At 46.4% G+C, this 119,440-nt stretch overlaps 2 protein-coding genes across 14 annotated transcripts; both read right to left on the reverse strand.

The window, feature by feature from the left end:
- Positions 1-3,068: 3,068 nt before the first annotated feature.
- On the reverse strand, positions 3,069-73,275 carry LOC116945232 (nuclear receptor coactivator 7-like). Of its 9 annotated transcripts, none has more exons than XM_032959544.2 (15): positions 72,850-73,275; positions 67,289-67,407; positions 44,669-44,877; positions 31,759-31,865; positions 31,014-31,121; positions 29,866-30,114; positions 28,788-28,972; positions 26,315-28,293; positions 24,456-24,624; positions 23,968-24,160; positions 17,278-17,403; positions 16,427-16,579; positions 13,112-13,207; positions 12,405-12,478; positions 3,069-12,104 (listed from the first exon to the last, which is right to left on the reverse strand). In XM_032959544.2, the coding sequence occupies exons 2-15, from the start codon at positions 67,354-67,356 to the stop codon at positions 11,969-11,971; spliced, it is 3,852 nt and encodes a 1,283-aa protein (XP_032815435.2). In that variant the 5' UTR covers positions 67,357-67,407; positions 72,850-73,275; the 3' UTR covers positions 3,069-11,968. The 9 variants fall into 9 exon arrangements, with proteins under 9 accessions (XP_032815435.2, XP_032815433.2, XP_075925100.1 ...); XM_032959542.2 differs by having other exon boundaries at positions 31,759-31,901; positions 67,289-67,404; positions 72,850-73,274; XM_076068985.1 differs by having other exon boundaries at positions 29,866-30,030; positions 31,759-31,901; positions 72,850-73,274.
- Positions 73,276-76,001: 2,726 nt separating this feature from the next.
- On the reverse strand, positions 76,002-118,719 carry LOC116945233 (protein argonaute-2). Of its 5 annotated transcripts, none has more exons than XM_032959550.2 (19): positions 118,403-118,719; positions 111,871-112,051; positions 108,427-108,547; positions 107,271-107,452; positions 102,694-102,830; positions 102,262-102,396; positions 100,635-100,722; positions 99,512-99,659; positions 97,634-97,753; positions 96,877-97,026; positions 94,288-94,421; positions 93,407-93,591; positions 92,646-92,805; positions 92,048-92,138; positions 90,472-90,666; positions 89,668-89,802; positions 88,034-88,135; positions 86,734-86,933; positions 76,002-86,133 (listed from the first exon to the last, which is right to left on the reverse strand). In XM_032959550.2, exons 1-19 carry the CDS (start codon positions 118,419-118,421, stop codon positions 86,022-86,024), a joined length of 2,595 nt encoding a protein of 864 aa, XP_032815441.1. In that variant the 5' UTR covers positions 118,422-118,719; the 3' UTR covers positions 76,002-86,021. The 5 variants fall into 5 exon arrangements, with proteins under 5 accessions (XP_032815441.1, XP_032815443.1, XP_032815442.1 ...); XM_032959552.2 differs by having other exon boundaries at positions 76,002-86,130; positions 96,904-97,026; positions 111,871-112,054; XM_032959551.2 differs by having other exon boundaries at positions 96,904-97,026; positions 111,871-112,054.
- Between the last annotated feature and the right edge of the window lie 721 nt (positions 118,720-119,440).

A 119,440-nucleotide genomic window follows, 5' to 3' on the forward strand; every position in this document is an offset into this window, starting at 1 on the left:
ACAATAAGGTGAACTTACCGGCCTGCAGAATGGTGAGCGGCAATCACCCCGACACACGTGTGCGAAGGAGACTTGTCACTGCCCCCGCGATAAGTTCCATCGCCTCGACAGCATTGCCATCTGCTGGCGTAATTGCACCATGGATGACCCACTGGTTTACCACGTAATATATTCACGAATTTGCCTCGTGGATTACTGTGGGCCAAATAGACGAGTTTTGACCATCGGACTCCTTCCCATCATTCTCCTCTCCACACCCCCCCCAACCCTCCTTCGCTACCCAGCCACGCTTCAATGCCGGAGTGGATTTCGTCAGCGCCGTTGGCTCGACTCGAGCAAACGCCTGTGCCGGTTTCGACATGCAGCGGTTCTCATCGGCCGAGTCGAGCTTACTTTCACCCCACGGGATCAGCAAACAGAATAACAAGACGGGGCCATTATTTTATCGATCGGTAAAACAATAAATAAAAAAACCCACCTCTCTCTATTTCAAGAGCCCCCAGTGCACGTCAGTAACGTCACGAAGCGGGTTCCTGAAAGAGCCGGAGGTTGCCGCCTCCCCTTGCTTTTAAACAAACCCAATATCGATTCTAGATTTGAAGCTTTCGTGAGTGCAAGGATCCATACTCTTTGGTTCTATTCGGTAAAGTCACGTAGGTAAAAAAATAAAATAACAAAAATCACGACGTTTCGGCCACAACACACGTGGCCTTCATGGCCAAAACGTCGTGATTTTTGTTATTTTATTTTTTACCGACGTGACTTTACCGAATAGAACCAAAGAGTATATAAACCCAATATCGATCACGAATCGTATTGGCTGCGAACACCTGCATCCCGTGTCGATAGGGGCCATCCAATTAGTACGTACGCATGGAGGGGGGAGGGGGATTAACCCAAACGCGTACGCCTGCATATGGGAGGTCTACTGACTATGTACGCATAGGAAACGGAGGGGGGGGGGGATGAAGCCTCGATAATAATTTGTCTACATTGGCCTTCAAATTAGTTAGATAGTCCGGCGGTGGACTGTTTGCTTAAACACGTGGATATTATTCATCCTTGATCGTTTCTGCGTGGATTAAATATCGGACGTTCTATAGGATTTGGGGGGAGGGGGGGGGGTGTTGTAAAAAAGTCCGCGTGCGTACAGGGAGGTTGGGGGAGGGGGGGGCTCAAGTTTTGTGGACTCAATGGATGGCCCCAGAGCGCTCGCTCCTCCGCGTGGGACGCGTTGAGTAATCAGGCGCGGCTAGCGAATACAAAGACTTAGAGCATAGTAAACTTAAAAAAAGCACTGGGCATCGTCCAGCAGTGGTTTGACAAAGGGTTGTCTGTATAGTTCTATATATTGTACAGTTTTTGTTCCTTTTGCCTTATCGTGGACAGACCTTCGGCACGATACTCGGTGCCGGAGGATTAAGCTCGTGCGGGGCGTATAGCATATGTAATAAAGGGGACCCGAAATAAAATTTAAAAACACGTAAATATTAAAACACATTTGTCTAACTTGCATAGTAAAGTATTGGTATTTTTTTCATTTGCTATACAGCCAGATAATACGACAAATCGCTAACATTAAACACTCGGTCATTCATAAAAGTTGAAGGCAGTATAGTACTATAGTAATAGAGCAAGTGAACCGGAATTGATAGCTTGACAGCATTTAGCGCGGGGCCATTGAAAATGCGGGGCCCATAGCATATGTAGCTATACATATGTAGCTACTTTTTCTACTGGGATAAACCGGCACTGGGTCAATCAACCCCCATGGTTGGCGTGCCGTGATGAGATCAGCGCGCGTGCAGCAGTAATTACAACTCCACGCCTCCTCTACGGGACGTCTGACAAAAAACACATTACCAAGGGCACGTGTCGTGACGGGTACTGCGATGTCCGAGCGTGCCCGCCCAGTGCTCGCCGAGCTGCCGTGGGCTTCTGGTTGCCGGATACTTTGTAAGGTGGCAACTCGTTACACACCGAGTGCTTGCCTCAAATGAACCACACGATGCCTTGCTGATCTCAAGCACGAGCCATCGCACGAACTCCGCTCATCCTCGCAGCAGCAGCAGCAGCGGCGGCTTCTGGCTACAGCCATCGAACAAAGACGGGGGTCAACGCATCGCGCGCTTTCAGATGCGCTTCTGCGGCCGTCTGGAACGCTCTTGCGTCCGACTTTAGGAAGCCAATGGGGCTGTGCACTTCTAAATCATCTAGATTGGAAGCTCATTTCTTTAGAAACTGCTTTTTGTGTTTGGTTTGTTGTCCTTCCCCCGCGCGCCTCCGATTAGCACGGTTGGTTACGTACGGTGCAAAAGAAGTTCAACGCACGTAAGGCCGAAAGGGATGGCAAAGTCTGGCGAGCATTATTTTATTTTCATTGCATTTCTCTTCTATCCTCGCGTACGGCGGCAATGTTCACAGCAAGGCCGTAATTATAATATATATTGAGGGGGGAGGGGAGAAACACCCCCCCCCCCCAATATTCAAATATGCTAAAAATGTCCCCCCCCCAAATATATTGCTATAAAATAGATTTGTTTATATGATTGTGGTTATGGTTGTACTTTATTAATCCATAATCTCTGCCATTACATACAATGAAAAAGAAAATGTTAAAAATAAAAAAACCAGAGCAATGTAATACAATACACTATTTGACATTATTGTAAAAAATAAATAAAAAGTCCATCCTATATGTTAGTTATTTTTTTATTTTAGGCAGGAAATTCGTTTTCTGGGGGGGGGGGGGGGGGGACCCCCAGACCCCCTGGAAGATTTCGTCCCCCCCAATGCTGACTATGACTACGGCCTTGGTTCACGGCAATATGTTCACGGCAAAATGTCCACGAGCTCAATGCCAATGTCGAGGTCTGTTGGCCACGAGAGGAATGGAGGAGAGAGTTCGTGTAGTTTTGCTATTCACCCATTGAAGGAGAGCACAGACTGCGATAGTTTACGATACGGTCCGTAGTTTAGGTTGCATGGCCACAGTCCCGCTGCAGTTTAAACGCACGATCTTGTCAAGGGTGTAAGAGTTAAAAAAAAGAAGTTTGAACAGAGATGGGTCACGGCACAGGTATACACGTTTTATTTGTAAATGCAGCATGTACATCATCAAGGCAAGGGGGGATGCAACTGTGTGTGTGTGTGTGGTGCACGAGCAGGCAGAGAGGGGGACCTCTTTTGGTAGGCACACGTGCCAGCCCTCGTGTTGAACCTTGTGCAGTCCTTTATTAAATACAACCGGGACGGAATGTAGATTTCAGTGTAAACGGGCATATGCCACCGATTTTTTTTTCATAACTTGTAAGGCCACAAAAGGCCAACCATACTGTGTACATTCATTTCCACTGTAGCAGTCATTATACATTATTATTTCATCATGTATTCATTGTACGAGTATCCGGTAGTAGGCTATGTCTGCTTCAAGGATAAGGATTTCCATTTCTAGGCAATGCCTTAGCAACCCAAAGCGCCTTACATCGCATATTGATGCCCTGCTGCAGTCGAGCCGAGGACACCCTTAGCGACAGCTGTCCCTGTACGATACAAGAAGTACACAGCACCCGGGCTGAAAATAATTTGCCAAGTAGGTGCGGTGTTGCTACTGGGTTTTTTTTCAATTAAGTACTGAAATTTAATTTAACAACTGTTGCAATGTTTTATCGTGGCTTCTATGGAATTACCCCCATTGTTTTGGCTGTATCTTCAGCATCAGCCATGACTTGTGTTAACCGACTATGGGAGCCTATATATTTTCTTAAGCTTCTAGCACACGACACGAAACAGTTTAAGAACCTTAGGCTGACCCCGTCCCTCCGAGTGAAACCGATCAAAAAGTTGAAGGTATCGCCAATGTTTTTTTTTTCTTTTCTTCCACGAGGATCGGGACATGGGAATGTTTGACGAATTCGATTATTAAGTATTTGGTACGTGGGAGGAAACCAGAGTGCCCAGAGAAAACCACGAGTGCAGGGAGCAGTGGTGGCGGGTGGGGATGTATACATTGGTGGCGTGCAAGCCTGCAAGGTGGGGGACACCTGGCCGCAAGTGAGAACTCAACCAAGTGGCTTGTCGCGTGCAAATGTACACGCGAGACGCGTGATGTTCATTTATAAATGCGGAGGGAAGAAACCGGGAGGACCCGGAGAGAACTCCACGCGACCACAGGGAGAACATGCAAAACTCCAAATATACAGCAGGGTCGGGATCCCACGACCTCCTGTATACCGGGCGAGGTAGTAAACATCTCGCCACCGTGACGCCCCAATTTAAGTGGCGTATAGGAACTGGCAAGCGCATGCACAGCAGGGGACGGCAGGCAAAGAGGTCAAGGCTCATGGGTTCCTTCCTTTCTCGGACAAATCAATAAAGCACGTAAGTGTGTAGCCTCCTGGCTACTATGCCAATTTAAATCACAGTGGAATCACTTCACGCCCAACCCCTACACGAATCAGCCAATCGGAGTGCATGACAGAGACGGCATGGAGAGGCGTTCGTTCGTCCAACAGCGGATTACTTTCTTCTGCAAGAGGACATATTCTTGACGTGGTGTAAAAAAAAACATCTGGAGACCATTAAACACCGAAGGACCTTTGGTGGGCAGGGGCACCTAGGCCAAGTCTGGTACCAGGCGGGAGACGACACAAAATGTGCTCCCTTCAACCCAGCAATGACCACGGTCGGCCAGTCCTTACTCATGCACATGAGCCGAGGTTGGGTTTACGAAAACAAAACAAAAACTATTTTTGACCGAGAACCCCCAGAAAGATAAACGGTGGTATTTCCAAATGCTTCAGAATGTTTTTGTTGTTTTCTGTCGAGTTCAGTTGTTCGTTACTCTACAGCAGTGGCGGTCAATACGTGGAGCGCCATCCGGCGATGGATGGTAACACTATTGTCTCGCTCTGAGGACACATCAGAACGCTAACATAAGCGAACAAACATTTTTCGTTTCGGGTGACGGCAAATCAACAAAAAAATTATCCCCAACAATTAATGCTTTAAAAATAATGCCTACCAATAGAGGGCGCTAATACTTTGTGTGTGTCCATCGGTGTTCTTCAGTGCGAGACCCGCGGGCCACTGGTGACCCCTAGTGGCATTTAGTGGGGGCCCCGACACTACACAAAGGTTCAAAACACCCCGCCATCATCGTGCTGCTGTCAACCCCCAATGGTTTCAAATGTGTGGCGGCCCTCGCTCTGACGATGTCTCTTCGGCAAAAGTGGGCCCCCTTATTAGTGGAAAAACACTGAAGTATATTGCAGGGTTATATTTGCGGGTCGTTGTTGGTCTAAAGCCTTCCGGTGGAATCCACCAGAATGGATCTTCACGGCGCTTGGTGGATTGGCCACCATTGATCTGCGTATCATCAACATAGCGTGAGTGGGTATTCTGTGTGCTGTATCAGGGGTCCACAAACCCCGGGGCCACGGACCGCTAACGGTAGCCAAAATGAGTCAAAAACAAACGTCGCTGGAGAGCTTCTTTGAAAAGGGAGAAAGACCCAATGATGACCCCCCCCCCCTCCCAAGATCCGTGAAAAAATTGTCTTCCACAAAACCGGTCCCTGGTGGCAAAAAGGTTGGGGACCGTTGTTGTATATCACAGAGAGGGGCGGCTGACGAACTCGTGAACATTGAGCGACAGAAATTTTTAAAAAATGGCACCCCCCGAATGGCAAAAAATAAACACCGCAAAGCCATGCTGCTTTGTTGTTCACCGCGTCTCCACGCCGCACAGAAGCGTAAAAATTCCAGACAGTCTCAGTCTGGTACTGTAAATACCACAGCATTGGAATGTGCGTGAGAATTTACTTTTTTCAATGGTGAGCTCCCCCCCCCCCATTATTCAATCATGTATTTTTTTATTTGAATGTTGAAAACAAATATAATTCACCTAACAAGTTGTAAAATTGGTACAGTTGTTTTGGTCGTGAAAAATAAATGGGGTTCTGCCCCCCCCCCTCTGCTGAATCAGCCCCAAGCGTTCCATTCCACAGGGCTTCGTTTTCTCTGGGCACTAAAAACCTCAAGGAGAACCCCCCTCACTGAATAAAGCATTGAACAAAAATAAACGGCGAAGGTCTTAATTGGCAAGAGCCCCACATCGCACGTTATCCATACCGCTACAGTGGATTTGTTATGATGCTACAATGGCATTGCAGTCCACCGATGAGATGTACCGTATATAGCAAATGGCTTTATCTTTAAGGCCACAGAGCCTACCGATGTAACGTCTTACCAGTCTGCAAAGTTTTGTGTACGGCATGCAACCACCACTGGCTTGAGAGTTGGATGCACAGACGCTTCAATAACACAATGCTCAAATTCATTTGGGTTATGTTTACACAACAGCTACAGGACTTGCTGCATCATTGCACGGGACAAGCAGTACCCGTTCACAAATGTTCCACTGCGTGCAACCGTTAGGAATTCGCCGACGTAACATCATTGATTAGGAGGTGAAACTATGCACCGATTTGTCGATTAATACAGATTCTAAATCTCACGATACAAGCATTGAATCATGTGGAAGAAGCGATGTGTTTTTTTTCTTTCTTTTGTATACATCGCAAGTAATGGGTTCATGTCACACCGCCGCTGCAAGCCACGAAGAGGCGCTACCATCCACAGAAGTGTCAGCAAGAGGAAGAGTCGCCTGATTGCACTCATGACCCTTTAACTCATGACGCAAACTACCTCCAGCGCTAAATTAATACGGGCCACACACACACACACAGCGCCTACGCCACGAAGACTTTGCGAGAAGGGCGACTATAATACCCACACTTTACCCCGCCGTTTACTGAACTTCCAGACAACGATGTCTATGCACAGTTTACCCAGAGGTGGACACGAGTGCAGCGCGTTTTTCCCCTCCCCCCCTCCCCCACCACGACCAGAAACTGTCCAACCTCACGGAACTCATTCTTTATAAGTTGGCGACGCACGAACGGCACGAATGCAAAAAAAGAAAGAGCCATCGTCTAACGTCGACTTTCCACCGAGTGGAAAGCTATACATTTTGGAATTGGTCAACTTTACTGGAGCGGATCTTACTCCGACCACTTTTGTCGGAGTACAGCAGTACCACCCTGGAATTGCCGTGAGTGCCCATTACAATTCTCCAGGAATGAGCACGTCACGACCCGTCAAAAACGCGAAAAAATGATTCTCAATGCGGGCCGGGCGCAGTGGCTTAGTGCCAAACGCCCCCTTGAGTTTTCCAGTCTGAGTTCACAAGCGCACGCGGTTTTCCAGAAGTGGCATGGTGAGATATGTTACCGTTTACAGCCGTGCCGGGCACCTGCTCGAGTTGAAAGCGTCACCCCGGTCTCAAAAATAAATAGACGAATCTCGTCGCCAAGGACCTTTATTTTTTGCTTTCGCATCCCCTCCATTATATTCCAACTGCATTATCGGCATCACGAGGCAACAAAAAGACGGCTCCATCCGCAACTCTCGCCGAAAGCGGTGTAACCACATCGTGTTCTGGAGAACCGCACCAGAATACATCACGTCTTGAGTAACACGAACGTGCCTCTTTATCCACACTCGGGGCAGATCTTCATATGCCCTGCAGAAAGCGCTTGTCACGGTGTCAAACTGAAAAAAATACTTCGTTCTCAAGGGCTTGAACAAAGCATATTTTGTCAACGACGAAACTGAACGATTCATTTTAAGTCACTGGCTCGCGATCAGACCGAGCCCCAACCACTGCTCTACACACTTTGAGAAAGCTGGTTTCATCACGGGTGATTGAAAGCCGGACTTCAACCCAGGATGCCGGCAGCATTGCAAGCTCAGTGCTTTGACCCAGTGCTCTGGGCCAGCTGGCCCATCCTCACCGCACCGCTGCTTCACGCAAAACTGCGGGGATTTCAAACGCTCGCCCATCCGGTAGAGGAAGAAACTCTTGACCAAGAAGGCATCATGTTGCGTTCCAAATGTTACCTTTTACCAAGTGCGTTTGTTGAGACTGCAAAAAAGAAAAGACAGCATTTTCCTCCTGCTCACACTGAAGCCACTGGTGGCACCCTGCTGCCACTGGTGGCACCCTGCTGCCACTGGTGGCACCCTGCTGTGTACAAGGCGGCAGCCAAATACAGGTCACGAGTCGCGTATTCCATCTTTCTACGACCAAACACAGGAAAACACTATCGTATGTATTTTTTTTTGTAAAACGTCTCTGAAATTAGCGAGTTAGTGGGGAAGATTGGAGTATGGGGGATGAACTGCATGCACCTGCAAGGCATCAAGTTCAAAAGGATTTTTTTTTGTTTTGTAAATTCATTACATTTCAAGTAACTAATTTCAGTTTAAAACTTCAGTTAATGTCTTCTTTTTCCCTAAAAGGAACCTAAATAACTGTTAATGGTCACGGTAACAAGGGACCTTTTTTCCTCCCAAGTGGATTTGTGACCAAGTTTTTAAATGTGCTCAACACAAGCGGTCACTAGATTATGTCTTTAGCGTTCCATTACATTGCTCTTATAAGCTTGAAACAAATAGTGCGACAGATATGCAATACTTTTTTTAACGAGCAACCAGCGGAAATCTTTCATCAATAACACATCCGCGTGACCAAATACAAAAAAAAGCCTTCGTTTGCAGAAAGTGGTAAAAATATAGCATCTTGGAAAACCATCGGAATACTGTGTAAGGGGTATGGAGTACGTAACAATGGTGTAGCGATGGGCACATTGTGATCTCACCGTGCCATGAACCCTGCTGTTACCCGAGTTCGATTCCTGGTAACGGGCATCATCAGTGGCGAGCGATATCCACAACCGGTTGTGTGGCCTTCAAATGCACCAGCCCACGCTGATCAGGATGGTGAAGTACGGTCATATAACCCACATCACTGACACGTCAATCCAGCAGTAAAGTGACAAAGGGCTGTACATTATTATTCAATTATTTTACTCACGGTTAACCAAAGTCATCACCGCACGAACGTGCAGCACGTGAATATTCCGTTACATTATTTCATTTAAACGACCAAATACTGGAGGCAAAGTGTCCGGAGCAAAGGTAATATGTGTGATATCGTTAAAAATATTAATATTCTTAAAAGTGTTTTAATGCAAGTTTCAGTTTTCCAAGATGCAATATAAATTCACCGCACTTGGGGGGGCCAAGCACCAACCGGTTAGAAAACACATTTCAAGTATTGTATTAAAATATAATAATAAAAATTACGTTAATAATAAAAGAAATACAGTAACGTAGAGCCGTGCATTTCAAGCAAATCTCCATATAATGAAGAAACAAACGTCGAATTCAAACTCGTTAAAGTTCCTGTAATGCGTCTATCACATTTCGCGAGCTTCACATCGCTCATGGCAGCAGAGGTGCAATCATAATAACCCGACGTCACATTTACCAAACCAAGGAAAAGCACCGTTCTTCGTGTCGTTGTTACCGGACCACAACAACAGAATGATTCAATCACGATTCAGTTAAACAATCCAGGCCTCGGACATCCACAACGCCTGGCCCCACCGCTGCCTTCGAATACAGCCAACTACTCCCGAAAGCACATGCGCTCAGCTTCCGGCAACGAGCGATCATTTCAATGTGGTGGTTAATTCGGTGAACCGCGCGCCAAACAAGCCCTGCGAAACACAGGTCGACGCGTCTCCACATTGCCTGGCCTGCCCGCTTGCCCTCGAATGCGGCAACTACTCCAAAAGCACACGCGCTCAGTTTCCGCCAATGAGCGATCGTTCTAATGAGGGTGGCCACAGCGAACTGTAATTAAGTTCTGCCAACCATGGGCGACCTCCCTCGTGTGTTGCAGAGAAAACGGGCAGCAAATGTACGTTGAACTTGTTTCGCACCGTACGTCGCCAGCCGCGCTAACTGGAAGTGCTATAGATCGTTGACTGCCCGCTTGGATTGGTTTTAAGAAAAACGTAGCGTAAGAACTATAGCACGTTTCAAGACCGTTGCTATTTCCATCCTGCCATACGAAACAAATCAAAGCTTCCGCAACAATAACTTTTTGGGACTCGTATATATACTAAAAATTAGCAAGGAATTTATATGCGGATTGTACAAACACAACACCTGCAGGAATACTAAACGTGAAGATTCTCAAGAGGCTTCAAATTACGTTCATGGTGGTAGTTTCAGCTTTTCGAGTTGTATTATTTAAGTGGAATACAACATGGCACAGAGACTACTGTGAAGTCTTGAACAACGTAAAATGACCATCACAGCCTCGGCTATACTGCAGTTGGAAAAAAAAATTGTACAGGACGGAATCCACCATCAAGTTTCGTCTAAAAAAAATACGTCACTGGCGCTGTATTCAAGAGTATTCCATGAAGATCAATTCATCAGAGGTTGTCCACGTTTTAAGTGTCTGTTTTTGTGCAGAAGAGCATACTTGTGATTTGTATTTCACATGCGAATAACCCCTCGTGTGTTCACAAAGAGATCCGTTTTAAATATGATGCGTTGTTGAAAGGCTTTGAGACTAGGACGTTAAAAGGATTAAACTTGCAGATTTTTCCCAAGCTAATACACCAAGTATCATTATTTAAAGTGTAAAAATGTGGCTCAGAAAACGGGGTCTAACATTAGGTCAAAGGAACATTTCATCAGACCTTTTACCACGAGATGTTTTATCTTCCCCCATTGAAAGGCCAGGCATGGTGCAGGTGGTGCGTGAGTGGTCACTCATCCCGATTAGGAAATTAAAACACAGCCTGGGAGCGACGACACGTACAATGCGACCACCCGGGCTTGCTTCACTATTAACAGCTGGCTCTGGACCTGTCAGAGAGAGAGAGACAGGCGCATTGTACAAGGCCATGGCTTATAAAAGAAGAACCAATTAAGATGCTACAATTTTTATTTTTTTAAGTAGCACCTCACGAGACTTTTTCCTGCACCAATTCCTGCATTATTTTTTTCGTTTCCACAATCTCACGGCTCGTTTAAAATCAAACCAAAACCAAAGCCTCGTTTTGAAATCCTGCACACACCATACCGCACCACGTTGGTTTCAGATAACGTTTGACTCAAATTGTGAACGTTTTGCTGGACACGACCAGAACGATCGCCGAAAGCGATCACAAAAGCCCAAACGCGGACAATTAAAGCATTTCACGGCCAGAGATAAGCATCACAATGCATCACAATACTATCGTCAGAGAACCAAAGCCGTTATTGTCGCTAATAAGCCTCCCAAGTCCCTTTCACATGCTCCAGGCTGCTACGCTGGCAATCCCCGCTTGTAAAACATGGTGCCGCTTGTAAAAGAGAGCAAATGAAGGCGGGGCATTCGTAGGGCGGCGTAATTAAGTGGGCAAGAGAACCTTCTCGCACAGATGAACGCAGCCCATCACCCGCTAAGCGACCCGCGTGGCGAGGGGCACGGTGGAGTCGCCAGAGCCGGCCGGCAGCGGGCAACAAACCGATCACCCCCCCCCCCCACCACCACACCCACCCACCCCCCTCAACGACCCCAACACCGACAAAAATCAAACCTTGCGTAAGCACAAGCAACGACGAGTGTGCCGTACAACTCGCGTACGGCCGTGCGCTCCGCTCAAAAGCTCACTTGCGCATTTCCACCAGGCGCCTTTAGCCGCCGAGTCGGACTGCGGGCGGAGCGATCTCCGCAAATATTTACCCCGGGCCGTGTTGAGCACGCCGCGAGGGATTCTCGCCACAACCTGCGCCAAAGTTGTGGTGGGGCCGCCGGACCCTTTGGTTACGCCCGGACCTGGAAGGGAACGTCTGGTACGCGTCCGTGGTGCCCGTGAAGCGAAGGGGTTCGCCCCTGGCGTGTCGCGCTGTTTCATCATCGTCACCTTCGGCGCTGGGCGTGTGTGGTGTGGTGGGGTGGGGTGTGGTGGGGTGGGGTAGTGGTGGGGTGTGGTGGGGTGGGGTGGGGAGGGGGGGGGACCCTCGATGGGGGCCACTCGGCCGAGAGACACCGGGGCTGCTCACTCGAAGGCCCAGACTTCAAGTGCCCGGACGCAGAAGTCGTCTCGGGTGGCCAGCGGCTCGTTTTTAAACGTGTGGCAGCGGCGGCTCGACCCGTGGTACAGGTCGCCCCCCAGCCACAACCCAAACACGCCGCTGAGGAGGGGGGGGGGGGGGGGTGGGGGGGGGGGGCGTAACGGGTGGGGGAATTATGAGCGACAGTGGCAGCAGGGAAGGGGGTGGAGAGAAATCGTGCAGGGATGAGGGCGCATCAAAGTAACAAAAAATGCCGTTCAGCCGATGCAAGGAAAATTGGATAAACGGGCACATTTGTCCACGGACTTATGTTCAGGTTAAACAACGGTTTCACGTGAAAGAGCGATGCCGTACTAAGTACTCATTAACTCGGGTATTAAAATGTGTCGCTGAATGGCGGATGAAACGATTGAGACTCACTCTCCTCCACCAATGACCAAGGAATCCTTGTCGCCGCTGATAAAGAAAGAATTTTCTCCCGTCCACCTGAAAATCTGAAGTCAAATAAAACAATACAATTAAACCGGTTAATAGCAACAACAACAAAAACACGTACAAAACTTATTTATAAGCAGGTGGTTGAACGGCTCCTTTTGAAGGGAGCGCTATAGATCAAATAAGTACAGACGTAATAGCTGCAGATTACAGCAATCGTTGAAAGAAAATTTTAATCAAGCGCACGTTGATTCTAAATTTGGAGGGGAAAACCGGAGGACCCGGAGAAAAATCCACGTGACCACGGAGAGAAACACGCAAACTCCAAATATACAGCGGGCATCAGGGTCGGGATCGAACCCACGACCTCCTATATACCAGGCGAGGGAGTTAACATCTCCTAGCCACCGTGGTGCTCGACCAACACTCACCATACGCAAAAACCTGCCGACCAACTAAATTCAGCGAAACCATTTATAACGCCAAGTGGACAAAAACAGAGGGATTTAATACACTCGCACCATTGTTTCAACTGACCAGGCCCGGGATAATGAATCGAACCCCCACGGCCTTTGGCCGGCGATTCCATTGTGCGGACCACAGCAATACGGCAGCATCCCACAAATCTAAGGACGCGCGAGAACACAGCCGTTTCACATTTCACGAGCAGTCGTCTGTTATGGAAAGGCTACCTTGAAGTCTGGATTGAAGGTGTACAGGAAGGTTTCTCCAGTGCCGTAGTAGTGGTCGTTGCATCGGATTGCGGAGGATACGAAAGCCCCGAATACCTGCAAGTGCATGCGCACACACACATAAGGGAGAAGTCAAAAGCAAGTCGAAACCCACAGGAAGACCAAAGATCACGCGTACATCCGTTATTAGACCGTTTGGGGGGGAAAAGTGCCGTTGCCAAGTGCCTAGTAATGCCGGGTACTAATCTAAGGTTGAGATGACCCCAGAGAGGTGAATAACTCACTCAAGATATTCATAAAACTCGGGTCAACAGGTTGGTAATGCAGTACACTAACCACTAGACAACTGCTCCCCCTAATATTCACAGACATACAAATCACAAATATATATATAAAAAAAGGAAAATTTGTGAATGTGTGTGTCTGTTCGAAATGTTGAGCATACTTCCCGACATGGAACAAACTTTAAATTTGGCATGTGGGTAGCTTCCAGACTGTACACAATGCAAAAAGTATTTGGGGGGGGGGGAGGTGCAATAATGGATCTAATATTTTTTCACGGCAAGTGAGCGGTGACGTCACATCTGTGATGTCACCCGCATGCGGCAGCGTCACGCAGTGTGCCTGCTGACGTCACGCATCCCCCCTCCCCCCCACCCTCCGCGTAGGCCGTCAATTAATCCAAGACAAGAATCCAAATCCCGGTTCGAAGCCGGGTAGTAAAGCTAGTACCCATATATATATCCTTTAACATACCATTGTGGTAAGTTCTGTGAGTGGCCACTACGCTTGGCCACCTTCATCTCCCCGATGCCGATTTTCTTTTACGCACCACACCGGGAAACGATTTTAAGTCTGAGTTGACCTAGGGGAGTCCCAGAAACCGGTTAAGATATTTGTCACTGGTGTTGGCAGCGAGTGGGAATCGAGCTCGAGTCATCGGGTTCGTAGCGCAGCGCGCTAACCGCTACACTACCGCTCCCCACTCCATATATATATCCATACGTGCAAAGACAAAAACCCCTACAATAGCCCAAACAGAACGTGCTGTTTTTGCGAGCACCTACGAAGGTCCCGGCACAGTACACGAGGGGGTGGGTGGCCAACACCACGCGCGACCGCCTTTGTGTCTCTCCCCACATGCATGCAGACGCGCGCACACACACACACACACACTCACTCAAAACACCCACACACACAAGGCCCACGACACATTCATCTCACATTGCATCACGGTACTTCCCACCTTCCCACCAATGGAATTTTCCTTTACTCTACCACGGGGCAACCCAGACGACCCCGCCCCCCCCCCACCCCCGTAAATGCGCTCAAGTCGGCAAATGCAGTTCGGTTTCGCGGACGGTGGAGGGAAGAAAAAAAAAACGATCTCAGCAAATGGCACCAAGCCGGTAGAGCAGCCGAAAGATCGCGTGGGAAGGGGAGAGAGGTCAACATGTCCAGTTGAGCGAGTGGGCTCGTGTTCGTGCCAGTCGGTGCTCGTTTCGTCCAGGCCGTCACGCAACAAACGCCTTGCGTCTCCACGGCGAACGGCGCCCGTCTGTTCCGAAAGGTTCTAAAAACCTCTTGGGCTTGGGACAACTAGATGCCACGTGAACGAGCTCCGTGTGGGTGAAAGACTAGACTTTCATAGCTCGCAGTAACGAACACGCCCCTCTTTTCTACGATCGATGAGAATTGCTGGATGCCGCTGACGAATATTGGCGCGAGCCTGCGTCATTGATGTCGCCGGAATGCGACATGGAGATGGAGGTTGGTGAATCACTCGGAGAAAGGCAGTCGGTGAGAGACAAACGCACATCATCCGGCAACCCAGTACTGTCAGCAAGGGCAGTAGAGTGAGGCTGGGATTTTAGGTTTCCACTCATCACCAAGTCCCCACTAAAGCCTCAAGATGTCCCGAGGGGTACCAGGCAAACCTGACTTGAGATAAGGCTTCATTGGCCCAGGCTGCTGCTGTGTAATCTTGTTGTTGCGGGTGTTATCGTGTGTGCCGCTGCTGCCCCGAGGCATACCAGGCAAGCCTGGCCACAGGTGGTGCATCAGCCGGTGATCTCGGGCAACTCATGGTACACCTGGGGGGGGTCTGTCCCGTGACCTCCTGCCAGCGGGCGTGCGACACGACGTGGGGCCTTAGCGTGCACATAGCCTGGCACAAGCGCCGTGGTGACGTCACCGCCACATAGCGGCGAATGGCGGCTGCCGTTGCCATTGCTGCGTGTCTGCTTCCGCTGCCGAGCAAGCCGCCTGGTTCTGCAGCAAGCGAGGTTGGTAGAGAGTCGCAACCTGCGAGCCTCAAGGCTCGACACTCCCCGGTGAAAATTCACTGCCAGCGTTACATTCAAACTCCCAATTTCCACACCCGTCAAACCCCTCATCAGGGCCCTATCTCATTACAGATCAATGCAGACCTTATTGGTCACCCCGCGCCCTTTATAAATATGAAGGTTCATCAGGCAAAGAAGTCCCATCACAAGCGAGAAACACAAACAAAAATACGCAATTTTATTCGTGTTACTCAATTTCCCTGTACAAGAATACGGGGAAACCGCATGGGTCGACAGATATGCAATTCGCCAATTTGCCTCTGTGGTCTACGGAGACAGGGTGAAAGGCGGGTGAATTAAGCAACAGCTGGCGATGAAGTCACATTCGCAGCCACACCCAGAAGTAATTATCAAATCCGTTTTGCCAGAGGCTACCTACTACATGTACGTGATCTTTATTAGATATTACACATGAAAGCCAATTGAGATACAAGAGCCAATTGCTTCAGATCGTTGAGGAGCTCCATATTTAGTTGAGGAACCCACTGCCCTCAGAACCCGCTACTCTAAGAACCTCCTTACTCAGAATAGGAACCCCTCATCAATAAACAAACTATACGTTTCAATACAAGAACCTCCGACTCAGTTTTTGAACCCCAAACTCAATTAAAAAAAAAAATCTACTCAACGTAAGCATTCCGTACACGGTCTGTGATCCCGTCTTAAGTCTTTTGTCATTGTCTGTTGTATTTCCCCACAAACACAATCCTAATCGTGCGACCAAAACTGCTTGAGCTAGTATAATAAACAATAATAAATACTACCTGAACATGTCCAATCAAGATTTAACATGGCATTGTTAAAGAAGGAGTGGTGATACAATTTAAAGAGAGGTGGTGGCTGGTGTTGGTTGGTGGGGGTGGAGGTTGTGGGTGAGTAGGCGGAGGCGGGGGGTGGGTGGTGGTGGTGGTGGAGGAGGTGGAGGAGGAGGTGGAGGAGGAGGAGGAGGAGCGGGTTGGGGGCCGCCCACCTGCCCGTCGGTGTCGCACACAACGAGCAGCACAGGCGAGTCGGAGAGCAGAGCGGCGCGGTACAGCGTGCCCAGGCTCGTGCCGTGCTGCGCCGTGCCATACAGCAGGCTCCACGTGTAGCCCACCGTGCGCGGGGGCAGCTCCGGCACCAGCTGCGGGCAAGAGCGGCGGGCGGCGGCGGCGGCGGCGGCACGCGGTTCAGAGCGGGTGGCGGGGAACGCGGTTCAGAGCGGGTGGCGGGGAACGCGGCGCTCGGGGGGTGGAAGGAAGGGGCGGAAGGGGCGGAACGCGGCAGGGGTTTTTTTGCGCGCATCCACAGCGACCCGTTTAATAGGCGGGAACGCCCGCTTTTTGGATTTGTCGCGATCGGGCAGGGGAGTCCGTTATCGGATGTGTTAATGGACAGCGTGCGAAGTCCTGGAATAAAAAAAAAAAAACGCTTAAATAGTCTTACCCATGATCGTCTACTACAGGGCACGAAGGTTTTTTTTTTACGATTTTGCTTTTTTTACACGCAATTGCCGAAACGGTGTTCTTGGAGTGCTCTTTAGCTGTAACATCTGGCAAGCCTGCAGCTATTGCTGAGCAGGCCTGACTTTGCTGATGAGGCGCTGAAGGTCGTACAAGTCCCAAAGCTTGCCTGGTCAAATGTTGCTGGAAAAAAATTGTCTACAATGCCTGCAGGTGGCTTGACAGAAAATATATCTCATGTAGAAAATGTTACTTTTTAGCTTCATTATATATTGTAAACACAGTTCCTGTCTGTTATCTATTCGAGTCCCGTTAACTTCGACGACGAAAGAGATGTATGTATTTTTAGAGTGTCGCGTGTGTGTGTCCATGTGCGTACCTTTTCAATGTGGTGGTGCTGCAATAAGTTGCTCTCAACGTTCAACGTTGGCCACATGGGCTCAGGTTCGCTGTCGGTGAGCGTGTGGAGACTCTGCCTCCTCAGAGCCTCCTCCAGGGTCACGATCTGGGTAACAGGAGTACAAAGACAAAGATCCCCCGTATAACCTTAATAGACTTTAGGAGCAAGTGCTGTTAGCGAGTAGCACCTATGAAGGTGGCCAGCACCACTCTCAGCTGCATTTTTCTCCCGAGTGGTGATGTTTACACACCGCACCAGGTACTCATTTGATGCCGAGTCGACCTAGGGGAGGCCCAGGACCGGTTCAGATAATCGTCACTGGTGTCAGCCATCAGTGGGAATCGAACCAGTTGCCAGGTTCATAGCGCAGCTTATTAATCGCGACACTTCCGCTCCTCACGAGTACAACAACAACCGCCATTCGCCACTAAGTGGCGGTGACGTCACCACGACGCTTGTGCCAGGCCATGTGCACCTTGATGCCACGTGAAGTGTCGAACGCCCGCTGGCAGGAGGTCACGGGGCAGACAGAGGTGCCACGGGTCGACTGACTGACATGACTGGCTGATGCACCACCTGTGCCCCCTACTGTGCCAACCTGCTGTGCTTTAGCCACCCGGTGCTCTGCTCGTTGTTGTGAGCGTCGCTCTTCCGCCCTCCGTTGTTGTTGGAGGGTGACTGCCTCCAACTGCCCAGTAGCGTCCTTCACGAGCCTCCTCCACAGAGGCCGATCTTGACACCGCTGGTACCAGTCATCGGCAAGTCCACTCAGCTCCACGTCCTCCTGTACCACATCACTCCATCTCTTCTCTAGCCCGTGCCGCGCCCGTTTAGCACCCTCGATCCGGCCGAACAAAAGCTGTTTCGGCATGCGGTGGCTGGCCATGCGGGCTACATGACCCAGCCAACGCAGCCTTGCCTGCCGGAGGAGCTCACCGATGGGACCTTGCCCAGATCTTTCAAGGATTTGTGAGCTCCTCACACAATCCAGCCTGGTTAAACCCAGGATGGATCGTAGGCAGGCTAGCCTACATTTTTCTAACCGGTGAAGATGTTCCATTAAGGGGGTCCACGTTACGCAAGCGTAGAGGAGGGAATAACCGTGGCCGAGAAGACCTGAAGCTTAGTGCGGAGCGACAGACCAGGTAGCTGCCACACAGCGTTACGCAACTGATGAAAAGATATTGTCGCTCGACTGATTTGGAGTGAGACCTCTGCTGTTAAACTGGAGCCGGTCATAAGCACACTTCCCAGGTATGGGAAACTCTCCACTCTCTCCACAACTGCCCCATCACCGATTGGGAGTTGTGGGGGTGGAGTGTCCGATGGTACAAAATACCCAGGCAGGTGCTTAGTTTTGGTGGGGCTGATGGTAAGGCCCCATCTCTTAGTGCCACGCTCCAGTCTCAGCAGCAGCGTCTCCTACTCCTCCTCTGAATGAGCAGCTATTACCAAATCATCGGCATACATAACGTGGTTGAGCAATAGGGACCCATCCCTTGACCGCACCCGGGCATCGATCAGCCTCCCATAATATCTGTACCAAATGGAGATTCCCCTGGTACAGCTATTGAAGGCTTCACGAACTACATGGTCAAAATATATGTTAAATAATGTGGGAGCCAGAGGACATCCTTGTCGCACCCCAAGGTGTACAGGGAATGGCTCTGACTCCCGGCCACGTAGTTTTACCCGGGCCCGCTCACCATCATGAAAGTCCTTAATGATCGTGAGCAGGGGGTCAGGGACTCCAAAAGCACGAAGAACAACCCAGAGCCCAGGCCTACTGATGGTATTGACCAGGTCAATAAAGCAGAGATATAGGTCTTGTTGGAATTCCCTACACCTCTGCTGTAGCAGATGGACAGAAAATATGGCATCTGTGCAGGACCGCCCTTTCCTGAAACCGTGCACCCACACACACACGGTCACTAATTCTATCAATAAGGAAATTAACAACTCCAATATAAAGGGTGTTTTAGAAAGATTGACCCAATTTCAAAGCAGTATATTTCACGATGGCAACATGTTACAATTACACAAAAAGTTACAAACCGGTTTGATGAGTTATAAAGTTGTACTAACCATTTTATAAATGCTCTATGTGCCCTCTACCTGCTGCACGGACAACATCGAGACGATAGTTGAATTCGTCCCAAACGCGTGGTCGCCCTGTGCTGTTCCCCTGACATAAACAGCAGCCCGTTTCCTCAAATTGTCGGTACCAACGATGAATGCTCCTCGACATCGGCGGATCAATGCCAAAACGCCGTTGAAACGCACGCTGCACCGCAATTACGGATTCAGTCTTGCTGAACTGCAGAACGCAAAACGCCCCTTGTGTTGCGGGGTCACCGTCTTCCGAATGACTGAGGCTAGGGGCTGTTTGTGCGCTGGGATAGGCATCTAGCGGTAATCATTTGAAACTCTTTCAAGTGGTAAGAGTTTCATTCATGGGCGGTTCGTGGTTGCAGATATATATAGCGATTTCAAATCGGGTCCATCTTTTTGAAACACCCTGTAAATTACAATAAGGAATTCAACAAACATACACAAGGTCACCCCATTGGTGACCTCTTAGCCTTGCTTTGAGGTTTCTGCTGAAATCCCTCCCCCTGGCCTTTGAAAATTCCTTCCTTGATTTAACATCTCCCTTGTCTTGCACACGTGGTTAGCTAACATCGTGCGAGTTGGTGTCATATTTCTGTGTTACCCGCCGGTGCTACTTGAAAGATGTTAACTACCTCGCCTGGTTACAAGAGGTCGTGGCTTCGATCCCGACCCTGACGCCTGCTGCTGCTGCTGCTGTATATTTGGAGTTTACGTGTCTCTCTCTCATCATCATCACGGTGGCTAGGAGATGTTAACTACCTCGCCTGGTATACAGGAGGTCGTGGCTTCGATCCCGACCCTGACGCCTGCTGCTGCTGCTGCTGTATATTTGGAGTTTGCGTGTCTCTCTCCATGGCCGCGTGGGTTTTTCTCTGTGTCCTCCGGTTTTTCCCTCCACATTTAGAAACATGCGTTTCAAAGTATTTGGCTGCTATGAATTCCCACCCGATAAGCCACTTCGTTGGGCTATCATTTGTGGCCAGGTTGCTTCTGAAAAAAAGCTACATAGCTAAGTGGGCCTTACCTAGTAAAATCAAATTAAAAATGCATAGTATAGTTTCAGAATGGTGCGTGACCTGGATGTTGTTTTCCTCCATCATGTCTGCTACTAAGTGTCTGCAATGTTATGATTTATTCGCTGCTCTAGCTTCCTACTTTTTTCTCTCCACCAAGATCCTCCGCAGGTCTTTCTTGTAAAAACGGCTTAAGGGCTGAATGTTTCTTACTCACGCGTGAACAAATAAAATCGAGCAATGTTGGTTGGTTGTCTCACGGAATTCAAACTTGCATATGTAATTCTGAAAAGATGGAATTCAAACAAACCAAGTGCAAAACCCTTATTTAATTTTAATTTCATGCAGTGACTCAACTCAGGGCCATCAACGGAGTGCTGCACTAGACAATCCAGTTTAATCAAGGGTGAATAAAACCCAGTTTTGAACCCAACACTTCCACCTCATGTGCGTCAGTGTTAAGCGACATGCAAGTATTCGTGACATTTCCACTAATGACTGCCGACAATTTTGTTATCAGACTAAAACCACCCTGAATGCATTCATTCTTGTCAGATTTTTAGAAGCCAAGCTGCCCGAGCCTGGTTAGTACTTGGATGAAAGGCTGCTTGTGAATTCCAGGTGTTGTAGGTTTTTGGACTGCAAAGTATGCAACAGATAGTATCTGAATCTGTCTCGGGTGTTCTTCGCCTAAACAAATGCATGAGTTGTCTCCGGGTACTGTTTTTCTCTCATTCCAAATCACCCATTCATGGAATTGGTCAGACATCCCAAAGATTAAATCGGGGGCTCCCCTGTTTAAATAAAAGCCATCAATACCTCTTCTTTGGTTCTTTCGGTAAAGTCACGTAGAATGAGAATAAATAATAAATTGATAAAATAAAATAACACAATAATATTCTCACAACGTTTCGGCCACAACACAAGCGGCCTTCATCAGGTGAAGGGACGAGACTGTCTGGTAGGACAGCGCTGGAGTGAAAAAGCCACGCTCAGATCACGACCTTTAAGCTGTGTGAGAAGAAACAAAGCACCTTGACAAAGGAATTAGCATATAATTTAGCATTGAAATGGCTGAGTGATTAGCTTGTGACTGGTCACAGAAATGGTTATGTTAAAGTTAAAGCATACACATCTGCAGAGGCACCCCTTGACAAAGGAATTAGCATAGAATTTAGCATTGAAATAGCTAAGTTAAAGCATACACATCCGCAGAGGCACCCCTTGACAAAGGAATTAGCATAGAATTTAGCATTGAAATAGCTGAGTGATTAGCTTGTAACTGGTCACAGAAATAGCTATGTTAAAGTCAGAGCATACATTCACCGAGGCACCTAGTACAAATCAAACAGGAGAATTTAGCATTGAAATAACTAGGCGAATTTAGCATTGAAATAACTGAGTGATTAGCTAGTGACTGGTCACATAATGGCTATGTTGAAGTCAAGGCCTACACATCTGAGCTATTCACAGTAACTGGGTATACAATACAATATATAATGAATACTATATAGTGAACCAATAAAAACTAAAATATAAATTACCTTAATGTTATCAATAAACTCTATATTCTCCAATCAGCTAAGCTACCAACAATAAGTCGTTATATATCACAATGCTATATGGCGAAAAAATGGGTGGATTCTTACCCTCAACTTTAGCAACACGGATAGCTACGGGCCCCGTTCAGACGGACGAGTTCATCCATGGTCGAAACAGAGGAGGGGGAGAGAGACAGCTGCGAGGCGCTATTATACTCCATGTTGTAAACCATACCATTAACCGTGGTGTGAGAGGTATTAAGAGTCAATGCTGGCGAAAGAGCTGCGGTCTAAAGGTCATCGTAAAATACAATTAATTAAGAACGGAAATGGTTTAAAACATTTTTCCAATGGTTACTAAGCCAGAATCCATCTTCTCGGTTGAAATTGTCTCTGTGCTTGTATATGTGAATGGCCTCATGAACGAATCTCTCATGGTAGCCGGTTGGTTTGCAAAGAACCTCCGTTTTGGAGAAGTCAATGTCATGTGAGCCCACTGAATTATAACAGTGATCTGCCACGGCAGAGGAGTTCGTTCTACCGTGTTTCAAGTCTGCTTTATGTTCGCGGATGCGGTCAGAGATATGTCGTTTGGTTTCTCCAATGTAGCTACATTCACAGAGGCACTTTGGTTTGTAAACGCCCGGGTACTGTATGTCTGGAACAGCATCTTTTACAGATGGAACTAAATCACGGATTTTATGTACTGTGTTGAATAGGACCTGGATCTTGTGTTTATTCAGGATTTTGGAGATCTTTTTAGTGACCCCTGCAATGTAGGGTAAGGTGATGGTTTTGAGTGGTTCCACAAGAGGATCCTTCTTCATGACTGGAGTGATGGCTTTGCGGATTGTGTAGTCGGAGTAACCATTAGCCCTGAGAGCCTGGTGTACGTGCTTGAGTTCACTGGTAATGTGTTCCTGGTCGGAAATGCATTGGGCTCTATGGTATAGAGTCTTGATGAGGGAGTTCTTCTGGGATGGATGGTGGTGGGAATCCGGTTTCACGTAAGCATCTGTATGGGTAGCTTTCCTGTAGACAGAGTGGCTCATTGAACCATCATGTCTCCTTTTAATTAAGACATCCAAAAAGGGTAGTTTGCCATCTTTTTCGACCTCCATGGTAAATCTGATGGCTGGGTGTATGGAATTGATGTGGTCGCGGAATTGGTCTAGAGCAGGCTGGCCATGTGGCCAGATGACAAAGGTGTCATCCACGTACCTCTTCCATAAGGTCGGGCGTAGAGTGGCAGTCTGGATGGCGTCAGTTTCAAATTTTTCCATGAATACGTTGGCTACAACCGGAGATAGAGAGGAGCCCATTGGGGTGCCCTCAGTTTGTTTGTAGAAAGTTCCATTCCAGGTGAAGTATGTGTTGGTTAAGCAATGTCTCACCAGGGGGGGTACATCAGTATGCGGTCCTTGATGAACCAGGTCTTCAATGATAGCGATGGTGTCAGGTACCGGGACTTTGGTGAACAAGGACACCACATCAAAACTGACAAGCAGGTCGTCTGGGGACAGGGAAATGCCTTTGATTGTCGATATCAGGTGAGTAGAATTTAGTACCGCAGAGGTGGTTTTTCCAGTGAAAGGTCGCAGCATATCAGCAAGAAAACGTGCCAGTTTATAGGTGGGGGACTTGATAGTAGAGACGATGGGACGAAGGGGTGTATCTTCTTTGTGTATCTTTGGAAGGCCGTATAATCTTGGTGGTCTGGCAGCAGAGGGTTTCAACGAGAACTGTTTGATCTCATCAATTAATGCTGTTGAATCTGAGATGATTTTGTTCGTTTTAAAATCGAAATTTAACCATCAATACCTATTTAGATATTTAGATTGTATGTCCACAGGAAGGGCCCAGTGAACTCTTTGGCTTAATTTCACGGGCGGAAACTTTCTATAAGAAATACCGGAGAGAGAGAGAGAAAAAAAAAACACGTAAGGAGGCATTACTTTGGGGGTGTACTCCGCATTGCAATACGAGCATCGTTCGTGTCGCACCTCCCAGTCCATCGAGGAGTCCGAGTAAAAGTCCTCGATGGCCTCCAGGGCCTCCGCGTCGTGCCGCTCCAGAACCACGAAGCCCAGCTCCCCCGAGCCATCACCGCCACCGCCGCCGCCCCCGCCGGCACCACCGCCGCAACCGCAAACCTCCGGCGTCCACTGAGCGAAGAACGTGTAGAGCTGGTCGACCCTGCACGCGCACCACAGTGGCGGACTCTCAGACGAGCTCCACCCATCACCACTGGTGTCTGCGTTCCATGGACACAGCACTTCGGGCCTTTAAGTTTCCGCACCTTTGGTCCCGCGCTCAGCAACCGAGATTTAACAAAAATAAACACGGATAATAAACGTACACGTTTTAGCAGGAGTAATCGCCCACCGCTAGTGATAGCGGCTGCCCCCCTCCCTCCCCCCCCCCACCTCTTGAGCCACGGACTCCCAAAACAAGTGGCGACTGCACCGGCGAAAACAATCGGGGGACGTGCCTGTCTTTGGGCACGGCGAACCAGTACTCGGGCTGGGCTCCGCGGCAGGCGTAGTGCTGCACCACCGGCGAGCGCGCCGGCTCGAAGGAGCAGCGCATGGGCTTGCCCACGCGCAGGCACAGGAACATCGGCGGGGAGTCGCTCTCCGGCTCGCGGGCCGGAAGCAGGGCTGTAGAGATTGGGGAGTTGGTCGTGCAGAGAGAACGCACGCGCACGCACACACACACACAGGTGTTTGTTAGGAGCTGCTGTGCGGGTGGACCTGGGGGGGCGCTTCATGTCGCACGGCTGGGCCGGCACCACTGGGACACTGGGGTTTGAAACATGGCTTCAGCCGCCCCACGACTCTGACGTGTAAATTAGTAGCTACCTTAGCATGCTGATCATTAACCGCACCAAAAACATCGAGTTATGGTTTTTTTCCCCAAATTAATACAGCTTTTTTCAGATTTAAAATACATTTCAAACATCTATATTATTGCCAGAAAGGTTAAAATCTTTAACTCCACATTTTTATTTAAAAAAAATTGATTAACGTGTGAGAGAATCCCACTTTGCAAGGGATACCAGAGGTTTGGCGAGGAAGAGTAGGCAAAATACTCCCTCTAGTCGAGGTCCTTCCAGCAGCAGTGGCTTGAGAGAGCGATTGAAGAGCTGTGCCTTTACCCGTTATAAAAATATGTGCCCTGAATGCTGCTAAAGGGGGCTCTCACTGTACAGTAGTGACAAAAAGTGGTTCTGTAGCAACGATTTTAGGGTCCGTTAACCGACAACAAGGTTCTGTGACAGTTTAACACATAGCAGGAGGCTTTCACGGAAAATATTATCCATAACCGAGGTTTTTTTTTGGGCTAGATCACGTAGATATGTGTCGTTAAACCTCCCACCACCCAACACAGCCAATTACTAAGGTTTTTCACGTAAACAAAACATGCCAATTCGTTACTAGTACAGCACATGGTGTGTTGGAGAGCGAACCTGCCCTCTGGATTTCGCACCCGATTGGCTAACAAGTGACGACATGACGTTTATCCCTCTATTTAACAATGGACCAGGAGTATTTCCCCACAAATCGGGCTGTCGCCTGATGAGGCTAGTTGTAATTACTGGTGAAATGTCGTACTCCGATTGTAAATGTTGTGGATTTGCTCTCCAACACGCCGGTGTGCTGTACCAGTAACGAATTGGCAAGTTTTTGTTAACGTGACAAACCTTCTAATTTGGCTGTGCCGGGTGGTGGGTGGGTTTAACGGCACATTTATATTCTCTGTGACACTTTAAAAAAAATAAAAACTACAACGCACAATTAGAAAATGGTAAAAAAAATGCAAAAAGTACATTTCTAACAGATGTAATTAACATCTACCAGTCCTGCTATATTGGAAATTCTGTGCAGGTTTAATAATGAATCTTCCATGTACAGAATAATGCAAAAGTATTGTTGAATCTTTTGCAGAAATATAAACGTTAAACACCTCCACAATCCAGCATGGTGAAGCATGGTCAAACAACGCCCATTACTGCAGGACGCGGCGAGGTCTTCATCCAGATATGGATTGACAAACGCCTATAAATTATTGTTACTGTAACGGTGTTTGGCATCGGATCGTAAATCAAATTGGATTTTCGCAATTTCAATAATAATAATAATGATTAAAACTGTCTATGTAAGACTCCCCACCGTTGGTGCTTGACCATTTTTCTCAAACAATTGTCTTGAGAACACATCGCGAACCGCCGACGTGAACGCTTAAAATATACGACTGCACGCACACATGAAGAGAACAACTGAATAACTAAAAAATCGTAGAGCATTTAGAGAATGTTAAAAAATATTGCTCCGGGCAGCTTCTGTTCACCTTCGATTGGCTCTTCCATCGTCTTCAGCAAACGGTGCAGAGGTTCCTTCTGCGCCTCCGAATAAATTTTTGTCCTCTCCCAACGCGGCCGAGAAACTCCCTCGCCGCCATCCCCCTTCCTCTTCTTTCCCTTCGCCGAACCCGCCGGCTTCGTCACAACCGCACCATCCACGAGGACCTCGCAAGCGTCCCTGCTCACCCCTTCCCGCGTCAGGCCGCCGCCCTCTTCCCGCTCCAGGCCGCCGCCCTCTTCCCGCGTCAGGCCGCCGCCCTCTTCCCGCGTCAGGCCGCCGCCCTCTTCCCGCAGCAGGCCGCCGCCCCCTTCCTCCGTCGCGTCGTCGCTTGCCCCTCGCCGCGTGCCGGCGGCCTCCTCGTGTGGCGCGCTCGCAGCCTCCCTCCGCTGCACACCGCCGCCTTCTTCGCCCGTCGCACCGCCGCCGCCCTCCCGCCTCGCGGCGTCGGCCTCTTCGCGTTTCGCGCCGCTCCCCTCTTCCTGCTTCACGCCGCCGCCCTTCCTCTGAGGAACGCCGCCGCCCCCTTTGGGAACGCCGCCGCCGCCGCCGCCGCCGCCGCGCTTCTGGCGGGCGCCGCTGCCCCGCTTCTGGCGAGCGTTTCCGCCCCCTTTCTGGGAACCGCCGCCACCCACCTCGTTTTGGGCGCTGCCGCTGCCCTCCTTGGGAGGCCCTTTCGTCGCCACCCTACGGGGGAGGTCGGCCAGGCTCCTCCACTTTCTGCCGGAGCGCTCGGCCTCCCGGACGAGAGGAGCGCGGGCGACGTCCGGGCCGGGATGCTCGTCCTGGCCCTCCGAGGAGACATCTGCCGCAGCCGCCGCCTCCTCCTTGTCGTCCCGATCGCCGGTCCGGTCGGCCACGACCGCCTCCAGCTCCTCCTCGTCCACGTACCACACGGTGCTCCGGCCTGCCGTGGACGAGCCCATCGAGATGCCGGAGCTCTGCTCGTTGCGCGTCTCCGTCTCCGCGGCCGACGGCTCCGCCGCCTCCTCGGCCGCCGAAGTCTCCGCGTCCGTTTTATCGCCGGCGTTGGCCGGTGTCGACGCCGAAGCGGTCGACGCCATCGCCGCAGCCGAAAGCTCATTTTCATTCTCCGCTGGGGCAACGCTGTGTTCGCGGGCGCGGCTCGCGGAGGCAGCGGCGACGTCCCCCGCGCGGGCGTCGCTCGGGTCCCTCCCGGGGTGCTCCTCCACCGAGATCCCGGAACTCTCCTCGCCCTTCGCAGGGTCCTCCTCTCCTGACGGCGCCGCCGGCATCGCCGCCGCGATCGTCGCGCCCCCGGCGGCACCGTCCCCGGTTACCGGATCGAGCGCGACTTCTGGACGCTCGCCCTGCCCCGCCGCCATCTCACCGTTGGGCATCGGCAAATCCGGCCCGATTGCTTCGCGCGCGGTCTCGCCACCGTTCGCCTTCGCCGTGGCATCCGCGGAGCTGAGGTCGGACGCCACTGACGAAGCAGTGAGGCCATCGGCCTCGAGACGATCGCGCGGCGGAGGACTGCCGTCCCCCTGGATCTTCGTGCTCTCCAAAGGCGCGCGCGCACCGCCGTGCTCCTCCCCGGCGGGAACGTCTTCCGCCCAGGGCGCCTCCTTCTCCCCGGCGCCCGAGTCGGCGTCGCCGTTCTCGCACGCGGACGAGTCGGCGTTCGCCTGCGTCGCGGCCGAGGCCAGGCTCCACGACGCCCTGTCCGAGGGCGTCTCGTCGTCGTCCGCGTCGTCCCCGTCGTCGGCGGCGGCGGCGGCGGGGCCGTTGCACGAGCGGCACCCCCGGCCGTCGGGGGCGCCGGCGGGCGGGCGGGCAGAGCCGCCGGGGGATCGATCGGGGACGGGCTCCGGCGACGGCTCGGAGGCGACGGCCGAGCGCGCTCGCTCGCGCTCCAGACGGGTGAAGGGGCTGAGCTCGTGCTCGGGCGCGAAGGCCCCCACGTCCTCGGGCCTGCTCGGGGAACAGAAACACTCGGAGAAGTTTCTGGAGGCGTGCAGACGCAACACGCAACACACACCCCCCGCCCCCCCCCCCCACCGTTGCGCACGCGCGACGGTGGAGGAGGTTGCATTGGAAGGACCGGCGGGAAGTGCCGGGATGGGGCGGGGAGGGAGGGGAGAGGGTCGGGGATGAAGTTGGGTTATGGGCCATTGAACGGGAGAAAGGGCAGCGGGTGGAGAGGATGTCGTGTCGTAGATGTGCAAAGGAAGTTAGGAGTAAGAATAACACAAACAAAAAGGGGGAGGGGAGAAACGAACGCAAAATTAAATAGTGACACAACGAAAAATAAAACGCACAACAATTCGGTCAAAAAAAATCCTAAGCGCGACTCGCTTGAAAAAACAAAACCAATCCGCAGATGGATTAGAAGCAAAATCAACGTTGCGACTGAAGCGTGACCATCCGACTTGGGATCAACCGCACTGGGGGACGCGCGCGGGGGTTGGAGGCGCAGGGGAGGAGACGTCGGAACTCACGCCGGGAGGGTGTCGCGGATGCTCATGTGCGCCGTGTCGCGGTACACGGCGGCGGAGATCACCTCCTCCATGGGGCACAGCAGGCCATACGCACGGCAGCCGTGCTCGAGCACCAGCGGGTCGGACTTGTGCGGGTCGAACATGAGGCTGTTGGGGGTGACGAGGAGCACCCCTCCCACCACACCCTGGGGAGTAGCGGACATTGACGTATGGGTGCGCAGGTACCGACAACAGCCAAAGGTCCGCCCGCAATAGCCTTAACAATCCGTCGGGGTGAGTACCGTTTGAAAGCGCTTCCGTTAAGGCCAGCACAGCATACGAGGGGGGTGGTGGGCCAGCACCACGCCTTTGTCTCCCCAGTGGCGATGTTTTTTACACACCAAGTCAACCTAAGGGAGGGCCCAGGACCAGTTCGGATATATTGATCACCGATGTTGGCTGTGATGGGGAATCGTCCGCTGGGTTCAGAGAGCAGTGTGCTAACCACTACACCACCGCTCCCCTAACACCCCAAAACACCGGCACGTGATAAACATGTACGTACAGACAGACAAGCGCTCACTCTCAGACGCAGGCACACACGTCTGTTCTTTACCAACTACAAACTATTGTTGCTTGTTTATTATCTCTTGTTTTCACAGCTTTATTTGCTCCGTCATGCTAAATGTATAATGCGCATATCGTCTGTTATGTAACCTGCTACACTCACATTTGATTACGTTGCCTCGAGCTTCAAAATCTAATCAATCGACGTATTGCTGCAGGCCTACGGCTCATCACTGTCGGAATGGGGAGGAAGATGACAGCCACCTGGCAGCTCACCCCGTCACGTGGAAAACTACAACAACTGTCGTCCAAATCGCAACCGAACGCTGATCATCAACCTCTCGGGTCAGAATAGAAACATTTTCATTCCGCGAACAGCTCCCGGCTCCTCCATCGTTCGCCGTTCCTCTCGCCTCTGTTGCCGCGAGGGCGGTGGATACACCTGCGACTGCTACCGACTAGGTCGGTGAAGACCACTGCAAGTCGCTGCCGGAGCAGCGGCGGAGCGGCGGCGACGGCGCATTACACGCACCTTGCCGTTGGTGATGTACTTGCAGCTGATCTTGAGGAACTTCTTGGTCATGGGTTCCTCCTCCTCCTCGGAGAGGGAGACCTGGTCACGGAGCACGCGGTGCGACCGCGGCGAGCTGCTCGCCAGCGGCTGATCCCGGGCCCCGGCCGCCCCCGGCGGGCCCCCCTGCAGGGGGTGCAGGGACGACGGGCTCGTGGGCGGCGAGCCGCGCTCGCTTGCCACGCCGTCGGGGTCAGGCACGTACAAGCACTGTGGGGCCGGGCGGCGAGGTATAACCGCACGAGGGTGACACAACGATCGGGGGAACAGGGACGGTGGCTGTGTCTCTGCAGTTACTTGCGTAGATATTGGGGGAACTCTCTCTCTCTCCACCTGCGAAACATTCGACTTGCAAACTTTCAGAGGTACGAACAAACCCTGTCCGTATGTCCAGTTGCCTGTTCGGACCGAGGGTCGTAAGTTCAACCGCCGCGCGATAGCTGGCTGCGGTGGCGTCTACATCTGCAGAACGTGAAGAACCAGTGGTATCTACATCTACTGAACGTGAAGAACCAGTGGCATCTACATCTACTGAGCGTGAAGAACCAGTGGCATCTACATCTACAGAACGTGAAGAACCAGTGGTATCTACATCTGCAGAACGTGAAGAACCAGTGGCATCTACATCTACTGAGCGTGAAGAACCAGTGGCATCTACATCTACAGAACGTGAAGAACCAGTGGCATCTACATCTACAGAACGTGAAGAACCAGTGGCATCTACATCTACTGAACGTGAAGAACCAGTGGCATCTACATCTACTGAGCATGAAGAACCAGTGGCATCTACATCTACTGAGCGTGAAGAACCAGTGGCATCTACATCTACAGGAGATCATACAACTTGTAAAGCCATTTGCACGTGTTCAGTGTGCATGCCGTACAGCGTGTCCGTGAATCGACAGGGGTAAAGTTGGACTAACGAACAAATCGACTTAGGAACAGAGCTCTGGAACCTAACTCGTTCGTAAGTAGAGGAGCCCCCCCCCCCCTCCCCCCGTATGTCGAACTTCTTTCGCACCGTACGCGGCCAACCGCGCTGATCGGATGGCCGTGTACGTCGCATGTCGCGTGTGGACGAGAAATCCGTCGAGACCACGGTGCCTCACCTGCCCGGTGACGATCGTGTGGGAGAATAGTCGGTTGATGTGCAGCAGCTCGTTGGGAGTCGTGTTAAACCTCAAGGCAATGCTGTTGAGCGTATCTTTTTCTTCCACCTGCAGGCGACAATTCGGTCAAGAGAGCTGAAATAACGCAGAACCCGGCGCTGTATCAAAAACAAGTCAGACCGGTAGAGTGTGATTACGATCTGGGCAACACTACCCAGTACGGGTGGACCAACACACAGGTGCCCAACTCTGACTGTTTTACTCTAACCTGATCTTCATGAACACATGTACGTATCACATACACACAGTTAAACACCCTATTGACAATAAAATCCATTGGCCACAGCCTCAAGTTTACCTGCAGATTCTACTGCTATCCACAAACACAGTCTTCCCATTATCCCACATTTTTACACGTATAAAAATCATGGGGCTGTATCATGGCCGAGTGGAAGCACTTCGCCACTTCTTGTAGAAATGTACCGTTTGAGACAGGCATCATGCTATGTAAAAAACAGGTTTTGCTGGCTGACTGGTGCAAATTTGCTGATTTTGGAAAATCTAGCATTACGCAATTTGGGAAATCACATCATAATCGCTGCCTCGACTGCAACACTCAACAGGAAGGACGTTCCAGAGTACGACCCCCCTCAAATAATCATTGGAGCACGGAAACACGTTGACCATTGCCCTTAATGTAAACACAACACAGCACTAAGTGGGCATCAGCCCAAGGAGCCTTCACCGTGTATTCCACCATTCCCTGGGGCTTCTGGAAGGAGACCTTCCTGCCCTTCTTCTCCGGAGACTTGAGCTCGATGCCATCCACCGGCGAGGTTGGCACCTCCTGCTCTGTGGGCACAAGGACACCGTCACCGTTCTGAGCTCCTGTGTGGGAAGACAAAGAGACCGATCGAATCACCGTTACAAAACATCGCACACACCACGCATATAATAACACACACGCACTCGGAATGTGCACCCGACATTTGAAAAAAAAATCAGGACTAGATATGACATTTTGGATGATCAATATTTGATTTGGCATTAATATGAATGTGAAAAAAATGTAAATCCAAAACGCATCAGGAATGCACTCTATACCTGGGGCTGAGAAAACTCACCCACCCACCACCCCCCTCCCCGTACCCCCCACGGGAAGAGAGGTAGCGACACTAACCGTTCAGTCCATATCGCCAAGATGCCATTCTCAGCCCCAGCCATCCACCACACATCATCATTATTAGGCAAGCAACAGGGCCTTAGCCAATTCTTACCCCCCCCCCCCCCCCCACCATTGTCATTTATGTAAAGTGCCTTGTGATTTGATGAAAGCTACTATGTTAGCAGTAATTATAATTATTAAATAACACAGTGTGTACAAGGGAGGTTAGCACACTGTACTATAAAGCCCAGTGACCTAAGTTATATGCTCACATCAGTGGTGAGCAATATCTAAAACCAGTCCTGGACGCCCTTCAACAGCCCGCATTGACCAGCTCGGTGAAGTATGATCAAACAACCCCCATGACCAAAAGGTTTGGCGGGAGGGGGGGGGGGGAATTCATTCGGAATTGGATTAAGAATAGGTCTGACGAATTATATTTTTTTTTACAAAATAGTGATTACAACACAAAGACAAAGATCCTCTGTAACGCCCTAAAAAAATGTTTAGGGCAAGTGCTGTTAGAGAGCATCTATACACACGTACACAGGTGTGCACACCGAGGCTGAAGAATAACAAGCCTTGGCACTCGTGTAGATCCATCAATACTTCAGCATTCGGAAGGAGTAGTTAAGCAGGTTTCTGAAGGTCTACTGGTTAGACAGCACATTCAATTATGGTCCCCGAATAGCCTTGGGTTAAAACTAAACTGATCAACTATTTCTTTTATTTAACCGGGTAAGGCCCACTAAGCTACATAGCTCTTTTTCAGACGCGACCTGGCCACAAATGATAGCCCAACAAAGTTGCCTATCACGTGGAAATGTATCGCAGCCAAATACTCTTATAAACGCATCGCGTTTATAAATGTGGAGGGGGAAACCGGAGGTCCCGGAGAAAAATCCACGCGACCACGGGAAGAGAGAGAGAGAGAGACACCGCAAACTGCAAATATAGAGCAGGCGTCAAGGTCGGGATCGAACCCAGGATCTCCTGCATACCAGGCGAGGAAGTTAACATCTCCTAGCCACCGTGGCGCACCACAAGGTCGGTTGTTGGATTTCTTGAAGACGACACTTTCCAAACGACAAGCGAGACCCCACAAAAATTGGTTTGTTACGCAAAGTCAGCAGATACAATAAAAAAAGAGAAACACGTCCCACACACACACAGGCACACGCTTCACAGCCGAGAAAAACAAAGACTCTCAACCGAAGCATCACACCGCTGTCAAGCAAGAGACCAAAGTCCATCTCCTGCTGCTGACAACAATCATGGAGGGCACACAGCCTCGGGCTGATAAAATACACCAAACTTTGCAAGACTCACTCAGCACGGGCCCTCCCCCTGCCATCGTCAGGGGTCCATCAGTTAACAGCTAACAACGCAAGACTCTGAACTTCGTTCGTTATACTCTGCCGCCTGTCAGCATTGCCGGAGACGACCACTTTGGGCCCTAACGTTAGCGAAATTCAAGTACGGAATTAAAGCGCGGCTCCTGTGCGTCGCTGCGGTTGTGAATCGCGTACGCAGCAAATGCCTGGCAAAAGAGGGCCTCTATATACTATGGCCATTCAAGTGCATCGTAACGTGTAAATAGCATCCACGATTTTTACACTGTGTAACAAAAAACTAATTTTGTTCCTGGATAGTAAGTGTTTTTTGTTAATTGCTTATGCCTCAAAATACACCACAAACTTTGCTTTTGTGACCAGGACACAAAAAGCCAAGTTGATAATCCACTCCATTAATAACACTGTGTAACAATTTTATTATTTTTTTGTTCCTGGGTAGTAAGTGTTATTTCCTAATTGCTCATGCCTCAAAAAGGTGCAGAAAATGGGCTATTATTTCCCAAAAACTTTGCTTTTGTGACCAGGACAGTGATATTTAGAAGTTTACCTATTTTTAATGAGAAAACGTGTGCATTTGTGTGCATTTGTGTCCTGGTCACAACAGCAAAGTTTGTCGGGAATAAGGCATTTTCTAAACTTTTTAGGCATAAGCAATTAAAATAATAACACTTAGTACCCAGCAACAAAAGTCGTGTTACACATTGGTATCAATGTGTAACACGATGTGGGGTGCCACACATTGTCACTGACACATCGTCACTGACACATTGTCACCGACACATTGTCACTGACAAGACCATGATGGGTGAGAGTTGCTTCGCTATTCTTGGTTCTTTCGGTAAAGTCACGTAGAAGGGAAATAATAATAAAATAATAATAAAAAAACAATCAAATTCTCACGACGTTTCGATTGCAACACAAGCAATCATCATCAGGTGTGAAAACCACAGCAATACATTTTTTTTATGATTTCCCTTCTACGTGACTTTACCGAAAGAACCAAGAATATGAATCCCTGCAGTCACGAAAGCTTTAAATCGAAAGTGCTTCGCTACTTAGAAGTTGACCGGTATACAGCAAAGTAGCCAGTACACACACAGGTTCATTTACTTACTACGGCATGTAAGTACGGGGTTAATGTGTTCATACACACACACTATCAAGGGGGGCTTAATATCAACACAGCACACAAGTATATTGATGGTGCTGGAACGGGTACTGAAGTATTGTGCTAACTTTAACGCGCATACAGAGTACTCCCGTGGGCAAAACAGTATTAAATCATTATAATTGTTGTTTACAGCTCGTCTATGTCGACGCTACGAGCAACAAATATATTCGTAAGCTTTGTTGTAGGTTTAAAAACTAGAGTCGACTACAGTATGCAATACTTTTGTAGAGGCATTTAACTAACTGCGTGTTATAGTAACAACGTGCAGTGTCACACACACACAGAGACAGACAGCGTGTTAACAAACTGGAACTCAACAAATGTTAAAAGTTCGCGAACAAGTTGTAAAAATAAACGAGACGAATTTTGTTCGGATTCTAAAAGACCGCGCTTCGGGTGTCAATGAAGTTAAACAAACACACGCAAAAAAAACCTGCTAGTCCCGAAAGACAAAGATCCCCCGTGTAGCCTTAACAGACTGCCGGGGCAAGTGCTGTTAGCGAGCATCTATGAAGGCCTCCAGCAATCGCGACATTTGTTGCAGTTGTTAATTGTTGCTGCAACAACAACAAAACTTAATTGTTGCAACAACAACAACAAAACTTAATTGTTGCAACAACAACAACAAAACTTAATTGTTGCAACAACAACAAAACTTAATTGTTGCAACAACAACAATTGTTGCAACAACAACAATTGTTGCAACAACAACAATTGTTGCAACAACAACAATTGTTGCAACAACAACAATCGTTGCAACAACAACAATCGTTGCAACAACAACAATTGTTGCAACAACAATCGTTGCAACAACAACAATTGTTGCAACAACAATCGTTGCAACAACAATCGTTGCAACAACAACAATCGTTGCAACAACAATTGTTGCATTGTTGCAACAACAACAATTAATTGTTGTTGTTGCAACAACAATTAGTTGTTGCAACAACAACAATTGTTGCAACAACAACAATTAATTACAATTAATTGTTGCAACAACAACAATTAATTGTTGCAACAACAATTGTTACAACAACAATTAATTGTTACAACAACAATTAATTGTTACAACAACAATTAATTGTTACAACAACAATTAATTGTTACAACAATTACAACCGCAAGGGAATGACAGCGATTACAAGAGTAGCAGCAACTGCAACCAGCATTGTACAACAATTTAAATAACAATTGCTGTACCACAATAGCGACAACAGCAACCACGACTGCAACCATTGTTGTTGTTGTGTTTTAATGTATTGTCCTTCCTGCCGATTAGCACGTCCGGCTTACGTAGGAGCGCGAAAGAAGTTTAAAACGTACGGTACACACCACAACAGGTACACAACACACACAGCGACAACAACAATAATAGCCACGCGCTAATCGCTACCACAATTACAGCTTCTGCAGCAGCAGCAGCAGCGATATGGATCTCACTGGGAGCACAACAGCAAGCAACAACAGCAGCGAGATGGATCTCAATGAAAGCAACAACAGCAGCAAACAGCAACAGCAGCGAGATGGATCTCAATGAAAGCAACAACAGCAGCAAACAGCAACAGCAGCGAGATGGATCTCACTGGGAGCACAGCAGCAAACAGCAATAACAGCAGCGAGATGAATCTCAATGAAAGCAACAACAAACAGCAACAGCAGCGAGATGGATCTCACTGGGAGCACAGCAGCAAACAGCAACAACAGCAGCGAGATGGATCTCAATGAAAGCAACAACAGCAAACAGCAGCAAACAGCAACAACAGCAGCGAGATGGATCTCACTGGGAGCACAGCAGCAAACAGCAATACCAGCAGCGAGATGAATCTCAATGAACGTAACAACAGCAGCAAACAACAGCAAACAGCAACAACAGCAAACAGCAACAACAGCAGCCAGATGGATCTCACTTTAGAACAACAACAACAGCAACCAGAGCCGGTGATGGTGGTGGTGTGGGGAGGGCCGCGCTGAGCGAGCGAACCGATGGGAGCGGCGGGGGAGCTCCTCCCGACGCTCCTCCGCCTCGTCCACACGGGTGCGGGGCTCTCCTCGCCGCAGCGACAGCAGTGGAACTTCGTCGACCCATCGCCTCCCTCCGCAGTGGCGGCGGCGGCGGTGGGTCCGCGACCCTCGGGTACCCCGCGCGAGGAGTCCCCGGGGCCACGGTGTAAGCGGACGCTCCACTCCGCCGCGTTCTTCATGGTCGATGTCTCGGCGTGGATCAACAATGGGGGGCTGCTGCTGCTGTCTCAGTAAGACAAAGATCCTCCCCCTTCCCCCCCCCCTCCTCCTCGGTGTAGCTTCACAGTAGTGTTGGGTACAAGTTGCTGACTAAGCGAGTTAGCAACATTGACTAAGGCCGCCAGCACAACGGGAGGGGGGGGTGGGACAGCACCCAGCCCGGCCTCCCTCCCTCCCCGTCGTCTGCCCGACGCGACGATGTTCACACTGGGGAAATCGTTTTGAGGCCGAGTCGACCTAGGGGAAGCACGGGACCGGTTCGGGTAATCGTCGCTGGGTGCTGGGGACCGTGAGCGGCAATGGAAACCCCGGGGCGCTGCCGCCCAGGGTTTCGTAGCACAGCAGTGGATGCGCTAACCGCTGCGCCACCGCTCCCCTAAGAACTTCCCCTAACCCCCCCCCACCCTCTTCCCACACCCCCCAATGCGCTGCGGTGGGACTGGGCAGACACAGGGGCAGACAAAGCGACTGATACCCACGCAGGTAAACACCTCGACAGACGCCTGAGCGGATAGACACGCAGACACACACACACGTAGATGGTAAGAGACAACGAAACAGACAGACACCTTTAAAGACAGAGATTCATAGGCGGACAAACGCCTCCGCAGAGGGACACTTTGTCAGACATCTAGACAGATAGAGACACCGAGACAGACAACCTTAACAGATACACCTAGACACACACCTAACCAGGCAGACAGAATAACAGTCAGACACATAAACAGGCACTTAACTTGACAGACAAGCGTATACTAAAACAGACACCTACCCAGCTATAGTGAAAAGAGACAGATATGTAGTCTGCCCAACAGACAGACATACGCCTAACCCAGGCAGATGCCTGCACACAGATAGACAAACGACACGTACATCTCTACCCAACCACTAAAGCCATCCGCACACATCTACGACCAGATAATCAGGGATACAGACACTCACCCAGAATACACCCATCCAGCCAGACATCCTACCCACCCAACCAGCTACCCACCCAACCAGCTACCCACCCAACCAGCTACCCACACAGCCCAGGCTGACAAGAGTCACGACCACGCTCTGCAAACCGGTCGCTTTGAGCCACCACAAGCCTCGCTACAGTCAGCAGCAGCAGCCAGCGCCTTCTTTTGGAAGATGACGCTAAATCCGAGTAGTGTGATCGCGCCCAGGAGGCGGGGTTCGTTCACTCCACGTGGCTATTTTGTTGCCCATCAAATCCACCGCGCGTTTGAGCCAATGTTTATTGTGTGCCTTGTAATTTTTTTCTCACGTGTTTGTACGAGTCGCAGTGTATAAGTCCCCTAAATGTGTGCGATTCAACGTTTCGCATGGACTGTTTTTGGGCACCAAATTATGCATGCGCAAATGAGTCACTGTGTTTGGATGAGTCTGCAAAAAAGTCTCTTCCTATGCTTGTATATATGTGGGCGCAAGTGTGTGTCCCCCTCTCTCCCGTGTGTTTCTTCTCTACGCACGAGCCCCATCGTTTGCCACGTGTTTGACGAGCGAGTCTCTTGTGTTCGGAACGCATTGTGCGAGTGAGCTTTCTGTCCGGACAATTTTTGTGTGTCCGGGTGTGTGCTATGTGCGCGGCTTAACTTTTCTTGACATTCCATAAATTTGAACCGCCACAACGTGACAATTTGCCCCCCCCCCCCCACCTTGCAAAAATAACTTTAACGTCGACTGTGAAACGGACGACACGTGGTTATCTGATGGTTAACACCGTGATGACTGTTGTGGCAGTATATCGTGGTGAATGCAGTGCCACACCGCAATAGCTGGGGGAAGGGGCCTCTGGAATTTGAAACACAAACCTCAGCAACGCTCTGCGCTTTGTCACACCGGATGTGTGTGTGTGCGTATTTAATCACTGGATATGCGCGTGTTGAGTCGCCTGTGTCTGCTGTCTCACTTAAGCAAGCTCAGGGGATGGCTTTGGACTCTGAACATCCACAGTAGTAGCAGCAGCAGCAACAACAACAGCGACACGAGTCAAAGATGGCAGGACACTCGTTCACAAGCACATCTGTGTGTGCAAATGATTGCCTTTTTTTAGATCGGGTTAAACAGTAAAATAATCACTACATAAAGGTGAGTAATTAACAGCTTTTTATAAATGAACACGGTAATATAGTGGGAAGGAAAATGCATAAGACTTCAAAAGTAAGAACGCACGGTGTTTGTCAAATAATTGTTAGCTGAAGGTCCTCCACATGCCATAACACTCAGGGAGGGTTTGTTTGCCCATGCGTAGTACTTCACCACGCTGGTCAGTGGGAGAACCGTCGGTGGAGGAGCGGGCCAAGTCCGGTTAAGATATCACTCGCCACTGATGTTGGACGTGCCTGGGAATGTTATGTAGATTTTCGGGTTCTTGTTGCTGGCCACCCACCACCTCATGTACCATTCCAGCCTTCATAGATGCTCGCTAACAGCACTTGCCTCAACAGTCTGTTAAGGCTATACTGGGACATCTTTGTCTTTTGTTTTGTACACCACGTAAATTAACCCGATCACCTGGGTTCGATTTCCAGCCATGGCTAACATCAATTGCAATTGACATCTTTAACCAATTCTGGGCCCTCCCACTACATCAACCCCCCCCCCCCAATAACCAGCGTGGTGAAGTATGGTCATACGGCACATACCACTCACACGGTGAGGTCGTGGCCTTAAACCAGCAGTGGCTTGGCCAAGGTTTGTCATATTTGCATCTGGTGTTATTGGCCGGGTTACTGAGTGTGCAGTCACCGCTCATGGAATTCCGCACTATCCCAGCCCAATTCTAGATTTGAAGCTTTCGCGATTGCAAGGATCCATACTCTTTGGTTCTATTCGGTTAAGTCACGTCGTGATTTTTGTTGTTTTATTTTTTACCCACGTGACTTTACCGAATAGAACCAAAGAGTATTTATCCCAGCCCAAGTTGTACAAGAGCAAAGTTGACACTTTACCGAGCTGTTTGACATTTTAAAGTTTGACAAGAAGCCCCTTGGTATATAATATGTAAAGAAATATTCGCTAATGTTTAAATGTTGACCGACACAGAGGGAGGAGAAAGTGTCGCCGGTCAATTCCTGGAATCGCGTTCAGGGTGATTATTGACCTCTTTCGCCTCAAGTCACGCGTTTTAAATCCTCCTGCTTTGCCCATGCATATGTAGCAAATAAACAAACTGTTGCAGATTTGTACCCAACGCTGGTGTCTTAGACGCAGAGGGGAACGGAGGAGGGCCGAGATTTTTCAGCCCCCCACCCCAACCTTCTTTACGCTCTGCTATAAATCGTTCCAAATAAAATGTCACAAAACTGTCGTACGTTCATAAATTAATACAAACAACGGGCGTATCACGGCCATTCCTCATGCAACGCAGGGCGTGAGAGAGCCAGAGGAGAAATTCACGACGGACATAAGCCGATTGTATCGTTACTCATTCTGTTTATTGGCGTTTCACGTTTACGTATTTTAGAGATTGTTTAACATCGACTGTGTGATGCCCCCCCCCCCCCCGCCGCCACCGCCTTTACAAAAGTTAAAGTACGACAGGGATCCCATAAGCGTTGTTAGTGCGACCAAAAACAGACAATCAAGAACTCGAATGTGCTCACTGCAATTGGCATTGCATTGAAATGTATTGAAGGCGCGATCTTAATGGGGTGTTAATGATTCACTTGGAGATAACGTTGAAGTATTTTTTTTTCTCATAAACAAAAGCTTCCATCAACCTGCTGTCGGACTATCCAGGAGGCACACACACACACACTCTCTGCACATATTTACAAGAGAAGTCATATTTGTTTTTGTACGGACTGCCAAGTCGGAGTGATGGCTAAATCGGTCGGGCACGCTCACAAGTGCAAGTATAGTTAAACTCAATGGCAGCCACATAACTACTTATGTTTTATTTGTATTTTTATTGTTTTATTATGTCCCTTCTACGTGACTTTACCGAAAGAACCAAGAATATGAATGCCTGCAGTCTCGAACGCTTTAAATCGAAAAAACTACTGCAGTGCCGATTTTGTATCTGACATTACGATACCAATTGGCACTGTGTGGGCCTCCTGTATCAGAGTATCTGGAATGGTACAGTATTTTCGTTCGTTAGAGTATTTTCCATCGATAGACCCATAAAACGAAACTTATATTTGTATTATAGCAGGTAAGGCGCACTGAGCTATATAGCTCTTTTTCAGAAACGACCTGGCTACAAATGATAGCTCAACAAAGTGGCTTGTATGGAAATGTATATCAGCCAAATACTCTAAATGCACGATTATAAATGTGGAGGGAAGAAGCGGAGGACCCGTAAAAACATCCACGCGACCACGGGGAGAACACGCAAACATCCAAATATACAGCAGCAGGCGTCAGGGTCGGGATCGAAACCACGACCTCCTGAATACAAGGCGAGGTAGTTAACATCTCGCTACCACGGCGTCTTATTTGGAACATCTCATTTTGCAAGGGTGTCAAGAGACATAGCACACGCATGATGGCACGCGTACAACAATTGTTGACGTTTAGAACACACACAGCGCATGTTTATGAATATGTGAAAGGCGGTTAGGCGTGATGCTCGCCGCGAGTGCTGCGCTATTGTTAGTCCCGATTCATTATTCCACGTATTTACTCAGAAGAGCCTCAATGAGTACGAAGACTCTTTTGTCGGGAGAGTCCTGCATTGACGTGTTCGGCCGAGTCCATTCAAAGATTGTAATTATTAATGACGTGGAGAGGGAGAAACCGAAGTATTGAGGGAGAAACCGAAGTATTAAGAGAAAACCCCTGCACAGGACAATGCTAGAACTCAACTTCCAGTCTCCTCGCCACCTTGCAGCTCCGATTACACGGTTAAATGAAAAGCCCTTTCTTTATTCACTATCCACAAAGACGCGCGCTCACACACACACACGTATGTACATGCTTGTGCAACGACAGCCGCCATTTTGCCACCGAGTGTCGGTGACACCGCCACAGCGCCTGTGCCAGGCTAGGTGCACTACGGGGCCACGTGAAAGTGTTTCGAAGGCTCGCTGCTTGGAGGTGACGGGCCAGACCCAAGTGTCTACTGGCCGATTTGGCGGATATTTCTGCCACACACACACGCACGCGCACATGGGGTGTGTCGTGCGCGCTCACTCACTCAAGAATGCAAGTAGCTCTGTCGTCCCGACAGGCTTGTTCCTTTCACCTGAAGAAGGCCACTTGTGTTGTGGCCGAAACGTCGTGAGAATAGTATTGTTTTATTTTTTTTATTTTATTCTCATTCTACGTGACTTTACCGAAAGAACCAAAGAAAATGCAAGTGTCCCTCGATTCACGAAACCTTCGGTTTTACGAAATGCCACGTTAACGCAGGTGACAAATGACGGGCACTTTTCGATTAACGCAATCGAATTTCCGCGTCGGAGAAATTTCACGACGGCACGGCGCCATGAGATCATCAAACGAGAAGCACCCGGAACGGAGGCTGTGGTCACCCATCCGCGACAGCGTCACCGTGACCCTGCAGTGCAGCAGCAACGCCTCCTCATTGCAACATGCGGCACACGTCTCAAGGTGCATTGAAAAATTTGATACTCCGACCGATGCTTCTGTTGTTGTGGAGTAACTCATGCAGCCAGCTATGGCTCTAGGATTTTGGTGTTACATGTTATTTATGTAGTTTATTGTTACAAATTCGGTCACAGTCCTTGTGATCACTGTTACGTTGCAATTACGGCTTTGTTTTTGGGTGATTTGGAAAACGTTTTTTGGTTTGGACATGTTTGTTTTGTTGTAGTACGGAGTTAGACTGATGGCCTTAATCTAAGTTTTCTTGTGGTTGTTGTTGTTTGACTTGCATCCCACTGGGATTTTTTTGCACACAGCGTTGGTGTACGGTGTTTTTTCAGGAATATTTTTGCTGGTTTTTTTCCATGGATTTTCTGTTTTCAACAGTCACACATAGTCACTTTAAGATGTTTTTCTTGTTCGTGTTTTTGTTTTTTTGTTTGTTATGGTTGCACCCGATTCAAGAGCCGGATGGCTCACAGGGCTTTACCAAAATAAACTGAACTGAGTTCCCCTGGAAAGGTTAGTTAATCGTTTTAAATGGTATTATTCCATCACTTTCAAATTCACGTTCTCTATTATTTTCGCATTGTGGAAAGCAACATAGGTGGGTATTTTTAGGTTCGCAGGAGAGTTGTAATGACTGTCTGAAACACGCCCCTATTTTTTTTAATGAAATTAATGGGGCAAGCCGTTCCGAATGACGACATTTCATTTCGCACGCGTTTTCCGAAGAACGCATCACTTTCGTAAGTCGATGGAAACGGGTACCTGCAATGAACCTGTTGTGGTTGGTGCACCCTCAACAGGCTCATGCCTCGCCAACCTCCACCGATGGGGCATGAGAGCGAGCCCCCGCCACATGCTTGTGGAGTGGAGCAAACCCACCCATGGCCGCCCTTCCCCGTACACAGGCCGTGCCGGTCTGCGGAGCTGATCGCTAACAAACACTTGCCCCAACAGTCTTGTCAAGGTTATCTCGGCGGGGCGGGGTGGGGGGTAGGGGGCTTTGTCTTTGTGCATGCACACGCAGCGTTGTCAACAAGCAGTGGGGGAGAAGACCAGCAGGGTGTGGTGCTGACCACAGGTAAGCGCCATGCCAGCCCGAGGCGCTCGCTAAACAGCACTTGTGCCCGCAGTTGACGATGAGAGACGGGGGCGATTTGCTTTTGGTTGGTAATCATAGCGAGACTGCAATGCCAATCGCTTACCCAGGGAATTCCTCGAATGAGCCTCGAGAACGTTTCAGGACAGGAAGGTTCTGTGTCGGCAAGGTTAGCCCAAATCCAAATTAAGCATAAAGGAAATCGGAATACAGTTCCCGGAAAAACAAAAAACACAAAATACAAAGGCCTCCCGGTATAGTCTTAACAGATTGTTAGCGAACACCTATGAAGGCCAGCACAGGACACGAGGGGGTGGTGGGTGGCTGGCACCACGCCCGACCGCTTTTATTCCCCACAGCCTTTGCTTTTGTGACCAGGACAGCGATATTTTGAAATTGACCTATTTTCAATGAGAAGACGGGCGAATTTGTGTCTTTTCGTTCACATAAAGTCAGAAAAAAACAACGTGAATCAAAATTAACGTGTATTTATACTAAAGTAATACAAAAATGACTACAAAAGATTTAGAAGAGAGTCGTTTTTCGAGATTGTTCCTCCCCACAGTCCCGCCTGTGGTAGTGCGCACCTTGGTGTCTACATCTTTTGTAGTCATTTTTGTATTACTTTAGTATAAATACATGTTAATTTTGATTCAGATGTTGTTTTTCTCTGACTTTATGTGAAGGAATGACACAAGTGCACACCACGTTTTCTCATTGAAAATAGGTACATTTCAAACTATCACTGTCCTGGCCACAAAAGCAAAGTTTGTTGGGAAATAATAGCAATTTCCTGTACTTCTGAGACATATGCAATTAGGAAATAACACTTACTACCCAGGAACAAAAAAAAAAACAATTGTTACACGGTGTTATCATTAACGCGAATTATTACCATGACCTCATGTTGCACACAAGGCACACACGCACGGCCCGGCGGATGGACAAGCAGACGGACGGACGGGGCGAGCCGCGGCTCATTTAACCCTTTCCAACCTTCGGCTGGAAAAATGCCGCAAGTGTTTTGTTCATTTTGTTTTCTGCTGCGCCGAGCCTCACCGCTGCAAGGGGTGGAGGTGGCAGAGGCTTCCTGAGCGGCACCGTCGGCGAGCCGCGGGGCGGCCGCGGGGCTGACCCCGGCCGAGTCGCCCGACCCCTCCGCCGGCAGCCCCTCCTCCTGGGCGTGCAGATCCGGCGAGGACTTGTTGGGCGGCAGGATCACCTTGAGTCCCAGCACTGGGTCGGCGGAGTGCGACTTGCGCTTCATCCTGGGGAGCGACATTCGCAGCGCTTGGCGTCGTAGGATCGGGGCTGCCCGGTGGGGGGAGGGGGGGGGGTGGGGTGGGGGGTGGGTGGGGGCCAAGCGGGGCAATTTGTCTTGGGCCCAGCACAGAGGAGGGCCCCCACAACAATCGTGTTTGCTCGTAGGCAAGAGATTCGCCGCTCGCCCCAGACGCCACTCAACATCCATCCGTTCCGGCGCATGGACAAAACTAAACTATCATCGTCGTTGTCAGACATGGTCAATCCACTGCTGGATGAAGGCCTCCCCTATTTGGAACTGTACAGCAAGATGTGCAACACCGGTTTTGGAAGTTCACATCACCTAATGACTAAATGAAAGCTAAATTATATTTTTTTATTTTACCAGGTACGGCCCACTGAGCTACACAGCTCTTTCAGAAGCGACCTGTCCATCACATATGATAGCTCAACGAAGTGGCGGCTTATCGTGTGGAAATGTATCGCAGCCAATTACTCGAAACGCATGATGTGCATTCTCGATGCGGAGGGAAAAACCGGAGGACCTGGAGAAAAATCCACACATCCATGGGGAAAACATGCAAACTCAAAATAAACAGGCGTCAGGTTCGAACCCACGACCTCCTGTATACCAGGCAAGGTGGTTAACATTTCGCCACCATGGCGCCCCATCAGCTGAAACGTCAGCAGACTACATCTTTTGCTGTTATAAGACAGCGTTGACAGATTTTGTGGGGGGGGGGGGTGTTTTGTTTTTGCCACGTCAAGCCAGAATTGCTGAAGAAAAACTCATCCAGAATCAGAATCTTTATTTATCCTGGAAAAATCCAATGAGCTGTGATGCTTTCTGTCACAGATGTCCAAGTAGGTGCGGGACAGAAATTCACAACAACAAACAATACCGAAAAAAAACATCGGAGTGCAAAGGATGAGAAAGGAAAGCAAATCAATAACAAATAAATGAATAAAATAAAGTATACAGTGAGGGAAAAAAGTATTTGATCCCCTGCTGATTTTATACGTTTGCCCACTGACAAAGAAATGATCAGTCTATAATTTTAATGGTAGGTTTATTTGAACAGTGAGAGATAGAATAACAACAACAAAATCCAGAAAAACGCATGTCAAAAATGTTATAAATTGATTTGCATTTTAATGAGGGAAACAAGTATTTGACCCCTCTGCAAAACATGACTTAGTACTTGGTGGCAAAACCCTTGTTGGCAATCACAGAGGTCAGACGTTTCTTGTAGTTGGCCACCAGGTTTGCACACATCTCAGGAGGGATTTTGTCCCACTCCTCTTTGCAGATCTTCTCCAAGTCATTAAGGTTTCGAGGCTGACGTTTGGCAACTCGAACCTTCAGCTCCCTCCACAGATTTTCTATGGGATTAAGGTCGAGAGACTGCTTAGGCCACTCCAGGACCTTAATGTGCTTCTTCTTGAGCCACTCCTTTGTTGCCTTGGCCGTGTGTTTTGGGTCATTATCATGCTGGAATACCCATCCACGACCCATTTTCAATGCCCTGGCTGAGGGAAGGAGGTTCTCACCCAAGATTTGACAGTACATGGCCCCGTCCATCGTCCCTTTGATGCGGTGAAGTTGTCCTGTCCCCTTAGCAGAAAAACACCCCCAAAGCATAATGTTTCCACCTCCATGTTTGACGGTGGGGATGGTGTTCTTGGGGTCATAGGCAGCATTCCTCCTCCTCCAAACACAGCGAGTTGAGTTTATACCAAAGAGCTCCATTTTGGTCTCATCTGACCACAACACTTTCACCCAGTTGTCCTCTGAATCATTCAGATGTTCATTGGCAAACTTCAGACGGGCATGTATATGTGCTTTCTTGAGCAGGGGGACCTTGCGGGTGCTGCAGGATTTCAGTCCTTCACGGCGTAGTGTGTTACCAATTGTTTTCTTGGTGACTATGGTCCTAGCTGCCTTGAGATCATTGACAAGATCCTCCCGTGTAGTTTTGGGCTGATTCCTCACCATTCTCATGATCATTACAACTCCACGAGGTGAGATCTTGCATGGAGCCCCAGGCCGAGAGAGATTGACAGTTCTTGTGTTTCTTCCATTTGCGAATAATCGCACCAACTGTTGCCACCTTCTCACCAAGCTGCTTGGCAATGGTCTTGTAGCCCATTCCAGCCTTGTGTAGGTCTACAATCTTGTCCCTGACATCCTTGGAGAGCTCTTTGGTCTTGGCCATGGTGGAGAGTTTGGAATCTGATTGATTGATTCTGTGGACAGGGGTCTTTTATACAGGTAACAAGCTGAGATTAGGAGCACTCCCTTTAAAAGTGTGCTCCTAATCTCAGCTCGTTACCTGTATAAAAGACACCTGGGAGCCAGAAATTATTTCCCTCATTAAAATGCAAATCAATTTATAACATTTTTGACATGCGTTTTTCTGAAATTTTGTTGTTATTCTATCTCTCACTGTTCAAATAAACCTACCATCAAAATTATAGACTGATCATGTATTTGTCAGTGGGCAAACGTACAAAATCAGCAGGGGATCAAATACTTTTTTCCCTCACTGTATATGTTCAAGAATAGGGTTTTCCCCTTTTTTCTGGCAACAAAAACAGTCGTGTTAAGATGTTAAAACACCAAACTGAAACCTTTAACAAGGAATCATGTCTGCACTAACCACAATACTTATGGTCAGAATGAAAACAAAAAACGTATTCTGATAATATATTGGCATTGTCTTTGAAACGGATTGGTCCACACCAGAGACAGCTTTCTTTTGAGCCTCGTCTCAAAACGGTGTTAGACCAGAGGACACCAAAAGGCGTTACACAGCACAAAGACAACGCCACTATCAGAGTAATGAGAGCCCGGGGTGAGCAGCTACCTATTCTCATATTTTGGTCTTGGCAAAGGAGGTCCCATGATATATACAAGTTCAAATTGCATATTGGTACACCAGTTCCCAAGCGTGGGCAAGGTAGCAAAACAACAGCAAGAACAGTCCCAGACAACACACGGTCCCCCCCCCCTCGACAACGTTGGACATTAAAAACTGAGCGATCGAGACGTGGTCACGGACGAAAATTTGCATCATCACATTTTGCAAATGCAGTTGCATCCAGCCGCCCCCGCTCGGGTGTGTCACAAAAACCACTTCCTGTGCTGCTGCCACCTCCAGCCCACCTGGCACGCTTGACGAAACGAGGCATTTCACTCGTTCATTTTTTCCCGTGATCCACCAAAGCCTTGCACCCTCCTCCACCCCTTCCCACCCCCCCCCCCCCCATTGCATCGGCGAAGAGAACTCTCGCGCCACCACGCCCAGAAGTTCGCACGTGGAGGTAGGGACCTGCGGGGCTTCAAGGCACCACCGCTAAAAGTTTCGCGCGATAGGAAAAAAAAAACGAGCTTGTTACTATTATTACTACAATGTGCGCCGTCTATCCACAATCATCCGATATTTTTTTTGTGTTTGGTTTTGTTGTTCAAAAGGGGCCGTCCATAAATGACGTCGCGCGATTTTGGACGTTTTTTGACTCCCCCCCCCTCCCTCCCTTCCTTCGTCACGCGGCGTCACAAAAAGTCAGACCCCCCTCCCTCAAATATGACGTCACAAAGCTCTGCCCCCGCCCCCCCTCCCCCCCAAAAAATATAAAACATGCTTCAAATCGCTTTAAACAATTGTTATTGTAGTGCGTATTTAATGTGGCGCTGCACTCTGATGTTGTAGGAGCACACATTTATTAAAACGACTATTTAATTAAGTAGAACGTGTTGTCTATATTTATTTAAAGTTGCGCATTTTGATGTGACGTCACATTTCTCAACCCCCCCCCTCCTCGTCACACATCGTCACAAATGTCTGACCCCCCCCCCAGGTGTGTGACGTCATTTATGGACGGCCCCTACGTCCAACTTTACTGCTGTCAATTCCAAACGTGTTGCACGGCATGTACACTCAACAAAGGGAATGGCTTTAAAAGTTTGACAATCTCCTGTAGATGCCGCTGGTTCTTGACATTCTGAAGATGTAGATGCCACCACCGCCATCTATTGCGCGACGGTTGAACTTATGACTCTCGGGTCCGGACAGGCTACTGGACATACGGACCAGGTTTGTTCAGTAAAGTCACGTCGATAGGTTCAAGAAAAAATAAATAAAAACATTCCTCTGAATTTTGATTTAAAGCTTTCGTGACTGCAGGGATTCATATTCTTGGTTCTTTCGGTAAAGTCACCACGTAGAAGGGAAACAATAAAATCATAAAAATATAAAACAATAAAATTCTCACGACCTGATGACGATTGCTTGTGTTGCAGTCGAAACGTCGTGAGAATTGTATTGTTTTATATTTGTATTATTTTATTGTTTCCCTTCTACGTGGTGACTTTATCGAAAGAACCAAGAATATATTTCTCTGAATGTTCGTAAGTCGAATGGTCGTAAGTAGAGGAGTCCCTGTATGTTGAACTTCTTTTGCACCGCACGTAACCAATCGTGCTCGCTGGAGGTGCGAGGTAAGAACAACAAACTAAACACAAAAATTAGCTCTCAAGAAATGAGTATTCAATACATACGGTCAATGTGGAATACTGCAATAGAAAGAAAAACACCACTCTCTAGCGCCATCTCAAGTGGAGGCACTTCTGCAAGTAGTGGCACGAGGGAGCAGGCCTGCACCTTAATCTTTGGCTGTTTCTTTGTTGTTGTTGTGGTAATACAAAACCTTGTATTTGTACAATCGTCGAAAGAGAAAATAAGCATCATAAGGACAAACAAATGTGATGAGATGAGATGGATGTGACCGTGCCAAGATCATTTCTGCAGTCGTGTTCCGGACTGCCCAGGCTGAAACGAAGCACTGGCTGTAATTCTTATACATAATTAATATTTCTTTAAGCCTAAGATTTGGCATGCACCTGCCCCTGCAAATGACACTCGCCGCAATGCGCGTACAACACTGACATTGTGAAATACTATACACGCTGCGAAGTCAACATATAAACACAGGACCGGAGGAAACACAGCTGCTTAAAATGCCAAACTCCGGACTAAACTCAAATATTTACCAGCGGCTATAATTTGAAAAAAAAATGTGCACAGCTGTTATATTTTACAGATGTGCTGCTGCTGCTGCTTATTAAACATATGAAATTACCGGTCACGGCCGAAGGCAAACATGGTCTTCCGAGGAGGCTGGTGGAGCCGGTCCGAAGAAAGCCCAAATCAACATTTTGGGACGTGCCTTGTACTCTACCCTGCACGCGGCTGGCTCGGGGTTCAATCTCTGATCACCATCGCCTTCTTCTCTTCAATAATAATAATGATGATGATTTTAAAACACGCACCTGCCTATCTGTAGCTGTACAAACATGTGTTGTTTTTTTGTTAGGTTCCCATACGCTCCTACAGAGTGTGCACGATTATGCACGCGTGGTTAACTCGCAGGTGAACTCGCAGCAGGCTACACACCCCACTGCCCCCCCCCCCCAGCGCCGACGTGTAGCGAGGCTCCGCGTGACACGAGTTCTGCAAGATCTTCTTCATTTCAACCTGCCAACCGTTGATCCCCAATTGCCCCATCGGGATCGTGAGCCACGTTGCGATAGGTCAGCGGGTCGGGGACCCTTGAGAGCCCCATTCGGCGACTCCGTGGCTTCGCCCTTTGAGACACTTTGGCTGCACCTCGCCACCCCCTCCACCCCCTCCACCCCCCAACCCTTGTGGACGGCCGTTTAGAAAAAGGAAAAAAGAAATTTAACCGTAAATGTTAAACGTAATTTAACGTACAGTTAAATCGATTAGATATGGCTGGGAATGGGTCGCTATGGAATGTGTTGGTGACGACGAAATATAACAGTCGAACTGTAATTGTTAAAGAATAACTAAAGCAGGGGCGGCGGGGGGGGGGGAATTAAATAGACGCAGTTTTCACAATCACTTATTGTGTTTATTTAAGCGTTTGTCGTCTGCTGCATGCCTGCTGCTGTGTCTGAAGAACAACGGCCCTTCGTCGCCTTTGAAAGGTTGCCCGACCGCTGTGCTTCGAGGTGGGGCTGCTGTAACGTGGCATGGCGCCGAGAGATGGCGAGGTCTTAATAAAGTATTCAAGCTTTCGTGACTGTATAAAATTACTCACTGGGGTCTCTCACTCAGTCGTGGATTCGCCATGTCTGATGCGTTCAGAAACGTGCGTTTAGAGCGTGTGGCTGCTGTGAATTTCCACAAGCCCATAAATACAGGGGGGCGGGGAGGGGGGTTTCGGGGGTAGGGTCAGATCGCGTAAATATATAAATGTGTCGTTAAACCCGCCGCCACCCGACACAGCCAATTAAGTAAGGTGATGATGCTGGTTGTAATTACTGGCGAAACGTCGTCCTCACATTGTAAATGTTGTGGCTTGGCTCTCCAACACACAAGCGGTGTTGCTGTTCTAGTGACGAATTGGCAAGTTCTGTTTACGTGACGACCCTTACTAATTGGCTGTGTCGGGTGATGGTGGGTTTAAACGACACATTTATTTACACGATTTGACCCAAAAAAAACCTGTATTATGGATTATATTGGTCATGAAAGCCTACGTGTTAAAATTTTAAGCGCACTTCATTGAGCTATAATTTGTGGCCAGGTCGCTTCTGAAAATGAGCTGTATAGTATAACTCAGTGGGGGTCTTATCTGGTATAACAAAAAAATGTTTATGATGATTTCTTACTAGAGATACCAATTGATGGATGGCTCAATTGTTTGTCGAAAGATGTTCACTTTTCAATTTTCATCATCACGCTACTGACTTATTACGGATGCTTGGAAAAATGTGTGTCCACAGAGAGCCGAATGTGGGTGGGGAACGTCAGCGCCACGTTGCGGCGAGAAAACACGAACACGAAGCAAATGAAATTTCGATGTAAAGCTTTCGTGACTGCAAGGATTCATCTTCTTTGGTTCTTTCGGTAAAGTCACGTAGAATGAGAATAAAATAATAAAATAACACAATAAAATTCTCACGACGTTTCGGCCACAACGCTTGTGGCCAACGCTTGCGTTGTGGCCGAAACGTCGTGAGAATTTTATTGTGTTATTTTATCATTTTATTCTCATTCTACGTGACTTTACCGAAAGAACCAAAGAGGACGAAGCAAATGGTCAAAGACGAAAACAACGGCTTTTCCTGTAGACGCCCGCTTGTGTTGCGATCGAAACGTCGTAGTTTTATTGTTACTTTCTTTGAACCTATCTGCGTGACTTTACCGAAAGACCCAAAGAATACGACTCAAATAAATTACCGACGCAAAACGCAGGCGTAAACAACAACAACGTCATCGTGGAAATTGCTGACGAACGACACGATGACGAGAAGTGCCAGTCCCCTCCCTGTATTGTGGCCTCGTTAACCGTAGTTGAGTTTTTGGGGCTGTTGCTGGAGAGGGTGGATGGTCCAAATTGGGGGGGCCGCCGGGAGAGGAGTGGGCGGGGGGGGGGGGTACCCAACGAACAAGGCGGAGAATGATCGAGAGCGACTTCACCGCCCTGCAGCATCTGCAGAGCCTTTTCCCTTTGCTCGGTCCGATCGGATGGGACCCACCGAATTTCGGACGCGCTGCACCGACAGGGCCACACTCATCGCCTTCCTGCCCGCCGGCGCCGCTGCGCGAGAACTCCTGCCTTCGTTTTCAGTCGACTCGGCTCAAAATTCAGGATGTGCCCCCCCCACCCCCCCCCCACCCAAACACTTGCGACTTTGACGGAGCGTGAATGCTGCCCCTGCGGTCTCACGCACCCCGCACTCCGCCTACCGCCCCACCACCACCACCACCACCGTCTCCCACCCCCACAGTTACCCTTCCCTCCCCGCCGCTGCCCCGCTCACCGCTGAAAGAGAATTTTCGAGATCGGTTTTTTTGCAGCAGCGCTGATGCAGGAGGAGGAAGCGTGGTGGAATGGGGGGGGGTGGTCGGGGGAATCTTGAATTTAAAAAAAAAACACTCTGCATCTTTAGTCCGTTGCACAGAGCTCCAGCGTGCTGCTAATACGATCTCGCGTACGCGCATGCTTTACGATTATTCTTGGCAGCACACACCGGTCACCGAGTGACGCGAAAACCCCACAGCGCACCAGAAAAATTGGTGCGGGTCGGAAATGGAATAGATTTGGCAACACACACAAAGACGCGCAGCATTGAATGCACAGTACAAATACAACTCTTGGCCTTCTCCAGATCACATTCAGTTCTATTGAGCTGGTGGCCTGCATAAGGCTGCATTGCTTGTGCACGTGCACTGCGCGCTTGCTTGCCACCCAACGATTGAGTGAATCGTCGCGATTCAGGGTGGCGTTTCGATGCAAAGAATACATTTATTTTCACATAGCGGTCGAATGGTCGTTTACGTCTCGTGGCTGCTGGGGCTAGGCCAGGGGTCGGCAACGGAAACAACAAGAGGAGCCATTTATTTATTTTTTCTAATTCGGTGAGAAAAAAAAATACAACTCACTATTTTCAAGAGCGGCAATGCACCGTGGCGGTGAATCCGAGGCGGCGGTCCTGAATAAATAACGTCACGAAAGCAGCGCTTGAAGACGCAGTTTGCCAATCCCTGGGGTTAGGCGAACCCCCGTGACTAATACCTATAGGAATTTTAAAAAAAAACGTCGTTTTCCCTTGGATATGAATCAAATTAATTGGGATGCACCGCTACAACCACAACATTGACACAGTGGCTGTCCCTCGCATCATAGCAAAGCGGAATTTCCAAAAGCGTTTCGGAAACGTATCGGAGATGAATGTAAACCTGCACCGACCACAGTGGTGAAGTATGGTCAAACAATCCCTATTAACAGTGCATGTGGACTACAATAGGTTTGTTATAAACGCACACACACAAACCGATTTATAGCTAAAGTGCGGTCATATGATCACTGTTGCGTTGCAATTATGGCTTTATTTTTTGGTGATTTCGAAAACGCGTTTTGGTTTGGACATGTTTGTTTTGTTGTAGTACGGAGTTAGACTGATGGCCTTAATCTAAGTTTTCTTGTGGTTGTTGTTGTTTTACTTACATCCCACTGGGATTTTTTGCCCACGGCGTTGGTGTACGGTGCTTTTTGCTGTTTTTTTCATGGATTTTCTGTTTGCACAGTCACATAGTCACTTTAAGATGTTTTTCTTGTTCATGTTTTTGTGTTTTTGTTTGTTGTGGTTGCACCCGATTCAAGAGGCGAATGGCTCACAGGGCTATACCAAAATAAAGAAACTGAAACTGAACATATTTCTAGATCAGGGCTTCACGGTGTACGGTGCCAGTCTCAAGCGATCAGGCCACGCAATCGCTCTGGGCTGTCGATGTGTTATGAAGAAGAACCATTGCCCAAAACGTCACCAGTTGCGGATATTTTTTCCCCTTTTTTTAAGGCGGCGGTATTGACGACCGCGCCGAGCTTCTTGTTCTATGCCGTTGCTCGATACGGCGCCGAGTCATTACGCACACACTGCGCAATCCTGCACCGTTTACTAACGCTGGATCCACGGCGGTGTTAAAAAAAATTATATAATAATTCTTGGCGAAGCTCTTCCGAATGAATAATTAATGATGCCAGGCAGAAGCACTCGACGGCAAGTGCTCAGCCTCCACCACTCCCCACTCCGAGGACCCTCCCCGCGGGTCCTCGTGCAGGGAATGAGCCCGGCGCGTTGATTGCGTCGACTTACTCAGGAAAGCCTCACCGAGCCAATCGTGACTCCCTTTTCGGGAGATTCCTGTCAAGCCTTCGGGGCTGGGGGCGGCAGCGATTGCCGTGCGCTGGACATTAAAAAGGAGTCGCCTGCGGTGTCAAGTTTTCAAATTTGGATCCGTGAGACGTACGGGCACGCAGCACAACGGCCCAGTCTTTGGGAATGACCTCGTGCGGAGAGGGGATCTTTGACATCCGCTGGGAGTGAATGAAGCGGGCGGGGCGCGTAGCATTACCGTGGTTATCACACAAATCGCAGCGTTAGCCAAGGGTGGCCTCTGGGATTAAAGCCGTGAACCTCTGCAACGACAAATGGAGATTGCACGACCCCCCCCCACCTCCACTCCCGCTGGGGCTGCATCACTACCTACAACAGAGTACGGTACAGGATCAGAATCTGTATTCATTCTGGAGGAATCCGATGGGCTCTAAAGCTCTTTCTCACAGATGTCCAGTAGGCCGAGGCCAGAATGTCACAACAGCAAATAATAAAACAACTAAAAAAACACGATAAGAGTGTAAATTATAGGCACGGTAAACAAATCACTCAAAACATATATACAAGTACAGTAAAACCAAACTGTTTTTTTTTCATCTTACTAGGTAAGGGTACGCTGAGCCATTAGCTTCTTTTTCAGAAGCGACCTCGCCACAAATGATAGCCACAACGAAGAGCGCTTATCACGTGGAAATCCACAGCAGCATAATAATCTAAATAACGGACTCTTTGGTTCTTTCGGTAAAGTCACGTGGGTATGAAATAAAATCAATCGCGACGTTTCGATCGCAACACAAGCGTCCGTCATCAGGTGGAAGAGGCGGAACAGATGCAGCCGGAGAACGATGTCAGCGGTTCTCCCCCCTGCTGGATCTGTTCCACCTGATGACGGTCGCTCGTGTTGTGCCCGAAACGTCGCGATTTATTTTATTTCATACCCACGTGACTTTACCGAAAGAACCAAAGAGCATGGATTTCCTGCGGTCACGAAAGCTTCAAATCAAAACTAAATAGCCTCGACGCGTGTCTGTACCGTCCCACTCCCACACCCCGAGTGGGTCCGACCTCGCCGGCTCTCGGCAGGCTGAGCACGTGTCCGAGTTTGATTCGTGCACACGGATGGAAGGACTCATGCCCTGGGTAGTCCGAGACTCCTCTACTTACGAACAGGCCTCAGGAACCCAGCTCGTTCGTAAATCGAAGAGTCCCTCCACTGGTGGCGTTGTAGCTTCGGGCCTCGAGGCCGCTGCTCGGAATGTGTGCGTGTATCCGGGTGGGGAGCGGTGGCGCAGCGGTTAGTGCTACGCTGCGCTATGAATCCGACGCCCCGAGTTCCGATTCCCGCTCACGGCCAACACCGGTGACGATTGTCTGAACCGGTCCTGGGCCTCCCCTAGGTCCACTCGGCCTCAAATGGGTACCTGGTGCTGTGTGTAAACATCGCCACTATAGGGAGACAAAGGCGGCCGGGCGTGGTGTTGGCCAACCACCCCCTCCAGCGGTCTGTCAAAGGCTATACGGGGGATCTTTGTCTTCGTTTCTCCGGGCACTCTGTGCTCCGATCTCCTCCCACAAGCCCAGGCCAGGCACTCCGCTAATGCAATTTGGCAAACAAATCAACGGAGGGCTGCGGCCGTGACCAGAGTCCAGGGAGTCGGTGCAGGGAGGGACTCCTGCATAAAAGACAACGGCATTATGGCACTAGTGTGTCACTATAAACCCATCAAATCTAACCGTTATAAGGCAGCGGTCGAGCTATGCAGAGACGAGCTCCTGCCACGGGAAAGTGGAATTTCCACAGCTGCCTTAGGGGCCGCCAATAAATGACATCACGCGATTTTTCACCCCCCCCCCCCTCGTCACACGGCGTCACAAAAAGTCAGACCCCCCCCCCTCAAATATGACGTCACAAAGCTCTGCCCCCCCCCCAAAAATATATATAAAACATGCTTCAAATCGCTTTAAACTATTGTCATTGTCGTGCGTATTTCATGTGGCGCTGCACTCTGATGTTGTAGAAGAAAACATTTATTAAAAAGTCTAATTAAGTAGAATGTGTTGTCTATATTTATTTAAAGTTGCGCATTTTGATGTGACGTCACATTTCTCAACCCCCCCATCGTCACACATCGTCACAAATGTCTGACCCCCCCCCCCCGCCCTAGGTGCGTGACGTCATTTATGGACAGCCCCTGCAGAGGATGAGCACTGCACTGCCCCAGTGTTCCAATGAGCAGCGGAGAGAATTTTTTTATTTGACGCGTGTTAATGATACTGAATGAAACATGCCATTTAAAGCAAATCAAGTTATCACAAACACACCCTCTCTCATAATAAAGGTTTTTGGGTTAGATCGCGTTATCTATAAATGTGTCGTAACCCTCCACCACCCGACACGGCCAATCAGCAAAAAAAGTGTCACGTTGACAAAAGACAAATAGTTCACTACTTTAGCCCACCGGTGTGTTGAAGAGTGAATCCACAACATTTACAGTTTGAGTACGATGTTTCGCTGGTAATTACATCCAGCATCATCGGGCAATTCGCCAGAATGGTAAAGCCCTCGCTTGCTCCCGGTCTTAAATAGAGCAGCAGGGTGACGTCATCATTTAACTTATTTCAGGTGCAGTGATTTGAGGCGGAGGGGGGTATTGTAATTATGTAATCGATTAGTAATCAGTCAATGGTTATGATTAGTAATGAGTTGTAGATTAGTAATTAGTTCTAATGTGTGTTAGTGATTATATGCTATGTTAGTAATCCGTTAATTATTATGTGTTTCCCCTATAAGGAATTGTAATATGTATTATTTAATTATACGCTTCCAGGCCGCACTATGCCTGTAGCTGTCAGAGCGATTAAAGTTATTTCTATTCCTCTCAATTTAAATGGATTTTCTAATTAGTCTTTGCCAGTAATAATTAGTTTTACACAACACTTCAACGTTATCAAAATCAATTGAGTGTCCTTGTTGACAAGCATGTTCTGCCACTGCCGACAGTTGTGTTTGAGATAATTTAATATTTCTTTGATGTTCTTTTAGTCTTACGCTGATGTTACGTCCCGTCTGTCGATTACATAATTACAATACCCCCCCTCCGCCTCAAATCACTGCACCTGAAATGAGTTAAATGATGACGTCACCCTGCTGCTCTATTTAAGACCGGGAGCAAGCGAGGGCTTTACCATTCTGGCGAATTGCCCGATGATGCTGGATGTAATTACCAGCGAAACGTCGTACTCAAACTGTAAATGTTGTGGATTCACTCTTCCAACACACCGGTGGGCTAAAGTAGTGAACTATTTGTCTTTTGTCAACGTGACACTTTTTTGCCGATTGGCCGTGTCGGGTGGTGGAGGGTTACGACACATTTATAAATAACGCGATCTGACCCAAAAACCTTTATCATGAATACTATTGGTCGCGAAAGCCTGCTACGTGTTAAACACCCTCTCTCACAGCAGAGGGGCGTTGTGCTCCTGCCACCATCGATGATCGTCACACGACGAGTCCCCAAACTCTACGATCAAACTCAGTTCTCTGGAACTGCTTCTTGTTGTTGTTGTTGTTAGTTTGTTGTCCTTCCCCGGAACCTCCGATTAGCGCGCTTGGCTACGCAAGGTGCGACATAAGTTCAGCATACGTACCTGACATGACTGTGTTTTGCTAATGCTCGTGGTGCTTAATAAGAACACTGGAGCCGACTGTTATAAAGAGTCCTTCTGTAAGCACAAGCCTGGGAGAAGTGGTATAGCCTTACAATGGTGGTGAGGGAAGTTCATACACACAGGCTGCTTCAAAAAAATGTTAACATGAATATGGGACTATCGATTTTAATGGTGATACGTAATATTTAAAAAAAAAACACTTTTTAAAAAACACGCTTTAATGAAATGTACCGTACTCGTAATGGAAGAACTCCACGACTCCAGGAAGTGGCCCCGAAGCTTGCCATAACGTAAGGGGGCCTTGGGCAATTACAGCCAACGTCAGTTGAGTGTGGACAATTAGATCCAAGCCGAAATATAACGTATAAAAAAATTTGAAATAACATTTTTTATAGAATACAGTGCTGATTTTGTACGTTTGCCCACTGACAAAGAAATGATCAGTCTATCATTTTAATGGTAGGTTTATTTGGACAGTGGGAGACAGAATAACAACAACAAAATCCAGAAAAATGCATGTCAAAAATGTTATAAATTGATTTGCATTTTAATTAGGGAAATAAGTATTAAACCCCCTCTCAATCAGAAAGATTTCTGCCTCCCAGGTATCTTTTATACAGGTAACGAGCTGAGATTAGGAGCACACTCTTAAAGGGAGTGCTCCTAATCTCAGCTTGTTACCTGTATAAAATACACCTGTCAACAGAACCAATCAATCAATCAGATTCCAAACTCTCCACCATGGCCAAGACCAAAGAGCTCTCCAAGGATGTCAGGGACAAGATTGTAGACCTACACAATGCTGGAATTGGCTACAAGACCATTGCCAAGCAGCTTGGTGAGAAGTTGACAAGAGTTGGTGCGATTATTCGCAAATGGAAGAAACACAAAATAACTGTCAATCTCCCTCGGCCTGGGGCTCCATGCAAGATCTCACCTCGTGGAGTTGCAATGATCAAGAGAACGGTGAGGAATCAGCCCAGAACTACACGGGAGGATCTTGTTAATGATCTCAAGGCAGCTGGGACTATAGTCACCAAGAAAACAATTGGTAACACACTACGCCGTGAAGGACTGAAATCCTGCAGTGCCCGCAAGGTCCCCCTGCTCAAGAAAGCACATATACATGCCCGTCTGAAGTTTGCCAATGAACATCTGAATGATTCAGAGGACAACTGGGTGAAAGTGTTGTGGTCAGATGAGACCAAAATGGAGCTCTTTGGCATAAACTCAACTCGCCGTGTTTGGAGGAGGAGGAATGCTGCCTATGACCCCAAGAACACCATCCCCGCCGTCAAACATGGAGGTGGAAACATTATGCTTTGGGGGTGTTTTTCTGCTAAGGGGACAGGACAACTTCACCGCATCAAAGGGACGATGGACGGGGCCATGTACCGTCAAATCTTGGGTGAGAACCTCCTTCCCTCAGCCAGGGCATTGAAAATGGGTCGTGGATGGGTATTCCAGCATGACAATGACTTAAAACACCCGGCCAAGGCAACAAAGAAGTGGCTCAAGAAGAAGCACATTAAGGTCCTGGAGTGGCCTAGCCAGTCTCCAGACCTTAATCCCATAGAAAATCTGTGGAGGGAGCTGAAGGTTCGAGTTGCCAAACGTCAGCCTCGAAACCTTCATGACTTGGAGAAGATCTGCAAAGAGGAGTGGGACAAAATCCCTCCTGAGATGTGTGCAAATCTGGTGGCCAACTACAAGAAACGTCTGACCTCTGTGAAGGCCAACAAGGGTTTTGCCACCAAGTACTAAGTCATGTTTTGCAGAGGGGTAAAATACTTATTTCCCTCATTAAAATGCAAATCAATTCATAACATTTTTGACATGCGTTTTTCTGGATTTTTTTGTCGTTATTCTGTCTCTCACTGTTCAAATAAACCTACCATTAAAATTATGGACTAATCATTTCTTTGTCAGTGGGCAAACGTACAAAATCAGCAGGGGATCAAATACTTTTTTCCCTCACTGTATAGTATTGTCATCAGTATGACATAAGTATACCAAGTTTGCAGTCGATACCACATTGGGCAGTGGGTTAAAATTGAGTTACAAGATTTGAGGATACAACGACAACAACACCAACAGATTGAGTTAATAGAAAGCGAGTAAAAGAAAGAACGGTTAATACACATGATTTTTTTTTATATTAATAGCTTCAAAAAGTCAAAGAGTCTCCCACTTGTTCGCCATCGTTGTCAACACGTGGCCTGGAATATTCTCCAGGTGGTCTCCTGTTCCCGGAGGCAGTACACTGCTTGTGGCATTGTTGAAAATTCTCCGAAGTGTTCACATTTGTTTTTAAGCACCCTGTATACGTTGTTATTATTATTCTGCTTGTTTACCCAGGAACGCCTCATTGAGTCTCATACCTCATGTTCAGGAGGGTCCTGCCAAGCTCTCGAAGTGGATGGGGGGGGGGGGGGATCATGCTGCGTAGATTCCAATTGAGCAAGTTGAAGGGAAAGTTCTGCTACAAGCACACTACTGCGAATATAAGCACACCCGGCCGGCCTCGCTCCCCCGGGGTTGTCCGTGTCCGGTTTCTACTGTACCCAACATATTGACTCCGATTATCACGGTTGGCTACGTACGCTGAGAAAAAAGTTCAACATACATACGCACACAATCGACACAGTGGCCCATTTCCTCATTACTCCGGATTTATTTTAGTTTCAATTCAATTTCCAATTATGCTTTCTCCCCCCCCCCCCCCCCCCACTCTTCCAAACAATAGCAATTGTGCCGATACGTGACGAGAAAAAAATGTCCACTCCGAGCTCTCACGATAAGCAGCGTTACCACCTGATACGGGAAACTGCACAAAGTAGTGGTCGTGATGCTCCTGCAAGAGGAGCTGGAAAGTTCATCGCGCTGTGAGCTCTCCTTTGTGAATCGGGCCAAGTCGGTACGTGACCCAGGGTCTGTTCTGTGGTCACCACAGTTGCACGCTACCTTTGGTAGACGACGGCCTACGAATGATTACGTTACATACTATTTGTGTACAGAGACTCCTCGACTTACGAACTTTCAGAGATACGAACAAACCTGTCCGTATGTCCAGTTGAAGCTGTTCAGACCGGGAGTCGTAAGTTCAACCGCCGCACAATACATAGATGGCGGTGGTGGCATCTACATCTGCAGAACTTGAGGACCCAGTGGCATCTACAGGAGATTATACAACTTTGAAAGCCATTTCCCGTGTTTAGTGTACATGCCGTACAACATGTTTGAAATCGACAGGAGTGAAGTTGGACTTACGAACAAATGGACTTACGAACAGACCTCTGGAACCAACCTCGTTCATAAGTAGAGGAGTCCCTGTATATACAAGAGATAGACAGACGAACAGTGGTTTATTGCACTGTGTTATTAGCCTGGCGGTCCGATTTAAATTCCTGGCCGTAGATAACAGCAGTGAGTGATATGAACTATAAACTATTTTTATTTTACCAGGTAAAGCCCATCGAGCTATACTGCTCTTTTTCAATAGTGACCTGGCCACAAATGATAGCCCAATGAAGTGGCTTATCACAGTGGAAATGTATAGCGGACAAATACTCTTATCTTAACCAGTCCTGCCCTTCCCCATCTCTCTACCAACCTGCACCGACCAGCACGGTGAGGTATGTTACCAGAAGAAATCCCATCACTGACACGGCACAGGTAGGCCTTCGCTCGGCGGCGAATGGACGAGCGGCCGTGCGATATACATCGTGATAAGACTGCATCCAGAAAATAGCTGTACACCGGACTTGACAGAACTTCACGCAAAATCGACACCGATCACCCCAGACAGAGCGATGCATTTTTCTCGCCGACCACTGCTTGCGAATGAATGCACCACACGCATGCGGCCCAGCGAGCAAGCCACGTGTGCGGCTGTATTGTGTGTGTGTGGACGGGAAGTGATTGCCCAACGCGAAGGATAAATTGCAAAAACACAGAAAACACTTTGCACGGACAGCACTGTACTGGGATTTTTTGCACACAGCGTTGGTGTGCGGTGCATTTTCAAAGAATATTTTTGCTGTTTTTTTTTCCTTGGATTTTCTGTTTGCACAGTCACACGTAGTCACTTAAAGATGTTTTTCTTGTTCGTGCTTTTGTTTTTTTGTTTGTTGTGGTTGCACCCGATTCAAGAGCCAAATGGCTCACAGGGCTATACCAAAATAAACTGAACTGAACTGATAGGTGCCCGGAAAATATAACTAGCACTAGTTAATAAGACGCCAAAAGTGTTCTTCCTGTGGATGTACTTGGCCCTGCCACACTAATGTAGAATTTGAACAACTAGCTCGGGGCTGTAAATGAGAGAGGGACGAGGAATGCACCGTGTTTGTTTGAGTCCGGAACGGATTTGACTTTGTACGAAAACCGATCATGATGCATGATGCAATATGACGCTGCGAATTATGCGATTATCTTATCTCGAGGGTTGAGTGGAAACGGTGGTCGGGCACACTCCACTACGAACCCGGGAACCCGAGTTCAATTCCAGACCGCGTCTAATATCAGTGGCGAGTGATATCTGAACTGGTTCTGAGCCCCCTCCTGCACTAACGCATGGTCACCAGCATGAAGTATGGTCAAACAACCCCCATGGCGCACAGTACATGGGGTGGAGGGGCCTTCATCCAGCTTCAGCAGTGAAGACAGCGCTGAACCACATCCCTTTATAACGGGGGTGGAGAACGCCCGGCCCCGCAGGCCGTACAAGGCCCGCAAAATCATTTGGTCTCTGGCCCTGCGATGGCAACCGCAGGCGGGACTCGAAATTCAATAAATCTAGGAGCAAACCTGGAAAAGCAGTCGCGAGTAGCAACAACATCATCAATACCAGCTAACATCATCAATACCAGCTAACATCATCAATACCAGCTAACATCATCAATACCAGCTAACATCATCACACGCCTCACCCAAAGAGAAGTTGTTCCAGCCATCATATTAGGGGCGAGTTAATTAAATGTTTGACCAAATATAACAGGCTAATTTTTAAGTTGATAATTTTGTATGGCCCGCGAATGATGTTATATAAATATCCAAATGGCCCTTGGCAGAAAAAAGGTTCCCCTACCCCTGCTTTATAATATTATCTTCATGTTATTTATCTACCCAAGAAAGCTTCACCAGGCAACTTCACAACAGGTCCCTCTGCAGTGGGATGTTTGGGGGTCAATTCCCCATTCATGAGCGCTTTGGCACACAAGCCATCATTCCACCGGCATTCTATTTCCATTTGTTTCACTTGTTGACCGTTTGCCAAATCCTTTCCCTCAACCTCCCTTCTGTCGCAGCAGTAACCAGCGTGAAACCCTCGCGCCTTAGTGAAATTAACGTCACGCGCGCACGCACAGCGAGCACACGCGCGCGCGCGCGTATGCTCGCAGGTACGCGGAGAATGGAAAACTTTTCCACTGTCAATATGATGGTATAAACACGGTACAGCGGAGGAGACTGGTTGGAGGCATCATGCACGCCGGTCCGTTCAACTGGAACGCACTGCCCGCGTCCGCAAACGCCAGCCAGCGGCAAACCGGCGCGTGTCAAAAACACGCGCGCACGCGCACACACGGACGACACACGGACACACGGACACACGGACACACGGACGCCCGCGCAGGGAATGAATACCAGGTGAGCCGGCTCGACTCCTTGAAGCCACAGGTCTCAAGACACACGCATGTTCGCGCTCGCACGAGACGTTAGACCAGCGCGCCAAAAAGCTCGCTGGGGGCGGGCGGGGTCAGGGAGAGGTCAGGGAGGGGTCAGGGAGGGGTCAGGGCGGGGTCAGGGAGGGGTCAGGGAGGGGTCAGGGAGGGGTCAGGGAGGGGTCAGAGAGGGGTCAGAGAGGGGGCTCTGCTCACCCATGGAAGCCTCGCCGAATCATTTGGACATCTGTGAAAAAAAGAGCTTTGTAGCTCATCGGATTCCCCCAGTATAAATATTCTGATTTCCCACGATGTGCTGCTCATGACCAGGACCGGAGGCGCTTAGGAGGCAAAGAGAGGGTCCCCCTCTGCCCCCCCCCCTCCCTCCCCCACCAAATGTTCCTTTAGCACCACTCAAGTTCGCTCTCGCTAGCGGTGAATCACGGTCATGGTGGCCCCCCCCCCCCCATATAACTACTCAACTACTGCCCAGCACCCCATCCCCCCACCCCCCAATCGGAACTGGAGCTGGGGCCGGGCCTGCTTATGGGCAATGATGAAAACGTTGCATGACAATCGGATGAAGAGATAAGAGTTTTTTTTGTCGAGATCAATGAAAACAGGGTTTCGTTGAAAATTGTTTGTGACGGGCAACGATCGGTTTACAGAGCGCACAACCTTCGGGAGCCGTGTGACCACTGCCCGTCATCCTAATGGAACTTTCCATCCCAGTAGCCCACAAGCGAGCGGCGATCAGATTTTGTCCGGGTGCGGCCAACTACGTTTTTTGTTTTTTTTTTTGTCCACAACAACGGAACGACGACGCGCATCGGCCATGGCCGCTGCAGGATTTCCAGATGTTTAAGACTGCCGACCTCAGGGTCACCCCGCAGGCACAATCGCTCGGTCACGGCCCACGCGGATTTCCCACGTTCGGCGCTGGCTATCCGGAGCACACTCCACGTGGCCAAATGTATGCATGATGTGTATATCAGATTGGCACCATTTCCCACAGCCGACGCGGAGCGTGGGACGCATTCCGCGGCGGCTCAACCAACGATTCCTGCCGCGACAGGCCGCGGTGCCTGTGCACGAACGCCCGCCCGCTCGGACGGAGCCGTCGCAGGGGTCGGCTTTCGCGGCGCTGCCGTGCCTCCCTTCGACGCGCTTTCAGATTCTACGGGTGGCCGGAATTCGTTTTTGATGGTGGGCATGCTGGGGGGGGGGGGGGGAGTGAAACCAGGGCGCGTCACAATGCATCGTCAGGGTTCGGTTTGAAAAATCGACGCTTGCGCTCGCGATGCAAGCGCCGAATCACGTGGTGGGGTGTGGGGCTGGGGGGGGGGGGGAAATCGATTATTTATAACGTCTGCAAACTGTGTGCGAATTGCACGGTAATGTTCCAGTTATGGCAAAGGGAATTAGCAAAATGGTACAAGTGAGAGAGACAAAGGAAACAAGAAACACAAAGGAGATGGGGGGGGGGAGGGAAAACGAGAGAGTTTCCCATCCTGACCCCTGGATTGAGACAAATCATTGAATCGTTGGAGGTGGCTTGGGATGGTAGGGAGGGGGGGTGTCACTGGTGCGAATCAATACAATCCTTCGGAACATGCCTGCTGTGTACAAACAGGACATTACCAGAAGGTTCAAAGCCCCGGTTACTGAGCATCATATTTGTATAACGACACTCATCTTGGTATGGACGGTCTGGAAGGCCAGCTGTTCGGTAAACCGGCCTGTCTGGTTACAAACCAAACATTTGGCAAGCTTTGTTTTAGAGGCTGGCTGCTCACTGTCAAGACTACACATCATACCAGTATGCACATCAGGACCAGGCGGGGTTATGCGCAGAGAGGCACAAATGTCAAATATTTTTGGGTAACGGAATAAGAATCCACATAGCCGGGAAACAGCTACCATTTAAATCTGCACGCAGAATTTTTCGAGGAAATAAAATAACAATCGCAACAATGCTGATGGCTTGCGCAGTTACGGATCTTGAAGTCAATCAGCAGGAAAGTGACAACTCAGTGGGATTTGTCCACCTAAATAGCGGCGTAAACTCCCTTTCCCACACAGTTCTTTGGCAAAACGAACTTGGGAAAGGCGTACGTTCGGAGTAAATCGAACGCATAGGTTGAGGAACTGAGAAACAGTGAACACAAAACAGGGATCTCTCCTTGGTGCTGTTGCTAAGGCAAAGGAAATGAGGTGACAATGGTCAGCAAGCGTCGTCAGGTCAACTGACGAGAGATGAGAGGCAGAATCAACTCCAGCGTGGAGGCCGAGAGAAGGGAAGGTAAGCGGAGGAAGACGGTGGATGAGCCGGTTGGGGCAGCAGCATCAGCGAAATGAAACCAATCAATGAATGTTTATTTTACGTGCCAATATCGCCCTCAATAAAGTTGGCATCAATGCGCATTACAACGGAATGGGAACGGTACCGAGTTTCACAGAGCAACAGAAATGAAAACAAAAACCCGTCACGCCCTCAGCGGCTAACACCGACCGAGCAAAATAAAGTGCAACTGTGCGCAACGAATAGCATAAGAAAGGCAAGTCGTAAATAAAAAAATGAATACAACATATGAAAAGCAAAGAGACTTGGCTACGCATGGTGCGAAATAAATTAAATATACAGGGACTCCTCTACTTACGAACTTTCAGAGATACGAACAAACCTGTCCGTATGTCGAGTTGCCTGTTCGGACCGAGAGTCGTAAGTTCAACCGCCGCGCGATAGATGGCGGCGGTGGCGTCTACATCTGCAGAACGTGAAGAACCAGTGGCATCAACATCTGCAGAACGTGAAGAACCAGTGGCGTCTACATCTACAGAACGTGAAGAACCAGTGGCATCTACATCTACAGAACGTGAAGAACCAGTGGCATCAACATCTGCAGAACGTGAAGAACCAGTGGCATCTACATCAACATAACATGAAGAACCAGTGGCATCTACATCTGCAGAACGTGAAGAACCAGTGGAATCTACATCTGCAGAACGTGAAGAACCAGTGGCATCTACATCTACAGAACGTAAAGAACCAGTGGCATTTACATTTACAGGAGGTTATACAACTTTTAAAGCCATACACCGGTGTTTGGAATCGACAGGAATCAAGTTAAACTTACGAACAAATCGACTTACGAACAAACGTCTGTAACCCAACTCGTTCGTAAGTAGACGAGTCCCTGTACATACATACACACACTAAGAGACTGACCAAATAGTTTGGGGACAAACTACTGGACAAGAACCGGCGAAAGAGAGGGGAAGGCAAGGAAATAGGGGGAGCATTCAGCAGTGGACATTCACAAAACGGCAGTCCCCAGCCCCCTCCCCCCTGGGGAGACGTGATGGCTCACACACCTCGCTTTTGCATTGCTGAAGTAGCCAATTCTCCAGTCCTTCTTGCTTCTCTGCTTGGTTGGCTCCATGGTGGGGAAGGCAGGCGTGGGCTTCTCCCCTCGTCCGTCCGTTGGCTGCTGCTACGCAGGGGCAGCACGTAAGAATTAGAATTCAATTTCGATTTAAAGCTTTCGTGACTTCAGGGTTCTTTCGGTAACGTTACGTAGAGGAAAAATAACATAATTAGAATTCAATTTATATATCACACTCTCCGTCAAGGATCTCAGAGCGCGGCACAGGACACAGCCGCAAGGCCTTCTGCGTTAAAATTATTTTCTCACGGATACGTTTTAAAAATCCATTTTACGAAATTATCTAAACGTCCAATAAGCGGATGCGTGTAAATAGGTTTTAAGGCGCATTTACAAAAACATGTCCACAGACCCAGAGATCTCTGATACCTCGTGGAAGAGGGTTCTCCATAGCCTGGGGGCGACACGGGAAAAATCTCGGTCACCCATAAACAGAAGCCTCCATCTGGGAATGCAGAGAAGATCTGCATCCCCAGATCTTAGGGACCTTGAGGGGGCATGTGGGTGCAGCATGTCAATGATGTAGGCTGGCGAAAGATGGTTCACTACTTTGTAAGTTAACAGTAGGATTTTAAACTGTATTCTATTGACTGATTAATTACTCTCCAGCCATTTCATTTAGAGGCCCACCCTACCGTACTCAACTAATGGGCATGTTTATTCGTACTGTTTTTAGCGTTATATTTTATTATAAACGATTTCAACAAATAAATGTTTTACCAGGTAAGGCCCACTGAGCTATATAGCTCTATATTTAGAAGTGACCTGGTCACAAATGATATCTCAGCGAAGTGGCTTATTTTGATTTAAAGCTTTCGTGACTGCTGTAATTCATATTCTTAGTTCTTTCGGTACACCAAGCCCTTAAGGCTAATGGTTACTCCGACTATACAATCCGCAAAGCTATCACTCAAACCATGAAGAAGGACCCTCTTGAGGAGCCTTTCAAAACCATCACTTTACCCTACATTGCGGGGATCACAAAAAAGATCTCCAAAATCTTGAATAAACACAAGATCCAGGTCCGTTTCAACACATTACATAAAATCCGTGATCTGGTTCCATCTGTAAAAGATGTGATTCCGGACATACAGCACCCTGGTGTCTACAAACTAAGTTGCCTCTGTGGTAGTAGTTACATTGGAGAAACCAAACGCCATGTCTCGGAATGCATTCGTGAACACAAAGCAGACCTTCAACACGGTAGGACCAACACCTCGGCCGTGGCAGATCATTGTTATAATTCAGTAGGCTCACATGACATTGACTTTTCCAAGACAGAGGTTCTTTGTAAGCCATCTGGCTACCATGAGAGATTCGTTCATGAGGCTATCCACATATACAAGCACAGAGACAATTTCAACCGAGAAGATGGATTCTGGCTTAGCAATCATTGGAAAGATTTGATAAACCATTTTAGGTCTTAATTGATTGTTCACGCTTACAGTGGCTTTCAGACAGCATACATTCAATTTTTCGTCTCCCCTCTCCTCTTTTCAGAACATAGATGGACTAGTCCTTCTAAATAAACTGCCAAATCGCTGCGCGTGGCGCTGACGTTTTAAAATAAATAATAAATGCGCCGTTTACAAATAAATACATTTATGCAAACCGACACACCTGATGACGACCGTTTGTGTTATGGTCGAAACGTCGTGAGAATTGTTATTGTTTTATATATATTTTATTATTTTATTGTTTCCCTTCAACGTGACTTTACCGAAAGAGCTAATAATATGAAGTGGCTTATCTTATAGAAATGTATCGCAGCCAAATACTTTAAACGCATGTTTCTAAATGTGCAGGGAAAAACCAGAGAATGCAGAGAAAAAAATCTACGTGAGCACGGGGAGAACAGGCGAGGTAGTTAACATCTCACCACCGTGACCAATCCACTGCTGGACGAAGGCCTGTGCAAGCCATCATCAACTCTCATGGTCGAGCTATGTAACAATCCACCAACACGGGCTTGATTCCCATCGCTCCATCTCCTTGGCGGTCATCCTCGTAGGCGCGTCCCCTCCCCTCGCCGCAACTCGCTCGTTAGTCTCGACCACCGCTCATCGTCCCGTCTCGGGACGTGTCGTGCCCAAGCCCCGCTTTCTTTCCTTAACAGCCCCACTTATGCTTTTAACCTGCGTATGTTCTCTCATCTACTGGTTCCTTTCAATGTCATTTTAAGTATGCAACTCCGCAACGCTACTTTGCGCACTTTTCAGCTTTTGTTCTATCTTATTTGCAAGTGGCCACGTTTCTGATGCACATATCATAGCAGGTAATATGTACCGATATAAAAATGTTAATTGGGAACATTGGTGCGATCCTATTCATTGTCCAGGACTCTGGATCGGTATTCCAAAATTCACTCGACACACACTGCTGTCATCCCTCCACTTTATTTAAAAATGTAGATTGTGGTCCCACCTTCAATAACCCACGTTGTTGGAATCGTTAAATAGTTCTACTATGCTTGGCAGCTATATCCACTCCGATGTATACCGTTTCTCCAATCATTAACACACTTGTTTGCACGACCTTCGTTTCATTCGTATTTAGTCTGAGCCCCAACATCGGCCAGATTTCTTTATACGAGTATGGCGAAAGTAACGTGCAGACTTGAGTCATTATCACGTCCAATGGGAATCAACTGCAGGAAACGCTGGCGCTGTTATTGTCTCGATCTAACTAATAAATATGCACTGTTTTTTTTTAATGTGTCCTTTACTCATTGGTTCTTTCGGTGAAGTGGCGTATGTAGAAATAAAATAAAATTACTTTACCGAAAGAACCAATGAGTATGGTAATTCCTGCAGTCACGAAAGCTTCAATCCGAGATTAATGTGTCCTTTATTTTATTTTTTCCAGAAAACCTAAATGAGCCTGGTAATTTTCAGGATGGTCTTGATTAGAATGATCGACCATTGTTTGCTTTGCATTATTACACATTCGGTGTTGTTAAACTATAATCGTGACTTGTTTAAAACATGTAATATCACAAACGATTAGACGTGTCATTAAATATTTGCTGGGGCAAGCTTTCGTCCCAGTAAAGCATTAGGGGCTCGCAATGACTGCCACTTGAGTTCAGCCATGGCTAACGCAACCCATCATCCCTAAGGGGGGGGGGTCGATAATACTGGTACCACTTTGTAAGGCTGTGTCTACTTGTTTCTTAGTTTCGAACCGGTCATCAGAAGAAAACATTTTTCCAAAATGTTATTTTCTCATCAGGATCCTGATGATCACGTAGTACAAAATGCAATCTCCATCTCTTATTATCCACTCTCGACAGGGTGGCCCAAAAGTCAGGACACATAGTTGCCCTGACCCTGCATCTCCGATTAGCACGGTTGCCTACGTACGGTGTGAAAAAAGTTCAACATACTGGGACTCCTCTTACTTACGAACATTTGACTTACGAGGGTTATTATATTTATTTCAACAAATCACATCGGGTTATTTCATTTGAAGGAACGTGAAAACCGACTTCGGTTCACGTAAATGCAAGCATTAACTCTTTTGAAATAAAATCAGGACTTAAAAAAATATATTACTTTAGCAATCAATTCATTCTGGCTTTTTTGGTCGAGCTTTGTAAATAACGGATTTGAAGTGACCCCCCACGGAAAGAAGAAATGTAGATATTAATAACGATGATAGATACAATTTTAACTTATTGAATACGGTACTAAAACTTGTTTTTTTTAATTCCAGTGTTAGAATCAATGAAATAACCATGTGTGTCCTAACTTTGGGCCATCCTGTTCATAATATTTTCCTGTCAAGACAGTGGTATTGACGAATGTGTTATTTGCTACTTGATTTAAGGCCAGCAAGGGGTTGTTGTTGTTGTAGTTATGTCGACACAAAGTCAAGTCGATAGGTTCAAAGAAAATAACAAAAAATAACAAAACGTCGACGTTTGGATCGCACACACAAGCGATCGAAACGTCGTAGTTTTTCCACGAATGCTGGTGTTTATTTTTTGTTATTTTCTTTGACATTTTGACTTTACGGAAAGACCCAAAGAACATGAATTCCTGCAGTCACGAAAGCTTTAAGTTACGTGGGTAGCCCAGTCCTGTCATAGGAACAACGAATTTCCACCACTGACTCAAGGCGACCGTCAGATAGGCGCGCAGTGCTCAACGCTCGATTCGGTATTGGTGACGGCGGCGGGATTTGAGCTTAACGAGGTTCAAATTGAATGTTGATGAGGCACTTAAGAGGGTCAAGCCAACAAAAAAAACCCCACTCCAGCACCAATACGACGCCTCTCACCGACGCTTTCATGGATAAATAATAATAAAAAAACTGGTAATTATCATAACAGTAGACTTAGCTATATTCCAGGATATCAAACGGGATAAATAAACGGGATAAATAATATTGAAAGGACCTCCTCGGGCGGTTACATAAAGCTCCTCCGTTAGCACCGTTCAATGAAGGAAATGAGCGCGACCTCGCCACACACTGTGACAGAGGAGCGCGCTACGGTACGCGCAACATCGATACGTTCCATTTAAAAGGACGCGCTGGGTGGCCATTTGGTGCGTTTGAGTCGCGTGTATATATCTGTACGTACATTTATTTCAAACGTATCGATGACATGTTTAGGATACGGCAACAATAAACCCCGCGCACACAACCGGCACCAAGCGTAATGCGCACAGAAGAACACTCGTGGAGGTGGCTAAAGTAGTCCACGCATTGGTGGGCGGTATGAAAAATTACAATGAGCTCTAGAACGCACGTCGGTTTTTTAAAAAAAAATTGCTTAAGCATGCCACGGAATGCAATTCGTTGTTTTCTTTCACACCCTATATATAGCTCATGTCGTCGGCTGTAGAAATCGCCCGATTTCCCATCGCACACCGCCGCTTTCCTGCTGCCCGTGATGGCGCTTCAGCGTTCGGTCGTGCCGTCGGGAATCCAAGCCCACAAGCAATGGATTATTTCGTGCCAATATTACATACTGCAGCCGCAGCAGCAGCGTTTTTGTTAATGAAGGGCTGCGAGACCCGTATCGTCGAAACCGATCCAGAGGGTTTTTGGCCCGCTCAAAACAAATGTCCCTCTCGTAAAATCTCGGGTCCGGTAAGCCAAAAACTAAATGGGCCGATGGCATTGTATTAAACGCAACTACTGGACGTCATACGTGGAGGACCACCGTGGGATTGCGATTGCATTTGCGATCACACGTAGCAAACGCTCATTTGGTACGTTATCTGTAAACGCGTTGATTAAAATCAGCAATTGTAAAAAGGAAATGCAAAACGGAATAGGCAGTAGACAGAATACGCAACGCTCTCCCCCTCTCTTTCATCTGTACACGCCCTTAATAATTGTCCCACACCGCCTGTTACAACCGACAAGACACACAGCAGGCACACCCGTTGTATCTTGTACATACGCGTGTACTAAGTGCGTGTTATTTAACAGGAGCGCTTGTGCTGCATTCACACGACAATGATGAAAAAAAGCACTCACCTCCCCGTAGACAAACAACAGCAGCAGCAGCAAATTCAACCGCGGGCCTCACTGTGTAAGACAACGCCGCTGGATGGCATCTCACGCAGTCCCCATCACGCCTGTGTTCCCATCACGCCTGCGTTCCGATGACGAATTCCAACATTAAAAAAAAATACAACGCTGCCGTCGCAATGATTTTGCGAAGCGTTCCCCCGTCTCCGCACGGGAAGCTGACGACAACACGACACCGGTGCTGCTGCTGCTGGTGGTGATGATGATGACGACGGCCGCCTTCCCCCTCCCGCTGCTGCTGCTTTTGTGTAGCGAGGCGGAGCGATCCAGCCCGACCTGCACCCACTCTTGGCACTGGCGGCCGGGCGGGCGGGCGTCAGTTGTCGCTCCGGTCACAGGGAGGGGATTCCTTTTCCCCGCCCAAAGCTTTTGCTGGGCTAAGCTCCAATAAAAATATATATATTCACCCCCCACCCACCCACCACCACCCCCCACCCACCCACCACCACCCCCCACCCACCCACAACCACCCCCCACCCACCCACAACCACCCCCCACCCACCCACAACCACCCCCCACCCACCCACAACCACCCCCCACCCACCCACAACCACCCCCCACCCACCCACAACCACCCCCCCACCCACCCACAACACCGCCCCCACCCACAACACCCCCCCCCACCCACCCACAACCACCCCCCACCCACCCACAACCACCCACCACCCGACGAATAAGTTGGTTATTCAAATAAAGGTTTTGAAATTGCATTTGACAGATTTATACCGTCATAATTTTCCCCACTTTAGATCAGGGAGCGAGGACTGTGCTGAATAAACGTGTCCCTATTTACTTTGAATAAACAAGAGAAGAGAATAAGGTTTAAGTTGAGTCATACCTCCTACTTCTAAATTGAAACATTTTAATGTTCAGATAGTTGTGCCTATGGTTTAATGTTACATTGACTTAAGTAATTTCAATACGTTGAACCAATGAATTCACCAACGTAACTATATATTGAGGTCAGATACCACTATTAATAACTTTGGCACTCAGAGCAAATATCTACTTTAGTGAATTTTAGCAATTGGAAAACAGGATATTTTTTTCTCAGGTCTTGTACCCCTGCTTATCTCTATTGAGCCGATGGTGGAAATTCCACGTTCACGCGGCAGGATAATTGTATCGATATGGGAGCTGTAGTTCTTTAAAACTATGTGGTGCTCATTTTTGTTTTACCTGCCTTGGACAGGCGATGGCGATCAAGATGGCATTTTACATTCCTAACAAATGCGGGCCCAGAATTTCAACTGCCATTCCACGGGGGCACGACTCACCAAAAATGCGAAGTTCAATCTGGCTTCTACTGCGTGGATGGTGGCGTCGAGGCGAATGTAGCGCAAGTATGCAACGGTCTTACGCGACATGCTGGCGTGGCGTACCTGACCAGGTGGGACAGTCTACAAGCCGCGGGTTCACAACTGCATTGCGACGTGCACATGAATGTACATCATGCACGATGAGTGGTCGAACCGTTTTTTGACGTGAACAGATGATGACACGTGCCTCAGACCTTGACCTTAAAAAAACAGCCAAGCCCTACCAAACAGAAGTGTATCTAACAAATTAAAGGGAACATTGGCAGTGGTGTAGAATTGCAAAATACAGCACCACACGTGTCATTAACATTATCTTACAACAGTGACCATATATGCTGACATTTTTTTATGGCAATGGCCCTTGTTTCAGAGGAAAGGTCCAATTTGCATGGCTCCTCTGAAAAAAGGTAACTGCCTGAAACGTCAACCTCTTACGGTTTTTTTTCAGCAATGTTAACGATGAATGCGATGGTCGGGAGGGTGGATCGCATACGGATGAGTTATAAAACCCACAAGTTGTGGCACGCGTTAGACTCCTGCTGGAAATAATCCCGAGTCTGACCACGCATCCAATATGGAGCTCAGTGCTTCATGTGGAAAGCCGCTCAAGCGCCTGCAAAAACGCCACAAAGAGCAGCAATGATTATTCTTTGGGTCTGTCGGTAAAGTCACGTAAATAGGTTTAAATTAATACAAATTAAATAAACAAAAAACTACGACGTTTCGATCACAACACAAGCGATCGTCATAATTTTTTTCCTTCTGATGACGATCGCTTGCGTTGTGATCGAAACGTCGTAGTTTTCATTTTCATTAATTTAAACCTATCTACGTGATTCATATTATTGGTTCTTTCGGTAAAGTTACGTAGAGGGGAAATAATAAAAATAAAACATAATATAATAAAATTATCACGTTTCGTGGCCGAAAGAACCAAGAATATGAATCCCTGCAGTCTTGAAAGCTTGAAATCGAAATCTATCTACGTGACTTTACCGAAAGACCCAAAGAATATGAATTCCTGCAGTCACGAAAGCTTTAAGTCAGGAGCAATGATTGTTCACGAGCACTCCTTCAACAGACGGCAAGGTGTCCACAAAATTCGTCAAGTGTCCACACAGCTTCTCCTTGTAAAATAACAAATCACTTGCAGTCGTAACAGACTCTCACATTTGTTATAAGCAATATATTGAGACTCCGCAAAACATTCCTCATTCAACAATGTGTGTATTGTTTCTTAATATAGCAACACATTGATTTAGGTAATAAACGCAGGAATGCGCAGTACAATTATCTACGTGGATTCCACTTTTATAACAAACTTGCATTTTAAAAACCACTACCAATCATTCGCCATTAAGTGACGGTGTCGTCACCACGCCGCCTGTGCCAGGCCAGGTGCACTGAGGCCACGTGAAGTGTCGAAGGCTCCCTGAACGGTCCGGGCACAGACCCAGGTGCCATGGGTTGACTGTGATGACTGACAGATGCATCAGCTCTGCCCCCCCCCCACCCCACTACTGTGCATAAAAAAAAGATTCCCCATACAGCCTTAACAGACTGTTCTGGTAAGTGCTGTTAGCGAGGAGCGATGAAGGCCGGAACGGCACACGAGGGAACGGGAATTGGAACTCGGGTCGACGGGTTCATAACGCGGCGCGCTAATCGCTACACTACCGCTCACACACACACACAACTACCCCTTGTGGAAAAACACGCCAATTTCACATGCAGCCTGACCACACCGGAAACAAACATTCAGACACGGGGAGGCATGGGTTAGGGATGCACTGCAAATGTATTAAGGAACATAAGAGGGGGGGCGGGGGGGGGGAAGTAAAACAAAATAATAATGAACGGAAACGGGGTCACATTTATTAGAGCGTGAACGCGCAGTTGTTTGCATGCCCGGCGTAAGGGGCCGGTTCGCAGTTCACCACTCCACCGTGGCCCATAATGCCCTATACAATGGCAGCATCATCATACTGAAACAATGGTAAAGCAAACAACTTTAAATATATTTATAATATATCAATACAGCTTAAAAGGACACATTTAGCAGAAAGTGGGAGCGAGCAAACAAAAAAAAGCCAAAAATATTTAACAGAACCGAAAAAAATAAAGGTAAAAAAAATATTGATTAGCGTCAGCTAACAAAAAAAGTACGGGTTTAGTTTCATTTTTGCTCAGCACAATGATGGTCCAGTTCATACAAATGTTTTGGGAATTCAACAACAAAATTAATCATAAAAAGATTTTTTTCTTTTTAACTGACAGACGTATATTAAGCAAACTGGCAGTAAACAGCACCAGTAAGATAGAGAGCTTGGTCACATGTAAAAACACAGTGTGAGGCGGTGCATTGTTATACAACACCAGCTCTAGAATAACACACAGAAAACAACATACCCCCCCCCCACCACCCACAGGAGACAATGGTCAGCAATTTCCCCTAATGAACACCCCCCACCCCCCTTTCTCCGAAACTGGCGAAATGTTGAGCAGCAGCGTTATCACAACTGTGTACAACCAAGTCTCTCCCGCCAATTGTTCCCTAGCAGTGATCATTACCACGCACGCAGGCTTCCTTGCACACCCGAGGAAATAAAAAAACACCTCTAGGCACTACAATAATTATAGTAAATGAAATAAACAATTATAGTACGTAAATCTACCCCAAAAAAAAACCATGAAGCTTTTCAGTAAATAATGGCATGTTCTATGTTGTGTTTCTTAAATCTTATTACAAACAGCTCCGATATACACTAAAATGTCAAGATATGCTGTATATTATTTGTAGAGAATAACCTGATGACATTGTGCAAAGTCTAAAACGGATTCATCTTGTACCACCTGTGGGGTAGCGGTGGACGCAGGCGAACGTCACACCAATGCATTTGTTAATAAAAGTACACGGGGCTGTCACAAAGCCTTCCCACACAAATTACGACTGATGAAGGAATCGATGTTATCGGGCCTGCAAACAAATCAAGACGTGGAACGCTGAGCATCTGAGTTCACCGTGGCGAAAAGTCCATACACTTTTTCGTTCCTACGGCGTTCAATGACCTGTCGCTTTCACAGCTCTCTCGGTTTTTTTGTTTTGTTTTACTCAATCCCCGCACCCCCCATTCCTACATTGCTGCCAATATAGGGGAAGGAATCTTATAGGGATTTTTTTTTAACTCGCCAGCTTAAAACTAGTAGGTTGTGCAAGCCACCGACAGTTAATCGCATCGAGCCAAAGCGCATTGATGTAATAAGAGTAAAAAGCTACAAATGCACCGAAAAGTCCCAAATTTGCAAGAACAAAAAGACAACCGATGATTGCAGTGGTGTTTTGGTTAGCGAAATCAAGTACCCACGCCTTTCACGTCATGTTCATGCGTTGGCCTCAAACTAAAGTGTTGGTGTAACGAGTGGCTGTGTTGTCCCCCGCACACACGCGCGCGAGAAGGGGACAGTTTGATATGCAGGCCATTGTCACGTTTATATAAATACACACACACATTTATATGGTATATAATGAAAAACAATGGCACCTTTATAAGTAACATATGTAAGGAAATTATGAATTTGAAAAAATTGCATCACAGGTGTGGACAATTCCAAGCGTCGCAGGCCAAGTCTGCCTTTCCGAATCAACCAATTAGCTGAATGTATCGAATTCACAAGTGAATGGAGGACAGTGAATCACATACAAAAGGTGGACCTTTGTCCAGCTTATTAGGCCTGGAGTTGCTTGTCTGCATTAACACACATTTTAGTAGATAGGCTCGGCTGATACGCTAGTCTTTGGTACACATCTTGTCCAGTAGCCAAGCTTGGTTGCTCACAGAAAGAATGCACGACGACATTGCCAGATGCTGGATTGGATTTGCTTGGTAAGCTGGACTAGATTTTAATCCCAATGACTGGCATTTGGAAAATTACCAAAAAAGCACTATCTGCCAAAATGTTGATTGATTTCAATTTACTTTTTTTTTGGACAACCATTGCTTCTTGAGGAAACCATTAAGTAACATGTCATGATTTGTTACCTGCAAATTCAAGCCCATACACATGCCAGGAATTAATATTGCGATAAGTTCTCAACTCCAGTATTTATGCCCCCAAACCAAAAAAAAACAGACGTGATCCAGTTTTTTTTTTTACTGTCCAGCAACTACCAGACCGAGAACAACGTAATATAATTAATTGTGTTAATATTATGTAATATTATTGCAATTAACATATCAACTGCCATCTGGCGAGTGCACGGGACCTGCCGATGTTAGACTTAAATAGCGGAGAGCCTGGACGACCGTGAATGACCGGAGCTTTTGAGATAGGCTGTAAGCAGTGGCTTTTACACGAGTATGTAATAGCGAAACCAAATGGCATTGCAGTAAAACGTAAATTGGCCTTATTGAGTGTACCCTCGGCGGTAAACAACACACACACCGCCCGGCAAACCCTGGCAAAAAAAAGCAACAGTCCAATCTGGAACGGCCACAAACAAGCTTTGCAATCCATGTCTTTTTTTGTTTAACCCGTCTCAGGCTGTATATTTTCCTATTGCTTGTACAGTACTTGTCCATATAGTGCATTATAGTCGGCATAGGAATGTAACCATATATAGAAACACACCTCATACATCTTAACACAGTACTAAGTGCATCGCTACAGTAATGTATACGTCAGCTGACCTGTTAAAGTGTCAAGTAAGTCTATAACATGCAATTAAAAACTGAGCGAAATAATGCGCGACTGTGGTTGGCATAGTGTATAGGCTTTTTTTTTGTTTGATACACAATGAATACTTTTTTTTAACAGCTGTTGATATCGTAGACTTCAGTTTAAATTGTTTGTCGTCAACTTAAGTGCACACACGTTTGTCAAGATATCAGGGCAAGCAATAGCCGAAAGGTGGATGCATTTTTACATTGTGCCATGAGAGAGCAAATAAAAAAAACCATCGCCGCTTAAAAGGTATATTTTGTTTGTTTGTTTAATATAACGAGACGGAGAAGCAATGGTCAACGTGAAATGAATGCAACATGCTGCGGCAGCCCCCACCCCGAATCAAGTGTGCAGCGGCGACACCACTGCGATAATAATAATGGAAGTTCTGTTCTTGGTCGATTAAAGAGGTACTTTATGTAACTTTTTTTTCATTTTTCTTCTTTTCCCCTAAACTTTTGTTTTGCAAAAATAGTCGCTTCGGAGTTATTGCACATTCAGTGAAATATCACAAGACGAAAAACTGTTACGCTGCTGCGTGGAAGCAGCCCAGTCTCGCCGTGCCTGTTTTAGATCGGACCCACAACACACACACACAGCAGCATCAGCAGCTACCTGCGAATACAATACGTTAAAACAAAGCTGGCTTTAAAGTATTTATTTAACTTTACTTATTCAAAGTTTATTTTTGTTTGCTTTTTTGTTTTTTTATTTCTTAAATCATCTATTGCATATTACAAATTATTTTCTGCCTCTGTTGGTAAACACAATATGGCACCATTGTTGTCTTTCCACCTTCCCAATCTGGCTGAACCCATCACATATCATCATGTCTGTCTCTCTCTCTCATTTCTCCAAACGCACACCCCCCCCCCCTGCTTGCTACAACACGACTCTCCATCCCCGACAATGGCTGCAAGCTCCGATGAAGAAATGCTTGTGGGGAACCTCGTTGTGTAGCAAGAACGGTCTCTGTCAACGGAATTAGTCAAAGTATTGACAAAAAGGCACTTTGACAAGGTTTTACATTTTGGGGCGAGCAGAGAAACAACCACCACCCACCACCCCCCACCCCCACACGGCACCGGTATCGCCGTCATGCGTCGAATAAAAATTCGACGACAAATCGGTAATGAAATAAAAAAACAAAACTACAACAAAAATACTGACTTCATTGGCTCTGCTGTTTTTTTTGTTGTTGTTGTTGTCAACCGACTGAAAAAAAAGAAATGCGATGAGATAACGGAACAAAAAAATAATCGTCGCCGCAACAATACCACCGAGGGACAGGGGAATCACAAATTGCAAACCTAACATTTAGGAAAATGTTTGCATTTACGCAATTTGTTCTGAATGAATGCAACGTTATTCAACACCCAGCTTAACTGCTTAGATTTCCTGTTGGGGGTTTTTTTTTCTCTTCCTCTTTTCGGCATAGCAAATCACAGCGTTAATTGAAAGCATGTTTAATTCGTTACAAAAGATATTTCGCTGAACGCTTGTTGTTGTTGTTGTTGTGTGTGACCTACGCCAATATAAAATACAACTTTTAGTTTAGTACCACGTAAATTGTAGCACAGCCTGCACCCTTCAATATGGGAATACAATATACCGGTAGTTATTCCCTCTGCCAGCTGCCTGGTTGTACACTCATTCTCAAATGTACGTCGTGTATAAATAAGATATTACATTCACACAATGGCGAATCTTCATTGGAGTCAAAGTGAGTGTGCGTACACAATCCGAGTATGAACACTTTTCACTTGAAAAGCAGCAAAAACCCAGGGTTACCTTGAACTTTAAAAAAAAAAATCTTCCTTGCCTACGAATACTATACCGAAGACCAATTAGCCCTTGATTTGTAGACAATTTGCATAACCACAGCCATTGTTCTAGGTCACAATCATACGAGGAAACGTGCATTTCAGCCGATATCCTCAAACTGCGGGCAGCGATGACCACTTGCAGGACTTTTAAGAGGACAACTTTTATCCCCAAAACAAGATACCTAGGGGTTGTCAAATTCATCAAGGACCCGACCTGGCAGTTGGTAAGCAAGTGGCAATTGGGAGAGGTAACAGGAACAAGGTTTGCATTTGTGTTTACACGGGACCTGGTTCTGGGGATGACTTTTAAAACAACGCAGTCCATCAGGAAATGTTGCACCGAACGACTGTGCTATACGTGATTGGTTGAGGAAGGTATCCCTGAAAACAGAATACGACGAACGGATAACGGAGATGATCGATGCTGTTTTTTCTTTCCCCACTGCCCCCCCCCCCATTCGTAAAAACTTTGCTCTCACAATAAAGGTTCGCCAGTATAGCGCAAACTCGTCCGTGTGCTTGTCCAGCCTTGCATTACTGTGAGAGCGCTCCTCTTGCCGACCGGAAGCCGACGATGCTCCCCCACAGCCACTGGGAACGGGTGCACACGCGCGCACGGCAGCGAGCAAACGAACGACATTCCCACGCACGCACGAGCCAAACATACGCCTCGTAACGCTACAGATTCATGCTATACACTTGGCCAGTATTTTGTGCAGCATTCAGGGCTTGACATCAGGGCCACACGCGGCTTGGCTCACGAGATACAATTAAAAATAAATAGGTTTGCAATTTTGAGAAGTACAAAAGTGCAGCATTACAGAAAAGCGTACGTCACACACCGACTGTACATAGTGTTACATCGACACACACGGAGAGGCATTTTTTTTTTAAAATCAGTTGCTTTTGACCCAGGTTTAAGGCATGTATAGAAAACACTATTCGACGAGCTCTAAACAAAATCTGCCCTGCACACCTTTCCAAAACCTTCAGTAGTATAGGTTCTTATCGAACGGGTGCAAGGAAGCAAGGCAATGAGCCTCAAATTGCCCATACCACAGCACCAGATTTCACCGCACCCCCCCAATTATCAATGGAGTGCCGCAAATGAACAGACTTTGCGCGCTCAATATGTTGCGCGTATAAACCCTTCGCTTCTGCCCATGCCTCACCATCGTATGGAGCCCCGTTCTATAAAATGATAACGCACACTGCAAACACCAATTGCAGTCTCAACAAGTGTACAGCCCTGTACCAAAGAGACAGCTTAGCATAATTGTTCACAATCATAAAAAGGAATTGTTATCTTGCCTGTAAACAGCACTTCTGTTACTTTCTTGGCATTCCACAATGCACGATTCAAAATAAACATAATTCAATGAGGTAGCTCGACAACACTATGAATATTGTATTTCGCCACTTTTTCTGTTTATATTCGCTATTGAAAGTTGTAGTATAGTTGAAACTTGAGAAAGTCACTGAAAAATTGTATAGCAGTTTGGTTGATCTGTAGTCTTTTGGAAATGGAAAACTAAATTATGGCAATAACACAAATGGAAACATTTACACTCTTTTCAATGGTACTGCTACCACTTTTTGGTGCCGACTTTTTAAGTTGGTAGTGCACGATTAAGTAGCGGGTTGGTTTGGGTCTAGCAAAAGTAGATTGTACGTGCGTTCCTTGTTCCAAGCAAGACCCCTTTAATACTGCATGCCGATCTAGCACACACACTTGCTGGACTCTCCCAGCCAGAGGAGGGGAAATTCACGGCGCGGATATAACTTCATGATCTTCTAAAAAGATTTGGATGAACAGAAGCACCCCAAGGCAGACAACTCTTGATGGGTACGTGTATTTGGATTGGATAATTACTCTTAATTGAGCTTTCCAAATGCGTTTAGATCCGAGTTTTCCCAACTGCATCAACAGGGAAACCAAACCGACATAAGACTGCATCTGCATGGATTGGATTTGCGCTATCTCACCCACACGGTACGTTATGCTTTAAGGTTAACCATTTGGGCCATAGCCGTGAGATCTTAGCAAGGCTAATGACAGCAGACCTTCGTTTGTCAAAAAATGTACTGGCATATTGCCATGTGATGAAATGTTCTAGCACGTGGATCTGTGGTAATGTCTGCTTGTTCTCAAAAAATACTTGGCAGTCAACTAAAAATTTAACTTTGTTTTATTTTACCAAGGCCCACTGTGAGCTATAGAGCTCTTTTCCAAAAGTGACCTGGCCACAAATGATAGCTCAAAAAAGTGGCTCATCACGTGGAAATGTATAGCAGCCAAATACTCTAAAAACGTTTCTTAATGTGGAAGGACTAGCCGAAGGACCTGGAGAAAAATCCATGTACCCATGTGGAGGACATGCAAACTCCAAATATACAGGCGTCAGCGTTAGGATCGAGCCCACAGACCTCATGCATGATTTATTGACGTCCAACCAAAAAATATTTTTTGTAAACTACTCTCTTTGTAGGCAGTACATAAAATCAAATGCTCGAAAAAGAACACTCCTGCTTGTATTGCATTTAGAATTTGAGTTTAGATTTGAATCGAATTGTATGATGCATGGTCTCTGGAGTGGAATCCTTAACTCTCTTAAGCCAGTAAGGAAGCGTTTGGATAATCAAGTGAATTCCTTATGGTATGGACACAGATAAACTGTTCCTTTACCATTTTGAAAGCATTTTAATTAAGGCTGGTTATATGGTTGTTCAATAATATTGATAATTAGTGCATTTAATTATAGAAAATAATATACAGCCTGAAATTAAAAGTTCATAGGGTTAACAAATGGATACAAGGAAGTAGATGCATCAGAGCAAGATGCCAAATTTGAAAGGGCATCAGGACAAGCCACAAGATTTACTTCTATATAGGAAAGGATATCCATTGTCAATGTTCATCTGTTGATAATTTTAAAAAAAATCCTGCTTCGATGGTTAGACAGTGCAAAACAGATCCAAGTCAATGTTTTTTTTTTCATTTTAACAGAAGTGCAATGAATATTTACGCTCAAATCGCAAAAGCCAAGTTCGTCAATTTGCAGCTCTCAATCTCTGTACATCTGCCAGCTTGCTATCATTTCAGCCGCCACCCAGTGAATGAATCCTTCCTCGTTACGATGTGCACCTCAGTCGTAATTATTGCGATGCGCCAAAAACAAAGAAGAGTACCCGTTAACTCCAATATATTGCTAAGTTTTCTAAGGTACAGGGCTGTAACACCATGCTCACCATGCGCTCTAAACACCCTCCCCCAATTTGCCTCTTCCTCCACAGTCTTCGGTTGCGCAACTTCCCGAGCATTCCATTCACCTTGTGGTGTAATTGCTGTGCAGTACAAACACCTTCAGCTGTCAGAAATTGAAGATTTCTAAATAAACTCGATTTCCAGTATGGGTTTTGATGATTTCTTTAGTTATCATTATACTGCTGGTGGGAACAAGGCTCAAGGAATGATTTGGTGCTCAGTATTCAGAAAGGACTTAGAAACTGTCATTAAGAAAACAACACGCTGGAGATATGCACTAAATGGAATAAGCTTTTAACATGCAACTTATTTATAGAAATATTTTTTTTTGTTATTCTCGTTCAATTCTTTCTTTTACAAACTGCATCACCGACGCCTCGGTCCGTTCAATAAGCACATTCTGAATTCTCTCTCAAGCACCAGCACAATCATCACTTCCGTCTCAAAGTGAAAACTATTCTACCTCCAGTACCAATTCAGCCTCATCCAAATTCATGAATCCACCCCCCCCCCCCCCACTTCGTTATTTTTGCCTTGCCCGTACTCGGCACGTGGCCAGTGAAAGGTCAATGGGCAAACGAGCTCCGTCAGTGTACGAGCGGTGATAACCGGCCACGCTCGTTTGAAATAGCCTCATTTTCTGCCCGATAAACGCCACTTGCATGTACTTCACAATGGTTGACAATAACTGGTACCGAAGCTATAACCACAGACACAAAAAAACATGACCCATCTTTTACCACCAGATTCTGAAGTTGACTAGCTAAAAGCGAGATCAAGTGCAAGTTTTGGAGAATTATGCAAGTGTGCTTTTTTCTTTTTTTTTCTACGAAACACGGGATTGTGTCACGTAGTTGTACAGTGTCGTTTGTTTTTTTTTTTTTACGGTTTTATATTTTTATTAAATTTAACTTTACGCCAAACCCCACCTGAAGCGGGCTGTAAACTAAGAGCATGCGTTCATGGCAAGGCCACTGCACACCGCGGCAAAGAGTAGCAAAATGAGAAGTTACAAGCACAATGCGTTTTTACATCTTTCTCCAACTCTTTTTTCTCTCTGTACAGCAAAAAAAAAAGCCAAGCCGGTGGAGACCCTGATGAATCACAGTACCCTGCCCGTGCGGCGGTTTAGGGAAGCGAGGGGGTGGGGCGGAGGCTTTAAGTGGTAAAACAACCTCATTTGTAACGGAGCACATTCCCCCTTTCAAAACGATTTTTTTTTCCATGCGCTCGATATTGATGCTACTCGCAAGCTAAGGGCACCGGAGCGTGCGCCACTCGTTCAAGTTGCATTGTGTATTTTTTTTTTAAAATAAGATAAAAAATAAAATATATATATTAAAATTATGTTCAACCATACACAGTGTTCGAATGGGGAATAGTCTGGCCAGAGTGTAGGTTAAAAGGGGAGGGGGGGGTGGGGCATTTGGCTCATTAGGTTCATTAAATACATTGCTCTAGGCTCTGTCGAAGCCTAAATCGCGTAGGGGCGGTGGTGCCGTGTGGTTGTCACCTGGCCCCCTCCCCCTGCCTATGGCTTGCTTTGTGGAAGTGGGATAATGGGAGATGAGGTACCCCCATCTTCCATTCTGCAGGTAAAGGAGGTCAGGTGCGAGCAGAGGACTCCACTCATCACCGCCCCAGAGCCGAACACCGAATCTCAGCTTGCGCTGTCCCCTCCCCGTGCCAGCAACCCAATCCCTGTTCATTCGACCGCAGCTCAAGGCAATGGATTAAGGTAACGGATGTGTGTGTGTGTTTCTTATTACCATTATTTTCTTTATGGTTTACCGTAAAGATTTTTTATTCTTAAAGCCAACAGGAGGTAATATCACACACCCTGGCCCCCCTAAACCTTCTTTCCGGTGGGCAGCAATTGCAGCAAAAGGCAATGGATGGGAGTTCTCATCCCCTTCTCTCTCCTCCCTGCCTGCGCTGGGGCCGTCAATCTGTCTGTCCAGCCGGCCGTGCATCTGTCCGGCGAACTCAGGCGAAGTACATGGTGCGCAGCGTGTCCTGGTGGACCTGAACCGCCTTGGCCAGTGCCTGGGGGTCGCGTCCGTTGCCCTGACCCGAGGCGTGGCTGCCCTCCGCACTGCTTCACACACACACACACGTGCGTGCAGACACACACACACACAGGTGCGCGCAAGCAAGCCGTTGAGACGGCCGTTGGCGCACGAGTGCATGGGCACACAGACATCCGATTAGATTCCCACATACAGCCTGCAAAAAACAACCACTGTATTTATGTTATCCCAGAAAGCTTTACTGGAGCTCAGGACTTTAAAAAAGGGGTCCAGCATGAGAATATTTGGCCAAATTAAAGTGTTTTGATCGAGGGAGGAAGCCGAAGCATCCAGAGAAAATCCACCATTCGCTGGAAGAAGACTTAAAAAGGGCTCTGCCCAGAAAGGGTTAGGAACGAACTTTCAATACTGCCATTGATAACTTCGTAGCAAAGCAGATTTTGGGGTGTCAGAAATGTACACGATCCATCAACCCTTTCCTCCGAAAAAATCACTCGCGCCACCACACTTGATTTGAAATGCGTCAATGTACTGCAGTCAACTTCTCAAACAGAGATGCAAATGATTTGATTTAAACAAACGGGTGCCAGACAATCGTCGCCACACACGCGCACGCTCCAATGGGAACGCTTGAGACATCGCGGCCGCTGGTTGGTGCCCATGCTCACCTGTCATACTCCTTGTCGACCAGGTGGTATCGCGCTCGGAAGGCAACCAGGTGGGCGTAGTAGGCGGGCGCGGGGATGGACACGGATCGCGTGCATCGCACGTACGTGTGGCACAGCTGGTAGGTGAGCACCTGCAGCTCATCCGCCGAGAAGTGATTGTCGTCCCAAAGCACGTGGTAGTGCGAGGGGCGACTTGTGCCCTGCGAACGCGCACGCATCGCAGGTTTGACAGCAAACCCATCAGCATTGACAACCGGGTAATGTATGTAACCGTATTTCCTAACATTACAATTTTATTTTGATAAGTTAACTATTGTTCACTTGTAGATGTTAGCCACTTTCAGCTGCAGAAGAGCTGCCTTCTCTGTCTAAGGAAAACTGGAATAAAATTAAATAAGAGGCTGATGGTACGGAGCAACGTTCCAATATTCCCAACATAGAGCGATGTATTAGTTATTAAAAGTCAAATATTTATTCTATTACATGATTGTGGGATCGTTGGAACTCACGGAATTGGTAGCATTTTATTTTTAATGTGTGCCATCTAGTGGTGAATCTTGAAAATTGGCACTATAATCCAAAAAGACCCAAATGTAAATCCAAACAACCTTGACCAATTCTATTGAGCAGCAGGAGCATCCTCCGATTAGCACGGTTGGCTACATACGGTGCGAAAGAAGTTCAACACGCATGCATGCATACCCTGGTGGGTAGCACCATGGGCCCCAGCACACAGGAAAGTCAAATGTATTCATGGGTCCGTAGAAAAGGAGCTTAGACAGGTACTATGTATTTTTTGACTGCAATTCACCTTCTTCATCAAGCTCTATTACATGAAAAAAATTATCGTTAAATCTAGTCCATTTTTGTTTTAGCTTTTTATATTGTTGTATCCTAATTTACTTGCTGCAATCCCAGGTACCCATTGCAAGAGAAGCAACGAGTCACGTGTCTGAATAGGCATGTCTTTCAGCCCCTCGATAAATAGAAGCTGCTACGACTACCGCTTAAGGCCCCGGGGCCTCTCAGACCCTTCAAAAGATTCGCTGGCAAACGAACCTTCAAAAGTATGTATGCTGAACTTCTTTCGTACCATACATAGCCAACCGTGCTAATCGGAGGTGCGGGAGGACAACAAAACTAAACGCAAAAAGCAGTGCTGAAAAAATTCGTTTTCAATTTCGACGATTTAAAAGTGCATCGCTCCAGTGCCTTCCTAATATCGCAAAGGAAGAACGTTCCAGACGGCCGCAGAAGCCCATCTGAAAGCGCTCGGCACGATGCGGTGCCGGTCAATCACCTGGATGCCCGCGTGGCTGCAGAGGTAGAAGTCGAACTCCGTCGGGTGCGTAATCTTTGTGTCGACTGTTGTGCCCGCGGGTATGTTGCCACTCTTCCCGATCTGATGACGAACGAAGAAGAGGGGGAAACAATTATAAACCAACTGTCCACATTTCCAGTCAACAGTCTTGGAAGCATCCATCCATCCCCCCCCCCCACCGCTGGTGCCTTTAGTAGGCAGTTCGTTTTTCTGGTAAATAATATATTTTTTTAAACAGTCACAAAACTTGAACAAAGTCAAGACTGTGTCGGTGCCAGTACCTAAAATGTTAAATTTACATTTACTGTAACTCTCTCCTACTCGATCTCCCAGCATATGCATTCATTCCACTTCAACAGATCCAAAATACATCTGCACGTTTCATTTAGAAACTACCACACGACTTTGTCTTCTTGGTTCTTTCGGTAAAGTCACCACGTAGAAAGGAAATAAAATGATAAAAAATAAAACATAATAAAATAAGATTCTCACGACGTTTCGGCCACAACACAAGTAGCCTTCTTCAGGTGAATAAACAGGACTGTCCAGAAGACGGCGCTTGAGTGAACATTGCCAAGCATGGACCGCGTCTTTTACACACACTGCCGCCGCACCTCCGCCCATCTTATAGAAGTGCATTTCATCTTATAGAAATGCACTGGCTCCTCATCTACTGCCAGTGTCTATTCAAGCTCCTGACACGCTGGTATTTAAATCTCTTCATGGCCTCGCTTCCCTCGTCTCGTTTCACGTCCCCTCCCGCCCACTCTCAATCTCTCCTACTCCTAACTGTCCCCCCCCCCCATGTCCTTGCGCACAATCCTGTTTCGGCTCCTTTTCCCGACTTGGCCCCCTTGCACTGGAACAAACTTCCCCTCCACATTAAGCGAGAAGCACCCTCCCTCAAGACCCACCTCTTCTCCCTGGCCCATCCTTCCCTCCATCCTTAGGCACCCCCGTAATTCCGGTACCCACAAACCACCCTCCCCATACCCTATCCCTATTCACCGTATCACTTTTAGTTACCCTAATTGTACCACTCATAACCCTTGTGAAGCACCTTGGATTAATAAATGCGCTATATAAATATAAGATAAGAACACCTTAGTCATTTGAACATCACTACCTGGTAAATCACATAAAGGAATGACTTATCAAAAATTAAAATTGTAACATTCCACTCTTAATGACACAATTTCTAACAATATTTGGAAAGCACCTTCAAGCTAGCCTAAGATTATAATCAGACAGGAATTGAACCTCACTGTAAACTAGTTAATACTAAAAGTGGCAACTCAATAACAGAATTTCATGAACAATCCCAAAACTTCTTTGGTTCTTTCGGTAAATTCACGTAGAATGAGACAGGTCTGTTCCTTTCACCTGAAGAAGGCCACTTGTGTTGTGGCCGAAACGTCGTGAGAATTTTATTGTGTTATTTTATTTTATTAATATCTGATTTTATTCTCATTCTACGTGACTTTACCGAAAGAACCAAACAAGATGAATCCTTGCAGTCACGAAAGCTTTAAATCGAAATCCCAAAACTATATGAGATTATAAAGTGTTTGTTTGCCCAGAGAGCAAGCAGGAGATTTACAAGCATCACTAACCCTCTCATTGCGGTCGGCGCAGAAGAGGCGAGTGTGGTGGCGTTTCTGTACAACGATGAAGGTGATTCCTGGCCGATACTCCTTCTCTAGCCTGATGCACGCCTCGCGGATGGCGAGCAGCTCGTGGTATAGAACCTGGGGGCGTCAAAAAGGGGACGCGCGCAACACAACCGACGTCAAGAGGATGCACGAAAAACACAAAGACTCGCGATCTATTTTTTTCTTCCTTACTCAGGTCGATTTGCGTAAAACTCGCCGAGCTGCGAGATGGGGATGGACTTTGCTGAACTTTGAGCAAACCTGTTTCTTCCCAAAAATAAATTCTCTAGATTTTTATCAATGTGGCAACAACTGCCACCAACACAGCTGGTGCGGTGGCTGAAACGGCTCATGCGTGGGCAAATGCCCCCACAACCTAAATTAACTCATTTGTATTTTTGTTATAAGTTAAAACATTTTGCTCATCAGTTAACTTTTTTGCTCCACATCACCCCCCCCCCCCCACCACCCCCACAAATTCTCCAAACGGCATTTTCATATACTTTTTTTTAATGTAGCAGCAATACAAATGAAAGTTTTAATGCAAAACATCCCTGAAAGAGAAATCAGCAAAAACAGCCACTTAACTTGTTTTTTTTTTTTATCTTTGCAAAGCATGAAACTGTATGTCAGACAGGCCAAGGCACAGCTTAGGCATGAACCTTCTACAATAACCAGGCCGGTTGTTTTTTGTGGGGTCTCGTGGTTTATCGAGTACAGGACAATGCAAAGCACACGGCGGCGACACGCAATCGCAGCGGGCACCTGCTGGAACTGGCCCTCGGAGACGCCGTCGCGGTAGAAGATGATGCGCGTGGGCTTGAAGCGTGTAGACTTGTAGAACTGGATGAGCAGCTCGCGCACCATGGACGAGAGGTCGTGGATGATCTCCTGCCGGTGCTGCTGCACACGCACCGTGGCGCAATAGCGGCTCGGGTGGGCATCCATGCTACCCACCACCTGCAAGCGTACACCGCGCACACCGACGCCTTGAATAACTCTCTTCAAAAAAAGAACTGGCTAGCCCCTTGTGCACGGGTAGAGCTCTTTTTAAAAAAAAAAAAAAAGGAGCGTACGACGAAATTTGGTAAAATGGGAATGGCTTCTCCGATTAATTTAATACAAAAAAATCAGGGGTGTGTTTTGGACAGTCATTCCAACTCTACTCCTAATCTATAAATATACACCTCGCGATTACTTTTCACAATACAAAAAAAAGCATAAGTATTAAATTGAGTACATAACAATTAATTTAAAAAAAAAAATGCACCTTTTCAGGGAGCTCACCAAGAGATATGCTGCATGTTGGAATGACTAGAAAGGTGATGCGGAGGCATTACTGTTGCACTCGAGTGATATTGTGACACTGTCGCGGGTGGATGACGCAGCCTCCCGGGTGGTTCTTGTTTGATCCCATGGCGCGTGCCGTAGTGAAATTTCGCTCACACGGAAACTCGATTTCGCTAATCGAAAAGTGTCCATAAATTGTCAATTGCGTTCATGCGACATTTCGCAAACCGAACATTCATAAATCGAGGGATACTTGGGATAATAAACATGTATCTGTCAGGCACGGCACTTTAAAAGTAATGTTCATCATACAGCCAAGTAGGGACTCGGTTTCACAAGAAATAACCAATGGACCTTTGAGCTGGATAACAAAAACAACTGGGATCCGACTGAAAATCACACCGTGAACCACCTGGGGGTGGACAAAGAACAAGGAACTTAAGACAACATATATAAACTAAAGCTTTCATTCATTGAGTAACTTTTACGAGGTACAAAGTAACAGTCATGGATGGTGAGGTCTAATGTGGCTTCAGGTCACTCAAGGCCTACTCCATTAAAAGCCTTTGGAGTCACATGGTCTCTCCGAACAATTGCCCATCAAACATGAAAATGTCCACACCAATAGATATACTTCACACTGAGACTGGGTTACACAATAAGTGGGTAAGATAAGGAATTCACAGATAGTACAACATATTTAAGTATTCTGGACTCGAGAGAAAAGAGCCACAAGATTGAACAAAAATCAGAAGGGAATATACTGGGCTTTAAGCCCTGATGTAAAAAGTTTCAGAAGGACAGGAAAAAGGAAGATTGTTTTTGGTTAAAAAAAATAACAAAAGATCAATAAAGTAAATAAAGAAGAATATGAAATAACTATTACATTCAAATATGAAACTCAATACGAAACTACAACGCCCTTTTAAATATGTACATAACATGGAAATGCCAATGCCGACACTAAAATCACTACATGTAAAAGCTTGGCCTGGAACCACTTAACGTTAACGGAACAAGCAAACACAAAATATTAGGCGAGGGGACGAACCGCTGCTATTGAAGGCTTCTTTCCGTCTCCCGCTGGAGGGTGTGTCACATCGGCACCCAGGAATATCACAGGCTGCTGAAACACTGCAGGCCTGCCAGACGAACACACACACACCAACGCACATCGATCAACGCGCATTCCATCGTAGCTCGGCCAAAGCATAACATTTGCAAATAAATTGAGCAACACCAGAAAGCAAATGTTACAAGAACTGTGGTGACATCAAAGCTCTGGTAAAGCAAATGTCCAGCAGATATTATTACATTTCATTTGCATTCATAAAAAGGTATGCAAACATGAGCAGTGTGTACATTAGACTGCATACACGCACCCACCGATGCAATCATGCAAAGTCAGAGGGAAGGTACCCTCATGATTCACATAGCTCAACGCTATTCTCTGAAACTCATATCACCATTATCAAGAGTGGCACAGCCAAGGGAGACCACCCAGTAGTTTTATGTATTGCTCGTGGCCACTCCACTTACCCATCAGATGTTAAACTTTTAATTAAAATAATCTTAATGAAGCATAAGTATTGCTTAACAGCAGGCACTACTGAGTGGAGTTGTAGTGATTTGTTCAAGCCGTGTCGTACCGTATGTGAGGCACAAGGATGTTGTTGACCCCACCGAGCTTGACGTTGATCTTGAGGCAAAGGTTTGAGAGGGTTTGAGGCGAGGTCTTGAGGACGTTCTTCACCTGCACGCACTGCGTGGCCATCCCCAGCAGTGTATCGCCGACCCGCTTCACCTCCGCTGCACGCATAACACGCACGCACACAAACGCCTCGTCAGCACGGCTAAAGTTGTCAGCAACTGTCGGGGGAAACGAGTGACTTGTGAGGCCATTAACAAGCCTGGCTCGGCTTTCCCATGAACTCAAACTGACGAGAGGCTCACTGCCAGGCACACGTGCCAAACGTACGTGGGTTGGGGATTGAAGCTTGGTTCCTCCAAGTGCATGACGCTAACCATGGCACATGCAATTTAAACACAGCAGAATGTACTCCTCTTCAATATTGTCTTGGGAGCTATTTGCTTGACACCCCGTCAATGGAGGCTATCAAGAGCATAGACTCTTAATGGTCACAATACCCCCAAGGCCAACTCTGTACCCATCACTACGTCAAAAGCACCAACAGTAACAAGAAAAACCACACGCATGCATCGCTTCTGTAACGTTTTCCAACCTGCGTCTGTCTTTGGGCGTCTAACTAGCGATAATAACGGAACGTTTCAAACTCGCAGAAGATGACATCACACGGCACGCGACGTCGGGCAAGTGCGGTCTCCATGGGCATAAACGACTACAAAGCACACGTTGTACAAGCAACACGTGAGCAGCAGCGTTCCTCACCGTAGACGGGGGTCTTGCCAGGCAGGATGACCACAATGAGCTGCAGGCCCATGTAGGCATTCTTGAGGTGCCGAAACATGGGCTCCACATTCTCAGCTCCTTGTGCGTACTTGCAGAAGCATGGCTGACCCTGGATGGGCATGCCAGCGTCCTTCGAGATCTTTCTCAACTGGTCCGTGAAGTTCCTGCCGGTAAAGCACGTGAAGATAAATTAAATGCTGTAAAAACTCAACGTGCAGGTCACAGGCAGTTGGGCCTCAGCTAAGCGTTTAAGGTGAAGCTTGTTTAGTCCACTTTCAAGTCAATTTATGTTCGTATAAAACCAGGACTGTTAGGCACTCCAAGATATCAACATTTTCAAATCTGTGGATTATATTAAGTTTTTAATTTAGGTTGCTTGCCTTTCAGTTGAAAGGTTGCTGGTGCAAATACCTAAACCAGTTCCCCTGTTAAAGCTCTGAAGGTTATATACCAAGAAGACTGTTGTGAAGACCAGACATTGCAAGCTAACACTGTAACTATACAGGAATCCACAAACATTCATGTGTTGTAATCATGGTGAAAATTCTAAAGCTAGTTACTGGCATTACCATCAGTCACACAGTCTGCTTAGGACCTACTACCATATCCTGCAGATAAGACACTTTCCCCGCCTGTATTTTAGAGCAAGAGTCGGGGGTGCGTTGTATAATACGACATGCGCGCTTCCAAATTTGTACAACTTGACATCGAGAATCACCTTTGCACAGTGTCTTTTTAGTGCGTCTTATAATCCGAAGAATACGGTAATAAGAATAATTTAACAAGCCAAAAAACATTTGCCGGTCAATCGGCATGCTGGAGGTTAAAGTGGGCCAACACGAGGTTCAACTGCTGCTTACTTCAAGACTTCCTCCCGACACTGCCTCTGTGGTGCGAAGCAAGCGATTGCCCACACTTTAATTTCAATTCCCGTGAAGAACTGCTTCCCCCGCATGTCCCACACTCCCTGGTTGGGCGTCGCCACAGCCCGAGTCTTCAGGCACGTGCACACGGGGGAAAGAAAAAAAACGCATGCACGCAGAGCACATGGGCATTAAAGGTCACGTCCCCCTCGGCCTGGACAACAGCATCACACGTTTCATTCAGAACGTAATTAAAACAAGCAAGACCAGCGCGAGACAGCGAGAACGTGAAAGGTGCGCAACATGCTGCGGTGAATCACTCACAAAGCGGAACGGACAAACACTGCTTCATATCACCAGGGGGGAATGACAGCAACATTTTCACATGCGTACATATTAAACATCGAGAGGCAGGAAGTACTCCGATTATACATTGCTTATATATGTTAACCGCGATTAAAGACTGCAATCACTGCTCACAACTAGCTCGTCCTTTCTGATTTTAAGGAGGCAATTAAGGGATGCTATTTGCACGCTTGTGAAAATGGCAAGAATTATGTAAAAAAAATATGATTTTATTATTTCCCTTCTACGTGACTTTACCGAAAGAACCAAGAAGCTAAAACAAGACATTTACGAGAAAACGTTACCATTTAAAATTACTCAAAGCATTTGTTTACGTCACATCATAATTAAACTGTTTTAATGCAAGGCCATTTCAACACTAATGCACTTCCCACAGTGTTATCATTCTAAACATCAGGTTCAATATTCTGTTTCAATCCAACTTGAACCCCAATGACTTCATCCTAAGCCTTACACCAGTAAGCCCACATTACCAGGTCAATAAACAGTATCCCATTTTGAGGATAATACCTCAATAGATTCTGACCCATATTCTTTGGGTCTTTCGGTAAAGTCACGTAGATAGGTTCAAAGAAAATAACAAAAAATAACAAACAAAAAATTACGACATTTCGATCGCTACACAAGCATTCGTCATCAGAAAGAGGGAGTTAGCTTCTAAAGGTAAACTGTTTATAAAGGTTTGAAATGAGCGTAGCTAACCCCCTCTTCGTGATGATGAACTCCTGTGTTGCGATCAAAACGTCATAGTTATTTGTTATTTTTAGTTATTTTCTTTGAACCTATCTACGTGACTTTACCGAAAGACCCAAAGAATATGAATTCCTGCAGTCACGAAAGCTTCAAGTCAAGATTCTTACCCATTTAAAATTAGGAATACGAATCATACACCCCAAAACCACCACTGCAAATTACCTTCGCGTTATTTATAAATGTGTCGTAACCCTCCACCACCCGACACGACCAAACAGTAAAAAATGTGTCACGTTGACAAAAGACAAATAGTTCACTGCTTTAGCCCACCGGTGTGTTGAAGAGTGAATCCACAGCATTTACAATTTTTGAGTACGACGTTTCGCTGGTAATTACATCCAGCATCATCGGGCAATTCGCCAGCGAAACGTCGTACTCAAAAATTGTAAATGTTGTGGATTCACTCAACACACCGGTGGGCTAAGGCAGTGAACTATTTGTCTTTTGTCAAGGTGACATTGTTTACTGTTTGGCCGTGTCGAGTGGTGCAGGGTTACGACACATTTATAAATAACGCGATCTAACCCCAAAAACCTTTATTATGAATAATATTGGTCGCGAAAGACTACGTGTTAAACTACCTTCAACACAAAACACTTGACATTTTGTTTCTACGTAAAACCTCTACTCATCATTCATACGTTAAACCGGTGATTTTCAAACTGCTAGTGCCCTCTAGGGGGTCAAATGTGCAATTTAGTTTGGACTGAAGAGGTTATATACTCTTTGGTTCTTTCGCTAAAGTCACGTAGGTAGAAAAATACATCATGACGTTTCGATCGCAACACAAGCAATCGTTATCAGGTGGGACAACCACAGCAAGAAAAAAACTGGTGAAGTAGTTTTTTCCTGCTGTGGTTGTTTTTTCTTGATGTGGTTGTCCCACCTGATGACGATTGCTTGTGTTGCGATCGAAACGTCGTGATCTATTATTTTTCTAACTACGTGACTTTACCGAAAGAACCAATGAGAATGGATTCCTGCAGTCACGAAAGCTTCAAATCAAGATTTAAGAGGTTATATTTCAGGGCCAGAGAAAAAATTAAGTAAAAGTAGTTATGGCCAATTACATAATTGAATAACTCACTGCTGACAAAATGAACAATAGAATGAATAGCAGCGACCTGTAGAGCCAAGGAATACAACTGAATGGGATGGCAGCTGCAAAAGGAAAGACCAATTATTAAAGTAAACACTCAATTATTATTGCAGCATGAAAATGCAGTCTCATTCAATCTCTAAATCTGCATTGGACGAGCTGGCACAAAAAAAAAGCAATGTGTGATTATTTCTAGCACGGCAAGTGTGAAAACCACCACGGTAAAATCCACCCACCCCACGGCTAGTTAAGGCACAACAAAAACCATGGCAGACAATGGCAAGCGCATGTCAAATAATACAGTAATAATGACAAACAAACGCAAAGTGGCGACGTGCGGTGGATTGCAGCTGGCGGCAGCTAGTTACCTGGGCGTGTGCGGAGCTGGTACTCACCCTGCCGCCGTACTGCAGCATGGGCGGGTTCAGCACTCTGCCCTGCACGTCCGCCATATCGTCCTTCACCATGATGCCAAACTCGCGCACGTACGGGTCCGAGTTGAAGCTCGCGCTCTTCATCTGAGCGAGGCGGCGAAATTAAAAAAAAACGCGCGAAATCAAGACGTCACGCCCGCCAGAGTACAGGGGACACAAAGTAGGGGGGATGCTCATTGTAAAGTGGACGGAAGGAACAGAGTTGCTTGTGTGGGAAAGGACAACTTGGCTTGGAGAATTAGCAATTACAATGTGTTTTATTTAACCAGGTTAAAACCTTGACATTCACAACTCATTTCCAAGGGGGGGGGGGGGGGTCCTGGCAAGATGGCACAGAAAATGTCATAAAATCAGAAAAGTTAAACAATTAATATGGCACTCTAAAGTAATGCATCATCTAACGCATTGGAAATATGCTATTACTATAAAATATTATCATCAACATTAAATTGCCTAAGTTCCAACTTTGTGGTTCAGTTCATTTTTACATCTTTAGATAATAAAATGAGAACCCATTGAGATAAGTCTCTTTTTACTCCGGGGAACTGAAAGATAAACATTAAAAGACAAATTTACGTTTAGGCAAGTCAATGCCGCAAGGTACTACACACAGCACATTCACAAAGAGGTCCCGATCGGAAGAAAAAAACGGACAGCAATAGCTGATATACACAAGCCCTCAGTTTCTTACCAGACGACTGATTTCTTCCTGCCGGTCCGGAGCTGAACGTGCTGTGGCTTTGATCATTGTGGATGTCTGGTTGTCTGTAAGTTTCTTTATACAGCGCTGTCCAGCCACAATATTGCAAACCTACGAGAGGCAGGCATTTCGGCACATTAATTTAATCTGTTACCAACTGAACACCTGTGATAGGAGTGACGATCACACCGAAAACCGAAACCATCAAAGGCAGAATGACAAAGCTACCTGAAGGGTACCAAATACAGCAAGGCCACCGGTGAGTTCCCTCCCCCCATCATTTGTGCAATGAGTGTCTCAGCCTGGCCCCGAGTTGGCACTGGTGCAGCTGTTGTTAGTCAGAGGCATCTTAAATTCTTGGTTCTTTCGGTAAAGTCACGTTGAAGGGAAACAATAAAATAAATATAAAACAATAAAATTCTCACGACGTTTCGACTGCAACACAAGCAGTCATCACCTGATGATGACTGCTTGTGTTGCAATTTTATCGTTTTATATATTTTTATTATTATTGTATTCTTTCCCTTCAACGTGACTTTACCGAAAGAACCAACAATATGAATCACTGCAGTCACGAAAGCTTTAAATCAAAATTCAGAGGCATCTTGTTATTTTTATCCTCAGTGCTGGGTATATATCCAAATAACAAAGCGGTCTTGTGAGGTGGCCTGGGGACATCTCTCCTGCTACTCTTCAGATACGCAATATGCAGATTTAATTTGGCTGTTGGAAGCCTTTGGCAACCAACACTAAATATGAAGAATCCTAAATTCGGTGCGTTGTGTGACTAAGGCGACTTTTGGCAACCCACAGTTTAACATTTTTCCTCAATTATAATTATTGGAAGGACTGTAATATTACAGATGTCCAATTTAACAATTACTGACTAGTTTCACTTATAAAATGTATTAACTAGAGTAACGAGTTAGTTCACTGCAATAATAATTAGCATCGCAACAGAACGTAACTTAAACAATAATGGAATTACAATACAAAAGATTAATCATTACTACAATCGCAACTGCTTTACCTGTGTATTATTTCCCATCACAATTCGAATTCTGAAGTCATATTGGAATGACATGCAAGCCACAATGAATTGCTAAGTGCGCATATGCCGTCAATTTATTTTGTTCGTCCCTAGTAAATTGCATATTCATTTAGATGCATTCTTCAGGTAAAACTGCAAACATTTGAAAGTAAAACTAAAATGACGTGGTTTTATGGTAACCCACGGAGCTTTTTGAGCATGTGACAGAGCACATCTGTTCATGTGGAAGTGACACGGCTAAGTGCACACGTGGGCTGGCCGGCTAAAGTCCCATTAAAAAAAGACCAATTCACGAACATGTGTTCCACCACTCTAATGACCACTTAAATGCATGTTTTCAAAGAATTCGCACGGATGCACATTCGAATATAGCTCACATTAAGTCACCTGTACTCACACAAAGTGGTCAGTGCCTTCCAAATGTCATATTTTAGCATTTTAACAAAAGGCAGGTGCACAAATCATGATCCATCCCAAACAGCAATCAGGATACATATTGCACAAGTGGAAAATCACATACTTCCTTCTTGTATATGACTGACTACAAACCCCAAACCATGGAAGCATATAACTTCGCATATCGCCAATTAAACAACTCTCAAAGCAACTGAACGGCTCAATCGCTGACAGCCGGATCTCTCATGGCTGCACGACATAAGCCAGGTGAATTCCCAACCACCTCTGCATGTCATTTATTGCAGATGAGCGAATTTAAAAAACCACTGCTCCTTGCTGCACAGCTACCCTGCGAACACCCGCCTCCAGTCAGTTTAACACGTAGGCTTTCGCGACCCCCTTCCAGTGTTCAGTTTGCTCACCTCAAGCGGCAGGTAGGTGTGCTTCTCTTCCTGCCCCACCTGGAGGCAGGGTAGGTGCGCGTACTTCAGGTGAAGCTTGTACTTGTCCCTGAAGTACTGTGCTACTGTGCACTCTACCGTCTGCCCGCTCTCCAGCTGCAGAGGGAACCTGCAGAGGGGAAGGCAAGAGAGCAACAAAATCAACATCACGGTGAGCCACGGTCTATCCACTGAGTGGGACGAAAGCGCCACCATGTCGTCGTAATCCTTCGTGGTCTTGTGATGCTAAACGGTATCTCAAGCCTGCACATCAATCGATTTCATCGCTCCATCTCTCAAGTCATTGTCTTCTCAAATACAATTTATATCCTTTGGTTGCCATTACACCACCAGCCTTGTCACAACTTCATCACCATAACTTAATGAAAACAAAACAGCATAATATGAAAGTCTTACAATGCATTGACATCCCTTTCAAAAGCAAACCACAATCATAACACTTAAACTAGCCCACTAATCACTAACCTTAGTCTTAAAAGTAATTGTAGAATGTCAGAACACTTTTCAATTTGCGAATTGAATATTGTGCTTATGAAAAAGGCATAACACTGGAAAATGACATTAATCACTTTAGCACGTGTTTCGTCACTCAGGCCACTCATAGTTTCCCCACACGTGCGTGAGCCGCAAATACACGTGGGTTTAAAATGTATGATAGCTTGGCAATTGACCTGCACTATTCAATGAAGGTGTTAACATAACAAACACCAACTACGCCCCACTCAAGGTCCAGACTTTTTATATGAACTCAAATATTATGTTTAAATGCTTACATATTTGTTAGTGGTCTTGTTTTACTCGTCTTGCCTGCATTGAAACAAATTTTCTAAGCAGAAAACTGTTTTTTTTTTATTGAAAACTTATTCCTTCAGAACTGCTTCTTGTGTTTAGTGTGTTGTCCTTCCACCGCAGCACCTCCGATGAGCACGGTTGGCTACGTACGGTACGAAAGAAGTCCAACACGCGAGTGTACGTACGTACGTATTCAACACAAAACAGAAAACAACGAATGTACCGCTCCACATGCTGCAGGAGCCGAACTCGGGCATTGTGCAGTGGTGGGCTGGAGGGCTCCATCACTTACGTCTGTTGCGCGGCAGGCCTTCGGGTAACGTTGCACACGCGGTATTTCCTCTTCATCTGCCCACAGTGGGTTATCTCCACTTTAAGCCCTGCAATAAAACACGCAGCCATGAGAACGCGCGTGCACACGCACAGATGCACTTACGATAGTCCTCAAAAGCATCCGTTGGGCCATGCGTGGTCTCAATTAGCAGGGCAGACTTGTACGCATTGGCAAGGGGAATTCCCACGGACGGAACATTTTTCAGTATCAAGCGTGAACTCTCAAGCTATCATGTTAAATCACCTTTCATTGCTTTTTCAAAAGTCTCTATTCTTAAGAACACAGTATTAACTTAATGATGCGGAACATATAAAAACATAAGTAAATAATACGTAAATATACGCACGTTGGCCAATGTGACCCTATGTTACTTTTAATACATATGGGGTTAAAAACATGGCCAATAAACAATTTAACTTAGTGACCTCAGGCAGTGTTGTGCATTAAAGGCAGACAAAACCTTTGTAAAGTGTCACCCCCAGGCTCTGATAAGATTTTTTTTCTATATATAAAATGAAAGTTTTGCAATTTGCCTTTGGCGAGACACTGCTTGAAAATAAACTCTTTGATAAGATTATTTAAGTTCACCATCGTGTTGTCTGTGAATATCTGCAGTGTGTGAAAATAAGTTATTCTCCTTTGTGGGACCGTACTTTTATACTTAGAACAAAGATCTGTTTTGCTATAAAGCATCATGTACATTGGAGACATTATAAACTATCCAAGACTAGGAATGCATTTAATGCTGCAATAATTTCAAGAAATTTTTTAACACTTTAGTGGGGATTTTTGGCATATATAGTTTGACATGCACATTTAAGAAGCTAAAGCCTCAATGCTAACACCACCCAAAAAAAGTGTCAATGTTGACAGATAAAAACCCATTCACACAAAGCGTTGCGAGGCTTGCAAGTAAAGCTCAGGACCTCTTCTGAGGCCACACTCTAAAATCCACCCGTTTAGTTTATATCCTCTTACGTTCAGTTCGCCAGTTTCCTGTTAGGTTAGTGATAAGCTTATCTCATTTGTGTTGCAAATATCTACACAAGGCTCTGGTTATAAGACAAATGGCACAAGGTTGTTGTGTGCTTTAGAAACAATGTACAGCATACATGTTTGTTTCTTAAATTACGTATGTACTGTACATCACCATCAACATCAGCCATCGTCTGCCCCATTGCTGGACGATGGCCTTCGTCCACCATTGCTCCCTTCATGATCCTGCGGTGCCACATTCTAGCTCACTCCCGCTCATCGTCTGATATTATTCTTCCCTTTCTGTGGTTATTATTCAAGTGGAGCACTTTTTCTGATTCACATTCCATTCCAAAACAAGCCTCGTCCTTTCAGCAGTGTCTTGCCCAAGCCCTCTTATGTTTCAAAGGTCAATTGTGTCTGATGTGTGTTCGTTCCATCATCCCTGTAACTGCGATTTCTGAATCTCCGTGTAAATTAAGCGCTGCACCACCCACAAGCTTCTTAATGCACCTTTAAAGTTTTGTTCCATTTTATTTGTCAGTGGCCATCTTTCTGATCCACAAATCATGCAAGGCAATATGTTATTCAGGATTATTCGCCAGGAGACCTTTAATTTCCTTGGTGAACTTGACACGCTGCGAATCGCTGAGCGGCCGTGGCTGCTCCTCCACAGTGCGAAGGTCCAGCACCTCGCACATGAACTCGATCACCGGCTGTGCCTTGTAGAACGCCGTGGCCGACACTGCGGGCACCGCAGATGGCAGAGAACACGTAAGACGCTCGAAGCACCGGGTACGAGAGGCACGCGGAAAACTTACATATACCAAACTTCTTTCGCGCCGCACGCAGCCAACCATGTTAATCGGAAGTGCTGAAACTGGCCGTTGTAAAGAGATTACAGCAAATGCCTTAAGCTAATAAATTGAGACAAAAGGCTAATCATGGAGATGGGTGAGCGGGGGGCTAATCGCATCTGTTTACCAAGCGACAAGTGCTAAAGTAGGACAAAAAAATATTCTCCTGGGCAGCAATCACGCACCGTCGATGTTGAGCATCATCTTCCACATGCAGGGCCGCACAGATTGATGGAAGCCGAACCAGACCTCGCGTCCACCACCCAGGGGCTGACTGTAGCCCTCCGGAGGTGTGAAGAATGAGCGGCCCACGGGCGTGTACCTGCAAGACAACAGATGGGTGCATGCTTACAACGGGGGTAATGGGACCTTTAACGGTCTGCGTTCGCTCTGGTAGGGGTAGATGCTCGCAGCTCTCTGCTCCCCCACTCCAGCACTGACTGCCCATAATTATCCAAATATAGGTGTGTGCAATTATCTGTCTTTTAACACGAGTGAGCAGTCTTGGTTTGTGCAAATGTAAATTTTATTTTTTAAAGGCGAATAGTCGAGTAAAAGGACATTTGGTCAAAGGTCAGGATTTTATAATAAATGTTAGATTGTATAATTAACAAGGTAGTTTTTCAGTCATGATCTAAACACTAAGTTAACACCACCCTTGCCAGTTTAACAATAACATTATTTGGATGCATTACCAACCAGACCTCGCAAAAAACTCATTATCCATGAGGCATCTCAACTGGAGTGCAGCCTCATGGTGGAATATACCATGCGAGTTCAGTGTATCCATGATCAGTGCAGTCCTCAAACTCCAGAATCCCACCAAACCATTACGTGCAGAGGATGATACCATCCGGAACTGCCTTATCCCTTCGCCAACAGGATCTGGGCTAGCCAGGAATAGCCCTTGCAGTTCCTGCCTCCAACAAGGAGATGCTTGCAAACACCACAGCTAAGATATTATCAATCCAATCTCTATAGGGGAGACGGAAGGAATGCGAGGGAGACAGTAACACGTGGGAAATTCGTTGGTTTATTTATACAAACACTTTTCCACACCACTGTCAATGCCACCTCCACCAATTCAACTAGCGAGCCTTCTCACAGCTCTCACCTGAGGAGGAGGCAAGATACAGCTTCACTTATGACCAGCGATAGAACTGCCCTCCCAAGACGCCTCTGCTGATGCCAGTGTGCAAGGGCAGGAGTGTATTATAAATGTGACCACCGTCATCCAAGTCAGCCTTGCATGCCACCAGTAAGGGGATTCCTGGACTTGAGTCAGTAATGTGGTGGACTGTTCTTTGAGCCACTGAAGATGCTCCCCGTCTCTAATTTGGGTGCCCGAGGCAGCGTCTCTCGTTATCATAACCATGGCCATGACTTTGTCAGTGGACCCTCCTTACTCTCTTTCCCCTTGTGCCTGCTCTAAATATCCCAGAGGCACCTGGTGGATGGCCCACAGCTCAAGCACGCTTTTATGCCAAGCCTGGTCTTCCATCTACCCAGCTGCCGTGCAAAGAGTCCTCCCCCAACTGCCTGCCCCAATGATAATCCAGTCTTAGTATTTCAGCACAACCTCTGTGGGCGAGGTCTCTCTTGGGGATGTACTACCTCTGGGAGAGTTCCACAGCGGCATTCCCGAGAGGACATTTAAGGGTGAGGGGGGGGGTTGACAGTCTAGAGGCTGGCGAATGCAACAATTGTGAGTGAGCCCATGTGGTGATAACACGGGGAAATGTACGATTCAGGGTCTCTGTCGATAGTACTTTAATTTAGTTAGGGCCAATCCATAAATAAGTTACATAAGGGAAAAACAAAGTAAGTAGACAATGACGTCATGACAAAAAAAGATGATCATGACGTTGTAAATATATATTTTAAAATCATGAATACTTGGTTCTGCCATAAATAAATTACGAAACATGGAAAAACCTGTTAACATTTTCATTGTCGTCTAAGTAATGAAATTGTTCGGCTTGTGAAATAATTGTAGTGGTTATTACTCTTTGGTTCTTGCAGTTAAGTCACTGCGTCAGCAGTTCTCCTGCTGTGTTTGTCTCAACTGATGGACGGTTGCTTGTGCTGCGATCGAAACGTCGTGAGATATTAATTTTCTATCAACGTGACTTTACCGAAATAACCAAAGAGTATGGATTCCTGCAGTCACGAAATCTTCAAATGAAGATTGTTGTGGTTATTGTTTTGGTCTTATTTTTGGCTATCACATATGTCCAAGATCATACTGCTTTTGAGTTTAAAGCTAAATGCCAAATTTGTCTGTGCAGAAAAGTGCTTGAATTTGAAATTTTGATCAGCTTGTATGGTTCAGGGTGTGGCCAATTATGCAAACTATATACAAGTCAAACATGATCATATATGGATATTAACTGCACATGTAGCACTGGGCACTACAATTTTAGCCAGTGAATGGACATACCAGTCATTTTAAATAAAATATTAACCGTGTGTTACCATTAATACAAACTAAACATTGTAAAGTGAATGGCTACAATTTTTACTGTGCTCCAAGACATGGCTGGCTTGTGATGGTTCTACATTTGGCAAGAAATTATATATTTTGCTGTGCTCATTTAATAGATTGTAATAAAAAAGAGACTTCACTCATTCAACGGTAACAAGTCGGTTAAAGGGGATGAGGTATACGCATACAACAAATATTTTTCACACTGGTCTGACCAACTACATGAAATACTTTCAATTCACTAAACTTCTACATTAAGTTTCACTTAATCACTACTGTTCACAACCTCCATCGCATCGAACGGTTAGATTTTTTTTTTTAAGTATGGCTTCAACATTCTGAGAAGAGTCAAAGTGTAAATGTTGACATGAACGCTCGCTGTGGTTTTATTAGGTTTTGGCGCCATTGCTTGGATGCCTCTCTCGCCTTGCCGGTGCCGACCACAGGCATCCGAGCGGTTCATGGACATGTCGCGCTCGGTCGCAAGGAATGCTGCACCGCGGAAAATGGGGGGGGGGGGGGACAGTCGCTCGCTCGCTCGCTCTCCATCACGCTCCGCGTCACACACGACGCGCTCATTCCACGGCTCATTCGTTAAACCCCGACACCTCTCTCTCTCTCGCTGCCCTTGTATTTAACTTCATGTGTGAAGTGAAATATTAGCACGGTTGGCTTCGTACGGTGCGAAAAAAGTTCAACATACATACGTATATGTAAGTATAGTCATGAATAGTTTTCTTTTAAAAATATGCAACGGAATGATTCGTAACCTTCAGATTTGCAACAGTGAGGCCCTCACCATGGACACCGATTCCTGAAAAATCTTTCATGAAGAAAACTGATTATCATTATTGTAGATTGTTCACAAAATATTAACACAATGCCCAAATCTTCTTGGTTCTTTCGGTAAAGTAACGTAGAATGGAAATAAAATAATAAAAATAAAACATAATAAAATAAAATTCTCACTACGTTTCGGCCACAACACAAGTAACCTTCTTCAGGTGAAGAAACAGAACTGTCGGGACGACAGCGCTTCAATGAACACTGCTAAGCTTCGCAGCGTCTTTTAAGCTGGGTGGGAGGAGCAGAGCGCCTTGACAAAGGAGTTTACATATCAACAGAAGAATTTAGCATTGAAATAGCTGTTAAAGTGTTGGATTAGCAGGGTGTTAAAGTCAGAAATTAGCATGTAACTGGGAGATTAGCATGATGTTAATGTGAGGGATTAGCATGCAGCTGGTCATGGAAGTAGCTATGTTAAAGTCAGAGTTTACATAACAACATTGGCATTTAGAATATTGACGCTAAATAACTGCAACTACCCAACTATCATACAATAAGCCGATGTGAAAGAACTAAGTATAAACTACATCAATATAATTAATGTACTCAATATATTCTTCAGTAAGTTTAACTATTAACATAAAGTAACTGGGTATACACTACACTATATAATGAAAATCATACAGTAAACTGATAAAAAACTAAAATATAAACTACATCAATGTTATCAATAAACTCAATATACTCTCCAATCAGCTGAGCTACTAACAATAAGTCGTTATACATTACAATTCTATGTCGAAAAAAAGGTGGCGTTTTTTTCTTTTCAACGTTAGCACCACGGAAAGCGACGAGCTTTGTTCAGATGGACGAGTCCATCTGTGCTCGGAACGGAGGAGGGGGGAGAAACAGCCACGATGCGCTGCTCTGTCCTGTGTTGCGTTACAACAATGTTATAAACTAGACTACTATACATTACAATGTTATACCTTCCAATCTAAACTACATTGTATAATATCGTATACACAGCCCAATGTTTAATTTTTATTATTTTATTTCCATTCTACGTGACTTTACCGAAAGAACCAAGAAGATGAATCCCTGCAGTCACGAAAGCTTTAAATCGAAATACAATGCCCAAAATTATTTAAAATGCTGCAAAATTTAGGAACTTACTTCTTATTTTAGACATGAACCAGGGTTCCTTTTCACACATGGTAGTAGGTTAATATCACATTGATCAACTTAATGTATTAAACTGTATTTTACCATTGCGTGATACCCAGTGGTAAAAGTTATTTGCTACAATACGTAACTGGGAAACCATGTGAATCCTTAAAAAAAGGTTTGACATTCCTGTTAATAGGCTATTCATGTCAAAACTAAGGCTCCATATTTTTTTTCTTTAAATGCATTGCAATGAGGCAATGTAACTTGGTCTACTCGCAAAACGTCGCACAGTAAACCTACACCTCTCGCATGATTGCTCACCGCATGGAAGGAAGATGCCTCATGACCACGTCCAGGCCCTGGATGGACTCGTATGGGATCTGTGCAAGACGGCCGCTCAGAGCCTCATGCAGCAGCTGCAGGCTCACGTTGGCCATCCATTTGATGGTCACCTTGAAGACGCGCTCCTTGCCCTCCCCAGGCAACGTTACCTCCAGCTCCACCTGCATTGACCATCATCATCCATCAGTATCAGTATATCGCCTTTTGGCGTCTTCTGGTCCAACACCAATGGAGACTAGGCTCTAAGAAAAGCTGTCTCGGGTGTGGACCAATCAAATTCAAGGACAATGCATATTATTATCAGAGTTGTCTTTTTTGTTTGCATTTTGACTGCTTGTGTTGTGGTTATTGCAAACATGATGCCTTGAATAAAGGTGTCAGTTTTTGTGCCAGTTAAAAGGGTAAAACCTATTCCTGTATCATTGCTGTCAATAGTGCTCCCACTACAATCACACCCCTCAAGGCTAGTTGATGAAATGTCACGATCTGGTGTAAATATTTGATTAGCGAACCGATTCTCATATTTACATCTTATTTGCGATGCTTCGCAATGCAGTTTCGTTCAACCAATCAGCCTTAATTAAACATTACCACATTCTATTTGCATAACAAGGTGGTTCCTAGTGGCGATTTCCTTCTCAAAACTGTCTGCAAGCATTGAAATGTACCACCAAACCCGAAAAAATCCTAACTGTGTATTAGCCTGGCCTCGAACAATGAACATTAAGAATCATTATGTAACATTGTATATAAAACACTCCTCAAAAAAATCCGCCAAACTCCCCAATGCAGGACGCTCATTAAAGGCTTTCAGGTATAAATGGCATTATGTATATCGTTTCATGCACTCATCTCTTACTTGGTATACAACGTGGGTGCATGTGCATGCAATTTATATATACTTACACAATGTAAATATGGAACAAAAAACATAAAAAGACTACTAATGTGCGTTGCGATATCCTACATGCCATGGACTCTGGAAGACAAACGCAACTTCTGAATATAGATTTACATAAAATGTAATTGATTCTTGCATTTTTATGAATGTGGCATTGAATTCTGAAGGGTGAATATGATTAGTCATTACATGCGTAATGGCACTCATGCCAATGCGTGGGTGGAAATCGCTTACCCGGTCTCTTCCAATTGGCAAGGGCGTGACCGTGTAGAGGTTCTTCCTTCCATCAAACACCGGCTTCCGATCGCCGAATATCTTGTGTTTGAAGTGCTGCACCATGTGCTCCACCACCTCCCTGTAGGTGAACACGGCAAGCACGATGCTCATCACACCGCTGCGCCACGACCGGTCAAAAGATTGTGGCGTTAGCCCTGGTTCCCTACGTGGTTTTCAGCCAGTGTTGTGGATATTGACGACTTGGCTTCAGGTGGTTCCACATAATGAGGTTTAATTTTTCATATGCACAAAGTGGTGAAAATTTGAAACTCCAAACAAAAATTGTTTAACTGTACTGTTAAAGCAACGTTGAGTGTAAATTATGAAATATGAGCAGATGTTAGAAATAAAACACTTCTATTATACCCCACGGCATATAATGATACCCCTGTGGTGGGCAGCGGGTTGCAAATTGCAGAATGAACACGGGGACCTGCAATCTAATTCCTGGGCCACGGCTAACAATGGTGGCGAGTGCAGTGGTGTGCATCTGAACCTCTCTTGGGCACTCCCCCCCGCCCTTCACCAATCTGCACTGGCCAGTGTAAAGCATGGGCAACCTCCATAACCAACAGTGTGGGAAGGCCCTGATCTAGCAATGGACTGACAAAGGGCTACGAGTGATGAAAGGTCTGAATGGCACTAGATGTTGTCATGAAGCAAGCACCGTGTTCAGCCAACTCCCCCTCCCAACCACTGCTCTTGAGACACAGTAACCGGGTGTGCATTTTCAGAGGTCCTAAGGGAAACCTGCAACTGGTACATATGCCAACTGCAAAAACCACAGGCATGCCAGAAGAGGAATCCAAGTAAATGGGAGGCTAAGTAGCTAATAAGGTGCATAAATGAAGCACGCCACCACTCACAACTCACACATATATCCCTCGAAATATACACGTGGCTCTATTTCCAACGGTACTTGGAAGCAGCTCTGTTTTTCCAGGCTATACGCAGTACCAGACCTTCTTTCTAAGAAAAACAAGGGGAAAAAATGCCTATTTCAACAATATAACTATTGCTGGCATTTCGAGTGCTACCAGCTGTTTGCATCGGAATAGTTTACTATTCCTAGAGCACAAGACACAGTCAACATGCCCTCAACACTCCCACATGGATAATGACCGTTAACTGCCTGTTACGAAATTCTTCCACTCTATAATGCAACTCAAACAATACGTCTTCTTTGGTTCTTTCGGTTAAGTCACGGAGAATGAGAATAAAATAATAAAATAAAACAATAAAATTCTCACGATGTTTCGGCCACAACACAAGTGGCCTTCTTCAGGTGAAAGGAACAAACCTGTCGGGACGTCAGAGCTACAACGAACGCTGCTAAGATTCGCAGCGTCTTTTAAGCTGGTTGAGAGAAGTGAGGCACCTTGACAAAGGGGTTTACATATCAAACAGGAGAATTTAGCATTGAAACAGTTGAGGGATTAGCTTGTGACTGGTCACAGAAATAGCTATGTTAAAGTCAAAGCCTACACATCCACAGAGGCACCTCGTACTTAGGCTTAATATACCTCTAAAAGGAAGAGGCACTTGCCAATGTTGAATGGGCTCTATACCAGTGATCCTTGGATAAGAGGGGAGAGGGGCTACATCTGAGCACACTCAGCTGTGCTCCAGTGAATTAATGTCAATCACAACACTCGCAGTTCAATCAGCGAGTGCTTCAAATAGAGAATAAACTTAAATGGTGTTGTCATGTCACCTTTGTTGATATGAACACATCAAAGAACCCGCCATGGTCTTTGGGAGTCAAGTGAGGAACTCAATATATGCGATATTCTATGGTCATTGAATTGGCACTGTCTAAATAATCCTGCTGCTTGGCATTGCAATCAAATTCAGGTGCATTGTGTAAGACTTATACATTTGCAATCATCTACATGCCTGTTAATATAAATAAGGTGTCGAGAACCCTAAAGAAGACTATTGTTGGAGAGAAAAAATCCCCAAAATACATTGCTAAAAGTCACAAATCAGAGTGCAGTGGAGGTGGACATTGCTGTCATCAGGCAGTGCTCCAAAAGCCAGGCGACCTGAGATTTAGACCTGGTGATGATTATTTGAACCGGTCTTGGGCCTTCCCTTTACCAAACGCAGACTAATATGACGAATATGTCGTGTAATAGCGCCGGCTGGTGGACAGCAGCAGCAACTGTGGTGGACAGACGGTACACACGCCAGTGAGCGTGTGCACGGGTGTGTTGGCAGGGCGGAGGAACTAGGGAAAGGGTCATGGAGGCCCCTGGAACCTGATCGTAGGTTCGAGAAGGGAGGCACGGCCAGCGCGGGGCCAGGGCGGGGCCAGGCCGTGTTGGAAGGATAAAAGGAGCCGAGAGCGGGAGCTCGAGGCTGCCGGTTCTGAGATTGGACTCGTCTCGTCATTGCTGTCGTCTCGTCGACCGCTGCCGTCTTCGCTAGATATTGCGCTGCAGGATAGTTGTTGGCTGTCTCAGTCAGCGCCGTCAGTGTTAGACGGCTAGTGTTGTGTACAGGCTAGGCTAAGCGGCTGTAGAGGTGTGTAGACGAGACCGTGAATGTGTTGTTAATAAAGAAGGTGCCTCCTACAAACCTCGTCGCCGAATCACTGATACTACAGATCCCATACGAGGATAAAGTAACAAGTAGATTGATAAAGAACTGTACATAATTCATTATTGCAACTAAGCACATACAATGCGAATTCCACATAGGAATTCATTGACCAGCACATCAAATAAGCTGCCTGAAAGCTCGCAGTGACACGGAACTGCATGTATAAAAACGTGCTCATACTAAGTGCAGCAGCTACATAAAAATATCACTTATTTTAAATTAAAGCAGTGCTTCACAATTAAATTAGAAATCCTTTCCCAACTACCCAGCAGCATGATAAAGCAAAGTACCACTCCATTTTATGATTTTCCCATGCAATTTACGTTAAGATTATTTGGCTGCTTCCAGCCTAATCTAACGTACAAATCTTTGAGCACAGCACATGTTAACTAAAAATTGACTGCCACAATTCTCAGAAAAACAATTACTCATTCCTGGAAAGCAGCATGCACGTCTTGATTTTATGATTTAACAAAAGACATGACATTATTTCCTAGTAATCAGCATGGATGCCAAAGGACCAATCCAAAAATTTCATTTCCACGTGATAATCTAACCACCTGAGGAAAGGTGCAGCAACATCTACAAAGATCGCATTGTATTTTTATGAACGTTAAACAATGTTTGGTTTACCACCCTTGACTGCTCCTTAATAAACAGGGACCTTTCCCCACAGCTGATCGATTAACCTAGTACTGTAAGTGGTTTAAGGTTAGATAGTGTCTGCCCTGCAGACTTTATCGAAGAACAACTCAGAATTTTCCCTTACGAGTCACTGCACTGGTGGGCGACACTCACCGGTTGACCCTGCGGGGACACTTCTCAGGCTTGATATCGATGTCGTAGTGGAGCAGGTCCATCTTCGGGATGTCCACCTCGAAGTAGTTGGCCCTGAGTTGGATGGGCTTGCCGACAGTGCCAAAGCCCGGCCTCAGGGGGGCCTGGAACACCGGTGGTGTTGTGGGTGGCATCGCCGGGGCTGCTGGTAGCACGCAATAACAGCAGTTGGCACATTTACATCAATAATAAAAATGTACAAACAATGCACATTGACAAAGATGGAACATTCTGCAAACCAGTGAGAAAGTGGGTAAATATAACACCAATTTAGATGTATTTGTATCACCGATTAAAAATTATATATTTAGTGGAACTGAAACACATGTTCTTCCTCATTATTTGATTAAATATATTTTTTACAAATATAGGAAATGTAGCACTTTCCCTGGCTGTAGGGGCCATGTGAAGCCATTACCTTCGCCATATTCAAATAAAAAACAATCAATTCTTGCATGCATTATTGGATAAATGTATCATGAGGGTAATAACACATTTTAAATCTATAACGTCGTTGTAAGCCTATGATTCCGCAAACATTGAACGATTTCATTATCCTTCATAAACAATGCCGACCACGAATTCCTCCTTGCCCGCCGACACAGAAACCAAACAAATAAATGGGAAATACATTCGAGTAGCACACGCCAGCAGACCATTAAATATTGCTCGACTCGTAAAACATACCACGCAATAAATACACTGAAAGCAAGGGTCTCACACACACACAATACAAAAATCCCAAGCAATGGACAGCTTTCCAGAGGTGCCCCACACGAGTGTATCCAGCCATATCCAAATTAAGGCGAAGGAATGCTTCGCGCCTAAACGTTTGTCGCGCGGGTTCTGCGGCACAATACGAGGGGGATAATTTAAGGATGATGTCTCTTGAGATACCCCCCCCCCACCCCCCTCCCCCCCCCCCCCCCGCAAACACAACACACAAAACACAAACATCGATGGGCCGATGGACGAAACGCACGCGAAAAAAACCTAACCGTAAAATCGGCGGATTGTGCCCGGCGCGTTTGTCTTTTGTTAGGCGCCGCTTTCTTCACCATGCATTGTGGTCCTTAGAACCCTTCGTGCTGGCGCTCCATGGATGCGTCCGCGCAAGGCTGCACGACTCCGCCATGGATGGCACATAAACTAATATGATAAACACAATCCTACACCACCCCCCCCCCCTTTCACAGACAGCCAAGTGGTTTTTCCCAGCCAAATGTTGAGAACAATCTGCAAGCCAGTGCTGGGTTGTAAGAGGGCATCTATAAACAGCAGAGCGTACTACAGGCACGTTGGGTATGTGCCGATGTAATCAGCCGTGTCAACCATTGCCTGCCACGGTCGATGTCATGCCAAAAAAAAATGCATCCGGGGACTCTGGGATGGCTGCTTTCCAGGGCACGGAGCTACTGTTGTGCTTCACCCTATTTTCTGATTGCAATACAAGGCACCTTTGATTGCTGTGTTGATTTGTTATCAACACTTGTTGGCAGCGTGTAATCATTAACCATCGTTGAAATAAGAGTTTTGCAAATGGGAGATTTTTGATAGGTCCTGTATCATAATGTAAAAAAGCTCAATAATAGCATTTTAAATGGTTGACTTTCCCTACAGAGTGGCCAATTGAGATTTCAAGCACCTGCTCTAATTACAGTGCGAATGCTGTCTCGTGATATGTTTATTAATTTAATTGTACATGTACACCAACAGCTAGCTGCAGGTTAGGGTTTATTAAAAACATGAAAGCTATCACTCAGCCCATCCAAACAGCTTTATTTTTAATAATCCAGCAACGTATCATTATAGTATTCCCTGGTTATTCGTGAGGACTACGTTCCGGAAACGCTCGTAAAGAGCAAATTTCGCAGATAATATTACTTTAAATAAATACGTTAAGATATGAAATGCATGATAATTATCATAGCACAAAAAATATTGTCTCCAATAATTTTTTATTAACTAATAGTTTATAAATAAACTTACCTTAAATTATGATGATGCATATCATCATCATCTCATCACTTTCTCACATTATTTCTCTCATAACTTTACCTCATCAGTTTTCTTCTCTCTGCAGTAGTTCCACATACGATTCACGGAGAGTCAAAATCACGGGTAGCAAGTTCGTGAATAACGAGGGGAGAGGCAATTATTTTTCCACGTTCACAAATTAAAACATGCATGGGTTTCACGAAAGCCAAAAAAACAAGGAGAATTGTATTGTACGAAAACGTTAGTCAATTGTACTCTCTCTCAAGAGTAAAACTAAGTCTTCGTGGTCAGACAAATCGCTGAGTCCACTCGAAGGCTTAACATAGAACTACAGTGTCCACAACATTCAATAAGGGTTATAGTTAGGGCTAGCAGACTAGTTTCAGACAGTGAAAATTACACCTAACATGCATGTTCTTTTCCAAAAAAATCTCAGGAACTAAATACATAAATTCAGACGACTGGCAAGCATTGTGATAAGCAATCCATCAATCGTGATAACTACAAGGGTTTTTTTTTTAGATTCAAAATAACTTTCCCTCTTTAAGATTTTGTTATTTATCATTTAAAGGTCAGAGTAAAAAAACACAAGAACCACACTGCAAAATCGCCATGTGTGGAAAATTTACGGTTCCTGTATTTAGCTTCAAAACCAACTGCGAATGTAGGTCAACCGATGAAGCCAGTTTGTGAGTCACCTTTGAGATTATAATGGACGAAATACAGGCAACTGTAAACACCAGATATGGATCCCAAATAAAAGGATACATATCTGCCCAAGTTAAGCTTAAAGGCCTGACAATAGGTGAACTTAAAAACCATTCAAGATTTTTTTTCTCAAAAAGCAGTGACATAACTTTTATTCCATGCGGTAAGCATCAATAGTCAAGTCAATAAAATAAATAAAATACTAATTATCACGCGACTATCATATCCGAGGGTACCAAATAGGAAGCTTACTGTGCATTTACCAACAAACAAAATGACCTCCTCACCCATTTGTTAGCCAATATGATCAATAACCATATACAATACATGGTTTTAGAATGACATGCAGCTTTAAGCGTACTTACAGCAGAAACGTGCTGGTGTAGTGGCACGATGTTGATCTGAATGCACTATGAACTCGGAAACCCGAATTTGATTCCTTGCCACAGTTAACATCACCAACCTGCACTGGCCAGTAGGGTGAAGCACGGTCAATCACCCCAATTACTAATTTGGCATAGGGAAGCCGTCAACCAATAGTGGAGTGACAAAGGGTTGTAAATTTCATGTAATTTTAACTTCATAATTATCAGGCCTTGGGGGTGAGGTGGTGCAATAATTTGTGCACTACAACATGGCTAATAAGAGTGATGATATCTGAAGCAGTCTTTCGGCCAGTCTTGACCAAACCATACTGTCCAATGTGATGAAATATGACGAGAACAATTTCCTTTACCTCCCCCCATTAGGACTTCATTCAGCAGTGGATTGACCAAGGGTGGCTTATTTGTTCTCTCACTTCCTTCGTGCCATTTGTATTACTATCTTGCCATCCTTAAAATAGCTAGGATTTACACAAGTGCGTGTTACACAACTCATCACGCAACATTGGTTAATTCCTATTCTTACCTGTGCGCCCATGTCTAATATCTGCCGTATCATGCCAACTGTAGGCATCCACAGATGTTACACTGCCCACATAACGACATTTGTCGTTGAATGAATACTTCCTTTGAAATTCATCGTTGGATAAAAATACACACCAACCTCGAAGATCCCTGTTACATAACATTGTGCAAATTGCATTTATTGACTTGCCAATTATTTCTAAAGAGCATATACTCTTGGAAAGTAACTTAAATGTATTCAACAACATATGCTAAAAGGGGTTTCTGATGACATCCCAACCCTCGTGTTTCCACGGCAGGTAGCCACAAACAAGAATATCAATTTTCAAATGGGCTTCTAAACATCTTCCAAATAATAATTAAGTTAATTTTTTGCCCAAGGGTCCAAATTGCTGCTCATGTCTGAGCATCTACAACGACTATTGAAAATGTGTGTCATCTTGCGATTGAAAACGTTATCACGTGACTCCCTCCCCGACAATCTTCCACTAAAAGGATCCGTCTTTAAACTATCGATACATTACTGAAACCGATCACTCTTTAAACAGTGTTCGATCTTGAGGGGAAGAAACCCCCAGGAAAGAATGTAACTACACAACTACAAATGTAAATTTGCTCTGTTTACAAAAGTAAATGTCAGATTAGGCTATTTTGCAATGTATCAGAAGAATTAAATTCGATGCATTAAGCCTTTAGAGTTAATCATCCAAGTCAATTAAACTGTCACGTTGATTGTGGACATGAAAACCAATACAAAGATAGTGCAATTAAAGTCTTGTCCGGAATATTAGCAACAACTTGTGAAGGTACATGCCTTCTGGACACCCCCAACCTCACTGGTTAAAAAACCACAAAGACCACACTTGGAATACTTTTCAATGCAGACTTAAGTAAAACAAACTCCAGTACTTTGCTCTGAGAACCATGAAAGATGTAGTTCCCCCACTGGCCGTATCTACATTTTCCAAAATGATGAAGGAAAATCGTATTAGCATATATTTGCACGTGTCATGTAAATGGAGTGGAAATTGTTTTCACTTACAACACTTAAATTACAGTCGCAGAGTTCTCCTTTCGTTTTCTGACACAATACAGAAGTGGATTCTTTGAGTAAATTAAATCTGGGGGAATGCATTCTTAAAATACCTGTTATCTCTAAATAAGACGCCACAGGAAGCATTCGCTGGCCTCAGCAAGGCTTAAACCAGCCTTTGACAAACCTGTACTCACAAAGAACTGCTTGAGAGATGTGCTGTAGAGACTATTTTAGTTCACGAACAAATATCTTCATTGGCAGAGGGGAATAAATCCTGCTGTTTGCCTTGTGAAAGCCTGATAATGTGCTTCACGCAAAAAACATGGAACCACCATGGAGCTCATTTGCTTCTTAAAGAAGCATATTTGGCCGCTCAAGCCAAGTTCATTTTAATCCTGGCAGAACAGAAGCTGATCTTTACCCCTCCCTGTCCACCGAGTACCATTCCTGCATTCGCATTTTCACGAATGCCACATCAATTACCGCCAGTCACGATCTATTTATTGTAGGAGTGTCCGGCGACACCGATGTTTAACGCAACAACCTCCTCAAATGTCCATCACAGCAGCGTATACTGTAAAGGATAATTCGGCAGTGCAAGGAGAACAGCAAGGGGGATCCATAAGCAGGTAATTTAACTTATTTTCGGTGGCATCCTAAAAAATATAAGAACACTTTGCTCTCGAATTAGTGTTCATTACTTGTAAATAGGTAAACACAAACACGAGGGACCCAGCATGTATTTTATGACTGGCAAATATTAACATATTTTGAGGATACATGTTTCTGGTGGAATTACGCACTGCATCTTAAGTTATTTAACTCTAGGAATGCCAGCTGACCGGTCTAAAGCAAAATATAGAAACTACAAGCTGTATGGTAAAAGGAAAACAGCTCCGCATGTATTTGAACGGTGAACCAAAACTGCATCACTGTGGGCTAACATCTAACAAATTACATTGTATCAATATATCTTATCAGGACACGTGTATGATGAAAGAATTATGCTTGCAAGAAAGAAAATTATAAATGTTTATCCATCACATGGGCACATACCAAATTCCAAGAATACAATACTGTAAATCAACGTACACTATTATCCAAGAAATCCCCGAAACTGTGTACGCTAAATCGCGGATGCTAAAACGTGTGGACGTTGAATAATTTCCATTTTAAGTATTGTTGAGGAATGAGTGAGTTTCAAAAGAATGATCCTAAAGGGCTCTGACCTCGTTAAATAAAGGACACCAAGGAACAATTACGAGCATCGTGAGCACACGATGAGTGGGGGCCACAAGCCATAACAATAAAACTGGTGGCGGTGTATCAGATTACAACGAGAACGTGTGTATTAGTCGAGGCAGTACACAAGAGCGGGCATTAGCAGCAATAAAGATGAATTTAAAAACCATTTAAGATCATTCAACATTGTGGCCGCGATGGCCGTGCCAGGCAGTGAGGGCCTAGCGCAGGCTTTCCCCGCTAAGTCTCCTCTTCACGCTACGGGAGCGAATCTCCGTGTACTTTAACCGGCCACGGTTATTTATCCACCACATTTGGCGGCTTTATTTTGTTGGGTTATTCACCACGTTAATATACATACGTAACATATATATTTTAATATAAAAATAATGAGACAATTAAATTAAGCGACACCCGGTTAAAGTCTAGTCGAGTAACCGGGCCGAGCGCACCGCGGCACACACACACACACGACAAACACAACTACTTCCCCTCACAAACCCTCTCTCACCTACAATCACCCTTATTACAAAACGTTCGTAACGCTAACAACCGACGTAGAATAATAGGCGACGTAAGGGACAAGCGAATCGAACCGAACCTTCGGGCTCTTGATACATGACGCCTTCGCGGGGAGGACGCGGGGGTGAGCTGGGGTCGGCCGTCGCGCTCGTTCTCCCGCTGCCCTAGCGTTTTGCTCGACAGTCACGGGCGGGCGCGCACGCACGCACAGCCCCCGGAGGACAATCCTCTCCGCCTTGCTGCCTTCCCTTCTCACGGCGTGGCCCGCGAGCGGACGGATAGAATGGGAAGCGAGTCCGCTTCTCCGACCCCGGGAAACGCCGCCGCTCGTCGTGATGGTGGTGGGGGGGGAACGCGTTCGCGCGACGTGACGTAATCCCGCCGGCGTGCGCGATGGCGTAGCCGCGTAGCGACGATGACCCGATTGGCTGTTTCGGTTTCGCGACGTCACCGCGCATTTCACGCGATGACGTCACGAGGGCAGCCGGAATGGCCGGGTGATTTGGCGCCGCGGCCGCGCGCTCGAGCCGTTAGGGCGTGACGTCACCGTCACCGGACCTTACGCGGTGACGTCACGCGCGGCGGGATGGGATCGGAGTGGCCAATCGAATGGCGATCTGGGTCGGCATGACGTCAACACGTTGGCGCGGGCGTCTTGCGTCGGGCGCCGACGTCAAGCGGCGAAGTGGAATCTGGCGGGGTGACGTCACCGCGCACGGGTTTGGTTTGGGGTTCCTGTCGAGCGGCGGTTATTGCGGTGACATCGTTTAAGCGTGCGCGATGACGTCACCGCGTTATTAAGCGTGCTTGATAATCCGCGAACTTTTATTTGACGTGGTGACGTCGTCAATAAAGTGTTTGGGAATCCATGGTCGAGATCTTTGTACGACTGCACAAGGCTTGGAAATGGCAATTAACCGGCTCTGGTGGCGACTGTTGCAGACTGATGATGCCCCAAATAAAACGTTACAACCATTACACAGTTACGTACACCGTGTCGACCCATCACGGTGTATACCCCGTATTCTTGTACAGGGAAATTGAGTTTTCAGGTCCACACGGCTCACAGCCGTTTCAATACTGGCACAAACATTTCTGTTTGTGTTTCTTCCTTGTG

The sequence above is a fragment of the Petromyzon marinus genome, chromosome 23 (genome assembly GCF_048934315.1).
Source record: "Petromyzon marinus isolate PM22_M1 ecotype Great Lakes invasive population chromosome 23, UKy_Petmar_22M1.pri1.0, whole genome shotgun sequence".
NCBI classification, from domain to species: Eukaryota; Metazoa; Chordata; class Hyperoartia; order Petromyzontiformes; family Petromyzontidae; genus Petromyzon; species Petromyzon marinus.

Excerpts from the sequence above, each read along its gene's own strand:
- LOC116945232 (XM_032959542.2), bottom strand. The coding sequence starts at position 67,356 with ATGGAGCCAACCAAGCAGAGAAGCAAGAAGGACTGGAGAATTGGCTAC. Across the intron at positions 24,161-24,455 it reads TTCGCCGTGCCCAAAGACAG|GGTCGACCAGCTCTACACGT; the intron begins GCACGTCCCCCG and ends GTGCGCGTGCAG. Across the intron at positions 17,404-23,967 it reads ACTCCTCGATGGACTGGGAG|ATCGTGACCCTGGAGGAGGC; the intron begins GTGCGACACGAA and ends CCTGTTACCCAG.
- LOC116945233 (XM_032959547.2), bottom strand. Across the intron at positions 102,831-107,270 it reads AGGCATCTTCCTTCCATGCG|GTACACGCCCGTGGGCCGCT; the intron begins GTGAGCAATCAT and ends GTTGTCTTGCAG. Across the intron at positions 93,592-94,287 it reads TGTCGGGAGGAAGTCTTGAA|GAACTTCACGGACCAGTTGA; the intron begins GTAAGCAGCAGT and ends CTTTACCGGCAG.